At 45.2% G+C, this 144,179-nt stretch overlaps 1 protein-coding gene across 2 annotated transcripts; it reads left to right on the top strand.

The window, feature by feature from the left end:
• The first annotated feature begins 5,569 nt into the window (after positions 1-5,569).
• Positions 5,570-90,284, top strand: MAPKAPK2 (MAPK activated protein kinase 2). 2 transcript variants are annotated; one of them, XM_069756272.1, is made up of 10 exons: positions 5,570-6,073; positions 46,831-46,970; positions 63,822-63,886; positions 64,954-65,033; positions 72,194-72,320; positions 72,534-72,609; positions 74,631-74,755; positions 75,620-75,705; positions 87,048-87,128; positions 88,062-90,284. In XM_069756272.1, the coding sequence occupies exons 1-10, from the start codon at positions 5,870-5,872 to the stop codon at positions 88,194-88,196; spliced, it is 1,119 nt and encodes a 372-aa protein (XP_069612373.1). In that variant the 5' UTR covers positions 5,570-5,869; the 3' UTR covers positions 88,197-90,284. The 2 variants fall into 2 exon arrangements, with proteins under 2 accessions (XP_069612373.1, XP_069612374.1); XM_069756273.1 differs by lacking the exon at positions 5,570-6,073 and adding an exon at positions 6,275-6,301.
• The last annotated feature ends 53,895 nt before the right edge of the window (positions 90,285-144,179 follow it).

Here is a 144,179-nt window from a genome sequence, read left to right on the forward strand (position 1 = left end):
GCTCTAGTGAAAACTCAGGTGGTCATTTAATCATGCTTCTCCAGGCTCTCCCCATCCGTGACGCAGAGGGTCAGTGATCCACAAGTGTGACATAACACAAAAACCTGATTTAATCAATAAGTCATTTTCTGATGATAGCTTTCCCTTAACCCCTTCCCAACATGCAATGTATATGTACGGCACGGTTGCATTGATCCTCTGAAGCCGTGTGTACGCGTCCCATCTTCAGAGAGGTGCAATGATCATGATTGGAAGTCTTCTTCACTCTTTCCTTTAGGTCTTATTCAGACATATGTAATTTTTCTCGTACGTAAGACCCCGGACCATTGTTCATCAATGCTTTTGATCCAAATGTCATCATTGCTATTGATTACATTTTTTAGCAGTCTTTGGTCAGTTTTCACTAGTGTTTCATCAACGATTTTCACGTATGAAGAACATTTGCAAAGTTTTTCCTACTCATTGCGGTATTAATCACAGACAGCGCAAAGACTTCACACTGATAACATCTGTGTACTGCTCATACATAGACTTCTATTGGTAATTTTGTGTCGATGTGTCGCTTTGATTTTATTGTCAGACACATGATCCACAAAAAAACATGGCCATGTGAACAGCCCCATAGAGTATAATGGGTACATGTTTTATCTGTGAAAACAACTGATAGAACATGTATGCGATAAACGGACGTCTGAACGAGGCCTTAGTCTGATGCATACATCTGATTGTAACTTTGCAGCAGCATTCTCCCTTTCTATATTTAGGTCCTGGCACTTTGCTGCTTGTTCTGCTTTGGAGCCAGTCTCCACAGAGATTCCAGTAAACAGTTACAGAGGGACAGTAATATCCAGGCAGTGGTCTGCAGTCCTTACTGTTCTGGGAGCCCATGTTAGGTACATTTGGACACTGAAGGCAGCGTAAAAACATAGTGGTTTCACATTAGGGCAGAGCCCGATCTGAGTGACACATCCTGTGTACAACATTGAAAAATACAAGAACAAGAAATAACGGTAAATCATAATAACCTTTCACTGTATATGCAGCGCCCCAGGGTCCTGGTCATTGCAGTAATATCATTCTCTTCTAGGGGAGGATGATGTTACGTTTGGAGGCAAAGAAAGATAACTGCATCCAGGTATCACAAGCATGCAACACATTTCACACTCCAGGCCACCAGGAGGAGCTCTTGCTCCTATTTATTAGGTCACTCCCCACATTGGTAAAACTGGTGGCCTGTAGGGAAAGTTAGTCAGTTGCTGCTGAGCCTCGCTCAGTGAGTTGGTCCCTGTCAGGGGTGGGATCCTGTCAGAGATCGAGGGAGAAAGATACGGAGCTGTGCATGCCCTCAGAGCTGCAGCTCCAGAAAGAGACATCGAAGGCAGAACTGTATTGCAGCGAGTGTGCAAAGAAGTCGTAGCAAAGGAGTGGATATCAGAAGGGGACCAGCCCTACACAGGCTGCCTCCTTCTGAGGCGCAGAATCCTGGTAGCTGGAACACCGAGGGAGTAACGACCTTTATGCCTTGCTTCGGAGACCGGCAGAACAGCTAATTTCAGGTTACCTGTCCGCCCTACACCCAGGAGGCACAGTGGCACCCCTTAGAGGCTGGGGCATGATAGAGTCCCTATAAACCGAAACAAGCCAATGGTCATACGGGTTTGTCCTATCCTATCCTATCCGGGGAACAGAAAGACATAACATCTACAACAGTTGTGAGACCCTTATGTGAAGCCATAGGCAGTAAGGGACTACACCACCGCAGCGCAAAGGAAGGCTACTGATTTCCACCTGGACAAGGGGACTCTGGACTTGCCTCCAAACCGGCTGGACTCTGCCTGCCCTGTGATCTGGTGCTCTGGACTGTGGATGCTAAAGTCTTCAGTAAAGGTAAAGAGACTGCAACCTTGTGTTCTCATTCTTCACTGCGCCATTCACCATTCACCATCTGCACACCGGGAAGCCCTGGGGATACACTTCCCCTGTGGGAAGGTATACCATCTAGCTGCCATAACATCACCCCAGCGGACCCCTTAAGCAGCGTCGGTCACCCTGACCGAATACCACAGGTGGTGTCACGAACATTCCCCTTAAAGACCTTTCCCTTTTATATGGATGTCCCAGGGCCACGGACCGGGTCAGCCACCGTGACATTCCCCTGTGAACCGCAGGACCCAGTACCGAGTACCCCACGGCCCCATGGGGGCACACCAAACAACCAATAGATCACTACAACTATTAAACAGGAACAGGATGTACAGATAATATATGTCTCTATGTGAATTCTGTTCTGATCGTAAAGACGTGACTGCTGCAGTCAGTCCCTGGCTGTGGTGGGTCAACGGCTGTTGTGTGTACTGCCAGTATGGCCGGTACTTATCTTCTCTGAATCTGACACTATGGAACTCCCACCAAGGGCATTCTCTTTGTCTCATGTACACTGTCCCGTCTGGGTCTTGTACCTCTCGGAATTATAAATGCTGAGCCGTACTGCTAGACGTCCTCTCCCAGGACCCCTCTCTGATCGATCACTCTGTCTTTGGTTCACTTTACCTTTTCCCTCTACTCTGGTATACACTAACCATCATCTCGGTCTCTCCTCACCTTGGGACCCCCACGTCATGCAGCACTGCTTTCTGTGTAGACGTAAGGTCTGCTTTTTACGCACACCTGACCCCAGGGCTGGACTGAAGGGCCAGAAGGGCCTCTCTTGTCCTGGGCCACCTTGTCTGCTATGTTGTTAACAGAATCGGTGTTCTCAAGGCGACCATACTGTTAAGGATTGTGATGGAGCCCAAAATCGTTGACTCCGTCACGTATCATTAGAAATATTGGTCTTGTAGTAAATCTTGCTTTCCTCCATCCAGGGTAATATTAATAATATATCCCCATCTGGTGCTTGGGGACGGGGACAGCATGGGCCTGGATGATTTCAAATGCCAGGGCTGAATTTCAGCTCCAGTCCATACCTGCCTGGCCCTATCTGATATCTTGACAGGAAACTGCCTCTGTCCCTTCAGCTTAAAGGGAACCTGTCACCTGAATTTGGCGGGACTGGTTTTGGGTCATATGGGCGGAGTTTTGGGGTGTTTGATTCACCCTTTCCTTACCCGCTGGCTGCATGCTGGCTGAAATATTGGATTGAAGTTCATTCTCTGTCCTCCGTAGTACACGCCTGCGCAAGGCAAGATTGCCTTGCGCAGGCGTGTACTACGGAGGACAGAGAATGAACTTCAGTCCAATATTGCAGCCATCATGCAGCCAGCGGGTAAGGAAAGGGAGAATCAAACACCCCAAAACTCCGCCCATATGACCCAAAACCAGTCCCGCCAAATTCAGGTGACAGGTTCCCTTTAACACTCCCACTCTGGGCTAGTCCCAAACTTAACTCTAACTCCTCCTGCCGTTAGGAAATACAATACACAATATTAAGGCGTGTCACAATTCACATTAAACAATACAACATCACACTTATACTTGAAGGGGGAATATGGGCACTTTGTCCATTTCCTTAAAATGCTATGAAGAAGAACCACAGATGTTAGCCAAGAACTAGGCAGCTCTAGACAAGAATCCGTGGTGGATTGAATATGTTGTATCTTTATATTAGCCTCTGTCAGATGTATTTATTATAAATAATGGCAGCCCCCCCCCCCTACTTTAAGTAGGGAATAAAGGGGGGGGGGTCACATCGCCACACAGACTCGAATAGTTCAATGGCCAGTTTTTATAGTTTAAATTTAGGGGTCAAACTCAGTGCATTTTATTTACATGTATTTCTGGCAGTGGGTTAAATCTGGTTTTAGCCAGTTGTTATTGGCGCTCTTTTAACAGCTGTCAATTGATTGTCAGCGCGTTGCTGGGCTGTTACTGGGTTATTTAAAGCCAAGTTCTGGCTAGTTTCAGTCATTCTGAGGTACCTGCTGAAGAAAGACGATCCCACCCTCCCTTCATTTATTCCATTGTCATGATGTTTGTGTTGTGGGAAAATCGCCCAGTCTCTGGGTGGATTGTTTTATTGGTTTTTGGAGTGTTAGGTCTTATATCTGAATAATTTATTTGGTAATGTGCTGTTATTTATTGCTAAGTTACCCAAAAATAAACATCACGGCCAATTTTTCTACTAAAAGTTTTGTTTTGTCTTTCTTTATGTATGAATGAGGCTTGTGTTGCCATGGCTTAGAAAAAGCTTTTAAACTAAATTTCAACTATGACTATTTAGTACGTTTGATTGCTGCTTCTGTAGATAAGCCCCCGATGTAACCTGAAGGATAAGAAAAACAGGTTATATTATACTCACCTGGCGGGGCGCTCCAGTCTGATGGGCGTCGCGGTCTGCGTCCGGCGCCTCGCAGCTTCATGCGATGACGTCCTCTTCCATGCTTCCTGTCGCAGCTCCTGCGCAGGCGTACTTTATCTGCCCTGTTGATGGCAGAGCAAAGTACTGCAGTGCGCAGGCGCCGGGAAAGGTTAGCGAGGCCCGACACCTGCACACTACAGTATTTTACTCTGCCCCCAACAGGGCAGACAAAGTATGCCTGCGCAGGAGCCGTGACAGGAAGCAAGGAAGAGGACGTCATTGCATAAAGATGGGAGGCACCGGACCCGGACCACGACGCCCATCGGACCGGGACCACCCCTGGGTGAGTATAATATAACCTGTTTTTCTTATCTTTCAGGATACATCGGGGGCTTATCTACAGAATGCTTTAGATAAGCCCCTGATGGAGATGGCCAAAGCTTATATAGGAAAAAGTAGGTAACGGATTCCCTTTAACTTTTTGTAAGGTGCCGGGTTGACTGTTGCTTATTGGACTCGCCCATGGCTGCCACCTCGTGCCACCTTGTTACTGTCACACAGAGTCACATAGAGTGACTGCATACTTGTAGTCTAAGACCGGAAAGCTGTGTAGGACTTGTTATGCTGTAATCCCTTGGGGTGGACCGTGATGCTGTAATCCCTTGGGGTGGACCGTGATGCTGTAATGCCTCGGGGTGGACCGTGATGCTGTAATGCCTCGGGGTGGACCGTGAACAGCAGCCAGAGTGTGGGGTGCCTACAGGGGCACTTTCCCTTGGGGGGCATATTTCAAAAGAAAAAATAATAGAAAGTTGCAGTGTCATGGTTAGTGGCGGAGGCCCGGGACACGATGACGGCCGTCACATAGTGCCGATACAGATACATCCACTCCGCGCTCTGTTCTGTAGGCCGCAGGCTGCTGTGTAGGCCTATGAGACGTCAACGTCCAGGCGCCATGACGTCACTACATTGCTCTATATGCAGAAAAGGGCGATGAAGTTTATTTTTTGTGTGGAAAGTGGCTTTATTCCTTTTGGAGGGGGCAGTGATGGCGGATTATGGCACATGTAATACTTGTTTCGCCCCCATCCACTTGCACACAGGGATTTTTACTGACACCCATGAGACATTCCTTGTGTCAGGTAAGTATTGTGTATCATGTGCTTCTATGTGTTTTACAGCTGCGGACCCCGCCTTTAACGTGGCCGCTTTAAGAATAGCAGTCGCCCTTTTAAGAGCGGCCGCCGAAGTCGAATACGAGGCTGTGACGTCACAGTGGAAGTGATCCGGCATCGGAACTAGAAGTCGTTGCGGAGCGGACTCCAGTGCTCTCGGCTCCGTCTGTAGTGAGAAGGATCAGGGGCCCTTCCCCCACTCGGCTCTAGGGGCCCAGCTTATTGTCGGGGCCCTCGCTGGATCTTCTCGTACGATCTACATGCACCGATCGTTGTGTTAGGCGGTCGCTAGATACGGGCCGGTGAGTGGGACGTGTATTCCCCGGCAGTACTGGTGGAAGGTTACATCAGGTGCAGCCATACCGTGTTCTGTGGCGGAAGAGCGCACGGATCCAAGATGATGAACCCCGGGCACCCCTTCCTCAACCCTCCGCCACAGCAGCCGCCGCAGCCGGCGCCACAGTACAAGTCTGCGCTACCCATAAAGAAGAACGCCATCACTGATGACTACAAGGTCACCAACCAGGTGCTGGGACTGGGCATCAACGGCAAAGTCCTGGAGATCTTCAGCAAGAAGACTGGGGAGAAGTTTGCTCTGAAGGTAAATGTGGAGGTGGGGCAGGTCCTGGTGACAATAGGGAGCAGATGGCATGTGGTCATTCATGTCATCTCACTGGTGCAGGGATGTCAGGAGAACTGCTCTGGTGGTGTGCAGTGTATTGTTACCTATTCCTCGTGTCACATCTAGATCCATGGTGGAGCAAGACGTGTATCGGTGGTGGTGTGGGAGCCAGAATAATGATCAACCAGGGCCAACATGTCATTTACGGTGAGCTAATCTCCACAGAGGTGGCGGCAGGGTGAGATCCAGATTTGTGGTAAGCCAGGGTTGGTGGATGTGGCGGCAGGGTGAGATCCAGAATTGTGGTGAGCCAGTGTCGGTGGATGTGTTGGCAGGGTGAGATCCAGATTTGTGGTGAGCCAATGTCGGTGGATGTGTTGGCAGGGTGAGATCCAGATTTGTGGTGAGCCAATGTCGGTGGATGTGTTGGCAGGGTGAGATCCAGATTTGTGGTGAGCCAATGTCGGTGGATGTGTTGGCAGGGTGAGATCCAGATTTGTGGTGAGCCAATGTCGGTGGATGTGTTGGCAGGGTGAGATCCAGATTTGTGGTGAGCCAATGTCGGTGGATGTGTTGGCAGGGTGAGATCCAGAATTGTGGTGAGCCAGTGTCGGTGGATGTGTTGGCAGGGTGAGATCCAGATTTGTGGTGAGCCAGTGTCGGTGGATGTGTTGGCAGGGTGAGATCCAGATTTGTGGTGAGCCAATGTCGGTGGATGTGTTGGCAGGGTGAGATCCAGATTTGTGGTGACCCAGGGTCATATGTGGTGGCAGGGTGAGATCCAGATTCATGGTGAGCCAGGGTTTGTGGATGTGGTGGCAGGGTGAGATCCAGAATTGTGGTGAGCCAGTGTCGGTGGATGTGGTGGCAGGGTGAGATCCAGATTTGTGGTGAGCCAATGTCGGTGGATGTGTTGGCAGGGTGAGATCCAGATTTGTGGTGACCCAGGGTCATATGTGGTGGCAGGGTGAGATCCAGATTCATGGTGAGCCAGGGTTTGTGGATGTGGTGGCAGGGTGAGATCCAGAATTGTGGTGAGCCAGTGTCGGTGGATGTGGTGGCAGGGTGAGATCCAGATTTGTGGTGACCCAGGATCATATGTGGTGGCAGGGTGAGATCCAGATTTTTGGTGAGCCAGTGTCGGTGGATGTGGTGGCAGGGTGAGATCCAGATTTGTGGTGAGCCAATGTCGGTGGATGTGGTGGCACTCTGGCAGGGTGAGATCCTGATTTGTGGTGACCCAGGGTCATATGTGGCTGCAGGGTGAGATCCAGATTCATAGTGAGCCAGGGTTGGTGGATGTGGTGGCAGGGTGAGATCCAGATTTGTGGTGACCCAGGGTCATATGTGGCGGCAGGGTGAGATCCAGATTCATAGTGAGCCAGGGTTGGTGGATGTGGTGGCAGGGTGAGATCCAGATTTGTGGTGACCCAGGGTCATATGTGGCGGCAGGGTGAGATCCAGATTCAAAGTGAGCCAGGGTTGGTGGATGTGGTGGCAGGGTAAGATCCAGAATTGTGGTGAGCCAGTGTCGGTGGATGTGGTGGCAGGGTGAGATCCAGATTTGTGGTGAGCCAATGTCGGTGGATGTGTTGGCAGGGTGAGATCCAGATTTGTGGTGACCCAGGGTCATATGTGGTGGCAGGGTGAGATCCAGATTCATGGTGAGCCAGGGTTTGTGGATGTGGTGGCAGGGTGAGATCCAGAATTGTGGTGAGCCAGTGTCGGTGGATGTGGTGGCAGGGTGAGATCCAGATTTGTGGTGACCCAGGATCATATGTGGTGGCAGGGTGAGATCCAGATTTTTGGTGAGCCAATGTCGGTGGATGTGGTGGCAGGGTGAGATCCAGATTTGTGGTGAGCCAATGTCGGTGGATGTGGTGGCACTCTGGCAGGGTGAGATCCTGATTTGTGGTGACCCAGGGTCATATGTGGCTGCAGGGTGAGATCCAGATTCATAGTGAGCCAGGGTTGGTGGATGTGGTGGCAGGGTGAGATCCAGATTTGTGGTGACCCAGGGTCATATGTGGCGGCAGGGTGAGATCCAGATTCATAGTGAGCCAGTGTCGGTGGATGTGGTGGCAGGGTGAGATCCAGATTTGTGGTGACCCAGGATCATATGTGGTGGCAGGGTGAGATCCAGATTTTTGGTGAGCCAATGTCGGTGGATGTGGTGGCAGGGTGAGATCCAGATTTGTGGTGAGCCAATGTCGGTGGATGTGGTGGCACTCTGGCAGGGTGAGATCCTGATTTGTGGTGACCCAGGGTCATATGTGGCTGCAGGGTGAGATCCAGATTCATAGTGAGCCAGGGTTGGTGGATGTGGTGGCAGGGTGAGATCCAGATTTGTGGTGACCCAGGGTCATATGTGGCGGCAGGGTGAGATCCAGATTCATAGTGAGCCAGGGTTGGTGGATGTGGTGGCAGGGTGAGATCCAGATTTGTGGTGACCCAGGGTCATATGTGGCGGCAGGGTGAGATCCAGATTCATAGTGAGCCAGGGTTGGTGGATGTGGTGGCAGGGTGAGATCCAGATTTGTGGTGACCCAGGATCATATGTGGTGGCAGGTTGAGATCCAGATTCATGGTGAGCCAGGGTTGGTGGATGTGGTGGCAGGGTGAGATCCAGATTTGTGGTGAGCCAATGTCGGTGGATGTGGTGGCACTCTGGCAGGGTGAGATCCAGATTTGTGGTGACCCAGGATCATATGTGGCGGCAGGGTGAGATCCAGATTCATAGTGAGCCAGGGTTGGTGGATGTGGTGGCAGGGTGAGATCCAGATTTGTGGTGACCCAGGGTCATATGTGGCGGCAGGGTGAGATCCAGATTCAAAGTGAGCCAGGGTTGGTGGATGTGGTGGCAGGGTGAGATCCAGATTTGTGGTGACCCAGGGTCATATGTGGCGGCAGGGTGAGATCCAGATTCATGGTGAGCCAAAGTTGGTGGATGTGGTGGCAGGGTGAGATCCAGATTTGATGGTGAGCCAATGTCGGTGGATGTGGTGGCAGGGTGAGATCCAGATTTGTGGTGACACAGGGTCATATGTGGTGGCAGGGTGAGATCCAGATTCATGGTGATCCAGGGTCGGTGGATGTGGTGGCAGGGTGAGATCCAGATTTGTGGTGACCCAGGGTCATATGTGGCGGCAGGGGGAGATCCAGATTCGTGGGGAGCCAGGGTCTGTGGATGTGGGGACAGGGTGAGATCCAGATTCGTGGTGAGCCAGAGTCTGTGGATGTGGCAACAGGGTGAGATCCAGATTTGTGGTGAGCCAGGGTCTGTGGATGTGGTGGCAGGGTGAGATCCAGATTCGTGGGGAGCCAGGGTCTCTGGATGTGGTGGCAGGGTGAGATCCAGATTTGTGGTGAGCCAATGTTGGTGGATGTGGTGGCAGGGTGAGATCCAGATTTGTGGTGAGCCAATGTCGGTGGATGTGGTGGCAGGGTGAGATCCAGATTTGTGGTGACACAGGGTCATATGTGGTGGCAGGGTGAGATCCAGATTCATGGTGATCCAGGGTCGGTGGATGTGGTGGCAGGGTGAGATCCAGATTTGTGGTGTCCCAGGGTCATATGTGGCGGCAGGGTGAGATCCAGATTCGTGGGGACAGGGTGAGATCCAGATTCGTGGTGAGCCAGAGTCTGTGGATGTGGCAACAGGGTGAGATCCAGATTCGTGGGGAGCCAGGGTCTCTGGATGTGGTGGCAGGATGAGATCCAAATTTGTGGTGAGCCAATGTCGGTGGATGTGGTGGCAGGGTGAGATCCAGATTTGTGGTGAGCCAATGTCGGTGGATGTGGTGGCAGGGTGAGATCCAGATTTGTGGTGAGCCAGGGTCGGTGGATGTGGTTGCAGGGTGAGATCCAGATTCGTGGTGAGCCAGGGTCTGTGTCTTTGGTGTTATGAAAGCTCCAGAGTTCTGAGGACATTACAGATTTACTTGGTCCATGGTCTGTGATCAGTCTTGGGAGTAGCAGCTCCAGAGTGGCAGTGGATTTGGACATGTCGTGTACAAACATATGCAGATGTCTGAAAATCTCGGCCCAAGTGCGGACTCTCCTTTGGTCTCTGAACCTACAGGAGTTTGAGTTGCATCGGGACTGTGCGTTGCGGACAGTGCTTGGAACGAGTTTCACAGATGTCTTCTTGGGGCCCCTCTCCTTTCTGGGCCTTCCCAGGTCTCTTGTGAGCAGGTATTTATTACGGGGAGAACCTCTAGTTTATGGAGGGGATCCTACTGGTCCGGCATCTTTGGTTGTTGCTGAAGACCCTGACAATGGCCCTGACCTGATGGTAACAAGCTCCAGCTGCTGGTCACAGGAGTTCCTGGCTCATGGCATGGGCTAACGTGAGCTGCTGGCAGGAGCTTGGTGTGGAGGCGGTCTACGCACCGTTCATAAATTATGAAATTTCCTCTTTATAGAAAATATGTCTGTTGCAGTGTGGTAAGGAGAAGGAAGCTCTTGCACAGGGCTGAGACTCTCTGGAGACGTACACCAGGGGGTTGCTGCCTTCTTTAATAACCTCTTTAGGATGGGCTGATATGGTGGGAGATGTGGCTTTGCTTTAGCAGAACTTCTCAAGTGTTTGACTGACAAGTGCAGAGAATGCTTGACAGCTGCTCGGCCCAATCAGTGCTGTGTGTGGACAGAGGCAGTGCCAGGGACACCTGTCACGGATATTGGAGCACGTGAAGCACTGAGCATTTCCACTGGCTGACTGTTTCCTTATTTAGCCTGTAATAGTAAGATGAGACGGAGTGCTGTCTCTAGTAATGTGCTGCCGGCGATGACTATGAATCCGGCACGTCATTATGTATGTGTGTAGAGGACTGCATGTAGAAAGTGATTGAGTCGAGGGTTGTTTCTTATACTGACAACACGGGGCCGGACCTCTATAACATGAGTGATCGACTTGTCTTGTGACTCGGGTGTGTTCTCCTATGCCTCGTTGGGGGACACAGGACCATAGGTATTATGCTGCCGCCACTAGGAGGACACTAAGTAATACAGAAAGAATAGCTCCTCTTCTGCAGTATACACCCTCCTGCTGGCTCCAAATGAACCAGTTCTTGCTTAGTGTCTGTAGGAGGCACTTGGGTCTGCTTTCAGACCCCACCGTTTTTATTTTTATTCTATTTTTCCCTCAACGGAGTGAATGGGGGCGACTGATCCTTTCTAGGTTCCGATCTCCCCTGAACCATCAACGGGCAAGAACGCGGAGCGTCCCTCCCCGTACCCTTTCCTGCACCGTTGGATGCCAGCCCTGAGCTCACTTTACGGGCGACGGTTCCTTCGCGTTCCGATCTCCCCTCTCCATAGCAGGCGACCACATAGAGTAGCCCTCCATTTACCTCTCCTGGAGCCAGGTGCATAGCCGGACATGATGTTTATGGCGTCCGTGCAGCACCCCACTGCATCACCACTGTTACAGCGGATGATGGAAGGCAGCAGAAGCCCTCCACCCTCTCCCTGACTACGGCGACGGTGGATTGAGCATCGGCCCACAGCATCTACCGTGAGTACACCTGCGGGGCCGAGGCGCTGGGGGGTCCTGGTCCCTGGGATAAGGAAGGTCCGCAGATACCTTAAAGCCGGGGTCTGTGGGTCACGTCGGTCCGCACAAATAGCGGTCGCGGCGCTGCAGGCCGCAACCGCAAGCTTAAAATTTAGCCCCCTGCTTTTCTCTCTTCCTGGCTGGAACGTTGACTCCGCCCACCGGCAGTTACCGCTGCCCACTCTCTGGCGCTTCTCGTTCTGCGAGAAACGCCTTCGCTTCCTGATCTCGGCGGCCATCTTTGGACACCCACAGGGCTGATGCTGCAGCGCTTCTCCAGCATTTTGAATCACAGCTTCAGGGATAAGCGATTTCTGTGGACACATTGCAGAAGTCCCCCGGGGACTCAAGACACAGGACTTGGGTAAGCTGTAGAAACATTGCTTAACCCTTCCCCTGCTAGTAAGCGCTCTCCTCACTACACTATGACTCAATCAAAGCCTAACAAAAAGTCTGGGAACACCCACACTGTGTTTTTTGCTGCTTGTATCTCTTGCAAGGTATCTCTATCCCGGGGTCACAAAACTGCGTTATGCTCAGCTTGTGAACCGATGACTGTTCAGGAACTACCTGTTACTGATACCGAACCCAGTGAGCCTAGTCCCCCTGAGTGGGCTACCTCCCTTACCCGGTCTATGGCATCCCTGGCCAAAGCGTTAGACTCGTTCCAAGACCCTTCCTCTAACCAGGGCACTCATATGGGCAACGCTTCCGATGATCAGAACCCCTTGTACAGTAGGGGTCGTACCTTGCCAAGGGGCTCTCGCTTTTGAAAAGGACTCATGCCTTGTCCCCAGACCATCACCGGGAATCAGGTTCTGAGAGTTCCTTTTCTCGTTCCCCCTCCCTTCTGGCTAGTAGAGAACCTGTCTAAGAGGACGATTCTGACATGTTCCTAGATCAGGAATTTCAACACAATCAGGAGACTCTCGACTCTCTCATTGAGTCAGTAAACAAGGCCCTGAAGCTAGATTATCATTGCACTTAGAAAACCTTCTTTTCCTGGTGCAACAACCGAGGACGTTCTCCTTGAATTTTCCATTCCTTCCATCCTCAAATTTTTACAAACGGGTTTGGACTTAGGTCTCGCCCTTAGTTCTCTCAAGGGGTAGATTTCAGCCCTGTCCGTTCTGTTCCAACGCAGGATTGCCAACAGATTACAAGTGAAGACGTTCATTCAGGGAGTCTCCCATAGGGTGCCACCCTATAATATGCCGTTGGAACCATCGGACCTTAATCTGGTTCTCGGAGTCTTGCAAGAAGCTCCCTTCGAACCTCTACAGGAGGTTTCCCTGTCCTTTCTTTCCTGGTTGTGGTCACGTCCATTAGACGAGTCTCAGAGCTGGCGGCTTTGTCTTGTCAAGTTCTGTTCCTGAATTTTAATCAGGATAAAGTGGTTTTGAGAACATCCCTGTCCTTTTTGCCAAAACTTGTCTCATCCTTCCATCTCAATCAGGAGATAGTCTTACCGTCACACTGTCCGCACCAGTACCTCGCATCGAGAAGGCCCTCCACACACTGGATTTAGTGAGAGCTCTCAAGAGATACGTCTTGCGGACGGCGTCTTTCCGCAGGTCAGATGCCCTGTTTGTGCTCCCGGAAGGGCCAAAGAAGGGGTTTCCCGCTTCCAAGGCGACATTAGTCAAATGGATTTGTTCAGCTATTCAGGAGTCCTGCCGAGTCAGAGGTCATTCTGTCCCAGCAGGGATTAAGGCCCATTCTACTCGGTCAGTGGGTGCGTCTTGGGCCATTCGGCACCAAGCTTCGGCAGCACAAGTTTGCAGAGCTGCGACCTGGTCTAGTCTGCATACGTTTACAAAACATTACCATATTCATTCTCGGGCCTCGGCAGATGCGACCGTCGGCAGACGAATTTTGGAGGCGGCTGTGCTGCATCTGTAACCTGTGGGTACAAGGTGCAATTACAGTTGATTGCTCCCCACCCAGGGCCTGCTTTAGGACGTCCCATGGTCCTGTGTCCCCCAAAGAGGCGTAGGAGAAACAGGGACTTTTGTGTACTCGCCGTAAAATTCTTTTCTCCGAGCCAATCATTGGGGGACACAGCACCCACCCTGTTAGCCTAACAGCTTTGGTTTTCTGTGTTGGTTTGGTTTTGACATAGTTCATCCTGGTTAAATGTTAAGCTCCTACTGCTTTGTTACCGAACTGGTTCAGTTGGAGCCAGCAGGAGGGTGTATACTGAAGGGGAGGAGCTATTCTTTCTGTATTACTTAGTGTCCTCCTAGTGGCAGCAGCATAACACCCATGGTCCTGTGCCCCCAGTGATTGGCTCGGAGAAAAAGATTTTACCGTGAGTACACAAAAATCCTTTTTTTTTTTTTTTTCAGTATCTGATTTTCCTTTATCTGTGGTTATCCATCAACCAGGTAGCATTTTGTTATTGCTGCAGTTCAGATAGGTAAGACCAATCACAGATATTTGCTGTAGGCAAAATGCTGATTTCCCCCTGCCATGAAGTGGCGTTATTAACCCACTGAATGTAGTGCATTTCTGACTCCATGGATGATTTGCTTGCTCCTGACTTGTTTTGGTGAATTCTCCATTAAACAGTTCTGAGGAATCTTCTGTGACCTCTGTTATGATATTCCTCCTAGAAATGTGTTGACATTTTGGTGTTACTATTTGCAGAGTGCGACTGATAGGCTAAGATCATCGTGTAGGCACATACACCCAATTTTTAATTCATTCATACACTTCTAAGCGGGACAGCTCAATGGTATAGGAAAAGATGGACTGCTATTTCAGTAGGAAGGTCCTCCTGCCCAGGTCTACTATGTATGGGCCAAAGATATTGGAATGGACACAAAGGAAGGCTGTTAGAGGAAACGTGTTTGGCTGCCCACAGCTTTCCTGTAGTCTGGCCCCCACTGAATCTTCTTTCAGAAATGGAGTTGTCCTGATGGGGAACCTTAGAAGATCTTAAGTCTATGGGTTATAGATGGTGTACAGTTGTAATTCTCAAACATTAGCTAACCCTAAAATAAATGTTTTGAAAGGGAATCTGCTGTCACCTTTTTTTCCCCACATAGAAGCAGTGGAATGGCTGAATGGGCTCTTGTCACTCAACTTAAAAAAAAAATAAAAAAAATTACCGTATATACTCGAGTATAAGCCGACCCCTTAATTTTGCAACAAAAAACTGGGAAAACTTATTGACTCGAGTATAAGCCTAGGGTGGAAAATGCAGCAGCTACGGGTAACTGTTAAAAATAAAAATAGATACCAATAAAAGTACAATTGAGACATCAGTAGGTTAAGTTTTTTTGAATATCCATATTGATTCAAGAGCACCATATAATGCTCCATACAGTTCATTATGGGCCCCATAAGATGCTCCATATTAAAATATGCCCCATATAACGCTGCCCAAATGTGATTATGGCCCCATAACATGCTCCATAGACTATTATGCCTCATATAATGCTGCACAGATGCTGATTACGTCCCCTTAAGATGCTCCATACAAAATAGGCCCCATATAATAGTGTAAAAATGTCACTGGCGCTCACCACTAGTTACCCACTGGGTAAGTGGGAGTAAAATGCAGAATCCCCCAGCTGCTGGAATCACCAGAATATGTGCCACTTCTGTACAAACCAACAATACTCGAATATCTGATACCGCGCTTAGGCGATATAGGTGAGGATGCCACTAAACACATGAGCAACCAATATGTGTTTTACCTGCAGTAGCACGCTAGATAGTGATCAAAAAGCAATGTAATATAGAGCGTCCCCACATGGCTGTTTAAGCCCACTGAGTGCGGGAATGGTGTAACCGTGTGCACCTAAATGATGGAACACTTACCCCACCCAGGCTGTTTCTGTGTCCGGATGATACGACTGCTGCGTGCGGCTGTGCAGCTGGAAGCCGGGAGGGCAGAGGCAGAGTGGTGAGGGGTGCAGGCGCGCTAAGCCTTGCCAGAGGAGCCTGGCCGGTGGTGTCCCTGGTTACGGCTAGAAAAAGATGGCCACCAGCGTCTGCTGGCGCGTGCTCAGATGTGACGTCACAGAGCTAAGGAGCAGCGTGAAGGACAAAAAGGTTACCAATGCGTTTCGAAGGGATGCGCCCTTCTTCGTCAGGGTAACCTTTTTGTCCTTCACGCTGCTTCTTAGCTCTGTGACGCGTTGGCTGGCGGCCATCTTTTTCTAGCCGTAAAACACATTGGTTGTTCTCATGTGTTTAGTGGCATCCTCACCTATATCCCCTAAGCGCGGTATCTGATATTCGAGGCCCCATATAATGCTCCATACAGTTCATTATGCCCCCATAAGATGCTCCATATACAAATATGCCCCATATAATGCTCCATGCAGTTCTTTATGGCCCCATATAATGCTCCATGCAGTTCTTTATGGCCCCATAGATGCCCCATAAAATGCTCCATGCAGTTCTTTATGGCCCCATATAATGCTCCATGCAGTTAGGGCCCCATAGATGCTCCATATAATGCTCCATGCAGTTCTTTATGGCCCCATAGAGGCCCCATATAATGCTCCATGCAGTTATGGCCCCACATAATGCTCCATGCAGTTATGGCCCCATATAATGCTCCATGCAGTTATGGCCCCATAGATGCCCCATATAATGCTCTATGCAGTTATGGCCCCATATAGTGCTCCATGCAGTTATGGCCCCATAGATGCCCCATATAATGCTCCATGCAGTTCTTTATGCATTGTGCCACATGTAATGCTGCTGCACTAAAAAAAAAAAAAAAAAAAAAAAGACATATTCCCCTCTCGTCGCTGCTCCTCAGCGTCCCCTCTCTCCGCACTGACTGTTAAGGCAGAGGACGGTGCGCACACTAATACGTCATCGCGCCCTCTGACCTGAACAGTCACAGCAAGAGGACGGGAAGACAGGGTGGCGGTGCAACGAGGGAAGGTGAATATGACATACTCGCCTTCTCCCAGCGTTCCTGTCCCTGCATGTCCCACGGTCTTCGGGAGCGGCAGCTTCTTCCTGTAGTGAGCGGTCACATGGTAGAGCTCATTACAGTAATGAATATGCGGCTCCACCCCTATGGGAGTGGAGTCCATATTCATTACTTTAATGAGCGGTACCAGTGACCGCTGAACAGGGGAAGAAGCTGCCGTGCCCGAAGACCATGGGACATGCGGGGACCGCGTCAGGAGCGCCGGGAGCAGGTGAGTATTTGACAGACGTCGCTCCCCCTCACCCGCCGACCATGACTCGAGTATAAGCTGAGAGGGGCACTTTCAGCCCATTTTTTTTGGGCTGAAAATCTTGGCTTATACTCGAGTATATCTATAATATAACGCTGGGAGCGTCACTCTGTCCGAAGCCTCTATAGACTGCGCAAGCGCAGTCTGGGCCTCACAGAGCGACGCTCCCGGGAGATCGCGGTATGCGTAAGCACTGAACGCATACCGCGATCTCCACCGGAGAGTCAGGGACCGCCAGGAGGGAGGGTAAGTATACTCACCTTTCCCGGTTCCAGCGCTGCTTGCGGCTCCGTCTCCCGGCTCCGGAGGGCGCGGACTGCGCAGGCGCCGATTCCTGCTGCCGGAATCGGCGCCTGCGCAGTCCGCGCTTTCCGGCGCCATTTTCTTGAAGACACACTCCGGCTCCACTGCAGGTGTGTCTTCAAGAAAATGGCGCCGGAAAGCGCGGACTGCGCAGGCGCCGATTCCTGCTGCCGGAATCGGCGCCTGCGCAGTCCCCGCTTTCCGGCGCCATTTTCTTGAAGACATACCTGCAGTGGAGCCGGACGATAGGTGAGTATGGTATTTTTTTTTTTTTTTATATGGCAGCAGCATTCGGGGGCATATAATACAATGGTGGCGCAGGATGGGAGCAGCACATGACAGAACGGGCGCAGGATGGCAGCAGCACATGACAGAACGGGCGCAGGATGGGAGCAGCACATGACAGAACGGGCGCAGGATGGCAGCAGCACATGACAGAACGGGCGCAGGATGGCAGCAGCACATGACAGAACGGGCGCAGGATGGGAGCAGCAAATGACAGAACGGGCGCAGGATGGCCGCAGCACATGACAGAACGGGGACGCAGGATGGGAGCAGCACATGACAGAACGGGCGCAGGATGGCAGCAGCACATGACAGAACGGGCGCAGGATGGCAGCAGCACATGACAGAACGGGCGCAGGATGGCAGCAGCACATGACAGAACGGGCGAAGGATGGCAGCAGCACATGACAGAACGGGCGCAGGATGGGAGCAGCAAATGACAGAACGGGCGCAGGATGGCAGCAGCACATGACAGAACGGGCGAAGGATGGCAGCAGCACATGACAGAACGGGCGCAGGATGGCAGCAGCACATGACAGAACGGGCGCAGGATGGCAGCAGCAAATGACAGAACGGGGACGCAGGATGGGAGCAGCAAATGACAGAACGGGAGCAGCAAATGACAGGATGGGAGCAGCAAATGACAGAATGGAGGAGCAGGATGGGAGCAGCACATGACAGAACGGGGGCGCAGGATGGGAGCAGCACATGATAGGATGGAGCAGCACATACCAGGATGGAGACCATATACCAATATAAATGCTCGCCACCCGGGCGTAGAACGGGTTCAATAGCTAGTACGGTATATATTGGAAGGATGCTGAAATCCCACATCAGACCTCGATGAATGAATGCTTCAAGTTGAAAATCTTTTAATATAAATTTGTGTAATTCATTGAGTCCAAAATAATGCATCAAGGGTCAGTGGCAACCTAGATCTTCTTTTCAAAGCAAGATCGATAAAGGCATGGTTGGGTTGGCTGGAGAAGAAAAATTCTCTGACCCTAGTCCTATAAGGCCATGTTTACACTATGCGGTTTTTACTGCGGAACCGCGGCGATTTTGCCGCTGCGGGTCCGCAGCTGTTTTCCATGCAGGGTACAGTACAATGTTACCCTATGGAAAACAGAAACCGCAGTGCACATGATGCGGAAAAACCCGAAAAAAACCGCGCTGAATTGCTGCGGAAAAAAAGGACCATGTAACTTCTTTGTGCAGAATCGCAGCGATTCTGCACCCATAGAAGTGCATTGATCCGCTTACTTCCCGCATGGGGCTGTGCCCACCATGCGGGAAGTAATGCGGATAATGTGCGGGTTATACCCGGGGTGGAGGAGAGGAGACTATCCTCCAGGTCCCGGGAACCATATCTGTATTAAAAAAAAAAAGAATAAAAATAAAAAATCATGATATACTCACGCTCTGAAGTCTCAGCGCTGCACGCGGCCGTCCGGTCTCAGGTTTGCTATGCGACCAGGACCTTCGGTGAAGGACCGAAGGTCCTGGTCGCACAGCATCTTTGGAACCGGACCGCCGCCTGCAGCGCCGAGGAGATCGGGACGTCAGAGGGTGAGTATATCATCATGATTTTATTATTTTTAACATTACTATTGATGCTGCATATTGCTGCATATGCAGCATCAATAGTAGGGGTAAATCCCGCAGCGGAACCCGCAGGACAAACCGCGATAAATCTGCAGGGATAAGCGCAGCGGGTTTGCCCTGCAGATTTATCAAATCCGCTGCGGGAGAACCCGCAGAATAAAAAGGAACGTGTGAATGTGGCCTAAAACAGCTTTGTGGGTAACTGCAATGGAGATGGTGAGCCAGGTTCTCTTCCAACATCACAAATGCTTTTCTGAATGAATGGGCAAAAATTCTCAGACATCTTCAAAATCTTCTAGAAAGCCTTCCCAAAAGAATAGAGGCTGTTATAGGGGAGACCAACTCCTTAATATCTATGGATTTAGTATGGTATTCCTCCTGGAAATGTTATAAATAAATGATCAACTAAACGCCCAACACCAGCCGCTCTTTGCTGACCGCGTCAGCTCTTGCTGACCGCGTCAGTCTGTGTGGACCGTGCAGTCTATGATCATAGTGATACATTGCTGTAACTAATGTCACCTTCTAATTGACTGTCATTCATAGTTTTATTCAACTTACTGTGAACATATGATCTATTTTTCCTTTTGCGTGTGATGTCATAGTCCTGGCTGACTTCTCGTAACTTCCTCTCATTTTCTTTCCTTTTGTTGTGTCTGAAGTGCAAAATAATGAAAATAAAAAAAATATAGAAATTTCCCAGTTCAGTCTTCTTGTTGTAATCTAGTAATGATCTACTGTTCCCTGCATCATTTGCTTTTCACTACAAGAATGGTTTGTATCATTGAGTCCAGGAAAACGTCACATTATAATGGAGTTGCCAGATATTCTGTATTTGTGGTGGCGAGGACCTGCGTATTCAGCTTAGTCTCCAGTAATCATGGTTTTTCTTTCTTTCTGAAGGTATTACAGGAGTATATATAGTGGGTATGGAAAGTATTCAGACCCCTTTAAATTTTTCACTCTTTCATTGCAGCCATTTGGTAAATTTAAAAATGTTCATTTTTTTTTCCTCCGTGCCTTATCTTGACTGATAAAAACAGAAATGTAGTAGTTTTTGCAAATTTTATAAAAGAAAAACTGAAATATCACATGGTCATAAGTATTCAGACCCTTTGCTCAGTATTGAGTAGAAGCACCCTTTTGAGCTAGTACAGCCATGATTATTTTTTTTTTTTGAGAATGATGCAACAAGTTTTTCACACCTGGATTTGGGGATCCTCTGCCATTCTTCCTTGCAGATTCTCTCCAGTTCCGTCAGGTTGGATACTGAACGTTGATGGACAGCCATTTTCAGGTCTCTCCAGAGATGCTCAGTTGGCTATAGGTCAGGACTCTGGCTGGGCCAGCCAAGAATGGTGACAGTTATTCTGAAGCCACTCCTTTGTTATTTTAGCTGTGTGCTTGGGGTCATTGTCTTGTTGGAAGGTGAACCTTCCGCCAAGTCTGAGGTCCACAGCACTCTGGAAGAGGTTTTCATCCAGGATATCTCTGTACTTCATGTTTCTTTCAATGACAACCAGTCGTCCTGTTCCTGCAGCTGAAAAACACCCTCCATAGCATGATGCTGCCACCACCATGTTTCACTGTTTTGGATTGTATTGGGCAGGTGATGAGCAGTGCCTGGTTTTCTCCACGCATACCACTTAGAATTATCACCAAAAAGGTCTATCTTTGTCTCATCAGTCCAGAGAAACTTATTTCTCATAGTCTGGGAGTTCTTCATGTGGTTTTTTTTTAGCAAACTCTATGTGGGCTTTCTTATGTCCTGCACTGAGGAGAGGCTTCTGTCGGGCCACTCTGCCATAAAGGCCTGACTGGTGGAGGGCTGCAGTGATAGTTGACTTTGTGGAACTTTCTCCCATCTCCCTACTGCATCTCTGTATGCAAATTGCCTCTTCAGAGAAAAAGCGGACTTGAACTCTATAGCGCCACCTACTGTAAGTAGCAGTCCTACAAGTCACAATCAACCCTTTAACTAGTCGTGCAATATGACTTGGTATAAGAGCCAAATCTGGTATCTCAGTTCGCAGACACGGTGTTTCGGGCTGTTGGCTCTCATCAGTGCGAAGCATGAGAACTGATTAGGCTAGGTGAGAGGCTCTGGACTGGGGTCTAAGTGGTAAGGTTTCTCCTTGTAGAGAGTGACATACCAGCTCTGGCTTGTCAAGGTAAGGAGGCTTATTCGCCATGCAATGCTTTTCTGGGAAATTTAATATGCAAATTGCCTTTTCAGAGAAAAAGAGGACTTGAACTCTGTAGCGCCACCTATTGGAAGTAACAGTGGCGTAACTTGAAACTCATGGGCTCCGATGCGAAAGCTCCAGTGAGGCCCGCAAATATTTAAAATCTTTAATAGCAATAGTCTTTTTCTATAGGACAAAGGGACATTTGGGGCCCCCTAGGCTCCAGGGCCTGGGTGCGATTGCAACCCCAGCACCTGTTGTAGTTACACCCTGGGAAGCAGCGATCCTACAAGTCACAATCAACCCTTTAACGAGTCTTGCAATATGACTTAAAGGGACACTGTCACCTGAATTTGGAGGGAACAATCTTCAGCCATGGAGGCGGGGTTTTTGGGTGTTTGATTCACCCTTTCCTTACCCGCTGGCTGCATGCTGGCTGCAATATTGGATTGAAGTTCATTCTCTGTCCTCCGTAGTACACACCTGCACAAGGTGCAATCTTGCCTTGCGCAGGCGTGTACTATGGAGGACAGAGAATGAACTTCAATCCAATATTGCAGCCAGCATGCAGCCAGCGGGTAAGGAAAGGGTGAATCAAAAACCCCAAAACCCCGCCTCCATGGCTGAAGATTGTTCCCTCCAAATTCAGGTGACAGAGTCCCTTTTTAAGGTACCTTTTCACTAAACGACTTACCAACGATCACGACAAGCGATACGACCTGGCTGTGATCGTTGGTAAGTCGTTGTGTGGTCGCTGGGGAGCTGTCACACAGACAGCTCTCTCCAGCGACCAACGATCAGGGGAACGACTTTGGCATCGTTGAAACTGTCTTCAACGATGCCGAAGTCCCCCTGCAGCCCCCAGGTAACCAGGGTAAACATCGGGTTACTAAGTGCAGGGCCGCGCTTAGTAACCCGATATTTACCCTGGTTACCATTGTAAAAGTAAAAAAAAAAAAACACTACATACTCACATTCTGATGTCTCACGTCCCCCGGCGTCCACAGGGTTAAAACTGCTTTCGGCAGGAGCGCTGCTAATGCACGCGCTGCTGCCGAGAGTTTCCCTGCACTGACTGTGTCAGCGCCGGCCGTAAAGCAGAGCACAGCAGTGACGTCACAGCTGTGCTCTGCTTTACAGCCGGCGCTGACACAGTGGACGCCGGGGGACGTGACACATCAGAATGTGTGTATGTAGTGTGTTTTTTTTTTTTTTTTTTTTACTTTTACAATGGTAACCAGGGTAAATATCGGGTTACTAAGCGCGGCCCTGCGCTTAGTAACCCGATATTTACCCTGGTTACAAGTGAACACATCGCTGGAGCGGCGTCACACACGCCGATCCAGCGATGACAGCGGGTAATCAGCGACCAAAAAACGACCTCCCAGCAGGGACCTGGTCGTTGATCGCTGTCACACATAACGAGATCGTTAGCGGGATCGTTGCTACGTCACCAAAAGCGTGACGTTGCAACGATATCGTTAACGATATTGTTATGTGTAATGGTACCTTTAAGATAAAAGCCAGATCAGTATCTCTCTGGAGCTCAGCCACAGTGATCTTGGGGTTCTTCTTTACCTCTCTCACCAAGGCTCTTCTCCCACGATTGCTCAGTTTGGCTGGATGGCCAGGTCTAGGAAGACTTCTGGTGGTCCCAAACTTCTTCCATTTTAAGGATTATGGAGGCCACTGTGCTCTTAGGAACCTCGACTACTGCAGAAATTCTGTTGTAACCTCGGCCAGATCTGTGCCTTGCCACAATTGTCTCTGAGCTCCTTGGCCAATTTCTTTGACCTTATGATTCTTATTTGGTCTGACATGCACTGTGAGCTGTGAGGTCTTAGGCTAGTTTCACATTTGCGGTTGAGTCTGCAGCCTCTTGTCTGCAACCGCATGCAAAAACGTATGCCAAAGCAGCGTCTTTTATCCGCATCAGCTTACGCATGATGGTAAGAAAAAGCTGCGTTTGCATGCGTTGCGCTTTTTATGCACATCCGTTCGATATTTCCAGGAGGGATTGTCTCAATGGGCATGTATATATAGGCCTGCATAGGGCCTGTACACTTTGAAAATAACTTTAGTTAAAAATCTTATGGTTTAAAGTTGCTCTTTGTAATGTCATATGCGTTGCACCACTTGACATTGGTTAAGCTTTATATACGTAAAGCGGGTGAAATACAGCGGCCTGAAAGCTTGGGCACCCCTAGTCAAAATTACTGTTATTGTGAACGGTAAAGTTGAAGATTAAATGATCTCTAAAAGGCCTAGAGATGACACATTTCCTTTATATCACTGACCGCTCACTCGGCATCACATGACCCTGGCTGCAGCCGCCGCTGAAGTCACATCAAGTACCAGAATGCCTTGCTTCACCCGGATGTGACCCATCCCCCCCCCCTTCCCTGATCGACCTTGCTGTGGGCGGAGTTTCACCACACGTCACCGCCCAGGATCGCGCTGGAGACTGGATCTCATGAGCTTATTGTTAAGCATACCAATGGCGTTGAATCCAAATATATCAGGCAGCATAGAGATCCTTAAAAAAAAATCCAATTTATTCTAGAATATTTAAATCTTTAAATCTTCCAGCAGTGAGGAGACAAAAACGGAGCAATGTTTCGGCCAAGTGGCCTTTCTGAAGTCTAAAATACAGTTGCAGTACACAGACATACACACAGCTTTATATCCTATAGGATTAATGGGCCCCACCGCTTCCTCATCCTTGGCCGGTCCCAGTAGCCACAGTAACCTTCTAGTGTTGCAAATAAATTACTCTAAAAAGAAATATGTCCATATATACAAACACTTTTTTGTTGAATAGATAAAGAATCCATAGGGGTATAACCTACAGGAAACATCAGCATTTCTATATGAGAACATGGAGCTACATTTCATCAAATCCATCAAAGGCTATAAAATGTAATTTCCATTTATTGGGGTAAGGTATGCGTTGTGCCAAATGATATAGCCAGCAACAATGTAGGCCTATTCAAGTACTCGGGTCAAACTTGCTGTAATCCACCAGCCGCGAGATGGGAAAGCTGGGCAGATAGTGATGTGAATGAGAAAGCTGGTGTTGACGGTGATGCATATGAAGACTATTGAGCTATATAGGAAAAAGACAATTACCTGAAGTTATATGCATGCAACAACGTAGTTATCGATATTGCAAAGTACCAATTATTAAAACATTCCTGTAACTGAGCCAAGATCACACCTGAGCAATGCCTGCGATTAGTTTCTCCATACAGGAGGCATCTTGAAGCTGTCGCCACCAATAAAGGCTTTTGTATGAAGTATTACCAATTGAATTTCAGTACATGTGTTCAATACTTTTTTTTTCCTGTGTCAGTTCTCTTTATGGCACATAAGTTAGTTTATGAATATCTGTGGTTTTCTGTCTTTGCCTGAGATCGGATGGGTTGTTATCGACATCTGGTGAGAATTTCATGTCAATAGTATCTTTAGAAATATATTTGTGTATAAGCCGAGATTTTAAGCCCCAAAAAATGGGTTGAAAGTGCCCCTCTCGGCTTATACTCGAGTCATGGTCGGCGGGTGAGGGAGCGACGACTGTCACATACTCACCTGCTCCTGACGCGGTCCCTGCATGTCCCATGTTTTCCGCCGCCGGCAGCGTCTTCCCCTGTTCAGCGGTCACGTGGTACCGCTCATTACGGGAATGAATATGGACTCCACTCCCATAGGGGTGGAGCTGCATATTCATTCCTGTAATGAGCAGTACCAGTGACCGCTGAACAGAGGAAGAAGCTGCCAGTGCCGGAGACCATCTGTCCGGGAGAAGCTGCCAGGGACCTCGCCGGGAGCAGGTGAGTATTTCATATTTACCTTCCCTCGTTCCGCCGCCGCCCCGTCTTCCGCGTCCTCTGCAGTGACTGTTCAGGTCAAAGGGCGCGATGACGTATTAGTATGTGCACCGCCCTCTGTCTGAACAGTCAGTGCGGAGAGACGGGACGCTGAGGGGCAGCGACGAGAGGGGAGTATGTCCTTTTTTTTTTTTTTTTTTTATTGCAGCAGCATTATACAGTATGTGGCACATTATGTGGAGCATCTTATTGGGCCATAAAGAACTGCATGGAGCATTATATGGAGCATCTTATGGGGGCATAATCAGCATCTGTGCAGCATTATATGGGGCATAATAGTCTATGGAGCATCTTATGGGGCCATAATCACATTTGGGCAGCATTATATGGGGCATATTTTTTTTTTTATAAATCAAGTTTATTGAAATGCACATAAATAACACAGTTTTAATCAGATGTTTAAATGCAGTTATAGGCCCATACAGGATTGTGAGAATAATACAAAAATGAACAGCTGTATACTAAAGGTTTTAACACTCGAACATTGATCAACAAATCATTAAAGTTGTAACTTCGTGAACAAATTACCTCTGTCAGAGGTCTAGTAATTTGAAAACATTGCTTATGATGTATACATCAGAGGCTCCCACTATTCAGCCAACGACCAGCTCCAGGTGGTGCTAAGCCGCCGGATGAAAGCAAGAGTGCCTAGGCTCGTCCAAGCACTCAATGTCAGTTATGGAATCTACATGAGGCCAGGCCAAGCGAAGAGAAAGTAGAAAAGATAGGCGGAGAGAAAAGGAAGAGGAGAGAGAGAGAGAGAGAGAGAAGAAAAAAAAAAAGGGGGGGGGGGGTGAGGACGGAGGGGTGGGTGAGGTAAGGGTAGGAAGAATCTGGTCTTCAGTCCCAACTAAATTGAGACTATTATTTTATGCTAAGGTATGGCTGTTTATGTAATATTTACTGTCTAGGGGAGTTATGATTATGGGCCGCAAGGGGACCAATAGGATCAATACCAGTGTAGCCAAGTGTTCAGTTCCTCAGATTCTCTAAAAGCAATCCAAGGAGACCAAGTGTTAAACACTTTGTCTGCAGTTCTAGTATCCTGGCCAACCAATTGCTCCATCCTGTAAATGCGGTTTACGTATGGGGCATATTTTAATATGGAGCATCTTATGGGGCCCATCATAAATTTTATGGATCATTATATGGGGCGTATCTTGTATGGAGCATCTTATGGGGCCCATCATGAACTGTATGGAGCATTATATGGGGCCTATTTTGTATGGAGCATCTTATGGGGCTCATCATGAACTGTATGGAGCATTATATGGGGCCTATTTTGTATGGAGCATCTTATGGGGCTCATCATGAACTTTATGGAGCATTATATGGGGCTCCTGATTCAATATGGATATTCAAAAACACTTAACCTACTGATGTCTCAATTAATTTTACTTTTATTGGTATCTATTTTTATTTTTGACATTTACCGGTAGCTGCTGCATTTTCCACCCTAGGCTTATTCTCGAGTCATTAAGTTTTCCCATTTTTTGTTGCAAAATTAGGGGTCTCGGCTTATACTCGTGTCTGCTTTTACTCGAGTATATACGGTATTAAAAAAATTGGCGACATGTTCAATACTTATTTCACATGATGTGTTTGTATGTATCTGAAATATTCTAGTCCTGGTCTAGTAGTGGACTTTCACTTTAAATGCTGTCTGTGCTGTGACGACGAGTAGCATGTGCTTGGCTGTGTGTATACTGGATGAAGCATCTAATTATGATCCCTTAAATACAAGGTGCATGATCTTGTGGACATACCAGACGGGGCAGGTTGTAGTGGCCCGCCCTGCTTCTATGGAAAGTGTTTGCAGGAAATGGTTGGTTACATAATCTACAGCAGTTTACCTTGCAGAGATGAGCCGGAGATGAGAGGGTTAACCGGTCTAATGTTGTCTGCTTGCCAGGGTATTACACTGTCTGCAGTGTTGGTTCAGAGCCCAAATTGTGCCTCTGTTCTGTGAGACCAGCTCAGGGCAACTTGTGATTAATTGTTGCCAGGAACATGCAGCTTAGATTAATGCTGCCACGTGAGGCATTAAAGGGAACCTGTCGGGTCATTTTACCATCCTAATCCACAGCTATACCATAGTAGATGACTTGCCAGTCATTTGGTACATGCCCACATCTGTTTTTCATAGGCGTAATGTAAATGAATGTGGGCAGCAATGTAGCAGCGGCATAGAGTAGACATGGCCTATGAGATGTCTCTGCAGCTCCGTACCATGACCTTCAGCTGGACATGTCCATATAACTGGGTATAGTCACATCATCTCTTGATTCTTCTTCATAATGTAGCTGCACTGGTGCAATTCCACCTCTGGAAACCCACCAGCTACTACACCTTTAAAGGGGTTTTAGTTTGGAAATTATCAATGGACTAGAACAGTGTTCCCCAATTCCAGTCCTCAAGAGCCACCACCGGGTCATGTTTTCAGGATTTCCTTAGTATTGCCCAGGGGATAATTGCAGTGTCTGCACAGGCAGGAATTCCATTACCTGGGCAATCCTGAAAACATGACCCGGTGGTGGCTCTTAAGGACTAGAATTGGAGAACACTGCACTAGGAGATGGCTTCCTAACTGCTGGAAACCTCACTGATCCCAAGGACCTGGGCTCTGAATGGATTGGTGGTCAGTCACACGCACTACCACAACATTCCTTCTTCTGGGAGCTACGATAGCCAAACGCGGAGTTCGTCTGGTTATCTCTGATGGAGTGGCTGGGCTATGGTTGGCCACCATTACATTTAGAGCATCGGTTCTTGTAGATATGTCATAAATGTGAGTCAAGAAATCCCCTTTATAATGCCCATATGCTATCATCTTGTGTATGGGGTGGACTGGACTCTGATGTGTCTTGATAGCAGGGGTCTCATGATGCAAGAAGTTAGATTTGGCTGAGAAAGGTGTGCATTTGAGTAGGGGGTCCGAGATGAAGAGTTATGTAGATGACCTCTACTGTAGACATGTTCGCCTTCAGCTGCTTTATTACCCGATCAGGCCTGTATGTGAACCTCATTCTCTGTGTTCTGTCACGCAGTGGCGTCATGATGTCTACGGTTTTCAAGACTTTTTTTTTTTTTTTGCTGTAATGTCCTTTTCCTTTCGGATAGGAAGTTGTGATACGAGTGGCTGAGGGCAAGCCTTCATTGAGGAATATTCTGTGGGAGCTGGAGTGACCCGGGGTCAGGTGACAGCCTTGTTTGCCAGCACTGTGTGCGTTTCAATGACATCAATGGCCTGTGCTGCTCTTTCTGTCACTATGTTGATGGGACACATGAGATCGTATTACTGGACATTCATTTCATGTCACTTTTCCTGATCTCATTTGTTCGGTCTCCATCACAAGGTTAGGTCTTATTTTTGTCTCCCCGTTTCCTCATATCCCCTCTCCGATTCTCTGGTATTTTTATAGTTCTTGCACAATAACCAGCGTTGTCTGTCTTCACCTTGCTGTCATGTGGTGAAGCCGAGGAGTTTCCTCTCAATGAATGTTAGAAAAAGCAGTTAAGGGTTTTTCTAGAGGAAGTTTCTTTGTAAGGACTGTCATGATTATCGCACCTCATCCGCTCCACCCCTCTCAGCTATTCCGTGCCTGGGAACGTGATGGAATACTTCACTTTTTTTTTTTTTTAAAGCTAAATGTAGTCCCTTCCCAATATTGGTAATATGTATTTTGTATAGTCTGTCTTGTTCAACCATGTTAAAGATCCTGTGAACCAGGCGACTTGTTTGTTTTTTTTGTTAAAAATAACATGCCTGTATTGACCCCTTCATGACCAATGACGTATAGGTACGTTGTGTCCCTGCCTTCGATGCGGGCTCCGGTGTTGAGCCTTCAACTTTCCCTACATATGACAGATGCACATGACGGCTGGTCAGATTAGCTAACAGCTATGGGTGGATTCGCGATTCACCTGTGGCTTTTAATCCGACAGTGGCATTTAACATGCACTGTTACTAGACGCGCCCATCGACACCCTTATCACTGGATCGTGAGGCATCAATGGGTTATCGTGACAGCCAGGGTCTGCAAAAGTGGGGTCTTGTGATACTTCCGGCTATTGTGTAAAATTCCTGTCATTATCCCTGCTCTCAGGGGCCAGTGCTCTAGTGGCTCTGCTACCTGGGGGGCCATCCCTCACTTCTGGCCCTGCTGCCTGGGGGGTGGGGGCGCTCTTCTGGCCCTGCTGCCCCCCCCCCCTCCTTCATTGCTTGAAGGGCAGGTGGTGAACAGCCAAGATTAGGCCACATTCACACGTTCAGTATTTGGTCAGTTTTTTTTTTTCACCTCAGTGTTTTTAATGTGAAACCAGGAATAGAACAATCGGGGAAGTGTAATAGAAACCTGTCACCCTTTCTGCATTTATCACCCTCTCCTGGTTTTGGATTACAAATACTGAGGTAAAATACTGAACGTGTGAACGTGGCCTCATTGTTTCTCCGTTATAGGAAGATGGGGTGTGAGCCGCAGCTTCTCACCGATCCCATGTTCCATCACACCTTCCCTGCAGCTTTGCCTCACACATAACCTAGCAGTGCCTCCACATCCATCTCTGTCCAAGCTCCTGTGCTAGCGCATATATGGCAAGGAATGAATACCGCAAAAATTCTGAAGGCTGTCGGTCCGATCTCCATGATGTATGAGGTATTGAAAGCGGTTGCCAACAAAGGATTACTGACATATTTGTGGCCACAAAATGAAGTATTGTTATATCAGCAGCTTGCAGTTTTGCTCTTCCACGAGTGGATTTTTCTTTTCTGAGCTGTTTTCGTTGTAAATGTGACACCGGTGTAAGGAGCGAGTTGCGAAGTCTGATTTTTCAGTGTGTCCAGAATTGTGCATACAGGGCAGTGTGATATGCCTGACATGTCTACCGGGATTAACTCATTTATTTGCACACACCGTTTTTCGGGCGAATGCCTCCTGAAAAAGCACAAAAAAAGTCAGAGAATAAGTGTATGCACTGCATAGTCAAAACGCCTTGCTGTGCATATGTTCCATATTTTGTAACCTCTGTTAACCAAGCCTCAAGCTGTGAAGGTGCTAAAAGTACCAAATTAAAAAAAAAAAAAAAAAAAAAAAAAAGTCACAAGACATCCAAAATGACATTGGAAAAGAAGAATGAGCGCAAACACCGTTGGCGTTTCTGGAAACATTTTTTGCCTGTGTCTATTAGATGCCGTGTGCACATACTGTAATTTGTGATGGCAGTGATCAATAAATGATGTATTCATACTTGATGTTCGATACATGCCCATTTACATAGACATTATTTGATAAAGTGCAATGATGGCAGCAGCATGGTGATACAGCAGACATGACATTAAAGGGGTTGTCCCCTACTTTAATATTTCTGGATGGTTCATTAACCCACCGATCAGCTGATGTGACCAGTGTATGTAGCAGGACAGGACAGTTTGCTGCATAATTTAGTGGCCATTGTCGAGATCTGCATCTCTGCTACTATTCTCATGTGTCCTTGCCGTCTGGTGCGGTTATCGCTAATTGGACAATGTGTTTCCCCTATAGGTTTCTATGAGTGTTGTATTATGGCTTGGCACAGTTTGTAAGTAATGCAGACGTCCTGTGGTAAGAACAGGACAAATGTCTGGACACACCTTTCTACCCTCCTACATGTCTAGAAGTTGTTTGGCTGAGCTACTAATATACAATACCTGATTGCATGTGCAGATTTGTTCCCTATGTCTTGGGTACACAGGCGTTACGGATCATTCATATTTCTTGCTTCTAAGGGTATGTGCACACGTACAGGTTTTTTCGCGTTAAAAACTCTATAAAAACTCATTAAAAACGCATATATTATGCATTCTATCATTTAAAATGCATTCTGCATGTTTTGTGCACATGGACGCGGTAAAAAAAATTAGCATGTTAATTATTTTTGCAGATTTTCTGCGTTTTTCCCGCAATTCTATGCATTTGGGAAAAAAACGCACAAAAAAAAAAGCACCAAAAACGCATCAATAACGCGTCAAAATCACGGTAAAATCGCGGTAAAAACACATGCGGATTTTTGGCAGAAATGTCCGGTTTTTGTCAGGAGAATATCTGCAAGAAATCCTGACGTGTGCACATACCCTAAAACTCAATAGATTTCCTACAAATGTCATATCGCCGGTGGAGTAGTGCTTTAATTTCTTAGAATTGGTGAAGGCGTGATCGCACATTAATGGCCTTTTTACTATTACGGTAAATGTTTGGGAGTGAAAACTTTTTCAATGCCCGCCTATAAAATGCTACAGTATTCTCACTAGAGAAGAGATTGGATTAGACTTTAAAGTACTGTAATAAATATAGTTTCCTTTAATGGTAATTTAGAAAAATCCTATCACGTGTTGTGCCATCACTATCTAGGGGTCACGAACGTCTGCTTTTCTTAAGGAATGTGTTCCTTTTGTTAGGATGCTATTTCGGATCTCTTGTGTTTCCAGGGTGGGCTGGGAGGGATTAATATCTGATTCTGGTGGAACTTATCTTGGCTACTGGATTCTAAGAATAGCTGAAGGACGTCCCTTTGTCCTCTTACTTCTGACCTTCCAGAGAGTATCTGAGCTGAGGGAGATTCTAGGAGACCTGCTTCAAAAAACAATGTACTGTTTGAAGGGTTATTACAGAAACTTCTATTGTGCTTCAGTGCAACAATTTTGTAAAGAGAATCTTACAATTTGGTTCAAGGAAACCTGACTACTGAATCCAATAGGCAGGTCCATGGTGGCATCTTCCTGGCTTGCTTCTCATGGTTGATGCACGCTTGTATGTGCATATCTAATATACATTTTACAGAGGGACCTGTCAGTTAAGGGGAGCGTGGCTTGTCGATGCTGCCGGGTACCAGCCCCTTCCACTAGTCCTCCTAGTTGCATCATGTATAGAGGGCATTTATACGGATGTTCTCTCAAAAATATCGGAGTGTCTGATTCACATGGCTTCTGATTTGGACAGCATGAATCCGCTGTGGGGCCGCGCTTAGTAACTCGATGTTTACCCTGGTTACCAGCGTAAAAGTAAAAAAAACAAACGCTTCATACTTACCTTCCGCTGTCTGTCCCCGGCACTCTGCTTTCCTGCACTCACTGTGAGCACAGCGGCCGGAAAGCAGAGCGGTGACGTCACCGCTGTGCTTTCCAGCCGCTGTGCTCACAGCCAGTACAGAGAAGCAGAGTGCCGGGGACAGACAGCGGAAGGTAAGTCTGAAGCGTTTGTTTTTTTTTCTTTTAGGATGGTAACCAGGGTAAACATCGGGTTACTAAGCGCGTCCCTGCGCTTAGTAACCCGATGTTTACCCTGGTTACCGGCATCGTTGGTCGCTGGAGAGCTGTCTGTGTGACAGCTCTCCAGCGACCAAACAGCGACGCTGCAGCGATCGACATCGTTGTCGGTATCGCTGCAGCGTCGCTTAGTGTGAAGGTACCTTTACTATATAGGTGATAAATGGTAGATCGGTTGTGGTTTAGTCTTGTAGGTAGTAATGGTCTTGATGTAACCTGTTTTTCCTCCATCCTGATTGGTTGACGCCAATTTAATTGGGCTGATGATCAATGAAGGAGCGCTAGTTTTCCATCTATAACCTTTGCTAACAGGCCAACTTACACCCAACCATTGAGGAAAATTATTTTGTCGGATGTGATTTTTTTTTTTAACTTAGAATTCCTTATTACAGGCAGCACATTGCGCTCTTATTGCTGCTGATAACATGATATTCAGTACAGACAGCACGATCAGGTGGTTAACAATCGTTCTATGCACATAGGATTGTGAATGGCCTCTCTAAATGACAGTCGTCACGTGTAAATCCATCATACTCATTGCAATGTGCCCTCATCAGAGCTGACAGGATTTGAAACCTTGTTCATATTTTCATTCCGTTATCCAGGGCTCTGAATAAATTTGATATGTGTATCACACCGGTGAACCCAATGTACGGCATATTCCATTAAGCAATATTCCCAAGGCCTCGGATGTAATGAACAGATTAACTTTCTTGCCTCCCTCCTTCGGTTTCCTGTTGTTGCCCTCTGACCGGCACTTGTACAGCAATTGTGTTGTAATCTCCTGAGTGCTGAGTCAAGGAGTCCTGAAATCCTCCTCCATCTTACTTATGGCCATACGGCAGACAACATGACTCTGTAGATCAGGCCCAAGTAAACGTATGGAACTGAACTATATATATATATATATATATATATATATATATATATATATATATATATATATATATATATATATAAATTTATTATACCTTTCTGTCATGCTAGGCTGACATCAGATGTCCTTGAAATATGGACTGTGTACATCATCCTGGCTGCGTGTCTCCCGACCTGAGCTCTCGGTTACATAGTTGGTAAGGTTGAAAAGAGACAAATGTCCATGAAGTTCAGCCAAGAACAGCCTTATAGGCACATATGAGGGTGTCGAGTTCAGTTTTGGAGACCCGTGGCCAGTCTATAAATCAGTCCATACATGGATCCTATTTCATGAACGTTTTAATTTGGCCTAAAGGTTTACCTCAGCAGCTCTGTACAAGGGCAGTGGAGTCGGTAAGCCAAACCTACCACTCCGACTCCTCAATTTCCTTGACTCGGGCTCCCTCATAAATGCCTCACTACTGAGCATGTACATAAAGTGCAGCACAGATTCATCTCAACTAAAAGCCGAGATGCCTAGATCAGGAACAGGACAGACATTTATAGGACATTTCATAACTTTCCTAAATTTTCATGAAAACAGGCTCCACGACACTGGCTCCATGACGCTGGCTCCACAGCACTTCTCTAAACAACAAATTTGTTCATTGCTGGTGGCCAAGTAAGGTCCTCCTATGGTGTTACATCAGAACTGAGGCAAAGGATTCCTTCCACATCAGCTCATGCATGACAGGGATGTTTCAGCTGCCTTCCTGTAAGGGGACTCCTCCAGCCATTTTCATGTGAATGGTTTAGTGTGATGTTGTTTATGCCTGTATCCTGTGCTGTCTGAATGGTGGCTTCTCTGATTTATCTCAGTTTGTTATTAATGGGAGGTTAGGTGATTTTGTGCATAGTAAGCCAACGTATTTTTTTTTTTTTCTGTTGGTGCATCATGCAGTCGATTTGTATATTACACCACAAAACAGGACAGCAGTGTTGTCCGAGGACACGAGTGCTGTTGTTAGCCCTTACTGCCCATTGTAGTTATCTTGACCAAGCAATAGTACACGTCCCTTCCTGACCAAGCTAATTTTTTTTTGCCTCTTTCTCTAAGAGCCATAATAAAAAAAATACATTTTTTTTTTACAAAAAAAAGGGATTCAAATTTTTAATACTGTTTGTATATATTTTTAAGTCCTCTTAAAGGACCTGCACCTGTGATAGTTTGATCACCTGCTCTGTATACTGCAATACTACTATATTGTGGTATATAGTGAAATTAATTTTCTCCTATGTCTTCACCCTGCTACCGCAACACTGCAGACATGGTTAAGCCACACCTCTGACTTCGACTCCACAGCCTTGGTCACTACTGAGCATGTACGTAAAGTGCAGCACAGATTCATCTCAGCTAAAAGCCGAGATCCTTAGATCAGGAACAGAACAGACATTTATAGGTAATTTCATAACTTTCCCAAATTATTAAAACATTTACAGCACATCCTGCATTGTACTGCTGTACCCAATTTATTATATATTTTAAGGAATCGGTCCATTTTATACCTACTCTAACTAAACCAAAATAGACACAGACTACGACACACAGTCCTGGTTCTGCCCCTGTCCTCTAAAGTATAAAGATGAGATGCCCAATGCAGTTCAATTATCTTTAGAACACTTGTAATTCAGTGTGACAGGAGCTGCTCCTCACAGAGTGAACCTCCCTGCTGTAACAGCCAGCCTGAGAAGAGGGGCCGTGGTCTGCTACCTGCTAGTGGCACTGTAGTGTTAAAGACATCAGGGGGCTGGCTGCTACCAGAAGCCAGACAGGTAGGTGGAACAGGCCATGCCACCGCCCTCCTCATCTCTGTTCAGTGAAGGAGACTATCAGGGGGCTGGCTGCTGCTAGTGCAACCCCTGGCAAAAAATTATGGAATCACCGGTCTTGGAGGATGTTCATTCAGTTGTTTAATCCCTTCATGACCTTGGGAGTTTCCCTTTTTCCGTGTTCGTTTTTTGCTCCCCTTCTTCCCAGAGCCATAACTTTTTTTTTTTTTTTTTTTTCCGTCAATATGGCCATGTGAGGGCTTATTTTTTTGCTAAACAAGTTGTACTTTTGAACGACATCATTGGTTTTAGCATGTCGTGTACTGAAAACGGGGAAAAAAATTCAAAGTTAGGTGAAACTGCAAAAAAAGTGCAATCCCACACTTGTTTTTTGTTTGGCTTTTTTACTAGGTTCACTAGATGCTAAAACTGACCTGCCATTATTATTCTCCAGCTCATTACAAGTTCATAGACACCTAACATGTCTAGGTTACCTTTTATCTAAGTGGGGAAAAAAAATTCCAAACTTTTCTAAAAAAAAACAATTGCGCCATTTTCCGATACCCGTAGCTTCTCAATTTTTCATGATCTGGGGTCGGGTGAGGGCTTATTTTTTTCCGTGCTGAGCTGGTGTTTTTAATGATAGCATTTTGGTGCAGATACGTTTTTTTGATCACCCGTTACTGCATTTTAATGCAATGTCGCTGCGACCATAAAAAGTAATTCTGGCGTTTCAAAATTTTTTTTCTCGCTACACTGTTTAGCGATCAGGTTAATCCTTTTTATTGATCGGGCGATTCTGAATGCAGTGATACCAAATATGTGTAGGTTTTATTTATTTATTTTTGTTATTGATTTATATTGAATGGGGCGAAAGGGGGGTGATTTAAACTTTTATATTTTATTTTTTTCACTTTTTTTTTTTTTTTTTTTTTTTTTTTTAACTTTTGCCATGCTTCAATAGCCACGGGAGGCTAGAAGCTGGCACAACTCAATCGGCTCTGCTGCATAGCAGCGATCATCAGATCGCTGCTACGCAGTAGAAATGCAGGTGTGCTATGAGCGCCGACCACAGGGTGGCGCTCACAGCTAGCCGGCATCAGTAACCAAAGAGGTCTCAAGGACCTCTATAGTTACCGTTCTGACGCATCGCTGACCCCCGATCATGTGACGGGGGTCGGCGATGCGCTCATTTCCGGCCGCCCGGCCGGAAGCGCCGGTTAAATGCCGCTGTCAGCATTTGATAGCGGCATTTAACTAGTTAATAGCAGCGGGTGAATTGCGATTTCACCCGCCACTATTGCGGGCACATGTCATCTGTTTGTCCCGGCTTTGATGCGGGCTCACCGCCGGAGCCCTGCATCAAAGCGCGGTATCTGACCTCGGACGTACTATCCCGACCGAGGTCAGAAAGAGGTTAATTTTTTAGAAAAAAAGCAGATCACAGACATGGGACAAAACTAAAGTCATTTCAAATGGCAACTTTCTGGCGTTTAAGAAACACTAAAAGAAATTACAAAATTACAAAAAATGTGGTAGTCAGTAATGGTTACTTTTTTTTAACTAAGCATAGGGAAAAAATTATGGAATCACTCAATTCTAAGGAAAAAATTATGGAATCATGAAAAACAAACAAAAAAAAAACCACTCCAACACATCACTAGTATTTTGTTGCACCACCTCTGGCTTTATAACAGCTTGCAGTCTCTGAGGCATGGACTTAGGCTGTGTGCACACGTTACAGGTTTGGGTGCAGAATTTTCTGCACAAAATCTGCATCTCCTGGCAGAAAACGCAGCTGCGTTTTTGATGCGGTTTTTTGATGCTGTTTTTTTGTGCGGTTTTTGTGCAGTTTTTAGTGCGTTTTTGAAAGCTAAATAAAGATGTATTATTGAACAAAAAAAATAAAAAATTTGATGTCATTATTGTCCAACCTTCTCTTTTATATTTGTCCTACCCACACTCCATTACACACACAGATACATAGATAGATCTATAGATAGGAGTGAGATTTTATGAAATCCCGTCTCCACTATACATGCGAACACGCACCCGACGGCCCTGCGTTTCTGGACATGTGGCGCTTCTTTTTAGAACGCAGCATGTCTGTTTACCTTGCGGGAACGCTCCGTCACCACAAGGTAAATCACAGGGCCCTATGTATGGGGTGCGGAGATTCCGGTTGTGTGCAATGAACACATCCGGAATCACCGCACATACAGAAGGGGGCGGCACTTTGGGTGGAGCGAGTTTTCTGCTCCGTCCAAAGCGTCGGCAATCCGGCCCGTGGACACATACCCTATAGATATATCTATAAATATATCTATAGATAGATTATCCATAGATATATAATAGCAAGGCCGATGTTTATTAATGTTTAATGAAGAAAAAAAAAAAGTAAAAAAAAAATGGCGTGGGCTCCCACGCAATTTTCTGCACCAGAGGGGGAAAGCCGACGGCCAGGGGCCAATATTTGTAGCCTGGGAAGGGGGTAATACCCATGTCCCTCCCAGGCTATGAATATCAGCCCCCAGCTGTCTGCTTAGCCTTTACTGGCTATTACCCCTCCCCCCCCCAAAAAAAAAGACGTGGGGTCCCCCTATATTTTATAGCCAGAAAGGCTACGCAGACAGCTGCGGGCTGATATTCATAGCCTACAGAGGGGCCATGGATATTGGCCCCCCCCCCACTACAAATATCGGCCCGCAGCCGTCCCAGAAATGGCGCATCTGTAATGAATGATATCCTTGAGAAATCTCACTGATTTACTGAATGTTTTCACCAGCTGCCTGACATAGTTGTTGGATTAAGGTGCTACAGGCTACCGATAAATGAGCAAAAACTTTTTTTCGTTTGATGTAGCGATCTTGTGTTGCACAAGGGATCATCATTCTTGGCATCATATGCAAACTGATCTATTACAGATAGTTAGGTGGGCATCGGTAAGAACGGTCTGCCTGTGTGAATAGGCTATTATGCCAACCAGTAAATATTTGCCAGACTGTTCATTTAAAGCTACAAGTTGCGTATAGTGAACCCACCTTTACTCGAGATGAATCTGTACTCGAAATTGTTAGCATAGATCCATTTTTATAGAGATTTTTTTTTTTGTCCATTCTTTTCAAGCTGGCTTGAACTGGCACAGTTTAAGGTATGCTATTGTTAGTCATGGAAGCTTTTATCTTCTGCCTCTGAGGTCAGGCTGACCTATATCTTTGGACAAAGGTGTTGTTGTTCATCTTCCAGAACATGCATAGAAAAAAGTCATTTGAAAGCGTAAATTGTGTCCATGTGGAGAGGGAGAGATCTGCTGCTGTTAAATCGAACCTGTCACTTGTTCTGGGTTTCTTAATTTTTCTGATAACTACTATGACAAGTCATGCACCTTGTGATCTTCATGTGAACTGATCAACACAACCGTTTTAAGCCCTTAGGTCTAAGTAAATCGCAAAGTGATATTAAAGGGTTTCTGCTACCACGTTCCAGAGCAACATGATGTAAGGAGAGAACGGATACCAGTGATTTATCACTTACTGGGCTGCTTGCTGCAGTTTTGGTAAAATCTTTGTTTATCTGCTGCGGATCTCAGAATGCTGAGCCTTGTCTAACTCCGCCCACACCATTGATTGACAGCTTTCTGCCTATGCACAGTGTGCACAACTGTCAGTGGTGGAGGCGGGATATACAAAAGTCATAAATATGGAGGACTACGTGGTAGCAAAGTTTACTAGTCCTCTAGTGATTAATTTGAAGCTGATAGTGTTTTTTTGGTAAAGGAGAACGAAAAAAAAAAAACTTCAGCAAGCAGCCCAGTAAGTGATACATTGCTGAAATGTTGGTCTATGTGACTGTGTGATGAGTCAACAGATTCCCTTTAAAATTAGAAATTTTAAAAAAGTATACGGGAAGGTTGCCAAGCCACATTCTTCTCCAAAACAAGCCCTTTATTTCATGTGCCATTAGATACCTTTTCTTTCTTCTGGTAGAGAGCTAATACTTTATTTACGCTGTAGCATTGCTTGTAAATGGGTTTATGTATCCATACTGATTGCGGTGAAGTAAGGCTATGTGCACACGTTGCGGATCTGCAGCAGTTTTCCATGAGTTTACAGTACTATGTAAACCTATGGAAAGCCAAATCCGCAGTGCCCATGCTGCGGAAAATACCGTGCGGAAACGCTGCATTGTTTATACCACAGCATGTCAATTCTTTGTGCGGATTCCGCACTGTTTTACACCTGCTCCTCCATAGGAATCCGCAGGTGTAAAACCGCAGGTGAAATCTGCAGGAAATCCGCAGTTAATCCGCAGGTGAAACCCAGTGCGTTTAACCTGCGGATTTTTCAAAAACCATGCGGAAAAATCTGCACACGACTTTGCAACGTGGGCACATAGCCTAAGGGTTCTTATTAGTGCAAATCATCCCGGGAGTTTAGCTTTGATGAAAAACCTTTTTGTTTTTTTCCTAGTTTATTCAAACGTTAAAAAATGACCCCATGCTTAGTACATACAGTGGATACAAGTCCACACATTCCTGTTGAAGTGCCAGGTTTTTGTCATCTTAAAAAAAAAAAAAAAAAAATCCTACCAAGAATAATAATTTCAGACCTTTCCCCACCTTTTTAATGTCACCTATAATCTGTACACTTCAATTAAAAAAACTAAACTTGAATATTTTTGTATAGGAAGAAATATAATAAAATGTGGTTGCATAAATATGCGCACCTTTAACCTAATACTTTATTGAAGTACCCTTCTTTTTGGGTAGAAGTCTATCAGTATGGCACATCTAGAATTGGTAATCTTTGTTCACTCTCCCTTGCAGTTGCGCTCCAAATCTCCTTTGTATAGCACCCTCTTAAGGTCGCAGATTTTCAATTGAACTCAAGTTTGGGTCCTGGATGGGCTATTCCAAAACTCTGATCTCCTTAGTGTTGTCATGCTGATCGGTGAAATTCCTCTTCATCAGATATTTGGAACTGTTTATAATTCCCTTGACCAGACCCACAGTTTGACATGCAGAAAAACTACTCCAAATAATAATGCTGCCTCTGCCATGCTTCACTGTGGGTATGGTGGTATTTTTGTGATGCCCCGTGTGGCCTTAACACAAAAAACATACCTTTGTTGTAATTATGGCCAAAAGGTTCTTGGTATCATCTGATCATAAAACGTTTTCTCATATGTCTTTGGCAGACTTCATGTAGGTTTTGGAAAAACATAGCCGGGCTGGATGTTTTTGTTGGTAAGCAAAGACTTGCATCTTGCTACCGTACCCAACAGATAAGACATATGAAGAATTTAAGAAAATGTCACATCCAGTAGTTTCAACAAATTCCTGCAGCAATTTTATGTTGGCAGCTTTCGAGACCAGTTTTGTTCTTGTCTTTTCATCAGTTTTTGAGGGACGTCTACAATGGGTTATTTGGGGGGTTAATCACTACATTACTATGTAGAATCACTATAAATTATGGCTAATTCTGATCACAAACACATTCTCAATGGTATGAGGGTCTTCACACTTATGCAGCCACAATATTTTAGTTTTATTAACCAGCCCTAAAAAAAAAGTTGGAAAAACTGATGTTTCTTCATATGGTGACAAACTTGGCATCTCAACTTTTTCTATCCATTGTACATTGCAATCCATTGCACATTAAAATCTCTGAGGCTTATCATTTATGGTAAGCCTGTGCTGTAGGAAGTTACTTCCTTGGGAATTTTAGCTGTTCGGAATACGTTAGTAATATTTTCTATTCTTCTGATTCCTCTTTCCTAAGCAGGTTATTTCCCAGGTCCTGGATCATTTGGTTTCTGTGTACATATATTATCAGCTGATTGCAGGGAATGTCCAGGATTGGACTGGTCATATCTTCTAGCTGATCTCCGCTCGTGTTCGTTCTCATTTACGAGATTACAGCTTTTTTATTTTAACGTTTTCCGTTGTGCTAATTTTTTTTTTTAGAATCCTTATCCATGGATGACTAATTGCCTGTGCTTACTCTAGTCCCGCTTGAACATTTCATTTTAATACGTCACTCTACATTTTCCATGACCTGACTGTTGATGAAATGTTTCCTTTCTCTGTTTTCTTTTCCCTCTCCTAAAATTGTAAAAAAAAAAAAAAAAAGCCTGTCAATTTTCTAGGCAGATTTATGTTTATTATTCAGTAGCAATAACCGTTAAACTTTGTTTGCCTAACCGGAATAATTGGCTTTGAAACATTTGCAATTCATGCCAAAAGGAACATACACAGAAAGCTAAAGAGATTAATATCTGCTTTATATAATGTGATTTAGAGGACCTGTCACCAGGTCAAGAGTGGCCAATTCTTGCTCCTATATTCTATCTGCTGCTCCCTTGAGTACTGTGATGCATGTTGTTTTGTGTTTTCGTTTTTTGTTTTTTGATCTGCGAGACAGTTTGACATACAGTCATTTTTATTTGGTGCTAGTAATTCTGGGTTTCACGAAGGGGATGTGGCTCCCAGGACTAAGGGGTCCAACCTGCCAGAATACGGATGAGCCAGTATGGTTTACATGGGTACCACAGCTCACCCCTAGAATTTTCCCAACCTGAGCTTGGTACTGGAGCTTGAACCTTTAATTCAGGGGTAGAGAGCCTCCGGCCCGCTGGCTGTTTACAACCCGTGGTGTCCTTTACTGCTGCCCCCATGCAGATTCTCAGAGACTTCAGTGCTAGGGCCAGCGGCCATGTGTTGCCGGCCACAGGCCATGAATTGCTCTTGAGACTGCAAATACAGAACGCTGTGGCGCATGCAGTTAAGACACTGACGTACTTTTGGAGTCGGCTCCGTTCTCCGGTCCCACCACCACCAACAACAGCTGCAATTGCACCAGTCCCTCCCAGGGGGGCTCTGTCTATGCCCCCATTTCCTCCCTGGGGGGGGGTCGTCTGTATGCCTCCAGCACCTCCCGTGTCCAGAACTTTCTGCTGCGAGATCTTTTGAAAATTCATCAGCGTTGACTTCAGACCTTGAAAACTTGAAAAGTAGTTGTGGGTAGTAACCTCATCAATACCTCCTGACATCGCACATCTCACCAAAGAGAAGCTGCTCCATCCTTCACATTAGGGGTGAGTTTGTCTGACCAAATATCATCACATGCTACATTGCAAATTGATAGTTTTTATGTCCCACAAATCTACTATATAATTGTCTAAGGGTCACTTCCATTTGTCTTTCTGTCTCTGTCTGTCTGTCACGGATATTCATTGGTCGCGGCCTCGGTCTGTCATGGAAATGCAAGTCGCTGATTGGTCTCGCCAGCTGCCTGTCATGGCTGCCGCGACCAATCAGCGACTGCCACAGTCCGATTAGTCCCTCCCTACTCCCTTGCAGTCAGTGCCCGGCGCCCGCTCTATACTCCCCGCAGTCAGTGCCCGGCGCCCGCTCCATACTCCCCTCCAGTCACCGCTCACACAGGATTAATGCCAGCGGTAACGGACCGCGTTATGCCGCGGATAACTCACTCCGTTACCGCCGCTATTAACCCTGTGTGACCAAGTTTTTACTATTGATGCTGCCTATGCAAAAAGGTCTAATGTTAAAAATAATAAAAAAAACAAAGAACCTGCTATCCTCACCTCCCGTAGTCCGACGATGCGCTCGCGCCTGCCGCCAGCTTCCATTCCCAGAGATGCATTGCGAAATTACCCAGAAGACTTAGCGGTCTCGCGAGACCGCTAAGTGATCTGGGTAATTTCTCAATGCATCCTGGGAACGAAAGATGGCCGCAGCCGCGCGCGCATTGCCAGAGGTTTGCTGGATCCCGCCGGGTGACTATATAACAATTTTTTATTTTAATACTTTTTTTTTTTAACAGGGATATGGTGCCCACACTGCTAAATACTATGTGGGCTGTGTTAGATACCGCGTGGCTGCTATATACTACCTGGCCAGTGTTAGATATCATGTGGGCTGTGTTCTATACTGCGTGGGCTGTGCTATATATTACGTGGCCAGTGTTATATACTGCGTGGGCTGCGTTGTATACTACATGGCTACTATATACTACGTGGGCAGTGTTATATACTACGTGGCTGTGTTCTATACTGCGTTCTACATACTACGTGGCCACTGTTAGATACTATGTGGGGGGCTGTGCTATATATTATGTGGCCAGTGTTACATACTACGTGGGCTGTGCTATATACTGTGGCTGCTATATACTGTGTGGCTGCTATATACTGTGGGCTGTTATATACTACGTGGGCTGTTATATACTGCGTGGCTGCTATATACTGTGGTGGCTGTTTTATATACTACGTGGGCTGTTATTTACTGAGTGGCCTATATTAACGCATCGGTATTCTACAATATGTATGTATATAGCAGCCACATGGTATACACCACAGGCCACGTAGTACTCCTATATACTATGTGGCTGCTATATACATACATACATATTCTAGAATACCCAATGTGTTAGAATCGGGCCACCATCTAGTGATGGTATAAATATCCAAATAGCCCCCGCCAGAATAAAGGTTCCCCACCTCTTCCTCCTTTTTAATTTAAACAAAATCCTGAAATTTAGCCTTTCACTCTGAGCACTGAACCTCGAAATGGGCTCAAACGTCCTGTTCTGGAGAGACCACTTTTCAGCACTTTATCGTTACAGACAGGAGTATGATCGTGTTATCTGTATATAAATAGCACAGGATTGTACAATAGATGTCACTGCACCCATCCCCCTCCTGTGCAATGACCTCTTCTTTGATCAAAGCATTCATACAAGTGTGTCATACAAGGCAGAGGTTTTTATTTGGATCAATATCCACTTTAGTTGCTCAGGCCGGCCATACGCTTTAGATCAGCGGTTCCCAACCTGTAGCTCAGGAGCCACATGTGGCTCGCAGCAGTCTCCCAGCTTGGTGCATTAGCTCCAGTTCTAGCAAACGGGTATTAAGAGCACATCTGAAAATGGTGAATTTTGTGAGCAGCCCTGCACAGATGAGCAGATCTGGATGCACATACACTGTGTGCAGAATTATTAGGCAAGTTGTATTTTGATCACATGATCCTTTTTATACATGTTTTCCTACTCCAAGCTGTTCAGGCTTGAGAGCCAACTACCAATTAAGTAAATCAGGTGATGTGCATCTCTGTAATGAGGAGGGGTGTTGTCTAATGACATCAAAACCCTATATAAGGTGTGCTTAATTATTAGGCAACTTCCTTTACTTTGGCAAAATGGGTCAGAAGAGAGATTTGATGGGCTCTGAAAAGTCCAAAATTGTGATATGTCTTGCAGAGGGATGGAGCAGTGTTGAAATTGCCAAAGTTTTGAAGCGTGATCACCGAACAATCAAGCGTTTCATGGCAAATAGCCAACAGGGTCGCAAGAAGCATGTTGGGCAAAAAAGGCGCAAAATAACTGCACATGAATGAGGAAAATCAAGCGTGAAGCTGCCAAGATGCCATTTGCCACCAGTTTTGCCATATTTCAGAGCTGCAACATTACTGGAGTAACAAAAATCACAAGGTGTGCGATACTCGGGGACATGGCCAAGGTAAGGAAGGCTGAAAAACGACCACCTTTGAACAAGAAACATAAGATATTTCTTGGCCCAGTCTTGACGTTTTATCTTAAGACTGACTTTTCAAAGGTTTTATGGACTGATGAAATGAGAGTGACTCTTGATGGGTCAGATGGATGGGCCAGAGGCTGGATCAGTAAAAGGCAGAGAGCTCCACTCCGACTCAGGCGCCAGCAAGGTGGAGGTGGGGTACTGGTATGGGCTGGTATCATCAAAGATGAACTTGTGGGACCTTTTCAGGTTGAGGATACAGTGAAGCTCAACTCCCAGACCTACTGCCAGTTTCAGGAAGACAACTTCTTCAAGTAGTGGTACAGGAAGAAGTCAGTATCGTTCAAGAAAAACATGATTTTTATGCAGGACAATGCTCCATCACATGCCTCCAGCTACTCCACAGCGTGGCTGGCCAGTAAAGGTCTCAAAGAAGAAAAAATAATGACATGGCTCCCTTGTTCACCTGATCTGAACCCCATAGAGAACCTGTGGTCCCTCATAAAATGTGAGATCTACAGGGAGGGAAAACAGTCCACCTCTCGGAACAGTGTCTGGGAGGCTGTGGTGGCTGCTGCAGGCAATGTTGGTTGTAAACAGATCAAGCAACTGACAGAATCTATAGATGGAAGGCTGTTGAATGTCATCATAAAGAAAGGTGGCTATATTGGTCACTAATTTTGGGGGGTTTTGTTTTTGCATGTCAGAAATGTTTATTTCTAAATTTTGTGCAGTTATATTGGTTTACTTGGTGAAAATAAACAAGTGAGATGGGAATATATTTGGTTTTTTATTAAGTTGCCTAATAATTCTGCACAGTAATAGTTACCTGCACAAACAGATATATCCTCCTAAGATAGCCAAATCTAAAAATAAAACCACTCCAACTTCCAAAAGTATTAAGGTTTGATGTTTGCGTCTTTTGGGTTGATTGAGAACATAGTTGTTGATCAATAATAAAAATAATCCTCTAAAATACAACTTGCCTGATAATTCTGCACACAGTGTATACTGGTCTTAGGGGTTTAGAGATGATGTAAGTATGGTACGCTGGAGACAAGATGATACCACCCGTCAGAGGAGGTGTTGGAAGCTGGATGTGACAGTGTCTTGGGAGTGCTTTATAGGAGAACACTGAATGGGGGGTATTGTAGGAACCCCTGGATCTTTGTATACTGCGTTAGGGTGATTGATTTTTGTGGAAAAGCTTTAGTTACCATTATGCCTGTAATGTGGGCTTTGGTTGCCACTAATGTGAGGGGGGCGGGAGCTGAATGTGGCTCACGACCCTCTCAGCTGAATGTGGCTCTGAAGGTCAGGAACGTTGGGGACCTCTGCTTTAGATGGCCGTCAGCGTATCTCAGGAAGAACCGTGCAATCAGTCCGATATCTGACCTGCATGATCGACATCTCTCCCAACCATCAGTTCACCGGCGCCCCACTACTCATTAGACTGACCGCCAAACCCATTGATTTCAGGGCTTTAGCTGACATTTGTCTGTGTATGGGGGCCTTAAAAAGTTCCATAGAGCATGGGGGCTTTCTCTCTCGGCCCATTGACGCTCTTAGATTGTGGCAATGAAAAAAGAAAAACGTTACAGAAGTCTGAAGTCTTTAAAAAAAAAAAAAAAAAAAGATCCACCACCAGGAAAAGATATAAACTAGCGGTTGTAAATGCGCTCATTAACTGGTATGTACAACCACTAGTTAATGTACTATACCTGGTGGCGGATTATCTTTTAAAGGCCTAAAACCCTCTTTTTGGGGGAGGAGGTCTTATGTAATGAGTAGAAATGTCATCAAAATTTCTCCTATATTCACATGTTTCTGCCGATCAGAAGTTGCCATTAATTTTTATTAGAACAAATGTATCTTCTTTGTAAATGTATGACTTTGTGTTAGTCCTTGAAATCCGCCTGTAATGTCTTGAGTTTGCTTTTCCGATTTAGTAATGCTGAGTGCAGCTAAACAGCATTACTACTGACCTCCAATTTCCATGGTTGGACTCGTCTTCTTTTCCACTCGCGGTCATTAAATGCTTCTGGATTTATCGTCTCATGTTTCCAATGGTCTGAACCTTATTGCAAACATTTTTTTGATGTGACTGGTTCATCTTAACACCCAATTGTCACACATTCCTAGAATCCCTTTCTTCTCTCCCCATAGATGCTGCAGGATTGTCCCAAGGCACGAAGAGAAGTGGATCTGCACTGGAGGGCGTCTCAGTGTGCGCACATTGTCAAAATTATAGACGTGTATGAGAACCTCTACCAGTCCCGAAAATGCCTACTTATTATAATGGAGTGGTGAGTGTGGCTTGGTTATTTTAGTTATATATTTTTCTTTCTACATATTATTTGACATTTATTTTTTCTTGGAGCAACATATTACACCCAAATGTATGCAAAAAAGAAACATGAGTGAAGGGGCGACCCGCCTTTACCCACATGTCAGGGCATGCTTAAGGCTATGTTCACACATAGCGTCAGGTCCCTGCGGGTTCTCCCGCAGCGGATTTGATAAATCTGCAGGGCAAACCCGCTGCGGTTATCCCTGCAGATTTATCGCGGTTTGTCCTGCGGGTTCCGCTGCGGGATTTTACTCCTACTATTGATGCTGCATATGCAGCAATATGCAGCATCAATAGTTATGTTAAAAATAATAATGGTATACTCGCCCTCTGACGTCCCGATCTCCTCGGCGCTGCACGCGGCGGTCCGGTTCCAAAGATGCTGTGCGAGAAGGACCTTCGTGATGTCAGTCATGTGACCGCTATGTCACCGCAGGTCCTGGTCGCATAGCAAACTTGAGACCGGACGGCCGCGTGCAGCGCTGAGAGGTGAGTATAGCTTATTTTTTATTTTAATTCTTTTTTTTTTTTTTAACCACAAAATATGGTTCCCGGGGCCTGGAGGAGAGTCTCCTCTCCACCCCGGGTACCACCCGCACATTAGCCGCTTACTTCGCGCATGGTGGGCACAGCCCCATGCGGGAAGTAAGCGGATCAATGCATTCCTATGGGTGCAGAATCGCTGCGATTCTGCACAAAGAAGTGACATGCTGCGGGTTGTAAACCGCTGCGTTCCCGCGCGGTTTTTCCCGCAGCATGTGCACAGCAGTTTGCGGTTTCCATAGGGTTTACAGGTTACTGTAAACGCTATGGAAACTGCTGCGGATCCGCAGCTGCAAAATCGCCGCGGTTCCGCGGTAAAAACCGCAAAGTGTGAACATGGCCTAAAAGAGGCAAAGCAGAAAAGCTGTAATAGTCCTAGGAGCAGGGGCGGCAGCCCAATAATATACTTGCAGCCGGGGAGGCAAATTCCCTCTGTCTTTAGGTCTAACTGATATGTGGGTGGTTATTTCTTATAAATGATTACTGGTGTTCCATAAAAAAGGGTCCGTTTCCACGAACTGACTGACGGGACTATATGACTACCGGTAGATCTTTGATTGGCGTCCTTTAATAACTGCTCTTCAGAAGTGACCCTAATGATCTGTCTGTAAGAAATCGTTCAGTGCATATAGGCTGACGTTCTCGGCAGCACAAGTCCTGTTTACACAAGATAATGTGCTGCTGAATGATTTTTTTTTTTAAGTTTGCTTAAAAATCATTTCATGGAAGCCTATTTACACTGCTAAATAGTGATGAACGAATGTGCTCTGTTATCTGAACATGTCTCGTGTGCTAACGGAGTTTCTTCTGCGTGCTCGAAAAATGTTTGAGTTCACGTGGCTGTTAGGCAGTCCATGCTTGTGTTGCAGCTGTCTAACAGCCGCGAGACATTGAGGCGCTGGGACTCTTGCTAAAGACACTCGTTTAGCACCCGAGCATGCTCGGATAACACCTTATCAGAGCACGTTCGTTCATCACTAGTACTAAAGTATCGTAAAATGAGCATTTCAAGGGAATACTTCTTCATAATCTCTAACGCCTAGCAAAGGGGGATTAGGGACATCACGGTCTTCCTCTATTAGAGGTTGGGATGGGTTTTGAGACTGCCATTTATATTTGTGCTATTGTGGTATAGTTACGACGGTTTCTCCTAGCCGTGCTTCTTCGAGGAGTATTATAGGGCTGGCCATCTTACTCAACCAAAAGTTAGTTTGGCATTTAAAGAAAATTAATAATTTGTTTTCTTAACTGAGAATATAGTATTACATAACCTCTTTTCCCATACTAAAGGCAATCTGATCCATATGGATGTGCTCTGTAAAGTAATCTGTAGGTTGGCATCTTTAGGATCATGCTGTTTTTTAAATGACTAGTCAGCATAGATGGCAAAACCATCGAGTGAATGCAGTTTTTTTTTTTTTTTTTTATCATGTACCCAAAAGCAGAATAGAAAGTGATTAAAACGTTTACCCCCAGAAAATGGTATCCCTAAAAACTGCAGCTTGTCTAGCGAAAAAATGCTCTTGTGATGCTTCCTCAACAAGGAACACGGTGTTGAAAAAATATGTTCCGTTCTCAAGGCTCAAAAGATAAGAGCGTTGACTATGAGGGATTACTATTAAAAAAAAAAAAAATCCTTTGTTGAACAGTCGGTTGTCAATGGGATTCCTGAAATAATGGAGCACAGCGGCTTTATACGTTCACTTTAGAGTAGCCATCACTTGTATTTTTATATCAGAAATCATGCACATGAAAATAAGAAACTTTGTACTATATCTTATAAGAAATATTTGCTTGTTTCTCCTCCTGAACTGATTTTTAATTTTCAAAATGTTCAATTCACAGTTAAAATCTGTATTCAGTGAAGACAGATTTCCATTACCGGGTTAAGAGACGGCCGTTCTTACACTCGGTCTTCACCGAGAAAAGATTTTACCTGTGAATTCGGAATTGTGAAAATTAATGATCAATCCAGGAGAAAGAAGATTTCTCTGATAAGATAAATTACAAAGTTTCTTATTTGCATGTGTACTATTGGTTTATGAAATGAAAATGTAAATAACGATTATACTTAATATTGAGGAAACCTGATAGTGCTGTGGTGTTGGAGCCAACCGAGGAGCATACTTTATGGTATTGGTATCATACCTTCAGGCTGACATTGCAATATCCATAGCCATTGAGAGAAAGGGGGCCGGTTGCCCAGATTTCGCACTAGCTGCACTCACTTTTAAACACTACAGTTTCCTGTGAACCTAACCTCATAATTTAAGTTAAAATATAGAAGGCTATTTTTTTTTTTTACTTTTAACCCCTTCCCGACCTGTGACACAGCGTATGCGTCATGAAAGTCGGTGCCAATCCGACCTGTGACGCATATGCTGTGTCACAGAAAGATCGCGTCCCTGCAGGCCGGGTGAAAGGGTTAACTCCCATTTCACCCGATCTGCAGGGACAGGGGGAGTGGTAGTTTAGCCCAGGGGGGGTGGCTTCACCCCCTCGTGGCTACGATCGCTCTGATTGGCTGTTGAAAGTGAAACTGCCAATCAGAGCGATTTGTAATATTTCACCTAAAAAAATGGTGAAATATTACAATCCAGCCATGGCCGATGCTGCAATATCATCGGCCATGGCTGGAAATACTAATGTGCCCCCACCCCACCCCACCGATCGCCCCCCCAGCACCCCGATCTGTGGCCCGCTCCCCTCCGTCCTGTGCTCCGCTCCCCCGTCCTCCTGCCCGCTCCCCCCGTGCTCCAATCACACCCCCCCGTGCTCCAATCAAACCCCCCCGCACTCCGATCCCCCCCGTGCTCCGAACCACCCCCCCTGCACACCGATCCACCCGCCCGCACACCGATCACTCTCCCCCATGCTCCGATCCCTCCCCCCCCGTGCTCCGACGCCCCCCCCGTGCCCTGATCTCCCCCCCCCCCCCTGTGCCCTGATCTCCCCCCCTTATACTTACCGATCCTGGCGGGGTCCCGTCCGTCTTCTTCCCCGAGCGCCGCCATGTTCCAAAATGGCGGGCGCATGCGCAGTGCGCCCGCCGAATCTGCCGGCCGGCAGATTCGTTCCAATGTGAATTTTGATCACTGTGATATAATCTATCACAGTGGTCAAAATAAAAAAACAGTAAATGACCCCCCCCATTTGTCCCCCATAGATAGGGACAATAATAAAATAAAGAATTTTTTTTTTTTTTTTCACTAAGGTTGGAGTTAGAACTAGGGTTAGGGGTAGGGTTAGGGTTAGGGCTAGGGTTAGGGTTTCGGTATGTGCACACGTATTCTGGTCCTCTGCGGATTTTTCCGCAGCGGATTTGATAAATCCGCAGTGCTAAACCGCTGCGGATTTATGGCAGATTTACCGCGGTTTTTCTGCGCATTTCACTGCGGTTTTACAACTGCGATTTTCTATTGGAGCAGTTGTAAAACCGCTGTGGAATCCGCAGAAAGAAGTGACATGCTGCGGAATGTAAACCGCTGCGTTTCCGTGCAGTTTTTCCGCAGCATGTGTACAGCGATTTTTGTTTCCCATAGGTTTACATTGAAATGTAAACTCATGGGAAACTGCTGCGGATCCGCAGCGTTTTCCGAAGCGTGTGCACATACCTTTAGAATTAGGCTATGTGCACACGGTGCGGATTTGGCTGCGGATCCGCAGCGGATTGGCCGCTGCGGATCCGCAGCAGTGTTCCATCAGGTTTACAGTACCATGTAAACCTATGGAAAACCAAATCCGCTGTGCCCATGGTGCGGAAAATACCGCACGGAAACGCTGCGTTGTATTTTCCGCAGCATGTCAATTCTTTGTGCGGATTCCGCAGCGTTTTACACCTATTCCTCAATAGGAATCCGCAGGTGAAATCCGCAGTAAATCCGCAGGTAAAACGCAGTGCCTTTTACCCGCGGATTTTTCAAAAATGGTGCGGAAAAATCTCACACGAATCCGCAACGTGGGTACATAGCCTTAGGGTTAGGGTTGGGTTGGAATTAGGGTTGTGGTTAGGGTTAGGGGTGTGTTGGGGTTAGGGTTGTGGTTAGGGGTGTGTTGCGGTTAGGGTTGTGGTTAGGGTTACGGCTACAGTTGGGATAAGGGTTAGGGGTGTGTTGGCGTTAGAATTGAGGGGTTTCCACTGTTTAGGCACATCAGGGGGTCTCCAAACGCAACATAGAACCAAAAGAAAAAGAAGCTGCTCAATAGAATGCACACCCAAGGCTAATAAAACACAATCATGAATAATAACACAAGAATTTTATTGGCAAACAACAACTTCAAAAACATAATTAAAAACAACGGTACTGAATACATATGGTCCACATGTAGATATAACATATACAGTCCATATATCCATAATAACAATAGTCTGCAAACCTCAATATAAATAATGATAAACGTAACCCTCTGGCTCATGGAGCTGAATGCAAAACATGGGTAACTCTACACGGCCTAATGATAGACAGAGGCACCTACTGAACCTAGGGAGTAACCCCTCAGACATAATGGCACAAGATGCAATGTTGAAAAACCATCATAAGGCCCAGAGGCACCTTATGCCCCTAATAAGGCGGCCAAGTGTAACATACCCACGTAGCCAAAGTGAGAGGGGGAGACAGACCGTCCCCAAGAGCAGACCCGTATGGACCAAAGCGATGCAGCCCAACGCGTATCGCCCTGCTACAGAGGGCTTCGTCAGGGGAAGGTATTGTCCGCCAAATGCCCCCTGCTTAAATAGTGTACAAACGACCCACCTGATATGAAGCCGGTGAGCAAAATGCCGGCGAAACCGGAAGTCCGGCGCTAAGAAGAAACGCCCACAGCCAGAGAGGCAGAGACGCAGAACCGACACGCCTCCCCATTGGAATAAACAGTGCGCAGGCGCGAGCTGCCTGCCTGAAGGAGCAACGCTCCAAGATTACCGGCCATGTATCTGGCCGACACAGAACAGACCCAGCCATGTAGGGTACAGAAAGACAAGATCGCCGCAGTACGCCAGGTGGAATCAACTGAATGTACACCCTCCCAAAGACCGGACCCACCCCAATAGGTGGCGCAATGCCAAATCCCGCATATGTACTGCCGTCATGATATGGCAGAGTGCACCCTAGAAGACCCCATTTGTGTGCTGCATAGAAGGCACTAGAGAATGCGCCTACCTAAATAAATAAATAAATAAATGAATAAATGTATAAAATAGGCGCGAAACCCCCTCCATGAAGCCCAGACAATAGGTGAAGCCACCCTTAGTACAGGGAAAGCCACCAAATCGACGGTCAAAATGTATCAAGCCATATAATAGTGGCCAACCGAAGGGCTTAACATGAAGAGGGCCATAAAAAGAGGTCCACCACAAGTGCCTATAGGCAATCATATCACCATACTCTGACATCCATACGGCAGACAGGCACACCATATCACCACTCACCCCCGGGGGCGGACCACCATTCATATAATACAACACAAAAGAATTCAGGAACCAGAAATATCATAATAAATTAGACAAGGCATGTGAACAGTTTTATTAATATATAACATACTATCAAGATATTATAACATAAAAATGTATCCAAATTACACAAGGCCCCAAATAGGGCCTAAATAGGACTTAAGGAGATCATAAGGCCCTAAAATCAGTGTGCTAGAATAGGGCTAACCCTGTGATATTCCCAATGGAGATCTCGCAGAAAAACTGCATGGTAGCTAATCAAAAAGAGGGGTGGGGAAGGGAAAGGAGAGGGGGGGAAAGAAGGGGAAGGAAGGGGAGAGGAAATAGAAAAAGGTAGCAAACGCCTAATAACATATATACAAACCGCCCCATGAGCCATGAGAGGGTGATGCAATAAACCCGAAATGGTAAGTCAGCCCCAACCCCAAAAGGAAGGGGACCATATGCAAGAAGATCATATACCATAAAGTCCATTAATCAAAAACAGGGGATCAGACAACCTGATCGAAGGAGAGACCAAATATCCCAGCCTCCACACAAGTAGGTCCGAAGGAATCCCGACCAATGAGAACAGCTGATCACCAAACACATCAGATAAGTGAATCCCGCGAAAAGGAATGCAGTCACTAGACGTAATGGAAAAACGAATCCAGGTGTTTCCTTCCAGATGTGTATATAGAACTGCTGAGGATCCCGGAGTATCACCTAGAACGGAGCAGGGAAAAGAAAGAAAAAAAAGAAAAGAAGGGGTAAATTAACCCAAAAAGCCAGTAAAAAGCAGCTCTTCATTAAGCCCCCCAGGAGCCACTGATCCCAAATGGAAAATCCAGCGGGCCTCAGCCCTGAGGAGCTGGGGTTTGATGGGACCACCCCTGTTATTGCAATGAATTCTCTCAAGACCTATAATCTGCGTGTTAGAAGTCCGCCCAGCATGATGGGTCAGGAAATGGGACGCTACTGGAGTAAGTATCCTGCCCTTAGCCAGGTCACTAGAAGCCACGTGGATAGTTGAAAAATGCTTCTGCATCCTGCGTCGTAATTCCTGTGTGGTTTGACCCACATACACAAGACGACATGGACATATAAGGGCATAAATCACACATGAGGTCTTACAGTTTATATAAGAGCGCAATTTATGGCGTCTGTCGTCACGGGGATTGATGAAAAAATCCCTAGTCATAGTCATGTGGGAACAAATATTGCAATCTCCACAGGCAAAAGAGCCATGAAGTCTAATACCCTGACCTATCCGAGTTGTTTGTCTAACATAATGGCTCCTGGTAAGGAGGTCCCTAAAATTCGGGGCCCTTCTAGCAGTTATCATGGGACGATCACCCACAATAGTTGATGTACTGAGGTCCGTAGTCAGGATCCCCCAGTGTTTGCGCAGGATACTGCCGAGACCATCCCAATTGTTATTAAAGGTTGTAATAAACCTGGTCTTGTTATCACCCACCTTGGTCCTTGATTCCAGCAGCAAATCCTGCGTCTGAGTTCTGGCCCGCTGATAGGCTCTAGCAATACTTCTGTGGGGATAATGCCGGGCCTTGAATCGGTGAGTGAGCTCCCTGGCCTCTTCTTGAAAATCCAAGTCATTGGTACAGTTCCTCCTGGCCCGAAGGAACTGGCCCATAGGGACCCCCATTCGAGTGTGAAGCGGATGGAAACTCCTAAAATCAAGTAGGCTATTAGTAGCCGTAGGCTTCCGAAACAGCTTAGTAAAAATCGATCCGTTATCCAGCGTAATCTCCAGATCCAAAAACGTCACTGTGGACAATGACATGGTATATGTAAGAAGAATGTGATGAGTATTACTGTTCAAAAACTCTATAAATTGGCAACATTCTTCTTGAGACCCCGTCCAAATAAAGAGCAGGTCATCAATATACCTTGACCAATGACAAACCTTGTCCCTGAAGGTTATGGATGGAAACACCTGGGTAGCCTCCCACCACCCTAGAAACAAGTTTGCTAGGGCGGGCGCGCATCTCGCACCCATGGCCACCCCAGAAACCTGTAAATAATAGGCCCTATCAAACAAAAAATAGTTATGCCTAAGTATAAAATCCAACAGGTCTACTACCAGGGAGTCATGCATACGGTCTGAGTGATTAAGTTGGTCCAGAAAAAACAGAACCGCCAGGATGCCGTCCTCGTGACCGATGTTGGAGTATAAAGACTCCACATCACAGGTCACAAGCCAGGCCCCCGGCGGCACGGTCAAACCCCGACAGATGTGAATAAAGTGGGCTGAATCCTTAACAAAAGAGGGGAGTGTCTTCACTAAGGGCTGTAAAAAGAAGTCAACATAGACGCAAGCCTTTTCACACAAGCTACCAATGCAGGCCACTATGGGCCTGCCCGGAGGTTTATGCAAGCATTTATGTACTTTAGGTAGTAAATAGAAGGTCGCTGTCACTGGGCAATCAACCCACAGAAACTTATACTCATGGTGGTCAATGATGCCCAAGTCCTTGGCCCTGTCAAGAAGACGCCTGAATCTCAAAGCAAAAGTCTCAGTGGGATCGGAAGGCAATTTCCTATAGAATCTGCAGTCACCCAACTGGCGCTGCGCCTCTTCCAAATAGAGGGAATGTGGCCAAAGAACCACATTACCCCCTTTATCCGCCTCTTTGATCAGGAATGTGGTGTTTTGGCGCAAACTTGTAAGGGCCCTCTGTTCTTCCCTACTCAAATTATTGGGAACTAATGCCCGAGGGGAGAGATTCATAATATCCCTTTTTACCAATTCGAAAAACACTCGAATGGCGGGCACCAACGAAAAGGGGGGTGTGACAGTAGACCGGTTTCTGTGAGGAAAGCGATTCCTACCTGTGCCGACCTCATTCTCCTGAAGCAGTTGAATCAAATCCTGAAATATTTGTTGGTCCGTGTGATCAGGACTATTAGCCAGATGGGGCCGACTGTGCAGTACCCGAAGAACGAGCTTCCTACAGAAGAGATATAAATCCTTAACAAGGGTAAATTTGTCAGCACATTGCATTGGTGAAAAAGTCAGCCCCCTTTGTAGAACAGAGAGTTCAGAAGGAGACAATACAGAGTCAGAGAGGTTAATAACCTGCAAGACGTTACCTGATGCGTGAGTCCCCATTGAATCCGCTTCCAACGAAGACGGAGCTAATATTTGCGGTGATTCCGATACTGTCTCTGTGTTGGCGGTGGACGCCCCCCGAACCGAGTGGTCCGTGTGGGTGCCGCCACGGCGCCTACGACCTCTTCGGACCCGGCGTCTGGCTCGCTCTCTGCTGAAGATAAAAAATCACTGCCAGAAGTATAATTGGCAGCCCTCGGACCTTCTTGCATGGTGTCCCTGGTTTTCTGTAAAGGCGCATTCGATCTTTGGTTACCATGGTGCTTCCATCTAAAGGCCCTGGACGTCTCAAAATCCGTACGATCTCTGAAAAATTTAGATTTCTTTTTATTCATGACGTCCCGGTCATATTTATCAAGATTCTCCTTAAGTCTCTGCCTAAAAGGCTGAACCTCCTTTATCTCATCGAATTTCAACAGCCTGGAGTCCAAATCCTTAATTCTGGTTTTGGTAACTGATAGTAAATCTCTGTCATGTTCCAACAGCATATTAATAATAATGCTGGAACATTTAAGCAGCCCCTGTTCCCAAGAGTTCTTGAACATGGGCGAGGGCTCCCAGGCAGGATAGATAGACACCCTTAGGCCACGAGGCACAATATTGGCTTTGGTATATTCCTCAAGACTGCGGATGTTCCACCACAGCCGTATACCAGTACGGTGGGCCGCCGTAAGTTCTGCTGTAAGTTTCGCAAAATCTGAATCGACCATGACATCTCCTTTAGAAGCGAAGATATCCGCCGACTGAGCCTGCCAGGCCGCCTCACGGGCCTCCCAATCCATGTTGCGTGGAGTTCCCTTGGGGCAATAATAACTGCAACAAACCAAAAGACCAAAAGAAATTGAAGCATACAGAAACACAACCCGGCAATAATCAAATAAGATCAAACCTAGCGCCACCAAAGAATCACAACAAACTCACCGCAAAAAATGTCATAAAAAATGCAGGCGGTCATATGAAACAACTATACAAACAGTAAGACAATATCCAAAAAGAGATCTATATCAATAAATATAATCCATAATAGGATGTGTGCCACTCAAGAAGCCCCATAAAAGACATAGGGCAAAAACCAAACCAGGCGAAATACAAAAAATAGAGCGCACTACTAGTACCAAAAAATATAGGATGCCAAACGGGGTGCAAACAAGCAGCCAAACTACTGAAGCTAGAACCAAAAGAAAAAGAAGCTGCTCAATAGAATGCACACCCAAGGCTAATAAAACACAATCATGAATAATAACACAAGAATTTTATTGGCAAACAACAACTTCAAAAACATAAAACATAATTAAAAACAACGGTACTGAATACATATGGTCCACATGTAGATATAACATATACAGTCCATATATCCATAATAACAATAGTCTGCAAACCTCAATATAAATAATGATAAACGTAACCCTCTGGCTCATGGAGCTGAATGCAAAACATGGGTAACTCTACACGGCCTAATGATAGACAGAGGCACCTACTGAACCTAGGGAGTAACCCCTCAGACATAATGGCACAAGATGCAATGTTGAAAAACCATCATAAGGCCCAGAGGCACCTTATGCCCCTAATAAGGCGGCCAAGTGTAACATACCCACGTAGCCAAAGTGAGAGGGGGAGACAGACCGTCCCCAAGAGCAGACCCGTATGGACCAAAGCGATGCAGCCCAACGCGTATCGCCCTGCTACAGAGGGCTTCGTCAGGGGAAGGTATTGTCCGCCAAATGCCCCCTGCTTAAATAGTGTACAAACGACCCACCTGATATGAAGCCGGTGAGCAAAATGCCGGCGAAACCGGAAGTCCGGCGCTAAGAAGAAACGCCCACAGCCAGAGAGGCAGAGACGCAGAACCGACACGCCTCCCCATTGGAATAAACAGTGCGCAGGCGCGAGCTGCCTGCCTGAAGGAGCAACGCTCCAAGATTACCGGCCATGTATCTGGCCGACACAGAACAGACCCAGCCATGTAGGGTACAGAAAGACAAGATCGCCGCAGTACGCCAGGTGGAATCAACTGAATGTACACCCTCCCAAAGACCGGACCCACCCCAATAGGTGGCGCAATGCCAAATCCCGCATATGTACTGCCGTCATGATATGGCAGAGTGCACCCTAGAAGACCCCATTTGTGTGCTGCATAGAAGGCACTAGAGAATGCGCCTACCTAAATAAATAAATAAATAAATGAATAAATGTATAAAATAGGCGCGAAACCCCCTCCATGAAGCCCAGACAATAGGTGAAGCCACCCTTAGTACAGGGAAAGCCACCAAATCGACGGTCAAAATGTATCAAGCCATATAATAGTGGCCAACCGAAGGGCTTAACATGAAGAGGGCCATAAAAAGAGGTCCACCACAAGTGCCTATAGGCAATCATATCACCATACCAAACGCAACATGGCGCCACCATTGATTCCAGCCAATCTTTTATTCAAAAAGTCAAATGGTGCTCCTTCCCTTCCGAGCCCCGACGTGTGCCCAAACAGTGGTTTACCCCCACATATGGGGTATCAGTGTACTCAGGACAAACTGGGCAACAATTACTGGGGTCCAATTTCTCCTGTTACCCTTGAGAAAATAAAAAATTGCTTGCTAAAACATCATTTTTGAGGAAAGTAAAATGATTTTTTATTTTCACGGCTCTGCGTTGTAAACGTCTGTGAAGCACTTGGGGGTTCAAAGTGCTCACCACATATCTAGATAAGTTCCTTGGGGGGTCTAGTTTCCAAAATGGGGTCACTTGTGGGGGGTTTCTACTGTTTAGGCACACCAGGGGCTCTGCAAACGCAACGTGACGCCCGCAGACCATTCCATCAAAGTCTGCATTTCAAAACGTCACTACTTGACTTCCGAGCCCCGACATGTGCCCAAACAGTGGTTTACCCCCACATATGGGGTATCAGCGTACTCAGGACAAACTGGGCAACAATTACTGGGGTCCAATTTCTCCTGTTACCCTTGAGAAAATAAAAAATTGCTTGCTAAAACATCATTTTTGAGGAAAGAAAAATGATTTTTTATTTTCACGGCTCTGCGTTGTAAACGTCTGTGAAGCACTTGGGGGTTCAAAGTGCTCACCACATATCTAGATAAGTTCCTTGGGGGGTCTAGTTTCCAAAATGGGGTCACTTGTGGGGGGTTTCTACTGTTTAGGCACACCAGGGGCTCTGCAAACGCAACGTGACGCCCGCAGACCATTCCATCAAAGTCTGCATTTCAAAAGTCACTACTTCCCTTCTGAGCCCCGACGTGTGCCCAAACAGTGGTTTACCCCCACATATGGGGTATCAGCGTACTCAGGAGAAACTGGACAACAACTTTTGGGGTCCAATTTCTCCTGTAACCCTTGGGAAAATAAAAAATTCTGGGCTAAAAAATTATTTTTGAGGAAAGAAAACGTATTTATTATTTTCACTGCTCTGTGTTATAAACTTCTGTGAAGCACTTGGGGGTTCAAAGTGCTCACCTCACATCTAGATAAGTTCCTTTCGGGGTCTAGTTTCTAAAATGGGGTCACTTGTGGGGGGTTTCTACTGTTTAGCCACATCAGGGGCTCTGCAAACGCAACGTAACGCCCGCAGAGCATTCCATCAAAGTCTGCATTTCAAAATGTCACTACTTGACTTCCGAGCCCCGACATGTGCCCAAACTGTGGTTTACCCCCACATATGGGGTATCAGCGTACTCAGGAGAAACTGTACAACAACTTTTGGGGTCAAATTTCTCCTTTTACCCTTGGGAAAATAATAAATTGCAGGCTAAAAAATCATTTTAGAGAAAATAAAATTTTTATTTTATTTTCATGGCTCTGCGTTATAAACTTCTGTGAAGCACTTGGAAGTTCAAAGTCCTCACCACACATCTAGATTAGTTCCTTTGGGGGTCTAGTTTCCAAAATGGGGTCATATGTGGGGGATCTCCAATGTTTAGGCACACAGGGGCTCTCCAAACGTGACATGGTGTCCGCTAATGATTGGAGCTAATTTTCCATTTAAAAAGCCAATTGGCGTGCCTTCCCTTCCGAGCCCTGCCGTGCGCCCAAACAGTGGTTTACCCCCACATATGGGGTATCAGCGTACTCAGGACAAACTGGACAACAACATTTGCGGTCCAATTTCTCCTATTACCCTTGGCAAAATAGGAAATTCCAGGCTAAAAATCATTTTTGAGGAAAGAAAAATTATTTTTTATTTTCATGGCTCTGCATTATAAACTTCTGTGAAGCACCTGGGGGTTTAAAGTGCTCAATATGCATCTAGATAAGTTCCTTGGGGGGTCTAGTTTCCAAAATGGGGTCACTTGTGGGGGAGCTCCAATGCATAGGCACACAGGGGCTCTCTAAACGCGACATGGTGTCCGCTAACAATTGGAGCTAATTTTCCATTCAAAAAGTCAAATGGCGCGCCTTCCCTTCCGAGCCCTGCCGTGTGCCCAAACAGTGGTTTACCCCCACATATGAGGTATCGGCGTACTCGGGAGAAATTGCCCAACAAATTTTAGGATTCATTTTATCCTATTGCCCATGTGAAAATGAAAAACTGAGGCGAAAAGAATTTTTTTGTGAAAAAAAAAGTACTTTTTCATTTTTACAGATCAATTTGTGAAGCACCTGAGGGTTTAAAGTGCTCAATATGCATCTAGATAAGTTCCTTGGGGCGTCTAGTTTCCAAAATGGGGTCACGTGTGGGGGAGCTCCAATTTTTAGGCACACGGGGGCTCTCCAAACGTGACATGGTGTCCGCTAAAGAGTGGAGCCAATTTTTCATTCAAAAAGTCAAATGGCGCTCCTTCCCTTCCAAGCCCTGCCGTGCGCCCAAACAGTGGTTTACCCCCACATATGAGGTATCAGCGTACTCAGGACAAATTGGACAACAACTTTCGTGGTTCAGTTTCTCCTTGTACCATTGGGAAAATAAAAAAAATGTTGCTAAAAGATAATTTTTGTGACTAAAAAGTTAAATGTTCATTTTTTCCTTCCATGTTGCTTCTGCTGCTGTGAAGCACCTGAAGGGTTAAAAAACTTCTTGAATGTGGTTTTGAGCACCTTGAGGGGTGCATTTTTTAGAATGGTGTCACTTTTGGGTATTTTCAGCCATATAGACCCCTCAAACTGACTTCAAATGTGAGGTGGTCCCTAAAAAAAATGGTTTTGTAAATTTCGTTGTAAAAATGAGAAATCGCTGGTCAAATTTTAACTCTTATAACTTCCTAGCAAAAAAAAATTTTGTTTCCAAAATTGTGCTGGTGTAAAGTAGACATGTGGGAAATGTTATTTATTAACTATTTTGTGTCCCATAACTCTCTGGTTTAACAGAATAAAAATTCAAAATGTGAAAATTGCGAAATTTTCAAAATTTTCGCCAAATTTCCGTTTTTATCACAAATAAACGCAGAATTTATTGACCTAAATTTACCACTAACATGAAGCCCAATATGTCACGAAAAAACAATCTCAGAACCGCTAGGATCCGTTGAAGCGTTCCTGAGTTATTACCTCATAAAGGGACACTGGTCAGAATTGCAAAAAACGGCCAGGTCATTAAGGTCAAAATAGGCTGGGTCATGAAGGGGTTAACTTATTTTGACCAAGGGTCTTCATGGCTTTGATGAGAATTAAATTTCACCTTTTTGAAATATGGCATTCACAGCATTTTCAAAAAAGGGCTGTTTTAGATCGGCTCACCCGACTGCACATTGAGGTAGACATAGGAACTCTGTCTCTTTAAATCCTCTACTGGTTTATTACATGTACTGCATAAACCAGTGCTGAGTTGCTGTGGGGATCTGCATGCTCTGGAACAAAAAGGTTCAACTTTCCTTATGAAACACCGCTCTGGAGCTCTGATGTCCAGGCATAACCAACACTGAATGGGCCTCAAGACTGTGTTTTTATCGTCTGGACTCCACCCTGGGGTAGATACATGGTGAACAGCCTCCCAACAACTCTTCAGATGTTCAGTAAACCTAGCCCTTAACATGGCCGATTAACCTCTCTCGGCACTTAGTGTGCTGGAGCATTTTCCTGGGTTCTTATCACTGAAGCTAATAACCTCAGTGACACATATCTCCCCTACAGTACTTTGCCAGTGACGGTCACAGGGCATATTGCTTATTTTGCATAATGTCTACACAAATCCATGTCTCTCCATATGTAAAGAACTAGATCTGTATATTTAAATCCGTTTTCTAACCTTTTTACAACTTATTAAAACAGTGTTAATTTTTTTTCCCTGCCTCCCAGCTTCCTGGAGGGGCATTCCTGAAGATTGACAGTTCAGACCAGTGTTCTCCTAGGCTGCTAATGAAAATTCCTTGTGTCTATAGCATGGGGGACAGAACTTTGTCTGATCTGGCGAGCTTTAGAGCTTGCAAGTGACCCATGCTCCTTGCCTTGGTAACTGACTGTAGGGTGACCTATACAATAAGCTATAAACTAATTAAAAAACCCTCTGTTTCGGGGAATTGGCTGCAATTGTGACTTAATGATTGTCTGCAGCAAAGACTGCTGTTAGATCTACAGCGGCAGGTTGTAAGTGATATCAATTTTATACAGAGCAAGCCAAAGGAATAAGGGTATGTGCACACGGTGCGGATTTTGCTGCGGATCCGCAGCGTTTCTGCAGCTGCGGATCCGCAGCAGTTTCCCATGAGTTTACAGTACAATGTAAACCTATGGGAAACCGAAAAAGCTGTGCACATGCTGCGGAAAAACTGCGCTGGAACGCAGCGGTTTGCAATCCGCAGCATGTCACTTCTTTGTGCAGAATCGCGGCGATTCTGCACACATAGGAATGCATTGATCCGCTTACTTCCCGCATGGGGCTGTGCCCACCATGTGGGAAGTAAGCGGATAATGTGCGGGTGGTACCCGGGGTGGAGGAGAGGAGACTCTCCTCCAGGCCCTGGGAACCATATTTGTGTTAAAAAAAATAAAATAAATAAATTAATAAAAAATAATGATAAACTCACCTCTCAGCGCTGCACGCGGCCGTCCGGTCACAGGGTTGCTATGCGAGCAGGGCCTGCGTTGACGTCGCGGTCACATGACCGTGACGTCATGAAGGTCCTTCTCGCACAGCATTTTAGGAACCGGACCGCCGCGTGCAGCCCCGAGGAGATCGGGATGTATAACCATTTTTTAAAATTATTTTTAACATTACTATTGATGTTGCATATGCAGCATCAATAGTAAAACAAGTGCAGGAGTAAACCCGCAGCGGAAACCGCAAGACAAACCGTGATAAATCTGCAGAGATAACCGCAGCGGTTTTGCCCTGCAGATTTATCAAATCCGCTGCGGGAGAACCCGCAGGGACCCTTCCTACGTGTGCACATAGCCTAAGTGTTTAAAGATGAAAAACCACTTCTAAAGATTTTTTTTTTTTTTTTTTTTTTTTCAAATTTAATTTTTTAAATTTTGTAATGTAATTTTTCATTTGTTTACTACTGAGTTGAGACTGGGGCTTAGGGAAGGAGATCTGTACATAGCAGATCACTGGTAATGGCGACCTAATGGTGGTTACCCCTTTTGCTGCAGGAAACACTTGACATCACCCTTGCCTTGGGAAAGAGAACCATTTCTGTAGCTATTGATATATATAGAATTGATTGGTATACTAGTAATTTCATTTGTGACCAGTGATTACAGACTGTCTATTGCTATACATTAACTTTTGCCTTAACATGAAATAACTGTCTTTTTAGTTTGGATGGCGGTGAGCTCTTTAGTCGAATCCAAGATCGAGGTGATCAAGCTTTTACTGAGAAAGGTATGTGCGCCTTCCTCCAGAAATAAGATCCCGCCTCCCCCCCCCCACGTTTCTGAATCTTTAGGTACAATCAGTAACCTAGTGTAGTCTCTGAGATCGACTGTATACGCTATAGTACTGCTTTGCCTTCAGCTTATGGCACAGAGCCTAGCTGTCTGCTATCTACATGATGTCCTTATATAAGACCAATATGTGAGATAGTGTGAAGCATGCAACTTCAGACTAGTCTGTATGGTAATAAAATGGGCACCACCAAAGGCAGGCCAAATAAAGTTGCTTATTGTAGACCCAGTTTGCCTCAATGGCTAAATTGGGGACACATTGTAGATATTTAACAGTTGGTAGTAGCCAGAGAGAGGCCTCCTGCCAGTCTACAGGGGTTGTCCAACTAATAATGAATATTATTTTTCTTTCTTGGCCATGTACTGACTTAAAAATAATAAACCGGCATACTCTCATTACAGCTCCCCCCCGGAGGATGTACTGCAGGCCGCCCTCCCCGGGGGGAGCCTAGTGCAGGCCGCCCTCCCCGGGGGGAGCCTAGTGCAGGCCAAGGCCGCCCTCCCCGGGGGGAGCCTAGTGCAGGCCGCCCTCCCCGGGGGGAGCCTAGTGCAGGCCGCCCTCCCCGGGGGGAGCCTAGTGCAGGCCGCCCTCCCCGGGGGGAGCCTAGTACAGGCCGCCATCCCCGGGGGGAGCCTAGTGGAGGCCGCCCCCAGAGGTCTGCTCTGTGGAGTCGTCACAGCACTGCTCCAGTGGACAGGTGACTAGAAGCTCTTGGTCATCAGAGAAACATGAGTAGCTCTTCTGGTCACACGGCCTCTGCACCAGTGCTGTGACCTCTGAATGGGGCTGACAGTTTCTGGATCCAGTTCAGACCTACAGACTTGCCTGCACCCACTCCATGGGGTCCCTGGAAGATCGGCTGTGTTTTCTCCTTCCCCACCCTTTGTTGGACTACCCTTTCAGTGCCACGGTCCTAATGTGGCATACGGTCTAGTTGTAACGAGCAGGTTGGGTCAGTCGCACACTTGTCGCCTATGTTTCTAACCCTTACTTCTATATTGCAGAGGCTTCAGACATTATGAAAAGCATCGGTGAGGCCATCCAGTACTTGCACTCTATCAATATCGCCCACAGAGACGTTAAGGTATATGGCACAGATTGGCCTCCGTTCTCTGTAGTGTTTAGTATCGGTAATGTGTGCTGTTGAAGTTTTGCTACAGTTTTCATTGCTGTGGGATCTTTGGGATTCAGCCAATGATACATTATATGTGAAGATTTTCGTACACCCTGATTTCATGTATGTGCATGTTATGTGCTGTATTTCATAACACTACCATCATGACTACTGCTGTAGACTGAGCTATTCCCACCCTGATATATGTTGATTTATTACAGATTCTCAGGGCACCTATTCCATTTTTTGGTATTTTGAATTTGTATATGGGAGCCCTGGACAATTGATTTTTGGGGGAGTTAGAGAATCTATCAGCAGATTTTTACTATGTTACTTCATGCTGTCCTCAGATAACAGCTGAGACACTGAATTAAGTGATGTGTCATTTAATAGGCTCTGTGTCGTTAACTTACGATAAATGTTTTATTCCTACTCTGACCACACTCCGTCCTCTGATAGGCAGCTCACTGTCAATATACAATGTACACAGAAAGGCCATAGTGTGGGCAGGATTAGTTTTCTCAGCTCTACTCTATGATATCTCAAATCTTTGTCAGAACCACTGCTTGGTCTGGGGGAAATTGTGTGTAAATGGGTTAGTAACTGGCTTAGTGATAGAAAGCAGAGGGTGGTTATAAATGGTATAGTCTCTAACTGGGTCGCTGTGACCAGTGGGGTACCGCAGGGGTCAGTATTGGGACCTGTTCTCTTCAACATATTCATTAATGATCTGGTAGAAGGTTTACACAGTAAAATATCGATATTTGCAGATGATACAAAACTATGTAAAGCAGTTAATACAAGAGAAGATAGTATTCTGCTACAGATGGATCTGGATAAGTTGGAAACTTGGGCTGAAAGGTGGCAGATGAGGTTTAACAATGATAAATGTAAGGTTATACACATGGGAAGAAGGCATCAATGTCACCATTACACACTGAATGGGAAACCACTGGGTAAATCTGACAGGGAGAAGGACTTGGGGATCCTAGTTAATGATAAACTTACCTGGAGCAGCCAGTGCCAGGCAGCAGCTGCCAAGGCAAACAGGATCATGGGGTGCATTAAAAGAGGTCTGGATACACATGATGAGAGCATTATACTGCCTCTGTACAAATCCCTAGTTAGACCGCACATGGAGTACTGTGTCCAGTTTTGGGCACCGGTGCTCAGGAAGGATATAATGGAACTAGAGAGAGTACAAAGGAGGGCAACAAAATTAATAAAGGGGATGGGAGAACTACAATACCCAGATAGATTAGCGAAATTAGGATTATTTAGTCTAGAAAAAAGACGACTGAGGGGCGATCTAATAACCATGTATAAGTATATAAGGGGACAATACAAATATCTCGCTGAGGATCTGATTATACCAAGGAAGGTGACGGGCACAAGGGGGCATTCTTTGCGTCTGGAGGAGAGAAGGTTTTTCCACCAACATAGAAGAGGATTCTTTACTGTTAGGGCAGTGAGAATCTGGAATTGCTTGCCTGAGGAGGTGGTGATGGCGAACTCAGTCGAGGGGTTCAAGAGAGGCCTGGATGTCTTCCTGGAGCAGAACAATATTGTATCATACAATTAGGTTCTGTAGAAGGACGTAGATCTGGGGATTTATTATGATGGAATATAGGCTGAACTGGATGGACAAATGTCTTTTTTTCGGCCTTACTAACTATGTTACTATGTTACTATGTTACCACTGCATCCTGTAAACTAAGTGATACGTTGATGGATTCAGGGTCTCTCTTCCTACCTTACGCTGCTCTCAGATGAGGTAGAAAGAGGCTGGTGACGGATTCCCTGTAAGGATCCAGCATTTCAGATTTCAGACTGCTAGATCTTTTGTTCTCGACTAAAAATGAAAGTCTGGCATTGGCTGTCTCATACAGAACATGGTGGCCAAGATTGATGGTACAGCCCACATCTATCAGGTGAAGGCCATCTAGTGTGTGTCTTTGGGATTTTACACTCTGTGTTCTGGGCTGTAGCTTTACACTCTTATCTAAACTGGGCTCTCTTGCTTGCCCTTGATTTTCACCTGGGCTCTCTTGCTTGCTCTTGATTTTCACCTGGGCTCTCTTGCTTGCCCTTGATTTTCACCTGGGCTCTCTTGCTTGCCCTTGATTTTCACCTGGGCTCTCTTGCTTGCCCTTGATTTTCACCTGGGCTCTCTTGCTTGTCCTTGATTTTCATCTGGTCTCTCTTGCTTGCCCTTGATTTCATCTGGGCTCTCTTGCTTGCCCTTGATTTTCATCTGGGCTCTCTTGCTTGCCCTTGATTTTCACCTGGGCTCTCTTGCTTGCCCTTGATTTTCATCTGGGCTCTCTCTTGCTTGCCCTTGATTTTCATCTGGGCTCTCTCTTGCTTGCCCTTGATTTTCATCTGGGCTCTCTCTTGCTTGCCCTTGATTTTCATCTGGGCTCTCTTGCTTGCTCTTGATTTTCACCTGGGCTCTCTTGCTTGCCCTTGATTTTCATCTGGGCTCTCTTGCTTGCCCTTGATTTCCATCTGGGCTCTCTTGCTTGCCCTTGATTTTCATCTGGGCTCTCTTGCTTGCCCTTGATTTTCACCTGGGCTCTCTCTTGCTTGCTCTTGATTTTCACCTGGGCTCTCTTGCTTGCCCTTGATTTTCATCTGGGCTCTCTTGCTTGCCCTTGATTTCCATCTGGGCTCTCTTGCTTGCCCTTGATTTCCATCTGGGCTCTCTTGCTTGCCCTTGATTTCCATCTGGGCTCTCTTGCTTGCCCTTGATTTCCATCTGGGCTCTGCTTGCCCTTGATTTCCATCTGGGCTCTCTTGCTTGCCCTTGATTTTCACCTGGGCTCTTGCTTGCCCTTGATTTTCACCTGGGCTCTCTTGCTTGCCCTTGATTTTCACCTGGGCTCTCTTGCTTGCTCTTGATTTCCATCTGGGCTCTTGCTTGCCCTTGATTTTCACCTGGGCTCTCTTGCTTGCTCTTGATTTCCATCTGGGCTCTCTTGCTTGCCCTTGATTTTCACCTGGGCTCTCTTGCTTGCCCTGGGCTAGATTTGATGCGCAGAATTAAATATTTACTTTGAAAATATTCTAGATTGCCCTTTGGTGTAATGTGGAATTCCAGCTCCCAGAGCTCACCGCATGCTTCTCTACTTAGTCATTTTAGTATAATGTAGATATATTGGGTGTTAAACTTTTTACAGACTCAAAGCACAAATTTCCATCTGCTGTAACTGCTCTCTTCATGGCGGTGACATTATTTGGCAATACCACTGGCAGGATTATGATCACTATTGCACATACTCTGCCACCTGTAGAGCATTGGTTAATTTACAAAATGAAGTGCCCATAATCTGGCTTTTTTTTTTTCTTCTTCTGTGGTTTAATAAAATCTGATTGACAGTGGTGAAGTAAACGGCCATCATTTTCCTTTGAAGTGCAGCCTTACTGCAAGCTGTGGTGGAATTTTGCTTTTTTATTTTTGGTGCAAAGTTTGTTACACGCAGTAAATCTGTGACCTAATCTGCGTGCAATGGATTGTAAAGTGTAGCTTGCTCCACATATTCCAACACCGCGGCTTTTTCCACTGAAGTATGCGAAGTGTTAACGATATAGATAGGTATTTCTTTTTACATTCAGATGTGTTTGGGAAATCTTTAAAGAGAACCTGTCAGCTGATTGATGCTTCCTAAGCCATGAATTGGAGCACTGTCTGAATGGGATGCAGGTTGAGCATACGCATCTCCGCTCCATTCATTCGCTATGGGACTGCTGGCAGAGTACACCAGTCCCTTTAGACAATGAAGGGTGCGGAGATGTGTAGGCTCGAGTTCAGTTCCCATTTAGATGGGCATTTTAGAGCCCTGATCTCTGGATTGGTCTGGCCCAATGATAAGTACGTTACCCCTTTCCTATGGGGAATCGCTTTCATAATTGCAAGAAACCTTTAGTGTTTGCCGGCCTATCCACTTACTAAATATATCTGCCTAAGGCTTCTTTCACACTAGCGTCGGAATCTCCCCGTCGCAATGCGTCGGGGAGAGATTCCGACGCTAGCGTTTAGCGCATTGCACAATGGAGGCAGCGGATGCATTTCTCCGGAAAAAGCGGTCCGTCAGGAGCAAAAAAACGTTACATGTAGCGTTTTTTGCTCCCGACGATCCGCCAAAGCACGACGCATCCGTCGCTCGACAGATGCGACGTGTGGCAATCCGTCGCAAATGCGTCGTCAATACAAGTCTATGGGGAAAAAACGCATCCTGCAAGCACTTTTGCAGGATGCGTTTTTTCTGCAAAACGACGCATTGTGACGGATTGCAGAAAACGCTAGTGTGAAAGTAGCCTAAGACGTGCGACTCATTCCCTGCAGTTGTCTTGAGATGCCATCTGAAGGCTACACAATGCAAATGGATTGCAGCTTCTCGGTGTAACTTCATGTTCAGAATATTCTACTGCAAGAGCAGAAGTTTCTCTATACAGGGACTTTATTTTTGTATTATCACCCACATAAAAAGGGGTTGACCAGGATTAGAAAAATACAGCTGCTTTTTTTTTTTTCCCTTCAAAATAACACCCCCCTGACCATGGGTTATCTGGTACTCTAATTCTGCCCCATATAATTGACTGGTCAGGGGTAGCGCTGTCTCTGAAAGAAAGCAGGCCTGTTTTATCTAATCTTGGACAAGCCCAAATAACTACCATGCTGTTTTTAAAACAATCATTTAAAGGCCAACCTCCTTTTTTCAGCCCACTGAAAGTGAGCGTCCTGGAGCCATGCACAGGGAACCTGGCAAAATAGTTTCCGGAGGCGTCTATGACACGTGGCAGATTTGCCAGCTGTTGAGACAGTCATTAATAACGGATACTGCTGTGTAGGAGGCTTAAAACTGGGGGAGGAACAACCAAACTCTGTTACGAGGGTGAGGTTGTGGAAGACGTTTTGTCACCACAGGTTATGCACCATAGTTGGCAAGACTAAGCACAGCAACAGGACACAAGGTAGTTATACTGCATCGGTAAGGTTTCTCCCTGGCTAAGATTTCAAAGCAGACTGGGGTTTCAAAGTGTCCCTGGAGCTGGTTTTCAACACTGCAGCGTCATGCCACATTCTACTGGTGCTTCTTTGAGCAGTCTGTCGCCTAAACATGCTACCATGGCCTGCAGAATCTCCAGATTTGCACTTATTGAAACTGCCAACCTTTGACATTTCAGAGGTGATCAAAGGGAGCTGCCAAGAGCGACTTTTGATTTTTCCCAAGAACATTCAATGTGGCAGATCATTTCTCAAACAACCATTAATAACCTCATATTGCATAACATTCGCATTTAGCAATACTGTGATTTCCATAGTTCCATTCTGTATCTATATCTGCCATTTAAATTCTATATATTGTTGATCCACTTGGTTCCTTGGAAGCTGGTATGAGATTACTACTTGTTGCATTTTTGTCTCTACATAGTATTGGGTTTATGGTATACAGGTCCTTCTCAAAAAATTAGCATATAGTGTTAAATTTCATTATTTACCATAATGTAATGATTACAATTAAACTTTCATATATTATAGATTCATTATCCACCAACTGAAATTTGTCAGGTCTTTTATTGTTTTAATACTGATGATTTTGGCATACAACTCCTGATAACCCAAAAAACCTGTCTCAATAAATTAGCATATCAAGAAAAGGTTCTCTAAACGACCTATTACCCTAATCTTCTGAATCAACTAATTAACTCTAAACACATGCAACAGATACCTGAGGCTTTTATAAACTCCCTGCCTGGTTCATTACTCAAAACCCCCATCATGGGTAAGACTAGCGACCTGACAGATGTCAAGAAGGCCATCATTGACACCCTCAAGCAAGAGGGTAAGACCCAGAAAGAAATTTCTCAACAAATAGGCTGTTCCCAGAGTGCTGTATCAAGGCACCTCAATGGTAAGTCTGTTGGAAGGAAACAATGTGGCCGAAAACGCTGTACAACGAGAAGAGGAGACCGGACCCTGAGGAAGATTGTGGAGAAGGACCGATTCCAGACCTTGGGGAACCTGAGGAAGCAGTGGACTGAGTCTGGTGTGGAAACATCCAGAGCCACTGTGCACAGGCGTGTGCAGGAAATGGGCTACAGGTGCCACATTCCCCAGGTAAAGCCACTTTTGAACCATAAACAGCGGAAGAGGCGCCTGACCTGGGCTACAGAGAAGCAGCACTGGACTGTTGCTAAGTGGTCCCAAGTACTTTTTTCTGATGAAAGCAAATTTTGCATGTCATTCGGAAATCAAGGTGCCAGAGTCTGGAGGAAGACTGGGGAGAAGGAAATGCCAAAATGCCTGAAGTCCAGTGTCAAGTACCCACAGTCAGTGATGGTGTGGGGTGCCATGTCAGCTGCTGGTGTTGGTCCACTGTGTTTCATCAAGGGCAGGGTCAATGCAGCTAGCTATCAGGAGATTTTGGAGCACTTCATGCTTCCATCGGCTGAAATGCTTTATGGAGATGAAGATTTCATTTTTCAGCACGACCTGGCACCTGCTCACAGTGCCAAAACCACTGGTAAATGGTTTACTGACCATGGTATTACTGTGCTCAATTGGCCTGCCAACTCTCCTGACCTGAACCCCATAGAGAATCTGTGGGATATTGTGAAGAGAAAGTTGAGAGACGCAAGACCCAACACTCTGGATGAGCTTAAGGCCGCTATTGAAGCATCCTGGGCCTCCATAACATCTCAGCAGTGTCACAGGCTGATTGCCTCCATGCCACGCTGCATTGAAGCAGTCATTTCTGCCAAAGGATTCCCGACCAAGTATTGAGTGCATAACTGAACATTATTATTTGATGGTTTTTTTGTTTGTTATTAAAAAACACTTTTATTTGATTGGATGGGTGAAATATGCTAATTTATTGAGACAGGTTTTTTGGGTTATCAGGAGTTGTATGCCAAAATCATCAGTATTAAAACAATAAAAGACCTGACAAATTTCAGTTGGTGGATAATGAATCTATAATATATGAAAGTTTAATTGTAATCATTACATTATGGTAAATAATGAAATTTAACACTATATGCTAATTTTTTGAGAAGGACCTGTAGTTTGATCTTGTGCTGCGATTATATTATCTGGTAACCTTCATTGTCTGTCTCGTCCAATGCAGCCAGAGAACCTCCTATACACAACAAAAAGACCAAACTATGTGCTGAAGCTCACAGATTTCGGCTTCGCTAAAGAAACAACAACTCACAACTCTCTAGCGACTCCCTGTTACACGCCGTATTATGTGGGTGAGTATTTGGTGCCAGTGTGTGGGTCTGGGTTGTTGTACATTGGTGATCCTACTTGGCGATGGGGTCACAGAAATGATTGAGTACAAAGCTCCCTCGTGTCCCGTTAGTGTTATCTAGAAAAGGTTCAGAGTGTTTCCTTACATAAGATGTGTTGTGTTTTTTATGTTGTGTTTTTATCTTTCATTCTAACGTTACTTTGTGCTCTTTAAGCACCCGAGGTCCTGGGCCCTGAAAAGTACGACAAATCATGTGATATGTGGTCACTTGGGGTCATCATGTATATTTTGTAAGTATTATTAACCTTTTTTTTTCTATTTTGTTATGTTGTATGATGCTTTAGTGGTTGATCTGTGAGCTGTAATACTATTTGTGAAGACAGAAAAAAGAGCAGTTGACTTTTTAAAGAGAATGTCAGCAGATTTTTGGTTTGTAATCAGAGGAGCATGATTTAGGGATTGAGACACTGATTCCAGCGATATTACTTGCTGGACTGTATGCTGTCCAATCCACTATTTTGTCTGCTGCACATCTAGCAGTTCTCTGACTGCTGAGCTCATCATAACCCCACCCATGCCACTGATTGGCAGCTTTCCGTGTACACTCTGCATAGCCAGAAAGCTGCTAATCAGTGGTGGAGGTGGGGTTATACAAAACTGTTAACTATGACGTGAAAGACATTTAGTAAGTAACATGTCACTGGAATCAGGGTCTCAGCCCCTACCTCATGCTGCTCTCAGATTACATAATAAAAGCCTGCTGACAGATTCCCCCTTTAAGCAAGTCTGTCAGCCAGTCTTCTCCAGATTGTTCTGGTCAAAATAGGATTTTGATCGGTGTGGGGAGAGTACAGGGGAGGGTTGATGCAATTCTTTAAGGGGCTGTACAGTATTAGGTAAATTATGGCTGCTTTTTTTTTCTACAAACGGTTTCATAGATGAATGGGACCAATAAAACCTGTCGCTTGTGCATTGCTCTTTCTCCATTTCTTGCGGTCATACTTATCTTTCCTACGAGACTTGCAGTCTTTAGACTCTTGCCCCCCATCATATCTACTTTTTCCATTTAAAAACCATCAGTTTAGACCTTCTCTGAGTCATTACATTACATTCAGAAACCATGGTTTCTCAGTTCGTTGTCCAGAACCCCAATAGTTGCATGGACTGTATTAACATCTGTGCATTAAGAAAATCCTGTAATCAGGATCTGAAGTCTTGTTGAATGCTCATCCGAATCATGGACAACCCCTTTAATAATGTGAAGGCGTTGTCCAGACTTTGGGTGAAAGTTCGCATGTGTGACTGCAGACTTCTGAATCCTTACAGCATGCAGTGTGCGTACTGTCAGGACTCCCAGGTCTTGCCGGTGATATCTAGTGGTCACACGTGTGTGTGATTTCCATACTTTCACCCACATTCTGACTAGACGTGTTCATCTTTTCTCAGCGCACTTCTATTGAGAGAGAATGAGCGCGTCTAGTCGGGATGTGACTACAAATTGCATATCTATGGTTACATGACTGCCCTCTCGCGTCGGCAACAGTGGTGAATCCTGACTGCATGCGCATTGCATGCTGTCAAGATTCACTGACTTCAGATTTTATCTTAAGACCGGACAATGCGTAAAGGGAAGCCATCACCAGAAAATACCCAATTGTTTAAAAATCAGGTTTTTGTATTATTATTATTATTATGCCAATCTTGCAATTTTCATACTGGTCACTGGAGCTTTACTAGACACATACCTCCTGTCCTTTCAGGAAAAGTTTTCCCTGCAAGGTTTCTTATTAGAGGCAGGATTAGGCAGGAATCGGATGAGCGTATAGCATCGGATGCGAGATGCTAATGAAACTCCGCTGTAGCTCTGCTGCGTGGTAGAGTGCTATACCTTCGTGTAACCCCGGCCTTATAATGACATCTGATAACACAGGATGAACAAGTCACAATAGGCAATGTCACTACTGCCCCGCTTCCCTTCACAGTGCCCTATGCACAGGCTAATTTAAAACGTCCATACAAGAGGGTCGGGGTCCAATCACTGTGGCTATGTACACGTGTTATTTCCTGAAACAAAAGGAAGTTGGTCAAAAATAAAAAAAATCCCCAGTGCCACTGTGAAAATTTCTATTTTTTGTTTTCAGTACAAATGGTGTATTTTTTTTTCAATATATTTTTTTTGTTCTTGTAACATATTTAAACAATAAATCACTTTTTTATTTACAGCCTCTGATTAACTTATAAGTGTCACGTCTGAGAGTTGTTTGTACAGAAGCAGTGGTGAATTAATTGTTCTCGCTCTTATTTTTCACAGATTGTGTGGATATCCTCCATTTTATTCGAACCATGGTCTAGCTATATCCCCGGGAATGAAGAAGAGAATCCGAATGGGACAGTATGAGTTCCCTAATCCTGAGTGGTCTGAAGTATCGCCGGACGGTAGGAGGAATTTGTACTTGCCTTAAAGAGAACCTGACACCTGCTGCCCAATCCTGGGTTGACAGTCAATCCTTTCTTCTGTAGCTGTCGGGGACCCGCCTGTCCGACTAGTCGCCAGCTCTGTCTCGGACCACAGCAGCTATTAAACTGTGTTTATTGGAAATGCAGTCAAATATACCTGGCTGAGTTCATGCAGCCAGTGCGTGACTCCATGGATTGGGCAGCATGTGTGTGGTTCTCTTTAGATATATAACCTGTTGGTATCCATTAAGAATTGTTAAAAAGTAATCTTTCACTAAGTTTTTTTTTCTTCTACGTTATCTGAGAGCAGCATGATGTAGGGACAGAGATCCTGATTTCAGTGATGTTACTTAGTTTACTGGGTGTAGCAGTTATAAAAATCCATTTTCTCTGCTTCAGATGTAGCATTCCTTTTTAAATGCTGAGCTTTGTCACCTTGTTCCCCCACAGATTGACCGCTTTCTTTTTACACTGTACATGACATCTACCAATCAGAGCTGGGGGTGTGGTTCCACAGAGCAAGAGGACTAGGAGACATGAGTAACCTAGTCCTGTAGTGATTAATCTCCTGCTGCTAAAATACGGATTTTATTGACACCGCACACAGTCCAGTAAGTGACACATCACTGGAATCAAGCTCTCAGCCTTTACATCATGCTGCTCCCAGGTTACATTGTAAGAATTTGCTGACATTCCCTATAACACTATTGTGGATATTGCAGACTAAATAAAGTGACCCCAGCAAGACCAGCATCTGTTGAGAAATATTCCTATGCTGCGTACATGATAGATAAATGGGATGATTGAATTTTCTACTCTAAATATGGAAACTTGTCATTTCAGTCAAACAGCTGATCCGAAACCTGTTGAAGACCGATCCCACTCAGAGGATGACCATTACAGAATTCATGAATCACCCTTGGATAATGGTATGTGCAGGTCACAGTCTGCTGCAAGTAGTAAGGCAAAACCTCGCCATCAAGGGCATACTGCGTATTTGTAATCTGTAGAATCTCCTAAAATCTTCACTGCGTTATGGCTGGTAATCCTGGCCTGACAGCGGGTGGGAAGATCCACACTTTTCCCTTAATTCTAAGTGCACACGTTGCGGAATTGCTGCGGAAATTTCTGCGTCAATTCTGCAACTCCTGCCGCGGGTATATCACATGCGGAATTGGCATGCGTATTCCCGCTAAACACTAGCGTTTTGCGAGCGTAATTAGCTTGCAGAATGCTAGCGTTTTCCAAGCGATCTGTAGCTTCGCTTGGAAAACGGATTGACAGGTTGGTTACGCTTGTCGTAGTGTTTGACAAGTGTGACCAACTTTTTACTATTGATGTTGCTATGCAGCATCAATAGTAAAAAGATCTAAGGTTAAAAATAATAAAAAAAATTAAATAGTTATTCTCACCTTCCGACGACCCCCGATCTCCTCAGCGGTGCACGCGGCGGCTAGGCTGCTGTGTGCAAAGGACCTGGGATGACGTCACAGTCACGTGACCGTGACGTCATCCCAGGTCCTTCGCACACAGCATCCCTGGGAACGGAAGCCTCCGCGTGCACCGCTGAGAGGTGGGAGGACTTTGGGGGCCATCAGAAGGTGAGTATATCACGATTTTTTATTTTAAAAAATTATTTTTAACAATTATATGGTGCCCAGTCAGTGGAGGACAGTCTCCTCTCCTCCACCCTGGGTACCAACCGCACATGATCCGCTTATTTCCCGCATGGTGGGCATAGCCACATGCGGGAAGTAAGCAGATCAATGCATTGCTATTTGTGCGGAATCCCCGCGATTCCGCAAATTAATGATCATTCTGCGTTTTTTCCCAGAATGACCAGTTTCTATTACAGCTACCTACATTATTGAATGTTTGGAATTAAACTGACAATCTGACTATTTGCAGCCACCAGTTCTTACTAATGCTTACTAATTATTTTTAGACATTATTAAATGAAGCTGATGGGCAGAGGAGGCCGTCATTAAGTGCTCAGTCACTATTCACTATGACATTTTAAAGGGAACCTGTCATGGTGAAAATGGCATCTGATCTGGAGACAGGATGCTCTGGATGAGCTGATCACACTAATAGACCTGTTGTGGGAAATGTTTCAAGGAAAACTTGTATTTCTTTATCGCCTCTCATTGGGGGACACAGGAACCATGGGTGTATGCTGCTGCCACTAGGAGGCTGACACTATGCAAATAAAAAAATTAGCTCCTCCTCTGCAGTGTACACCCCACCGACTGGCATCAAACCTGAAAAGAAACGACGCACATTGAGGTAGATAAGGGTCTAATGAAAGACCCGTGTCCACCTCCTACTGACACTAAGCTAAACTGAAGAGTTTGATGCCAGTCGGTGGGGTGTACACTGCAGAGGAGGAGCTAATTTTTTTATTTGCATAGTGTCAGCCTCCTAGTGGCAGCAGCATACACCCATGGTTCCTGTGTCCCCCAATGGAGGCTTCAAGAAACAGATTTTACGGTAAGCAACCAAAAATCCTGTTTTTGTTCATTAAAGTCCCTTGTGTTTGTAGGCATAAAGTCCTGTTTAGTAATTGACAGTCTTCCCTTTATGACTGCATGCAGAGATCGCTGTCACTCGCAAGCCCACAGAATTTGTACACATGCAAACACCCGGGAATTCGATTAATAAAATACTGTTATTTGGTGGCTTGCAGAAGTATTCACCCTCCTTGGCTTTTTACCTATTTTATTACATTATAACCCGTGTTTATATATTTTTGGAATCTGATTTTTGTGATGCATCAGCACTAGTGATAAGTGAATATACTCGTTACTCGAGATTTCTCGAGCATGCTCGGGGGTCCTCCGAGTATTTTTTAGAGCTCGGAGATTGTTTTTCTTGCCGCAGCTGAATGATTTACATCTATTAGCCAGCTTGATTACATGTGGGGATTCCCTAGCAACCAGGCAACCCCCACATGCACTTATGCTGGCTAGCAGATGTAAATCATTCAGCTGAGGCGATGAAAACTAAATCTCCGAGCACTAAAAAATACTCGGAGGACTCCCGAGCGTGCTCGGGAAATCTTGAGTAGCGAGTATATTCGCTCATCATCACTAATCAGCACTAAATAGTCTAATTTGGTAAAGTGAAGTTTGAAAAATATAGGCATAAATTACCATTTTTGCTATCAAATAACAAATATGTATTCATCCCTTTTGCTATGAAGCCCCTAAAAATGTCTGGTGGAAGCAATTCCCTTCATAAGTCATATGCTTAGTGAAAGGACCTCCACGTGTGTGCTATCTTAAGGCTATGTGCACACGTTGCAGATTATTTGCGGTTTTTTTAGCGTTTTTGCCCTATAAAAACGCTATAAAACCGCAAATAATCTGCATACATTAAGCATCCTATCATTTTTAATGAAATCCGCAACTTCTGTGCACATGAGGTGCGTTTTTCCACATGAAAAACACATTGCGGAAAAATAATGAACCTGCTCATTAATTTTGTGGTTTTTTCGCGGTTTTCCCACTGTCTAATGCATTGGGAAATGTCCGGAAAAAAACGCGCAAAAACTGCGTCAAAACCGCGCAAAAAACGCGCAAAAAAACGCATGCGGATTTCATGCGGAAATCTGGCAGAAATGTCCGGATTTTCACAGGAATTTTCTGCATGAATTCCTGAATGTGTGCACATAGCCTACGGCTATGTGCACACGTTGCAGATTATTTGCGGTTTTCTAGCGTTTTTGCGCTATAAAAACGCTATAAAACCGCAAATAATCTGCTTACATTAAGCATCCTATCATTTTTAATGAAATCCGCAATTTCTGTGCACATGATGTGCGTTTTTCCGCATGAAAAACGCATTGCGGAAAAATAATGAACCTGTTCTATAATTTTGCGGTTTTTTTCGCGGATTTCCCACTGTCTAATGCATTGGGAAATGTCCGGAAAAAACCGCGTCAAAACCGCGCAAAAAAACGCATGCGGATTTCATGCGGAAATCTCCCAGAAATGTCCGGATTTTCACAGGAATTTTCTGCATGAATTCCTGAACGTGTGCACATAGCCTAAGTGTCACATGTTCTGTCAGTATACACACACCTATTCTGAAAGGCTACAACACCATAAAGGAGAGGCACCACTAACCAAACACCACCATGTAGGCCAAGGAGATCTCCAGGCAAGTCAGGGACAAAGTTTTTGAGAAATAAAAAGGTTGAATTATGAATAAATATCCCAATCTCTGATCCTCCGGAGCACCATCAAATCTATTATCAAATGGAAAGAACATGGTACCACAACAAGCCTGCCAAGAGAGGATCGCCCACCAAACCTCTGTCTGATCAAGGAGGGCAATAATCCGAGAGGCAGCACAGAGACCGAAGGTAATCCTGAAGGAGCTGTGGAGTTGGTAAGCAGAGACTGAAGTACCTGTCCATACGACCACAATAAGCCGTACACTAAATAGAGGTGGCCTTTATGGAAAACTGGGCAGGAAAAAGACTTTACACACACAAATTGTAAAGCTCATTTTGAGTTTTCTAAAAGGCACGGGAGACTTCAAAAATGTACGTTTGGAGAAAGGTGCTTTGGTCAGATGAGACCAAAATTGAACTTTCCAGGTCACCACCTGACAGCACCATGGAGGACGTCCTTCTTATACACAGTGGGACAGGAAACACGAGAGTTTAAAAGGACCCTCCCCTTTCCACCCTTCAGTGTTTTTCCTGTCCCACTGTGGATGGGAACGACGAGAGATCGTGTCCCTACAGAGCGTGCGGATCGGGGGGCTCAGCCTCTTCCTTCCCATGGCCGAAACTCTGTATCGCCGACACCCAATTTATTGGGTCCCTCAGCGACGCCGGTGTAGCGCTGCTCCTGGCTAAAAAGGTCGCTTCCCCCTGGTGGGGGCTCTAGACCTTGGATGGCTACCCCAAGCGTACCTGCGTGGATCTCTGCAGGGTGGTCCCTTGGCAGACAGTCCGGAGGAGGGGCAGGTACGGCAGAGCACTCCGGACTCCACGTGTCCAGGCCGGAAGGAGTCGGCGGTAAGCGCGCGTTGGACTTCCGGTTTACCGCTGCCGCGTCACTTCCGGGTTGCGGCGGCAGCAGGGGGGCGGCTTTCCTCATCGCTCCTGTAGGAGCATCGGGACACAAGCAAAGGATAAAAGGTAAGTGAGATTAGCGCTAGGCACCGCAGCCAAAATGGATTCAGGCTCCATAGCAGCGGTCAGCATAGAGGCTACGGGGAAGCAGGATTCCATTGCACATGTGAGTCCTCATTTAAAGGTGCACTTCGTATAATCCTATTAAAGGTACTAGTGGTGGTCCCTTTATATATTCCAGGGGCGTCCTTCATCTGGGGATAAGAAGACTGGTAAAACCAGGAGATGCCCTATATGTGCCTCAAAACTTAATGCCTTATGTCAGAAGCCTCTGTGCGAGCCCTGCACCGCCCGCATTGTAGGAGAGGAACAGGCCTCTCTAATAACAAACATGAGAGCGATGGTTAGAGAAGAAGTGCAGGCTTCTATATCTAACCTATCTACCACCCAGCAGTTCCAGCCTGAGGTCCAGGATCTCCGCAGGTCTAGGAAGAGACAGAGAGAGTCAGATTCATCTTCTGACAACAGTCAATCAGAATCTGACATAGAGGAAGAGGAAGAAGTGTGTAGAGATTCCCCTCAGAAGGGGAAAAAGTATCTTTTTTCTTCCAATGATATTGACGAACTACTGGGAGCGGTCAGACAGACTATGCAGGTTGAGGAACCTTCGACCTCTTTCCGTGCAGGACGAGATGTTCGGGGGACTTCGGTCACAGACTTCAAAAGTCTTTCCAGTTAATGCACACATTCGGTAAGTCCGAGTTCAGCCTCGGCTTTGCTCAGAATTTGCAGTTTTTGACCCCTCCTTCACCTCTTCCCGCAGTTCAATGATTTTGGAAGAGTGGGAGGAGGCAGAGAAGAGGATATCAATACCGAGAGACTTTAGGCTCCGTCTTCCCTTTGACCATGAAGAGGTCAAAGACTGGGAGGATGTATCGAAGATTGACATCCCATTAGCGAAAGTATCTAAGAGAACTGCCATACCATTTGAGGACTCCTCAAACTTAAAGGAGCCCATGGACAGAAAGGCAGATGGCCTTCTTAAAAAAGCTTGGGAAAGTTCGGCTGCGGTGATCCGCACAAATATTGCGGCGACATCCGTGGCGAGAGCTATGCATCTGTGGGTTGATGATTTAAAGGATCAATTGTCAGCCAAAACTTCTAGGGAGTCTATCATTAGTGCTATTCCCTTACTTAAACTAGCCACAGGGTTTCTTGCAGATGCTACGGCAGAATCTGTCAGGTTCACAGCCAGAGGGCAATCGCTATCTAATGCAGCCCGTAGGGCCATTTGGTTAAAAAGCTGGTCGGGGGATGTTCCCTCTAAGAACAAACTATGTTCCATTCCCTTTTCGGGTGGCCGAGTTTTTGGCCCTGTATTGGATGACATTCTGGAAAAAGCTTCTGATGAAAAGAAGGGGTTTCCAGAAGAGAAAAAGAAAAAATTCCAGCCATTTCGTAGACCCTATTACAGTCAGAGATCAGACTATAGGGGTAAGGGTAAACAAGGGAGATGGAGTTACCAGAAAGGGGGGGATAATAGGAACCGAAATAGAGATCCAGGTCCCTCAAATCCTAGAGCTGAGTTCCGGAGAAAGTGACGCCACCAGAATAGGGGGTCGGTTGTTGAATTACCTGAGGGAATGGGAAAAAATTACCTCAAATCCGTGGGTCCTTCAGGTTATATCTCGGGGCTACAGGATAGAGTTCGTATCTCGTCCCCCAGAAAGATTTTTCATCTCCAACGCCCGTCTCTCTTCAGTCTCCCCAATGTGGTCAGACATTCAGGATCTCCTCCGGATGGAGGCAATAACTCCCGTACCTCCTCACCAAAGGGGAACAGGTCACTACTCGGGTCTTTTCTCTATAATAAAACCATCAGGAGAATCCCGAACTATCATAAACCTCAAACCACTAAACAAATGGCTATCGTACAAAAGATTCAAGATGGAGTCCATTCGATCCACAATTCCCCTATTAGGGAAGGACGTGGTAATGTGTACTTTGGATCTAAAAAGTGCATACTATCACGTTCCAATTTCCTTGCAACATCAAAAATACCTAAGATTTGCGATAGAGAAAGACGGTTCAGTCTTACACTATCAGTTCCGTTGCCTTCCGTTTGGTCTAGCATCAGCTCCAAGAGTTTTTACAAAGCTCATAATAGAGATCGTATCTTTTTTAAGGAAACAAGATATCATTATAATACCATATCTAGACGATTTCCTGTTAGTGGCAGACTCAGTATCCCAACTCAACATCGATTCTCAGTTAGTGATCTCCACACTGCAGAAACTAGGTTGGGTGGTAAACTGGGAGAAATCACACTTAACCCCAAAATCAAGACGTCAGTTTCTGGGGATAATTCTAGACTCAAACATCAGGAAGTCCTTTCTTCCGGACAGAAGGTGGTCAGATTTGGTAAAGAAGATTCGACAGTTTGCAAGAGCTCGGGTGACAATACGAGATGCAATGAAGATCCTAGGCCTGATGACAGCCTGTATCCCATGTGTCAGCTGGAGCCAATTCCATTCTCGTCAATTACAGAGAGCGGTTCTAACAACATGGGACAGAAGACAGTCTTCGTTGGACAGACAGTTTGTCCTATCCTATCGAGTCAGGGAATCCCTGCGATGGTGGATGGTGTCAGAGAACCTTCAGGTGGGGGTCCCATGGATCCAGACCCCAGCAGTCACGGTAACCATGGACGCAAGTCAACAAGGTTGGGGCGGCCAGGTACTCGGAAGATATTACCAGGGACAGTGGAATTCGGAAGAGAGCAACAATTCCTCAAACCACAGAGAGCTACAGGCGGTTTGGAAGGTTCTGTGTGCAGCCCGGTCCCTGTTAAGAAACAAACATCTGAAGATCTTATCGGACAACACGACGGCGGTAGCTTTTCTTCGACCATAAAGGGTGCCCGAGACATCCGAAATTACAACGTCTGGCGGATCAGATCTTCAAATGGGCAGAAAGTTCGGTGCTTTCAATTTCAGCAGTCCACTTAGAAGGCTCAAAGAACCAGGTTGCGGATTTTCTAAGCAGAGAAAAACTATCACCCATAGAGTGGGAATTGAACAGCGCAATTTTCGATACCCTGTGTCAGCGCTGGGGAACCCCGTCCGTGGATCTTTTTGCGACCAGAAGAAATACAAAGATAAGGACCTTCTTCTCCCTAAATCCCCAGGAAAATCCAGCAGCGGTGGATGCCCTTTCTCAGTCGTGGAGCTCGGGTCTGCTATATGCTTTTCCCCCTCTCGCATTAGTACCAAGAGTACTCAGGAAAATTTGCGAGGACAAAGCTCGAGTGATCCTGGTGGTCCCCTTCTGGGCCGGAAGGAGCTGGTTTCCTCTTCTGAAGAAGCTGGCAGTGGACAGTCCTTACCATCTTCCAGTCAGGGGGGACTTGCTGTCTCAAGGTCCGATCCTCCATCAGAACCCAGGAAAGTTGCGGTTAACAGCTTGGATCCTGAGCGGCAGATCCTAAGTGCAAGAGGCCTTTCAGAAGGAGTAATTTCGATTCTACAAGCAAGTAGGAAACCGGTGACTTCAGCAATATACCTCAGGACATGGAGGAAATTCTGCAGTTTTTGTGGAGACACAACAATCGATGTTGATCACCCTAACATACCCAAGATTCTTGATTTCCTACAGCAGGGGTTTAGTATCGGGCTCAAACCAAGTACCTTGAGGGTTCAAATTGCAGCCCTCAGTGTATTTTATGACTCTTCCCTTGCCGCCCACCCTTGGATCGCTCGTTTTTCTAGAGCAGTCTCGAGGCTGAAGCCTCCAATCAGAAAATCTGTGCCCCCATGGGACCTAAATTTAGTCCTTAATGTTCTATGCAAAGAGCCCTTTGATATAAACAAGGATATAAATATCGCTAATCTGTCCCTAAAAAGCAGTGTTTTTAGTAGCTATTACATCAGCCAAAAGATTGGGGGAGCTTCAGGCCCTTTCCATCAAAAACCCTTATCTACAGATATTTGATGATAGGTTGGTTTTGAGGCTTGACCCAGGGTTTCTTCCCAAAGTAGCCTCTGTATCAAACATTAACCAAGAGGTCGTTCTTCCGTCTTTTTGCCAATCTCCTAAAAACCAAAAAGAAGCCTTCTTCCATAACTTAGATGTCAGGGAGACGATACTGAAATACTTGGACATGACTAGGGCCTGGAGACAAGATAGTAATCTTTGTCCTGTACGGGGGTCCTAATAGGGGAAAAAAGGCATCAAAATCCACTATTGCCAGGTGGATTAGATCCACTATTTCCACGGCCTATCAGATACAGGGAAAAGATCCTCCAGATAGCCTTAAGGCTCATTCATCTAGGGCTATGGCCACATCTTGGGCCGAAAAAGGGGGGGCCTCAGTAGATCAGATTTGTAATGCAGCATCTTGGTCTAACATTAGCACTTTTTCAAAACACTACAAATTAGATGTAGTTTCTTCTCAGTTAGCCTTTGGCAGGAAAGTGCTTCAGGCGGTAGTCCCACCCTAGGTCTAGGAAGTTTCCTTTGGTACTTCTCCATGGTGCTGTCAGGTGGTGACCTGGAAAACGGTAATTAATCTTACCGATAATTGTATTTCCAGGAATCCATCCTGACAGCACGGATAGTTCCCTCCCTAATGTAAACATGTATCATACTTATGTGAAGTAACATTGATGTTGATCTTGTTATGTTCAAAATAAATTTTTCTGTTTGCATCCATCCAGATGTGTTACTTTGGAAAACCACTGAAGGGTGGAAAGGGGAGGGTCCTTTTAAACTCTCGTGTTTCCTGTCCCACTGTGTATAAGGACGTCCTCCATGGTGCTGTCAGGATGGATTCCTGGAAATACAATTATCGGTAAGATTAATTACCGTTTTTTGGCCACCAAGTTAACACTGCTCCTCACCTCAAGAACAACATAGGCACCAAAAATGGTTTGAAATACAGGGATGTTCTTGAGCAAAACCTGTTTATATTTCAGTGGTTTGAGACTGTCTTGTTGGAAGATGAACCTCTGTCCCAATGACCCAAGCATACTGCTAAAGCAACACTCGTGTGGTTTATATATAAATAAACATCAGTCGTCAGTAACTACAAAGAAAAAGGCGACTCAACCAAACATCAAAAACTAGGAGGACCAAGAGTCAAAGCATAGCCAGCAAATTATGCAAAATTACAAACTTTATTTGAAAGCATATATACATAAAATTACCATGTACAATAGAAGTGACAAATAGTGACTAAATCCATAGGTACAAAGATGACCATGAACCACAGACCGAGACAGGTTGTCTAAAAGTATACATATGTATTATCAACATATACACATGAGTGTGTCCTGATATTCAGTCAGCCGTCGTATGTAATAGGACTGTCACTTTATATAATCACCTGTTACCACATCTATTATATCCTGCATGCGGAGCATGCGTGCGTCCCTTGTCCCGTCCTCTGCAGTGAGTCCGTGTCACGTGTTGGGGGTGTGGCGCCGGCCCGCTCACGTGACCGGTGTCTTCTGCGTGGATGCGAGGCTTGGGATGCATGCATCAGTCTCGGCGTGCGGTTCATCTATGTGCACGCGTTATCTGCACTTTATCACGTGATCGGATGTGATTGCTATTTAATGGGACAGGGATCTTGATTAGACCACGCCCCCTGAGGAAGCTGTTACTATTGAACGCGAAACGCGCGTTGGGGTCGCTGACCGGGATCCAGACGGGACCTTCATCCTACTTCACATGGGTAATTAACCCCTTTGTACTTTACCTTTCATATGCACATGGGGCTATGGCTATTGTTACAGCACTTATCTATATGCGCATACTACTAAGCCTGGCTGACTGAATATCAGGACACACTCTCATGTGTATATGTTGATAATACATATGTATACTTTTAGACAACCTGTCTCGGTCTGTGGTTCATGGTCATCTTTGTACCTATGGATTTAGTCACTATTTGTCACTTCTATTGTACATGGTAATTTTATGTATATATGCTTTCAAATAAAGTTTGTAATTTTGCATAATTTGCTGGCTATGCTTTGACTCTTGGTCCTCCTAGTTTTTGACTCGTGTGGTTTAAGTGGAAACGTGTAAATGTCAAAGCCCAGACCTTAACCCAATTGAGAATTTGTGGTCAGACTTGAAGATTGCTGCTCACCAGAGGAAACCATCTAACTTGAAGGAGCTGGAGCAGTTTTGCCTTGTTGAATGGGCAAAAATCCCAGTGGCAAGATGTGGAAATCTCATAGAGACTTATCCAAAGCGACTTGCAGCTGTAATTTCTGTCAAAGGAGGCTCTACAAAGTACCGACTTTAGGCGAGTGATAGTTTTGCACACTGAAATTTTCAGCTATTTTGTCGCATTTTGTTTTTCGCTTCACCATAAAAAGAAAATCAAATGTTCACAGTTGTAGGCATGTTCTTTACATTAACTGATGCAAACCCTAAAGAAAAGGTTTGTAGGTAGCAAAACACTAAAAAGTCAAAGGGGGAAATACTTTTGGAAGCCACTGTAAGTCATACTGAATCTTTTCTGACAACCTATGTATAATTCTGCTCAGCTTCTAATTCTCTACAATGCAGTCCATAGATTGGTCTGCATATACATACTGATGGGCTCGCTTTTAAAGGAAACCTGTCGCAAAAAAAAACCGCTGTTAATCTGCAGGTTAATTGTGTTACTAACCTGCCCGGCACCCGCACTCTGCAAAACACTGCAGGGAGAAAATTATCTTATATTCTCCCCCTCCAGCAGCGTTCTGGTTTCAGTCATGGAGGTGGCGGCACCTCCGCTTCAGTCATTGCTCTGAGTATACAGAGCGGCAGCTGTAACTGCACCCCCAGTCCTGACTGACACACTAGCTGTCAGTCAGAGAGCGCAGTTACAGCCATTCGGTTCAGTGCCGGCATCGGGCAGGTTAGTAACACTATTAACCTGCAGGTTAACCCCATATGTGCAGGTTAATAGCGTTTTTTTTGTGGTGACAGGTTCTCCGTAAGGGGCCTCTGTTCCCAGGCTGTTGCTAACCGTTTTGGGCTCCTTTCAGTCATCTTGTGCATTTTTACAGCACCCTGAATGGATATAATCAGTATACGGTGGTACTTGGCAGCTGAGATTTTTGGTTGTGTTTTTCTGATTTATTTTGCTTTCCTGGATGTCAAGTTTTATTTCTTTTTTTTTTTCCCCAGCAATCCATGCAGATACCACCAACTCCTCTCCACACTAGCCGTGTCTTAAAGGAAGAAAAGGATTTGTGGGAAGATGTGAAGGTGAGAACATATGTTTTAAGGCTGAAGGGATGGGGTATATTTTCCTCTTGAAAGGGGGGTTTCTAATGAAAAATTGTACATTTTAATTAATCGATGTTGAAAGAATGAGAAGTTCCTCAGTTGGATGTGTTAAAGAAAAAAAAAATAAAATAAAATGTTTCTGTGCCGAAATAATCATATAAATGTGCCCCTGCTGTGTCCGACCATGCAGAGCTCCTGAACTTTATGGTCGTGCCATTCCATATCTTCTTGCCAGGGAAGGAAGCATATGCGAGTATCCTGACCACAAAGCAGAGGCTCACAGTTGTTTCTGTGAGGTAACACATATTGTTGTCTGTTTTTATCACAAGAGCGAGTGTTTGTCTTCAGTCCTCTGAGCTCACCCTAAATTAAATCGTTGATGTAGCTACTACGCCACTGACTTGCTTTATGATGATCTCACAGGACTGATGAAGCAGAGCAAACTCTAACTCCTTTGATTAAACTTCACAGGAAATGTGTACTTCCCTGAATAAAGCATCTGTGAGCCTCTGCTGTGTCGTCAGTATGCTATCTTGTGCTTCCCCCAACCTTCAGGAGGAACTATGGTATGTGCCGACCATGAAATGGAGCAGTTCCTACATGGTCAGACCTCACAAATAAGATATAAATATGCACCTGCTGTGTACGAAGATTATCTCGGCACAGGAACATTTAAAAAAATTTTTTTTTTTTTTAACACATCCAATTATTTTTATTTCAAGATCTGTAAATGTAAAGGTACTTTACATAGAGATTGTCCCATGAGCAACGTCTGGTTGAAAATCTGATCCTTTGATGTAAAATTTTAGTTTGGAAATTAAGTAAAAAAGAAAAAAAATCCCTTAGTGTAACACATTCACATATGCTCTCTAGTCTCGTTCTGGTATGACGTTCCACCAATTTTCATTACAGGAAGAGATGACTAGTGCCTTGGCCACAATGAGGGTCGATTATGAACAGATTAAGATCAAGAAAATTGAAGACGCCTCCAACCCACTTCTCCAGAAGAGGCGGAAGAAGATCACCCCTCATGTTGCCACTCATTGAGCGAACGCCTTGCCTCACTCTGCTCTAGAACTGTTGGTGCCACTTACACCAGCTCAGTGTTAGCTGTAAATGTGGTTTATAAGTGCCACTGTAATAATAGGGGAGAGGGCTGCAAGTCTACTGGATTGACGCCCGGCATGGGAAACCTCACGGTTTTCCGCCTTGCTACTCCATTTTTAGTCTGGAAGTTTTTTTATTTTTGTTTTAATTTTTTTTTTCCTTCTTTTCTGTTTTTAGAGAATATTCACAGTATATTTTATATATATAAATATAAGTATTTTTCAATGGCAAAAGTGTTAGGCGACTGTTTTTGGAGACGAGGAGGAGTCTTTTGGCCTTCACATTAAGAAGTAATATGTACTTTGTGCCTCCTATTAAGAGGTGATGTTCATTATTTTATTTTATTTTTTTTTTTTCCCCTGTGGGCGGTGGTACTGGGAATGTGCAGCTCTGCAGAGTGCTTCAGAGTACTGTCGCTTAGTAAAGGTGTCGGACAGAGCTGCTTGGCCACTGTGCGTATTCAGCAGCGTTTTTTTTTTACAATTTGCCAGGTAGATTGCGTCTTGTTCTGACCTGTGATAAAGGACTATATACGGTATATTATTTTCTTGTGCTCAGTATCACTTGACTTTGCCATGAAATCTCACCCCATCGTGTGTTTTAAGTGTGTAAATGCATTGGAGCAAATTTTAATTTTCCAAACAATCACTGTATGTCTTTTTCAATACCAAATGGGTTTTAATTGTTTATCGGCTTTAGCTATGTGTTCAGTGCCTGTATCTTCATCACATTGCCTTAAATGCAACAATATACAGACCTTAAAGGGGTTGTCCAGTGAAAGCAAGTCATCACCTTTCTATACGAGGATGGGTGATAACTGGTGATGAGCGAATGTGCTCAGGTATGGTGTTATCTGCCCTTGTGTGTTATCTCCCCGCGACTTCATGTGTGCGGCTGGCGAACAGCTGCGAGACATGCAGCCTCGGGGACTCTGACATATTATTCGAGAATGCCGAAGTCACTCGATTAGCACCCGAGCATGCTCAGATAACACCTTATTTGAGCACGTTCACTCATCACTAGTGATAACTTATTGACCGGGATTGGGATTGACACTGATCGGTTTAGTGGGGCACTTAAATCCTTGACTAAGCACTTTTATTACCATTCTCTATGGGCCTGCTGGTGAAATCCGAGCACAGCAGCCCCATAGAGAATGAATGGAGCTGCAGTTGGCAATGCACCAGTGCCGCTCCATTCTAACCAGGAAAAGTGCCCCCTCCTGCCGATTGGTCCCAGCGGTCAGACCGCTGATGACAATCAATGTCATCAGCTATCCTGTAGCTAGGCGGTAACTTTTTTTCACGAGGGTGCCCCTGTCACATGAAGGGGATCTATTTTTTATTTTTTTTTATAGGTGTGTGTATGGGCTACACAGATGTATCCATCCAATCATGGCCTTTCAACTACAACTTACATGGTAATTATGGTAAGAAAATAGATTTACCTGATGCATCTTTCAAAGACATTATTTTTAATTTTTTCCCCAACGTTAAGGTTGGAAAAGTCAAAATATATTTTGACTCCTCTATTTACCTGTGCCAGCCAAGACATTGGTGGCGCTAGCGCAGTCCTTTATTCAAATTCTAATCATATGAATGGAGATCCTGTGCATAGTAAACAGACTAATAATTTTCGGAAGACCACGGTAACCTTTTATTTTTCACGAAAATGCCATAATTAGGTGTTGACGAAGGCCCATTGTTACAAACGTCTCATAACGGTAGCGAAATATCCTGAGGTTTGCAAAAATGAAAGTCTGTCCTCCATCTGCACCGTTCACATCGATGGGCTGTTATATGGACTGTATGTGTGGAGTAACTGAAGGGGGATTATGGGGGAAGCTGTGTTACATTTTTGTAATTCCATCTTTGCTCTAGTGTGTTCTGCAAATTTTAATTTTTCCTGCTCTGTGTGATCTCCAGATTTTCACTGTTCTCATGGAAGCAATATCTTTTTGGAAATTGTTGTAAAATTATAATTTTGTATGATCAAGTTGTTTTACTAAACAATTTTAATATTTGGAAACCCTGAGTGTTCAGTGCTTTGTTTCCATGTGCGTAGCTTTTAATGCATGGGTGTATTTTTTTGTTTTTTTTTCTCCAGTAAAAGACCGTTTGCAATTATTTCCTATTATGAAGCACTAACACAGTGTGGTATTAGATGGTCATCCCCCCCAGGTTGCAGTTTAAATACCCGACATCTCACAACGTCTTAGGTTGTCAATAAATATTGGTTTACAGAAGGGGGCGGAAACTGTCTGTTCTCCCTATGTTTGCATGGTTTCCGCCAAACTCCTTGGGGATGTTGCCCTCAGTTTAAGTTTTCAGATTAAAAACACTAGGTGACAGATTCCCCTTGTCTGAGAGCAGTATAAAGTTGGGGCAGAGACCCTGATTCCAGCAATGTATTTACAGGGCTACTTGCTGCAGTTTTGATAAAATCCGTTTTACCTGCTGTAAATCTACCGGTTCTTTGAATGCTGAGCTCTGTGTAACCCCACCCACACCACTGATTGGCTGCTTTCTGTCTATGCACAGTGTACACAAAGCTGCCAATCTCTGTTTTAGGTGCGGTTGCACTACATGACAGCAGGGTTACTAGTCTTCTAGTGATAAAACCAGACTCATTAAAGTGTTCGGATAACACAAAACGACTGTAGTCCATTACGCTACCCGCTTCCCCCTGCAGCCATTTTTTTTTAATCTTCCTTGTGAAGTAATAAAGGATCAATCTAATGGGATGGTGAGTGCGGCTTTTTTCTCTGCTCATGCACATATGTGATGTGAATATTGTGATCCTCCCCAATTCATCCCTTTTACATGCCTCCTTGTTTTGGTGATCGGTAGTAGTCCCTTACGCATCGCAACTTCTGAAATGTATGCTTTAACATAACTACACTTAGATTATACTTTTTTTTTTAATTTAAACTTTGTTTAGCCATTTCTGTGCATGTTACATGCATATATGCATATATGTCGAGTGCCGATATGTGGAGCGAGCCTGGAGGTGAGCCGGCATCTGTCTCCAGTGTAAGCGGCTATACTGCTGTGGTATTACCCCTTAGATATCACTGTCAATCTCGGCGGCATTGGAGTGGTTAGATCCTGGGGTACCGACCGTAAACTTTGGCACCGACTGTAAACTGGTCAATCTCAGCGGCATTGGAATGGTTAGATCCTGGGGTACCGACCGTAAACTTTGGCACCGACTGTAAACTTCCAAGGATGTTTGCATAGCATACGGGGGCCTGAAGGGGTCTCATCTGCATTGCTGGTACTGTCGCACCATCACATATGGAGAGACGACTCCTCGATGGGCAGTGTAGGTTGTAATTAGTGATGAGCGAACATGCTCAGATAACATGTTATCCAAGCATCTTGGGTGTGCTCAAATATATTTGAGTCACTGCTCCTATTGGACCACGTTCAGTATTTGGTCAGTACTTTACCTCAGTATTTGTAAGCCAAAACCAGGAGAGCAACAATAGAAACACATTACTACTTCTATATTTATCACCCCCTCCTGGTTTTGTCCTGCAAATAATGACGTAACATACTGACCACATACTGAATGTGTGAACATGGCCTTAGACAACCGCAGCACATATGGCGATTGCCTATCAAACGCATGTATTGTGCATGGCACTAATGGAATTCAGATATTTCTACATTTCAATGTAGACCTTTCTACTTTTCAATCTAATTCCCCTTGACTTCAACACACACATATTCCATTTCACCTCCATTGATCGGATGCCCTCAGGATAGAAGGAGACTTCTTGCTGCTGCAAGAACCCGATTACTGCCTCTTTGAAACCCTTGTCATCAGGAATTCGTTGCCTTCACAGATATTTCTTCAGGTTGCGAAATATGAATTAATCACGGGGAGCCAAGTCTGGACTGTAAAGTGAATGGTTAAGCTCCATGAAGCTGCATTCCCTCATAACAGACATTGTAAGCTGACGAATTGTCGTGAAGCAGCAATACACCGACCAATGACTCCCACAGTGTTTCTCTTTGGTTGCCTCATGTAATGCCTTAATGGTTGAAGCATTGGTGTCTCCAATAATTGTGGTCTTGTGTTGAATGAATTTTCACAATAAAACTCCTGTTTGTATCCCTTTAAAACGGTTGCCATGATCTTTCCAGCTGACTGCTGGACCAAAATTTCTTTGAAGTTAGTGACCGCTTGTGCTTGCGTTGCATAGACCTTTGTTTGGTCGCAGGATCTTGGTGGTGGACCCATGTTTTGCACCTTGTTAATTTGAGAATGGAAGGATTTTTCTCTAAGCATGTCTAAATTATCTTTACTAAATTGCTGGCGACAAGTGTCAGAACTCATTCATGGCACCCACTGGATACTGACTTGTGACCTCATCAAAACATCATGAATGGAAACGTGCCATCTGAAATGCCTAATTCATGAGCAATAGCATTGACTTTGACCCGACGATCCTCCAAAATCAGGTCCTCCACTATATGGTGCATTTCCCCTGAAGATTCTTCGACAGGTTGCCTGTAAACTGCTTGGCACAAAACTTTTCCTGATAGTAGGAAGATGCATCATCACCATATACAGCAATTATCCTTTTTTGGATTTGTTTAAGCCTCTTTTTTTTCTTCTTTTTGTAAGTCATTTAATCACAGAGCGAAGCTCCAAGTCCCTCATACTCACTGTAGAGCGGCATTGTACTGCACTTGCCATCCTGTCACTTCCAGTGCTTCCATCAGATTGAACTTCTACTGTTTCTGTAGCATGTTCAGACATATCTCAACTGCATAGATAAAAAGTACTAATACAAGTCTAAGGTTCGTGGAAAAACATGGACAGCACATAGACGTCATCCATGTGCTGAAAAATGTGAAAAACAGATTGGCCAGATAGTCATCAGTGTCTAAACACTGACTCATGGATCCAAATATGCCATAAAATGGTGGTCAGAATGAGGCCTTATAAAGTAAGCAAAGCAGCCTAAGGCCTCATTCACATGTCCGTATTTAAACACATACATGAAAAATTGTTACCAGTGTCAGTGTTCTGCATCGGTGTCATCTGTATGCCTGTTTTTACCATCAATGTGTCATCCTTGTGTCCGTTTTTAGTGTCCTTTGTGTGTCTGTTTCTACCATTAGTATTTTTCACGTATGGGTAAAAAAATCCATTACAACGCTTCTACTGTACTTTACATTGATGCCTCCATGTGTTGTACGTGGTTTTCATGGACCCATAGACTTTTATTGGCCCTTGTCATCTGTGCCGCTGGGAACAAACTGACATTTTGCCGTGTGTTTCGCACAGACACACGGTGCATGAAAAGACAGAATAGCCCCATAGACTATAATGGTTACGTGAAAAATACTCCTAGAACATGTATGTGCAACATGGAGGTTCGAATGAGGCATAACCGGAATCTACACATATGGTCCTCAGAAGTCGCTGTGCTTATGTTGATGTGCCAGGATGGAGCTGTGATGCAGACTAGTTCATGTGCAGATTCGCTGCCATGGATCAGAGGGGAAATCTGTGATTTATCTGGATACGTCCATTGGTTCTAACTTTAATTGGACCTTGGACATGCGCAGAGCTCTGTACAGGTGCATGTTCGTGGGTGGAGAGATCAGTCAGCTGCAGAAGAAGATTCCACAATTTATCATAAATAAAAAATCGGCGATATCTAGTTTTTGAAAAAGAGAAAAAAAACTTTGTACACTAACAACTGTGAGTGGTATTACTGAAGAGTAACAGCATTTTAGGAACCACAAATTGACCATTATTTGACACGCAAAAGTTACAGACAGAATTCGCTTTTTGGGGCGTGCATAAGTGATCAACACTCTGCGGACTCAATAACTACAGAGCTCCACATCTCCTCTGGCTTTGTTTGCCAGGAGCATCATGGCACATGTACATCGCCAGTTACATAGCCATGCTTGAGGAGTGGTCTGAGGTGATGGCACCACTGGACTCTTAGAGCAGAGGAGTGATGAATCATGCTTAACTCTCTGGCAATCTGATGGATGAGTTTGGGTTTGGCTTATTCTGTAGAACATTGCCTACCTGACTGCATTGTGCCATATTAAATTTGATGAAAGAGGGATCGCCAGTTATATTGCCATGCTTGAGGAGTGGTCTGAGGTGATGGCACCACTGGACTCTTAGAGCAGAGGAGTGATGAATCATGCTTAACTCTCTGGCAATCTGATGGATGAGTTTGGGTTTGGCTTATTCTGTAGAACATTGCCTACCTGACTGCATTGTGCCATCTAAAATTTGATGAAAGAAGGATCGCCAGTTACATAGCCATGCTTGAGGAGTGGTCTGAGGTGATGGCACCACTGGACTCTTAGAGCAGAGGAGTGATGAATCATGCTTCTCTCTCTGGCAATCTGATAGATGAGTTTGGGTTTGGTTATTCTGTAGAACATTGCCTACCTGACTGCATTGTGCCATCTAAAATTTGATGAAAGAAGGATAATACTGTGGGTTGGTTTTTCAGGGGTTGGCCTAGGCAAAGGTAGGGATATCCCCGCCAGTTTGAAACCTAGGAACAGCTCACATTTATTATCTTTCTGTAGTCCTGAAAAAGTTCTGTTTTGATTAAATTTTACAAAAAATAATTATCAACAAAACTGGATATCCTATCCCTATTTCTATCAGTGAGCAGGAGTAGTTTTTCATCCAAGCTGAAGATTCGCTGGCTACATAAACGTGGGTGAGCTGATTCACACTTTGTTGGCCTAGGCACCTTAGTTTCAGTGAAAGGAAATCTTAATGCTTTAGCAAACCAAGACCTTTTGGATAATTGTATGTTTCAACTTTAGTAAAAGCTAGACTGTGACGCAAGACGTCACATCCAACATCTGTGTCTGACCTCACAAATGTTCTTCTGGATCAGTAGGCAAATATTATTGTGGAAAATCTTCCCAGAAGTTTTTTTTTTCTGCAATATAGCTATATCAATAATGTTGTCCATACGTATATTGTATATAAAATAGAAAAAAAAGTTACGAAAGTTGTGCACAGCCTTTAATGTTTTTGATTAAATTGTTCCTCAGTGGTGACACCTAAATCATCTCACCCTTGTAATACATTTATTTCCTTCACGCTGACTTATCTTTACCAACCATCTTTTTAGTCATCCTGTGCTCCTTTGTGCAGTAATTTGCGTGTTCTGCACCATCCATTATTGTACAGTTTGCACTACTCCATTTCAATGACCGTTTTTTTTTAGTAATTGCTGCCAAATGATGGATTACTCTAGTTAGATGTGCCGTTATTAATTTATTAATAAGGAAACCGTAATGGTCCCATTGCTATAATTAAAACATCTAGACGTGGTTTCAAAGGTTAGATTTAGCCTGTAATAAGCATCAGAGTATCTCATTACAGTGTGAAGATCATGCAGTGACATGATACAGCAGGGTGCCTACATTTCTGCCTTTTGTGAGTCTTCTACGCAGTTTTAGTATTTTAAGTCAAAGCGACGAAGAACACAATATGATCAAGCGATCTTGATGAAGAATCTCACACTGCTATACCTATAATGTGTGGCGCAAATGGTATTTTCCAGATGTACCTTACTGTAAGACAAATTCCAATTCTTCAGGGGCCATTTTGTGGATGGGAGAGCTGTGTAGCCTTGGAGGAAAGCTGCAAAAGGAGAATCTAATATATATTGTAGATTGTGAGCCTTCGCGGGCAGGGTCCTCTCTCCTCCTGTACCAGTTGTGACTTGTATTGTTCAAGATTATTGTACCTGTTTTTATGTATACCCCTCCTCACATGTAAAGCGCCATGGAATAAATGGCGCTATAATAATAATATTACATATTATATATTGGTAAAGGCCAAAGGTTGCTTATTTCTGTTCTACAGGATCTGCCCTTCACAAATGACCCAATGGAGTGCAGTTCGTCCATAAATTCTGGAGAGTTTTATTAAGTTCTGAAGATTTCTCTTCTCAGCACTCCATCATCCTCAAGGTAATGGCCAAACAGTATCAACTACGTTCTGGAGCAACATGTTTGCAATTATATAAAATCCAAACTTACTTTTGTCACAGCATAGTATACCTATACTAGCAAATCTTTTGGAAAACCCACCCTTTGTCCATGTGCAAAGTCTGAGTAAACCTTTTAGGACATCTAAACACAGGTTCATACGAATTTTTAATCTGCTGCTAATAAGGCTAAGAATAAATCATTGACATCTGTAATTAATTATCTGCAGGATGAAGTCTAGTTACAGTGGGGAAAATAAGTATTTGGTACACTGCCAAATTTGAATGCTTTCCCACATATAAAGAATGGAGAGGTGTGTAGTTTTTCTTGGAAGCCCACTTCAACTCTGACTGCTAGAATCTTAAAAAAAAAAAATAAAAAAAATCCAGAAAATCACATCATTAATTTGCATTTTATTGCATGAAATTAGTATTTGATACAATATAAAAACAGAAACCTTTGTCTGCAATTAGAGATCAGCTATTGACCAAGTTTGCACACACACCAGTAGGGATTTTGGCCCACTTCTCCATACAGATCTTTGAAGTGTCACGGTGTCACTGGGCAACATTGAGCTTCAGCTCCCTCCAAAGATTTTCTATTGGGTTCAGGTCTGGAGACTGGCTAGGCCACTCCAGGACCTTCTTTTGGTTCTTTGTCATGCTGGAAGACCCAGTCACGACCTATCTTCAATACTCTTACTGAAGGGAGGAAGGAGGTTTTTGACCAAAATCTCGCAATTCATGACCCCTTCCATTATCCCTTGAATACGGTGCAGTCGACCTGTCCCCTCTGCAGAAAAGTGCCCCCAAATTATGATGTTTCCCCCACCATGCTTAACGGTTGAAACTGTGTTCTTGGAGTTGTACTCCTCCTTCTTCCTCCAAACACAGGGAATGGAGTTTATACCAAAAAGTTCCATTTTTGGACTCCTCTGACCTTATGACGTTGTTCCATGAGTGCAATGTAGGAGAGCTTCTTAAAGAAAAACAGGTCTGTGAGAGACCGAATTCTTGCTGGTTGGTAGGTGATCAAATACTAATTTCATACAATAAAATGAAAATCACATTGATTTTTACATAATTAAGTTTTTTTTTTTTAATTGTCTCTCAGGTGTACCTACAATAAACATTACAGACCTCTCCATTCTTTGTAGGTGGGAAAACTTGCAGAATCGGCAGTGCATCAAATACTTATTTTCCTCACTGTTTCTACTGAAAAATATTCATTTTAAGGAACCTTCTTATAAGTTTGCTCCACATTTCTTTTCACTAAGCCATGATTTTGAAGTAGCTCAAGTGACTACATTACATTTGAAATTGTCACCTTCTCATCGTAGTTCCATGTTTTGGTATATCCATGTTTCACGTAACTTTTCCTGTGAGTACTCAACACCTACTACTCTATGCCTCCATGACCTTTACCTCCCACTCTCTCTGCCCAGACAGGTTTTTCCAAACTCTAATTTAAGCCTTTCTCTATGCATGCTGTTGTGACGTGATGACATTCAATGCATGGAGCCAGAGAACCTGGCACACAGGCATGTGTCGCCAAGGCCATCTCTCCAAAGAAAAACTACCGACTGGGTGTCAAATCTGGTTTGGGGTGTAATGGATCATTCTCCAAATTTTTGTCCCAGTTACTCCCACTAACTATAACCTGTCCTCCAAACAAAACCATGTGGAATTGTTTGAAAGCTTTATGGTGGTTTATTATTCTACCTTATCCCTTCCTAGAAATTATTTCAATATCTGCCTGAGACCCTTTTAGTGCACCATTGATTCCATGGTACTGTACATGAGTAGGGTTTTCATACAAGATACAAATATAATATATGGTTGGCAAACTAACAATGACAGACTGGTACAGAAGGGAGAGAGCCATACCATGTGGCCTTACATTCTACATGATTTTCATGCACATGTTCTAACATGCATTGTATCCTTTGTGCCTTTTCATATGTTCATTTTTTTTCTCTGAACCAATGGACTGCAAAAAAAAGGAACATTTCCAAATTGAAGAACAAAATCGCCAGGATGCACATGCATGACATCCGCGTTGCACCTGCATTCTGACATGTGATTTCGATCTTTTGTTTAGAATCTGCTCCACTCCATTTTTTTTTTACATTGCTTGTGAATGTGGTTTGTTTAAACTCTGTGTATTTCCATAGCTCTTGACTTGTAAGGTCTAATTCATTGAGATTTGTCTTTCCTTTCTGGAATAATGGGGCATTTAGACGTTCTGGTTTCAGCCAACAATGAACCTTAACCAAGAATCGATTGACTATATATGAGTTGATCAGCTCTCGTTTTCTGATGATCGTTAATACAATTGTTCTGTTGCCATATATCATGTAATCTGCAGCATATCCCTCTTTACACTGTGCCCTGTTCTGCCAATAATGATGACGTCCTTACCGGCTTAAAAGATTTAGTCTTGTTGCTCTGGCACCCTCAACTTTGTGCTTAAGAAAGGCGAGTTGACAGACCGCTAAACTCTTTCCTATCGATGCATTGAGGTAGATGCAGGGGGTCCTTTACAACTGTTATTAATGGGATAGTGTAAAACTATAAGAAAAAATGAAAGTACTCAGTACAAGGCATACAACATATCTAAATACATAGCATTATGTATGGTACAAGACATTCACAGTGTAATTACACAACATGGTGGTAGTATAAACTGTAATATCAAAACACTACTTTGATACAAAACATATAGAATAGAGTAGCTACATAATACAATATGGTGAAGGGGAAATAACTCACCGACTGTGCTATGTGGCGGTAAACAACCAGATGAGCTGAAAATCAGGGTGAGATAATCAGCATGTCAGTATCCATGAGGCCAAAATGGCTGAGGAGAGGAGGGCAAGGTTAATGCAGAGGCTGATGGGGAACTACAGAAGCCTTGATGAGCCTTAAATATTAAATTGCACAGTAAGCAATGAAACAAAGTAAACTGTAATTAGAACATTGTCAATAGATGGCGATGTAGGATAAGTTATCACAATACACCACAGTTCAATACAAGCATAACAAATTCAATTATATGCATTTGTATAAAGGCATGACCCTCCCTGTCTGGTATCCAGGGGATGCCAAATAAACTTTATCTAGAGCGCAATAGAATAAGTTCAGAGACGGGTCTAAGAAACAGTTTTCCATTTTGCTTGGGGATCTTGATCTCCACCTTCCGGACCTGTCCATCTTGACTTGGGAAGACTTTAGTTACCAATCCTAAAGACCACTCGTTCCTTTTAGACTGAGTGTTCTTTACTAGGACAACATTTTCAGGTTCCATGTCGGGCTTACTAGCTTGCCATTTGTCTCTTGTCTGTAACATAGAAAGGTATTGATTTTTCCACTTGGTCCAGAAAAGATCTGCTAGCATTTGTACTTTCTTCCACTGGGATTTGTACAAGTATTTAGTAGAAAACTCTCCGAGAGTCTGCGTGCTTACATGAAATTTCTGGGTGAGGAGAGTTGAGGGATTAAACAGAGATGGGTCTTCAGGATCATTGGATATGGCAACCAGTGGTCAAGCATTTATAATGGCTACTACTTCGGCCATGAAGGTAGTGAGTCTCATGGGTGGGCTTCGAAGGACCTAGCTGTAGAAAGATAGAATTGAGGATTCTGCGAGGAATGTTGATCATGCGCTCCCACACGCTTCCCATATGAGATGAGTGGGGACATCTCTTTAGGGACATCTCTAATTTTGGAGGGACTCCAGAGTCTGGGTATAAGCCTCATGCTGGACACAACGGATGATAGCATATTTTGCTTGCATGAACTCGTCGCCTGTGTTAGCTTTATGACAATGATGCCAGACTTTGCATAGAAATGACCTTGTTTGTGTAATTTCAAAGGCTTTAACAACATGAATCAGGCAAGTTAATGCTCTGTAAACTGACCTCCAGATGGAGAATCTGAGGAAGCCGCTGGAATCAAGGTGCCTATTGGTAACTTATGTTAAGTGTAGAAACTTTTGAGGCTGGGTCTCTAGATCTGATTCGGGCTTGAAGAGTATGTGTCTCGCAAACAGTGGGTACTGGTTGATACAGAAATGCGGGCCCGATGAGCCAGGTAGTGTCTTTAAGGCATTCTGCCGGTACCGCTCTGATTTCAAGGCCTGCAGAATTCTGGTCAGTCAGTACATAGCTCCACTGAGAAGGCTGTGAAGACTTCCTAATTCTGAGTACTCGGTTGTTTACATAGATGTAGAATCTCCTAGTCTCATTATGATTCTATGAATGTAGCCTAGCACTACTTTGCTGTCAGTGAAGAATTCTGTGTCTTCAAGCTGTAGGTTGAGTTCTGATAAGTTTGCCAGTTCTGTGGCAAGAACAGCAGCGCAGAGTTCTAGTCTGGGTATGGTAGATGCAGGACATGGTGCCAGCCTGGCTTTACTCATGACTTCCCTGTGTGGACATTACCCATAACATCTATAGCTCTCAAGTAGGAGACTGTGGCTATGGCTTTCACTCAGGCATCGCAAAATACATACAGCTTCAGAGAGAACTTCCTTTGAGGGGAGATATGTGTACGGCCTGTGTATTTGCAGGTCAGGTAATGACTTTAGAGAATCCCTCCAGGATACCCACAAAATTTTTCTCAGGAGAAAGTGGGGTGTCCCAATCAACCGAGTCCACAATTAATTTGCGTAGCAAAGTCTTACCTTGAATGATCACCGATGCAGAGAATCCATGGGGATCATATAGGCTACGGATTGTGGACTGGATGCCTCTAGATTGGCCTGAAAAGGTATCAGTCTCAATTGAGCTCTCTAGACTGCGTTGTACAGGAAGAGAGAAGCTGCAATTCAAAAGGGCAAGGTGCTTTAGTGCAGGCTCTTTGTTGTTTGGAAGACGGGGTCTCTGTGGCTTGAACGGTAGCGGAGCCACCCAGCTGTTTTCATGTTTGTGAAATCCTTGATCCACTATTTCCAGGAAGGTCTCATCTTTGATGGAATGGGCTAATTTATAATCTTCTTTAGTCCTTTGGAAGATAGCACACCTTAGGTGATCTTTGTCTCCCTCGCACAGGTACTCCTTGGCATACCTGTCTTCCCTGTCATTCAAGTGTGCCGAGTTGGCGAGCTTCTCCTTTACAAGGAATTTGTTGGGACAGGGTAGGAAAAGAGATGGATGCCCACACTCTAACGTGTTTGTGTAGAGAGTTCACGTTGTTTGGTTTGTGAGCGTTTCCTAGGCAAACGTCCCCAATGATGACCCATCCCAGATCTAGCTTCTGAGCGTGAGTTATGAGGACCATTTATCTGCTTCCTCACCTTGTGGACTCTGATGATATCTTTCCCCAGCAAAAGGACCAACTTGGCTTGAGAATTGAGAGCGGGAATGAGATGCGCTATGTTTGTCAAGTGAGAATGATGTAAAGCTGCTTCTAGTGTGGGAATTTCTTCTCTATTGTTCGGGATAGAATTACATTCAATCAATGTAGGAAGGGGTAAGGATATTTGTCCGTCCAAGGATTCAATTTGATAACCTGTGGCTCTTCTCCCAGGTTCTTCACTCACTCCTGTGCATGTTTTAAGTGAGTAGGATGAGCTGAGTCTGTCGATATTAAAGAAGGCTGAGCTGGCAAGCGATCTATTGCTTTGATCATCGAGGATAGTATAGAGTTTGACTGCCTTTTCTTTATGGCCTGTAGAGTAAACTGTGATAAGACAAATCTTTGAGCAGGATTTGTTACTAAGACTTTCTCCGCAAACTTGAGTGCACTTGGGTGACACTTCGGGAGGCACGCTGTCTTTCTCCTCCCCACCATGCTCTGTAGGTCTATGGGAGAGAGAGTCTGTTGCACTGGACCTGGTTGTAGAGCTGTATTGTGCTCTTGGCTGTTACACTCTGAACAAGTAATGCTAACATTGCAGTTTCTAGCTAAGTGAGATGTAGATACATAACATTTGCATAGCTCCCAACCATCCCTCATAATGCGGGACTGTTCCAATTTTGAGGCTGTGCCCCGCAGTCTCGCACGGGACTCTACTTTTCCCGCACAGCCAGCAGGAGAAGCAGCCGACATGCCCCCTTGTATTAGTCCACGCCCCCTCTATCTTCTTCCGGTGTGGTGGTTTAGAGAGGGAGAGAGAACATTCTGAGGTACGTATGTATGTGTGTGTGTGTGTGTGTGTTTTGCACACATACATGCTGCGGTAGTGTGTGTGTGTGTGTACTGCACACATACATGCTGCTGGCCCTGCTGTGCTTACAGTACAAGGCATTATAACCAGGAGTAATAGCAGCATTTAGAGCAATCCAGTGCAGCCTGTTAGTCATAGGCACAGTATATATGTATCCTTATATACTACAGCAGTTATGAAGTGGAGCCAGTAGATAGTGGTGTTGTCTGAGTGCATGCAGAGCTGGGCTACATTGCAATGTGCAGGATCTGTGAGGCAGCAGTGTGGTGAAATCTTTGCCTGCATTGTAAGCAGAGCTGCTGGGACACATCTACAGCCCCAACTGTACACTGGCATCGTCATGTGTGGCCATTATACAGTATGGAGCACTGTGTGGCTATTATACAGTATGGAGCATCATGTGTGGCCATTATACAGTATGGAGCATCATATGTGGCCATTATACAGTTTGGAGCACTGTGTGACCATTGTACAGCATTGAGCATCATGTGTGGCCATTATACAGTATGGAGCACTCTGTGGCCATAATACAGTATGGAGCATCATGTGTGGCCATTATACAGTATGGAGCACTGTGTGGCCATATTTTTTTCCGTTTATAATTATTGTTTAGAAACCGTGTGAGCAGCAGTGCTAAATGGGTGTGAATGGGGCGTAGATATGTGTGTGACTAGTTGTGAAATGGGTGTGGCCAGGGACGTGGCCTAAAATTTGCTGCAGCATGCTGCCACCTTTTTCCCTTCTTCAAAAGTTGTGAGGTATGCATTTGTAGCATATGTTGTTCTCTTTGAGGAAGGTTCTACGGTCTTTAAGGGATTTTTCCCTAAAAATCCTGCACTTTTGTTGTGGGTGAGGTCTTTTATGCAGGGGGCACTCCCTGTCTTGGTCTTTTGACAGTGACCCTTCAGTTTCTGCTGTACTATGGGTCTTGTGTGATGATTCTTTAGAGGACACATTTGTTTTGTGCACAGTGATAGGCGTACCTCTGGGATTACAGACTGGAGCGGGCTTATCTGTTCTTGGGTCGACAGGATCTGCGGTGGAAAGGTCAAAGCTGGGATCATTCCTGATCTTGGCCTGTTGGCGCACAAAATCTACAAAGAAGCAGAATGGAGCGAACGGCACATTGTTTCTGTTTGTAATCTGAACCCTGGTTGATCCATTTTTCTTGCAAACTGTAAGGTAATTTCTTCACTATGGGTTTGATACGCCTAGCTGTGTCTAGGGACGTGAGGCCTAGCAGGTCTCCTTCAGTCTTGGAGACTTCGAGTTCTGTCAAGAGGTCACTCAATTCTCTTAGCTCTTATTAGAGATTTTAGGAAAGCAATCCAACCTTTTAAAGAGGGATTCTTTAATAGTAATAATCTTTAGTTTTATATAGCGCTAACCTATTCCGCAGCGCTCTACAGACATTATCACTGTTCCCGATGGGGCTCACAATCTAAATTCCCTATCAGAATGTCTTTGGAAAGTGGGAGGAAACCGGAGAACCCGGAGGAAACCCACGCAAACACAGGGAGAACATACAAACTCCTTGCAGATGTTGTCCTTGGTGGGATTTGAACCCAGGACTCCAGCGCTGCTGTGCTATCCACTGAGCCACCGTGCTGCCCTATCATCTCTGCGGAGTCGTAGCACTCGTCAAAGTCTCTCCCATAACATGTACAAGCCTCTGCTTGGGTGGTTGATATTAATATCTCTGATGCGTTTTTGCATGTTCTAGCAACTTAACCAAGAGGTCGATCTCTTCACTGGCAGTAGTGGCGTTTCTGAAGGAAGCTCTCCACGCTCTGTAACTTTCAGGACGGTCATTAAACTTTGAGAGACCTCTGCTGAGTAACTCACAGCGTGCGAAGAACTTGAGAAAAGCTGGTAGCTCTTGATCTCTGAGAGGATCTGGGTGCGCGTCACTGTGGTGAGGTCTTATTGAGCTATTGTTACCGTAAAACACATTCCTGCCGCGATAGTCATCATCTGAGTCTCCTATCTTAAAAGCGTTTGCTGTGTAGTATGGGTCTTCGGGCTTGGGTGCATGTCGCCCTGATGGTAGTAGGTGGACGGAATTACTTTGCTTGACAGGTGATGATTGATGGATGAGGGTCGATGACTGAGTGATGTAATTTTGACGCTGATAATTATCAGGCTTTGGTATCACTCTTGGAGCTGAATGTAAGTAGTCGTTTATTGGGTTATGCTGTAGCACATAGTCTGAAGTGTGTCATTAGCTATCACGATGACTAAGTTCGAGTCCGAGTCTTAGGCCGGCGTCACACTAGCGAGTTTTACGGACATATGAGCGCATAAAATACATCCGTAAAACGCGCCTAACAAACGTCCCAATTATTCTATATGCCCCTGCTCCTATCTGCCGTATTTTACTGATCAGTATTATACGGCTTTCTACGGCCGTAGAAAATCGCAGCATGCTGCGTTTGTCACCGTATTGCGCAAAAAAAACGCCAATGAAAGTCAATGGAAGCCAGTAAAATACGAATTACACACGGACCAGCAGTGTGACTTGCGAGAAATACGCAGCGGTGTTAGAGAGAAAAGCCGGTAATTCAGTGCGGTGTACAGTAAAATCACACTGACAGCTTACAGTAGAATAGGTAGAATAAATGTGTACACATAGAATAGATATAGAGATATATATATATATGTCAGTGAGACACATATATGTATATATATATATATATATTATTACTTCATACAGCGCTAGATAGCAAAAGCCGGCAATTGAATTACCGTCTTTAAAGCTATCTCCTTCCTAAACCCGACTTGATATGAGACATGGTTTACATTCAGTAAACCATCTCATATCACCATTTTTTTGCATATTCCACACTACTAATGTTAGTAGTGTGTATATGCAAAATTTGGCCGTTCTAGCTATTAAATTAAAGGGTTAAATGGCGGAAAAAATTGTCCTCATATGAACTCGAGCATGGGAGCTTTCTAGGAAAGTTCCCACGCTCCAGGAACAACCAGCAGAGGGCGCCTCACCGCAAATGAAGGTAAATATAGGTCATTGACCTACTTTACCTTCATTCCCCGAGGTTTTGCAGCCACGAGCACCGCTGCATTAACAGAGCTCCTGGCTGCAAAATATTTTAACCCCTTCAGATGGATTTACATCGTGGGACCTTACAGATCTTCGGAAGGTATGTATATTGTTGGTTTTATTATTTTTTCTTTGTCACAGAGCGAGGGTCTTCAGATGGATTGAGCGTAGAATAAATTATTACAACAACCTTTGTTTTTATTTCATTAAAATAATTTTTAATAATGTGTTTGTGTTTTTTTTAACCCTTTACTAGTATTGGATTAATAATGGATAGGTGTCATAATTGAAGACTCTCCATTATTAATTTGGCTTAATGTTACCTTACAATAGCAAGGTGGCATTAACCCTTCATTACCCCATATCCCACCGCTACACGGGAATGGGAAGAGAGTGGCCAAGTGCCAGAATAGGCGCATCTTCCAGATGTGCCTTTTCTGGGGTGGCTGTGGGCAGATGTTTTTAGCCGGGGGGGGGGGGGGGGGGGGAGGGCAATAACCATGGACCCTCTCCAGGCTATTAATATTTGCCCTCAGTCACTGGCTTTACTACTCTGGCGGAGAAAATTGCGCGGGAGCCCACGCCAATTTTTTCCGCCATTTAACCCTTTAATTTAATAGCTAGAATGGCCAAATTTTGCATATACACACTACTAACAGTAGTGTGGAATATGCAAAAAAATGGTGATATGAGATGGTTTACTGTATGTAAACCATGTCTCATATCATGTCGGGTTTAGGAAGGAGATAGCAAAAGCCAGCAATTGAATTACCGGCTTTAAAGCGATCTAGCGCTGTATGAAGTAATAATATATATACATATATGTGTCTACTGAGAATATATATATACTAGCTATTGAACCCGTTCTACGCCCGGGTGGCGAGCATTTATATTAGTATATGGTCTCCATCCTGACATGTGCTGCTCCCATCCTGCGTCCCCATTCTGTCATGTGCTGCTCCCATCCTGCGCCCCCATTCTGTCATGGGCTGTTCCCATCCTGCACCCCCATCCTGTCATGTGCTGTTCCCATCCTGCGCCCCCATTCTGTCATGGGCTGCTCCCATTCTGCACTCCCATCCTGTCATGTGCTGCTCCATCCTGCGTCCCCATCCTGTCATATGCTCCCATCCTGCGTCCCCATCCTGTCATATGCTCCCATCCTGCGTCCCCATCCTGTCATGTGCTCCCATCCTGCACCCCCATCCTGTCATGTGCTCCCATCCTGCACCCCCATCCTGTCATGTGTGCTCCCCCATTCTGTCATATGCTGCTCCCATCGTGCACCCCCATTCTGTCATGTGCTGCTCCCATGGTGCGCAACCATTCTGTCATGTGCTGTTGCCATCCTGTGCCCCCATTCTGTTGTAATGTGCTGCACCCATTCTGCCTGTTCCTGTTTCCATTCTGCCATATGTTGCTCCCATCTTTCTCTCTCCGGCTGTACTGCCCGAGTGTGTGTGGCTGTGCTGGGGGCGGCTGTGTTGGGGGCACTGTGTGTGGCTGTGCTGGAGGAGGCTGTGCGCGGCTGTGCTGGGGGCTGCTGTGCGTGGCTGTGCTTGGGGCGGCTGTGCGTGGCTGTGCTGGGTGCGGCTGTGCGTGGCTGTGCTGGGGGCGGCTATGCGTGGCTGTGCTGGGGGCGGCTGTGCGTGACTGTGCTGGAGGCGGCTGTGCATGGCTGTGCTGGAGGCGGCTGTGCGTGGCTGTACTGGGGGCGGCTGTGCTGGAGGCGGCTGTGCATGGCTGCGGCTGTGCGTGGCTGTGCTGAGGGCGGCTGTGTGTGGCTGTGCTGGGGGCTGAGGGCGGCTGTGCTGGGGGCGGCTGTGCGTGGCTGTGCTGGGGGCTGGGGGCGGCTGTGCGTGGCTGTGCTGGGGGCTGGGGGCGGCTGTGCGTGGCTGTGCTGGGGGCGGCTGTGCGTGGCTGTGCTGGAGGCAGCTGTGTATGGCTGTGGCTGTGGCTGTGCTGGGGGCGGCTGTGCTGGGGGCAGCTGTGCGTGGCTGTACTGGGGCGGCTGTGTGTGGCTGTGCTGAGGGCGGCTGTGCGTGGCTCTGGCTGTGCTGGGGGTGGCTGTGCGTAGCTGTGGCTCTGCTGGGGGCGGCTGTGCGTGGTTGTGGCTGTGCTGGGGGCGGCTGTGCGTGGCTGTGCTGGGGTGGCTGTGCTGGGGGCGGCTGTGCGTGGCTGTAGCTGTTGCTGTGCTGGGGGCGGCTGGGGTGGCTGTGCTGGGGTGGCTGTGCGTGGCTGTGCTGGGGCGGCTGTGCGTGCCTGTGCTGGGGCGGCTGTGCGTGGCTGTGGCTGTGCTGGGGGCGGCTGTGCGTGGCTGTGCTGGGGTGGCTGTGCGTGGCTGTGTGTGCCTGTGCTGGGGGCGGCTGTGCTGGCTGTGCGTGGCTGTGGCTGTGCTGGGGTGGCTGTGGCTGTGCTGGGGGCGGCTGTGCTGGACGTGTAAAACACGTACCGCACTCCGTGTGCAGTCCGTGTGCCGTGCAGGAGACAGCGCTACATTAAGCGCTGTCCCCCCCACTGGTGCTGAAGCCGCAATTCATATGCTCCCTGCAGCAGCGTTTGCTGCAGGGAACATATGAATATTAGTGTTTAAAATGCAGATCCAGGTTCTCCCCCTCCCACCCCCGGTGCGCCCCCCCCCCCCCTGTGATTAAAATACTCACCTAGCTTCCGGATCCCTCGCCGCAGCGTCCTCTTCTGGCCGCAGCCTCTCCTGTATGCGGTCACGTGGGGCCGCCGATTAAAATCATGAATATGCAGCTCCACCTCCCAAAGGGAGGTATATTTTATATATATATATATATATATATATATATATATATAACAGTATATATGTTTTTTTTTTTTTTAACACATGGATCCCTTGAATAGCTGTATGTCGGTTTTGCAAGCCTGTGAGAAAAACACGCAGTACGGATGCCATACGGATTACATACGGAGGATGCCATGCGCAAAATACGCTGATATACCCTGCCTACGGAGGAGCTACGGACCACTATTTTGGGGACTTTTCAGCGTATTATGGCCGTAATATACGGACCGTATTGGCTTACGCTGAGTGTGACGCCGGCCTTAAAGGGAACCTGTCACCTGAATTTGGCGGGACTGGTTTTGGGTCATATGGGCGGAGTTTTCGGGTGTTTGATTCACTCTTTCCTTACCCGCTGGCTGCATGCTGGCTGCAATATTGGATTGAAGTTCATTCTCTGTCCTCCGTAGTACATGCCTGCACAAGGCAAGATTGCTTTGCACAGGCATGTACTATGGAGGACAGAGAATGAACTTCAATCCAATATTGCAGCCAGCATGCAGCCAGCGGGTAAGGAAAGGGTGAATCAAACACCCGAAAACTCCGCCCATATGACCCAAAACCAGTCCCGCCAAATTCAGGTGACAGAGTCCCTTTAAGCTGATATTTCTACTATTGCAATGTGCTGCTTCTAAAGCATGTACTTCAGCTTCTGCTGCCGCCACTTCTGCGTCTACGGTGAGCTTTGCAAGGTTGGCTTCTAGCTGAGCTTTTTCTTTATTTAATTTCAACTCCTACTCAGCAAAGGCTCTAACTTTGGCAGCTTCTGCCTCCGCCCTGGTGGTTGCAATTGCGGTGCTACTCACAGACTTCCTTGAAGCTGATGAGCTGACATGTGAGCGTGTTGCATAATCTTCAGATCCTCTATTTGTATACTGCTTGACTGCTCTCTGATAGAAGCCAGCATCTTTGCTTCAACCCCTTTAGGCTGTGTGCACACTTTGCGGATTAGGCTTAGGAATTTCTGGTGCGAATTCTGCCTCTCCTGGCAGAAAACGCACCTGCGGATTTGTCGCATTTTTTGTGTGGTTCTGCAGCGTTTTTTGTGCATTTTTGCTGCGGTTTTCTTGCGGATTTGCTGCGGTTTTTACCTCTGCGGTTTTCTATAATGGAATGGGTGCAAAAACGCTGCAGATTCACAAAAAAGAAGTGACATGCTACTTCTTTTAAACCGCAGCGTTTCCGCAGAGGATTTTCCGCAAAGTGTGCACAGCAATTTTTTTTCTCATTAATTTACATTGTACTGTAAATCAATTGCGGATCTGCAGCGTTTCTGCACTGCAAAAAACGCTGCGGATCCGTAGAGAATCTACAACGTGTGCACATACCCTTATAGTAGTCATTTTACTGTTCTGGCACCCTCAACTTTGTGCTTAAGAAAGGCGAGTTGACAGACCGCTAAACTCTTTCCTATCGATGCATTGAGGTAGATGCAGGGGGTCCTTTACAACTGTTATTAATGGGATAGTGTAAAACTATAAGAAAAAATGAAAGTACTCAGTACAAGGCATACAACATATCTAAATACATAGCATTATGTATGGTACAAGACATTCACAGTGTAATTGCACAACATGGCGGTAGTATAAACATCTGTGATATCAGAAGACTACTTTGATATAAAACATATAGAATAGGGTAGCTACATAATACAATATGGCGAGCTTTAACCCCTTCATGACCCAGCCTATTTTGACCTTAATGACCTGGCCGCTTTTTGCAATTCTGACCAGTGTCCCTTTATGAGGCAATAACTCAGGAACGCTTCAACGGATCCTAGCGGTTCTGAGATTGTTTTTTCGTGACATATTGGGCTTCATGTTAATGGTAAATTTAGGTCGATAATTTTTGCATTTACTAGTGAAAAAATGGAAATTTGGCTAAAATTTTGAAAATTTCGCAATTTTCACATTTTGAATTTTTATTCTGTTAAACGAGAGTTATGTGACACAAAATAGTTAATAAATAACATTTCCCACATGTCTACTTTACATCAGCACAATTTTGGAAACAAAGTTTTTTTTTTTTGCTAGGAAGTTATAAGGGTTAAAATTTGACCATCGATTTCATATTTTTACAAGGAAAGTTACAAAACCATTTTTTTTAGGGACCACCTCACATTTGAAGTCAGTTTGAGGGGTCTATATGGCTGAAAATACCCAAAAGTGACACCATTCTAAAAACTGCACCCCTCAAGGTGCACAAAACCACATGCAATAAGTTTATTAACCCTTCAGCTGCTTCACAGCAGCAGAAGCAACATGGAAGGAAAAAATGAACATTTAGCGTTTTAGTCACGAAATTGATCTTTTAGCAACATTTTTTTTTATTTTCTCAAGGGTAAAAGGAGAAACTGGACACCAAAAGTTATTGTACAATTTGTCAAAATTAGCTCCAATCGTTAGCTGACACCATGTCGCGTTTGGAGAGCCCCTGTGTGCAGGTACGGACTTGGGCTGAAATTCAGCCCTGGCATTTGAAATCACACAGGCCCATGCTGTCACCGTCTCAAGCACCAGTTGGGATATATTACTAATATTACCCTGGATGGAGGAAAGCAAGATTTACTACAAGACCAATATTTCTAATGATACCTGTGGCCTGCTGAAGTAAGTGACGGAGTCAGCGAATTTGTGCTCCGTCGCAACTCTTAACAGTATGGGTGTCTTGAGAACACCGATTCTGTCAAAAAGGTAGCAGACAAGGCAGCCCATGATCAGACAGGCCCTTCTGGCATTTGCCAGATGGCCAGTCCGGCCCTGCCTGTGTGCCTAAACAATGGAGATCCCCCACAAGTGACCCCATTTTTGAAACTAGACCCCCCAAGGAACTTATCTAGATGCGTACCGAGGTGCTTCACAAATTGATCCGTAAAAATAAAAAATAACATTTTTTTTCACAAAAAACTTTTTAGCCTCAATTTGCTCATTTCCACATGGGCAACAGGATAAAATGGATCATAAAGGACGGGGCGTGTCCAACCACCGCAAGAGCAGGACGCATGGTGGAAGAGCTCCGTGAAACGAGTGGAGTTTACAGACTCTCCCTGGCACCCACCTCTTACCCAGTGCTCCTACCGCATCAAGGGGGACCTAGGAAGGAGAAGACTACCGACAGGGGTTCCCGGGATCGGAGGAGGAGGTGCCAACAGCCCGGCGTGTGGCCACACCAGAGACTGCGGGCTCCACGGCCCGCAAACAGGAGACCGCGGGAGGCACAGGCGGGCCGACTGTGAGTGTCACAGGCCACACAACGGGAGTGAGGATGAGTCGCACCGCCTGCGACACCGTAATGGAGACTCCAGCCGAGGTAAGGGGGGATCCCACCTGCTCCTCAACTCTGACCGCGCAACGCAGACCGCGATCTCGGCACCCTGTAGTGCACTTGCTGGGGCTTGCACGGGTGATCTTACCCCTGAAGCCGGCCGCGGTCCTGGGCCCGGTGGAGGGGATCTCTGGGAGGAACCAGAAGGAGTGCGGCTGGTATTCGGGATCGCTCCCGCCCTGGCGCCATAGCCTGGAGACTTTTTCCTGCCAAAACTACACACCGCCATTTTGAGAGACTGACTATCGCAGGGGCAAGTCAGCTTTGTGCCCTGGGTGTGGATGTGGGGCTGCCTGTGCTGGGTTTTTGGGGCACAAATTGGATGCCTCACTGACATTATATTATACCGCACAAATCACTACTATTTTTATTCTCTGAATTTCCCAGTGTCTACCAAACGGTGTGATCCTATATAAAGACACTGGAATAAGCAGTAAGGGGATTTTGGCGACATCTTGTGGCGAATCCTAGAATAACTCCAGATTTATATCATCCCCACAATAACAACTGCTTGTGGAGCGTCCTGTAGGAATCTGTGCACGTCCCAAATAAATTCTAAGACATACAGGAGCTTGACCCGAGATGGGCTTGCTGATGAGGGGCTAGACTCAATGGAGTGATTGCTCCACTCCCCCATGTCCCATCAAAATTATTGGCATACAACATTAACTGCAGACATCTATGGGTAAAACCAGATGGATCCCTGAACAGAAGGCAAGCCTAATTGGGGAGACCACCTCAGAGGATATGAAACGTTATTTAAATCCAACTCCTCAGTCTAGACATCAAGGTCCACAATGACTCCTTCTACTAATCGAGAGAATTCTCCATCCAAGGAATCAACGGGTACACGTGGTTCACTTGCTGATGACTTTGAGGAGGATAATACAGATACAGAGGAAATGAATATTGTAGAATTAAGCAAGTATATAAAAGCTCTCCCCACAAAAAAAGATCTTGAAGGATTCGCTTGTAGACTTGAAAATTCATATAAGCAAGAAATCCACAACTTACAGAAGGAATTTACCACGTGAATTGAAGATGTAGAGAAAACCCAGGAAGATATTTCTCAAGAGCTACAGGCACACAGAGACATTTTAATAGATCATACCCTTAAGCTGGAAGAGATCTCATCTGGTATGGAGGACCTTGAAAATCGCAATAGACGAAATAATATTCACATACGAGGCCTACCAGAATCTATTGGTCCTTCTAATCTAGACCATACAGTGCAGAAAATCTTTCTGGACCTGCTGGACGATAAAGAGGGCAATTCCATTGAGTTTGACAGGATCCAGAGAGCCTTGGGCCCCAAACCCACTTCTGACACCCGTCCCTTGTGATGTCATATGCAGAATCCATTACTATAGAATTAAGGAAGCAATAATGATGGCCTCAAGGAAAAAAGAGTTTGTCAGACTTGAGGGCCATCAAATACTAATTCTCTCAGATTTGTCCAGACACACACTGCTACTGCATAGAGCTCTGAAACCATTATTGGCTGAACTCAAAAAGAAAGACATCCCATACAGGTGGGGGTTCCCCTTCCAATTGACAGCTTTCAAGGGAGGTAAAGTGGCTTCTTTCAGATGGATGGGCGACCTGCCTAATCTTCTGGATACTTTTGAACTCCCTCTGATGGACCTCCCCGAGTGGCCCTTGAGTCCGAAGCTTCCAGAAGCTCCACCGAAATGGCTTAAAGTTCAGCAGACCAAATAACGTGACACCAAGCGAGCTTCATCTGATCCGACATGAGGGCTCTTTCCTTTTGATTGCATCCTCAGTTGAATGAACCTTGATCATGGATAGACCTGAGACCTGGTTTCACTTAGAGGCTTCACACAGCCTGGGTTTTTACTTCTTCTGTTTACGTTATGCATGACATAGATGTTCTGCAATCGTTATATAGTTTTATTCTGTTTGCACTTCATTTTCATGTTCCTTTTTTTTTTTCTTTGTTTTTCAAGTACGAATGGTACAGGTCATAGGGGGTTACAGATCCGTAGTGGGGCATCTCCCTCCCTTTCCTCCTTCCCCCTTCCCCCCTTTTCCCCCCCTTTTTCCTCCCTCCCCCTTTCCTCCTTCCCCCTCCCCCCCTTTTTTCCTCCCTTCCCCCTTCCCCCCTTCCCCCCATCTCTTTCCTGAGGGAAATGTTCTAACCTGGACAAGATTAAGATGACCCGCTCGATTAGGTTATAAATCCTTTTTATACATAGACGATTATACCGCCATGCCCTATAACATGAAAATAGTCTTGGCTTTGTATTGTAGTATGTGCATAAATAGTTAATCATCTGATATTTCATTGTAATAACTTCAATTAGCAGTACTGACAAACTTCTATTTACAATTTTTCATGATTATCTGGCATGGGGGAGGGGGGTTTATGGCTCCCTTTAGGCTTCCCTTCTCTTGATAGGGTTCTTGGGTAGTGCGCTACCAAAATTTACTCCAACGATGCAAAAGTTATTGAGCATCGGTTCCATTGTAACTATTGTTATGTTCTTCTGCTTTATTGCTTCTCTTCTTCTCTACTCTACGTTCTTCTTTTCCTTCCTTTTCTTCTTTGTCTTATCCCCCTTACATTTCAATATCTCTTAATTCTATGGGTCCCTTCCTCGGGTGGTTTTTTGGAGACTTGTTGTACCCCGACATATCTAGATCATGGATAAAATAAAGTTTTGCTCCTTTAACGTCAAGGGGCTAAATGTTCCTGAAAAACGAAGACAGGTTCTATTCACCAGCCATAAACAGCAAGTCTCAGTCTTAATGCTTCAGGAGACCCATTTTAAAACTGGAGTTATCCCACTATGTCTTTGAAAATATCCCAAATGGTACCATAGTTCCAACCCATACGCTAAGTCTAAAGGGGTATCGATAGCTTTTCACAAAAATTTAGTGCCTGAGGTGTTGAGTTCCTTAATAGACCCAGATGGCAGATATGTTTTCCTAAAAATTTCCTGCGCTGCACGTCAGTTGGTCATAGCTTATGTATATTTTCCGAATCAAGGACAGCAGAACTTTGGGGCAGAGTGTAAGAGACGCCTTGGGGAGTTCGCTGGCTCTTCTCCTGTGATACTGAATACATGAATCCTGCAGTGGACGTCTCCTCGGGTAAGACTTCATATTCCTCCTCTTCTATTAGTCGAATAAGGAAACAGATGTATGGTATGAGACTGGTGGACATATGGAGGGTTCTTCACCCTGACACTAGGGATTATAATTTTTCACATGTACATAATACATATAGTAGAATCAGAGGCGTAGCTAGGGGTTCAGCTCAGGGGGGGGCGAGATATCTGAGTGGGCCCCTAACCCCTGACTACAACTACGGTGTGGCACTGTAATTGCGTGTATAAGAACCTCAGCTGATGATCCCCCTGTAACTAAAAAAAACTCCACAAAGACCATCACTACCAGTCCTACGGAACATAGATCACTGCACAGTTACAGATGGTGACTTACCACTGATGTTCTTTCTGATGGAGTCGTCACTTTTCCCGTCTTTTCCAACTGACCCAGACCGACATGACAACTTCTTCCAGCAACGACTCGGCTACAGAGAATACAACAAAGACACATTTCACTTCTCATATTCCAGCCCCATCACCATCTACTGAGCCGCTGCTGCCGTATGTGTCCTTATTACTGCCCCTGATACCCCAATACTGAGCCACTGCTGCCGTATGTGTCCCTATTACTGCACCCGATACCCCAATACTGAGCCTCTGCTGCCGTATGTGTCCCTATTACTGCCCCTGATACCCCAATACTGAGCCACTGCTGCCGTATGTGTCCCTATTACTGCACCTGATACCCCAATACTGAGCCGCTGCTGCCATATGTGTCCCTATTACTGCACCTGATACCCCAATACTGAGCCGCTGCTGCCATATGTGTCCCTATTACTGCACCTGATACCCCAATACTGAGCAGCTGCTGCCGTATGTGTCCCTATTACTGCACCTGATACCCCAATACTGAGCAGCTGCTGCCGTATGTGTCCCTATTACTGCACCTGATACCCCAATACTGAGCCGCTGCTGCCGTATGTGTCCCTATTACTGCACCTGATACCCCAATACTGAGCCACTGCTGCCATATGTGTCCCTATTACTGCACCTGATACCCCAATACTGAGCAGCTGCTGCCGTATGTGTCCCTATTACTGCACCTGATACCCCAATACTGAGCCGCTGCTGCCGTGTGTGTCCCTATTACTACACCCGATACCCCAATACTGAGCCACTGCTGCCGCATGTGTCCCTATTACTGCACCTGATACCCCAATACTGAGCCGCTGCTGCCGTATGTGTCCCTATTACTGCACCTGATACCCCAATACTGAGCCACTGCTGCCGTATGTGTCCCTATTACTGCACCTGATGCCCCAATACTGAGCCTCTGCCATATGTGTCCCTATTACTGCACCTGATGCCCCAATACTGAGCCTCTGCTGCCGTATGTGTCCCTATTACTGCACCTGATGCCCCAATACTGAGCCACTGCTGCTGTATGTGTCCCTATTACTGCACCTGCTGTGTGGTCCAAAAGCATTGTTCCTCATACTGCTTCACATAGTAATGCCACCATTGTGCTCTTACATACTAAAATGTCTATGTGCCTTCACAGTAGCCCCAAACCCTTTACAGCCCCCACAGTGGTCCCAACACTGTATATACGCCCCTACACTGTATTATGGCCCGACAGCAGCTTCCAAACTGTATAACGGCCCTTGCATTATCTCTCCCACTGTATAATGACCCCCGCAGTAGCTCCCATGCTGTATAATGGAACTTGCAATAGCTCCCACTCTTTAGAATCTGGTCACTGTCTGTCCCTGTCTGTGGGCTGCTACTTTTACAGGCCTGATATACTTAACAAAGAGCTAAATAGAAGAAAATAGAAACAGCCAGTGGGTGCGTATAGAGGCCAGTGTATTGGTATAGCTTCCAGAATTTATCCAGGTAAGGCTACTTTCACACTTGCATCGGTACGGGGCCATCGCCATGCATCAGCCCGATGTACCGCTGGACAGTGTGTTAAATGTAGCACAACGTGGGCAGCGGATGCAGTTTTACAACGCATCCGCTGCCCATTGCGATTAGCGGGAAGGAGGGGGCAGAGTTTCGGCCATGCATGCGCGGTCGAAAATGGCGGTCACAAGAGGGAAAAGGAAAGGAGCCAACCAGAAGAAAGAGGGGGAGGTAGAATATTACTTCTAAAGAAGAAAGTACACCCCCTGGCTCGTCTACTCCCCTCTTTTTCCCTTCTCCCCCTTTGGGGTCTTGTTGTCTAGTTGTCTAGACTGAGTATATGTTCAGGGGCCTGCACCCATATGTGATTTTCTATACACACTTACTTATGATGCTTTTTTCTTCTGTCTGGCTATTTATCACACTGTATAAACTCACTGAAACTTTTATTTTAATAAAAGGTTTTATAATGGGGGTTTTGTGTTTACAACCTTGGATTTACTGATATGAGATCATACAGACACTGGACTGATAGATCCTGACCCCGGCTATAGGACTGCATTATATATATATATATATATATATATATATATATATATATATATATATATATATATAAACCCGGCTATAGGACTGCATTATATATATATATATATATATATATATATATATATATATATACATATATATCTATCTCCTATAGCCGGGGTCAGGATCTATCAGTCCAGTGTCTGTATGATCTCATATCAGTAAATCCAAGGTATATATATACTGACAAGACTGGTCAGTGATGTGCACTGATAGACGTGACCCCGACTGCAGGACCCCACAGATGAGGATATGTTTCTTTCCTATATATAAAAAGGAGACGTGTATCCTCATCTGTGGGGTCCTGCAGCCGGGGTCACGTCTATCAGTGCACATTACTGACCAGTCTTGTCTGAGGAACCATTAGATTCAGCTGCTCTCCAGTGTCTCAGAGAGTGCAGATACAGTATGTGGCTGGGTCTTCTGGAGAGAAGCAGCGTCCTGCCACCTCCTCCCTGCACAGTGCAGACACCTCAGGCCACTACTGACAGAAGTGTGAGCTGTTATTACAGCACTGTGTCCCCTGTCCTGCTCCTCTGGAGGGAAGCCCCAGCGCCATGGTCCTGACTTCTCTGTCACAGACAGGATCACTTCACTGAGCGTACAATGTGGGCATGTCTGCTGGCACAGGTACAGTGTCAGCACTGGGGGGAGGGGGCAAAGCTTCACTGCCTGTCTCCAGCCCCTGCCCAAGGAGATCGTATCTCCTGCTCTATCACCAAGCTAATTAAGTGTAGCTCCAGGTGGGCCCCTGTGAGCTGTGGGCCCGGGGCGGCCGCACCCCCTGCCCCCCTGGTAGCTACGCTACTGAGTAGAATAAATTATTTCTTTATCTCACATAGTTTACTAGATCTTCCAGTGGAGGCTGACGTGGGCTCGATTCTGTGGTCAGATCATGTCCCAATATATTTTTCAATTTTGTTACATCCACGTACAAGGTCGGGCTTCTCATGGCGTCTAAATGAGAATTTACTCAAAGACATGTTGTGTAAATCTGATGTTGAAAAAACGATCTCTGACTTTATAATAGATCACGACAGGGACCACACATCTCCTCCTACAAAATGGGAAGCTTTAAAAAGCGTAATAAGGGGTGTACTTATTTCACATGGTGCACGCTTAAAAAGAGAGAGAGTTGCCGAAATAATTAAACTGTCCGATCAAATCCATAAATTAGAAACACAACACAAACGTGACCTTAATGCGACTACATTTGCACACCTAAAGGTACCGTCACACTTAGCGACGCTGCAGCGATACCGACAACGATCCGGATCGCTGCAGCGTCGCTGTTTGGTTGCTGGAGAGCTGTCACACAGACCGCTCTCCAGCGACCAACGATGCCGGTAACCAGGGTAAACATCGGGTAACTAAGCGCAGGGCCGCGCTTAGTAACCCGATGTTTACCCTGGTTACCATCCTAAAAGTAAAAAAAACAAACACTACATACTTACCTACAGCCGTCTGTCCTCCAGCGCTGTGCTCTGCACTCCTCCTGTACTGTCTGTGTGAGCACAGCGGCCGGAAAGCAGAGCGGTGACGTCACCGCTCTGCTTTCCGGCTGACCGACACTCACAGCCAGTACAGGAGGAGTGCAGAGCACAGCGCTGGAGGACAGACGGCTGTAGGTAAGTATGTAGTGTTTGTTTTTTTTTACTTTTAGGATGGTAACCAGGGTAAACATCGGGTTACTAAGCGCGGCCCTGCGCTTAGTTACCCGATGTTTACCCTGGTTACCAGTGAAGACATCGCTGAATCGGTGTCACACACACCGATTCAGCGATGTCTGCGGGGAGTCCAGCGACCAAATAAAGTTCTGGACTTTCTTCCCCGACCAGCGACAGCACAGCAGGGGCCTGATCGCTGCTGCCTGTCACACTGGACGATATCGCTAGCGAGGACGCTGCAACGTCACGGATCGCTAGCGATATCGTCTAGTGTGACGGTACCTTAACTATAGCAAGGCAAAAGTTGCTTACCATACTGGACCAAAAATCTCGATGCTTTAGAGAAAAGCTCCTTCATTAAGGACAAAGGAGGAAGGAGAGTACACAACACCAGGGACATCCTTTTGGGCTTTAGTGATTATTATAAAGACTTATACAACATACCCGGACATTACAAAGATATGTCAACATCCTTACTTCATGACAAAATCAATACATATCTACAACAGAACAATATACCCCTCCAATCGGAAGACATGGTGTCAGACCTGGAAAGGGAATTTACAATGGAGGAGGTGTCGGAAACTATTAAAGACTTGAAGCAGGGGAAAAGCCCGGGCCCAGATGGGTATTCAGACGGTTTTTACAAGCTATTTTCCACATAGTTGAGCCCAATCTTCCTTGCAGTTTGCAACTCTATCTCCTCAGGTGGCTCTTTTCCTCCTCAGGCTTTATCCGCTCACATTACAGTGCTACCAAAGCCTGATAAGGATCTATCCCTGTGTAATAATTATCGTCCAATATCCCTGATAAACCTTGACGTTAAAATTTGTGCAAAGATGATTGCAAACAGATTAGGCCCCCTTCTCCCAAGCTTAATAAACCAAGACCAGGTGGGTTTTGTTCCGGGTAGGGAGGCGCGAGATAACACCATACGGACCATCTCATTGATAGACCGAGCGGGGCGGGGGGGGGGGGGGGGGGGATCCCATGTGCATCCTGTCGATTGATGCTGAGAAAGCTTTCAACAGGGTGCACTGGGAATTTTTATTCCAGGTTCTGAAAGGGATCGTCTTAGGAGAGAATATGCTCCATAGAGTTATGGCCTTATATGCCTCCCCTAGCGCTCAGATAAAGGTTGATGGCGCCCTTTCTGATGTGTTTGCAATCAGGAATGGCATGAGGCAGGGGTGCCCACTTTCCCCTCTCTTGTACATCTTAACGATGGAGTATTTGGCTACCGCAATACGTAATAACCCCTCCATTAGGGGAGTTGAGCTACGATCGGAGGAGTATAAGCTGGCACTTTTTGCCAAAGACATTCTTTTATACGTTACATCCCCGTTAACCAGCTTACCAAACATTATCTTAGAGTTGCAGAAGTTTGGTCTCTTAAGCAATTTCAAAATGAATTCTCATAAATCTGAGATCGTCAACATTTCACTACAATTATCTGAGGTGAACCAGCTGCGCGCCTCCTTTCACTTTAGGTGGCGTTTCGACTCACATACTTAGGAGTAAAAATAACATCGAAAACCCCTGGATTGTATGACGCAAACTTTAAACCTGCATTACATAAAGCGGAATTAGATCTAGAGAGATGGCACAGGCTTCAGTTGTCTTAGTTGGTAGAGTGTAATTAAGATAGTCCTATTGCCACGCCTCCTATACTACTGTCAAACAATTCCATTATACTTACCTGCCTCTTTTTTCTCGCGTCTTAAGAAGGCAATCACTCGATTTGTTTGGTTGCATACTAGATCACAAACATCATACTTTGTATTAAGTAGTCTAAGCAAATGGGGGGAATTGGACTACCGGATTTTATGGTTTACGGTCGTGCATCAATAGGAACCTGTATCTTAGATTTATATCACAGCAGGAAGAGCAAGAAGTGGGTTAATCTGGAAGGTGACCTTATTGGAGGCGACCTTCAAATAATATTATGGAACACGAGGGGAGGAGGGGAAGGGGGGCTTTGCCTGCCCTTTATGACTAGAAATATGATCCACGGCAGAGCAGTGGTCGCCTACAAACCTCAACATCCCCTGGACCACTCACCCCAATATACGATAACCCTAACTTTCCTGCGGGACTTCACAGGGGGACCTACCTGAACAAATGTAGAGCCTCAAGACCTAAAATATATGACTACTTAAATCAAACTGGTGTCAAGCCTCTACATGAAATATACCAAGGGGAGGAGTCTCCTACGGGTACTTGGTTTTTCTATGAACAATTGAAAATTTTCATATATACAACATCTAAACAAAACAACATTATAAGTGCATTGACACCTTTTGAGAAACTTTGTATTGCTGAGGAACCTCCGGTCCACACGGTCTCATTGCTATATAATCTTTTCCAAAGGGGTCAAACCCCAACGCACAATTTTCCAATATTTTTTTCAAAATGGGAGAATGATTTGGGGATATCTTTATCTCAAGAGGAGAGGGAAAAGATCCTATTATTTACTTTTAGGACCTCGTTGTCCTCTGTGTCACAGGAGGGGAGCTATAAGATTCTGTCGAGGTGGTATAGATGCCCCACCTTGGTACATGCCATGTTTCCGGTGTTTCCAGATATACTGTATGCTGGAGATGCGCAGAGGAAAAGGGAACATATGTCCATATCTGGTGGGATTGTCCACCCATACAGAAGTTATGGATGTCAATCTTTGATCTCTACAATAAACTATCTATTCGTAAGGTTCGGCCCACAGCAGAATTAGCCCTCCTGTCTTTATGTGACTTGTCAATATCTGGGTTTAAGAAGAATCTTCTCAGACATTTCCTCACGGCTGCTAGGAACTTGATCCCCCAGTTTTGGAAACAAGAAAAATCCCCCTCATGCTCTGAATTTGTTGCGGAACTTAACGATATTTATAGAATGGAGCAACTGATAAATCAGACTACTGAGGATCCTACCAAATTCTACAATACTTGGGCTCCATGGATTGCATTGAGAGAAACTCCGGATTTAGATGTATGGCTATCTAGACCATGATCTATATTTGGATTAGTCTCATTTGTTCTTACATCCTGAACACTACTTATCTAATTTAACCTGCTTCCATGATCTGAAACCAAACTCAGCAAGTTGCCATCTTATCCACCATTGGATGGGGGTTGGGGTTCACCGGAGGGAGGGAATCCGGCTCCCATGTACCCAATTACCTATAATACTGTATATCTTCTTGTCTTTATCTTATTCTTTTCTTCTCTTCCTTCCCTCTTTCACTACCTTTCCTTCTCTCAAACTTTCCTCATCTTACATGTGATATCTACTATCAATATATGTAACTTAGCATTTGGAGTTATGAATAGTTTTTTCCAATGATTGCCTATTATAACAGTAATACTTAACGTTATTAAACTGGAAAAGAGACAATTTTGGCTTTGGCCAATAAAACTTTAAAATTGTTGGGACACCAACTTTATGATGGAAAAGTAGATTTCGTTTATTTGATTGATTGTGTTCCAACTTTATTTCATTGCTGTTTTGTTTATTTGCTTCAATAAACATGATTTAAACATAACAGATCATAAAATTTATTGGGCAATTTCTCCTGAGTACACCGATACCTCACATGTGGGGGTAAACCACTGGGCACACGACAGGGCTCGGAAGGGAAAGAGCGCCATTTGCCTTTTTGAATGAAAAATTAGCTCCAATCGTTAGCGGACACCCAGTCGCGTTTGGAGAGCCCCATGTGTGCCTAAACATTGGAGCTCCCCCATAAGTGACCCCATTTTCGAAACTAGACCTCCCATGGAACTAATCTAGATGTGCGGTGACCACTTTAAACTCCCAAGTGCTTCACAGAAGTTTATAACGCAGAGCCGGGAAAATAATAAATAATTTTTCTTTCCTCAAAAATTATTTTTTAGCCCGCAATTTTTTATTTTCACAAGAGTAACAGGAGAAAATGGACCCCAAAAGTTGTTGTCCAGTTTGTCCTGAGTACGCTGATACCCCATATGTGGGGGGGGGACCACTGTTTGGGCACACGTCGGGGCTCGGAAGGGAAGTAGTGACGTTTTGAAATGCAGACTTTGATGGAATGTGGTCTGCTGGCGTCATGTTATGTTTGCAGAGCCCCTGATGTGCCTAAACAGTAGAAGCCCTCCACAAGTGACCCCATTTTGGAAACTAGACCCCCCCAAGGAACTTATCTAGATGTGTTGTGAGCACTTTGAACCCCCAAGTGCTTCACAGAAGTTTATAATACTGAGCCGTGAAAATAAAAAATCTTTTTTTTTCCCTCAAAAATGATTTTTAGCCCGCAATTTTTTATTTTCCCAAGGGTAACAGGAGAAATTGGTCCCCAAAAGTTGTTGTCCAGTTTGTCCTGAGTACGCTGATACCTGTTATGATTAGGTAATTCAGAACCACAATGGACCTTGAAGTTCAGAGCACACAAAGTGACCTGACAATAACCAAAAGACATAGGACGAGCTCTGAGACGTGGGAACTCTGCTGACCGCAATTCCTAATCCTATCCAACCACACTAGAGGCAGCCGTGGATTGCGCCTAACGCTCCCTATGCAACTCGGCACAGCCTGAGAAACTAGCTAGGCCTAAGATAGAAAAATAAGCCTACCTTGCCTCAGAGAAATACCCCAAAGGAAAAGGCAGCCCCCCACATATAATGACTGTGAGTAGAGATGAAAATACAAACGCAGAGATGAAATAGATTTAGCAAAGTGAGGCCCAACTTACTGAACAGACCGAAGATAGGAAAGATAACTTTGCGGTCAACACAAAACCCTACAAACAACCACGCAGAGGGGCAAAAAGACCCTCCGCACGACTAACGGTACGGAGGTGCTCCCTCTGCGTCCCAGAGCTTCCAGCAAGCCAGAAAAACCAATTAAGCAAGCTGGACAGAAAAAATAGCAAACAAAAATAACACAAGCAAAACTTACCTTATGCAGAGCAGACAGGCCACAGGAATGATCCAGGAGGAAGCAAGACCAATACTAGAACATTGACTGGAGGCCAGGAGCAAAGCACTAGGTGGAGTTAAATAGAGCAGCACCTAACGACTTCACCACATCACCTGAGGAAGGAAACTCAGAAGCCGCAGTACCACTTGTGACCACAGGAGGGAGCTCTGCCACAGAATTCACAACAGTACCCCCCCCTTGAGGAGGGGTCACCGAACCCTCACCAGAGCCCCCAGGCCAACCAGGATGAGCCATATGAAAGGCACGAACAAGATCGGCAGCATGGACATCAGAGGCAAAGACCCAGGAATTATCTTCCTGACCATAACCCTTCCACTTAACCAGATACTGGAGTTTCCGTCTCGAAACACGAGAATCCAAAATCTTCTCTACAATATACTCCAACTCACCCTCCACCAAAACCGGGGCAGGAGGATCAACAGATGGAACCATAGGTGCCACGTATCTCCGCAACAATGACCTATGGAATACGTTATGGATGGAAAAAGAATCTGGAAGGGTCAAACGAAAAGACACAGGATTAAGAACCTCAGAAATCCTATACGGACCAATGAAACGAGGCTTAAACTTAGGAGAGGAAACCTTCATAGGAATAGGACGAGATGACAACCAAACCAAATCCCCAACACGAAGTCGGGGACCCACACAGCGTCTGCGATTAGCGAAACGTTGAGCCTTCTCCTGGGACAAGGTCAAATTGTCCACCACATGAGTCCAAATCTGCTGCAACCTGTCCACCACCGCATCCACACCAGGACAGTCCGAAGACTCAACCTGCCCTGAAGAGAAACGAGGATGGAACCCAGAGTTGCAGAAAAACGGCGAAACCAAGGTAGCCGAGCTGGCCTGATTATTAAGGGCGAACTCAGCCAAAGGCAAGAAGGACACCCAATCATCCTGATCAGCAGAAACAAAGCATCTCAGATATGTTTCCAAGGTCTGATTGGTTCGTTCGGTCTGGCCATTAGTCTGAGGATGGAAAGCCGAGGAAAAAGACAAATCAATGCCCATCCTAGCACAAAAAGCTCGCCAAAACCTCGAAACAAACTGGGAACCTCTGTCAGAAACGATGTGCTCCGGAATGCCATGTAAACGAACCACACGCTGGAAAAATAATGGCACCAAATCAGAGGAGGAAGGCAATTTAGACAAGGGCACCAAATGGATCATCTTAGAGAAGCGATCACAAACCACCTAAATGACCGACATTTTTTGAGAGACGGGGAGATCCGAAATAAAATCCATAGAGATATGTGTCCAAGGCCTCTTCGAGACCGGCAAGGGCAAAAGCAACCCACTGGCACGAGAACAGCAGGGCTTAGCCCGAGCACAAATCCCACAGGACTGCACAAAAGAACGCACATCCCGAGACAGAGACGGCCACCAAAAGGATCTAGCCACTAAATCTCTGGTACCAAAGATTCCAGGATGACCAGCCAACACCGAACAATGAACATCAGAGATAACTTTATTCGTCCACCTATCAGGGACAAACAGTTTCTCCGCTGGGCAACGATCAGATTTATTAGCCTGAAATTTTTGCAGCACCCGCCGCAAATCAGGGGAGATGGCAGACAAAATTACTCCCTCTTTGAGAATACCCGCCGCCTCAGGCAAACCCGGAGAGTTGGGCACAAAACTCCTAGACAGGGCATCCGCCTTCACATTTTTAGAGCCCGGAAGGTACGAAACCACAAAGTCAAAACGGGAGAAAAACAGCGACCAACGAGCCTGTCTAGGATTCAACCGTTTGGCAGACTCGAGATAAGTCAAGTTCTTGTGATCAGTCAAGACCACCACGCGATGCTTAGCTCCTTCAAGCCAATGACGCCACTCCTCGAATGCCCACTTCATGGCCAGCAACTCTCGATTGCCAACATCATAATTTCGCTCAGCAGGCGAAAACTTCCTGGAAAAGAAGGCGCATGGTTTCATCACCGAGCAATCAGAACTTCTCTGCGACAAAACAGCCCCCGCTCCAATTTCAGAAGCATCAACCTCGACCTGGAACGGAAGCGAAACATCTGGTTGACACAACACAGGGGCAGAAGAAAAACAACGCTTTAACTCTTGAAAAGCTTCCACAGCAGCAGAAGACCAATTGACCACATCAGCACCCTTCTTGGTCAAATCGGTCAATGGTTTAGCAATACTAGAAAAATTACAGATGAAGCGACGATAAAAATTAGCAAAGCCCAGTAACTTTTGCAGACTCTTCAGAGATGTCGGCTGAGTCCAATCATAGATGGCCTGGACCTTAACAGGGTCCATCTCGATAGTAGAAGGGGAAAAAATGAACCCCAAAAATGAAACCTTCTGAACACCAAAGACACACTTTGATCCCTTCACAAACAAAGAATTAGCACGCAGGACCTGGAACACTATTCTGACCTGCTTCACATGAGACTCCCAATCATCCGAGAAGACCAAAATATCATCCAAGTTTACAATCAGGAATTTATCCAGGTACTCTCGGAAGATGTCATGCATAAAGGACTGAAACACCGATGGAGCATTGGCAAGTCCGAAAGGCATAACTAGGTACTCAAAATGGCCCTCGGGCGTATTAAATGCAGTTTTCCATTCATCGCCTCGCTTAATACGCACAAGATTATACGCACCACGAAGATCTATCTTGGTGAACCAACTAGCCCCCTTGATCCGAGCAAAGAAATCAGATAGCAGCGGCAAGGGGTACTGAAATTTGACCGTGATTTTATTTAGAAGGCGGTAATCTATACAAGGTCTCAGCGAACCATCCTTCTTGGCCACAAAGAAGAACCCCGCTCCCAATGGCGACGATGACGGGCGAATATGACCTTTCTCCAAGGACTCCTTCACGTAACTCCGCATAGCGGCGTGCTCAGGTACAGATAAATTAAACAGTCGACCTTTAGGAAACTTACTACCAGGAATCAAATCGATAGCACAATCACAATCCCTATGCGGAGGTAGGGCATTGGACTTGGGCTCATCAAATACATCCCGGTAATCAGACAAGAACTCTGGGACCTCAGAAGGGGTGGATGACGAAATAGACAGAAATGGAACATCACCATGTACCCCCTGACAACCCCAGCTGGACACAGACATTGATTTCCAATCTAATACTGGGTTATGGACTTGTAGCCATGGCAACCCCAACACGACCACATCATGCAGATTATGCAACACCAGAAAGCGAATATCCTCCTGATGTGCAGGAGCCATGCACATGGTCAGCTGGGTCCAGTACTGAGGCTTATTCTTGGCCAAAGGCGTAGCATCAATTCCTCTCAATGGAATAGGACACTGCAAGGGCTCCAAGAAAAACCCACAACGCCTAGCATACTCCAAGTCCATCAAATTCAGGGCAGCGCCTGAATCCACAAATGCCATGACAGAATAAGATGACAAAGAGCAGATCAAAGTAACGGACAAAAGAAATTTTGACTGTACCGTACCAATGGTGGCAGACCTAGCGAACCGCTTAGTGCGCTTAGGACAATCGGAGATAGCATGAGTGGAATCACCACAGTAGAAACACAGCCCATTCTGACGTCTGTGTTCTTGCCGTTCAACTCTGGTCAAAGTCCTATCGCACTGCATAGGCTCAGGTTTATGCTCGGATAATACCGCCAAATGGTGCACAGATTTACGCTCACGCAAGCGTCGACCGATCTGAATGGCCAAAGACATAGACTCATTCAGACCAGCAGGCATGGGAAATCCCACCATGACATCCTTAAGGGCTTCAGAGAGACCCTTTCTGAAAATAGCTGCCAGCGCACCTTCATTCCATTGAGTGAGCACGGACCACTTTCTAAACTTCTGACAATAAATCTCTATCTCATCCTGACCCTGACACAGAGCCAGCAAATTTTTCTCTGCCTGATCCACCGAATTAGGTTCATCGTACAGCAATCCGAGCGCCAGGAAAAACGCATCAATATTACATAATGCAGGATCTCCTGGCGCAAGGGAAAATGCCGAGTCTTGAGGGTCGCCACGTAATAAAGAAATAATGATCCTAACTTGTTGAACTGGGTCACCAGAGGAGCGAGGTTTCAAAGCCAGAAACAGTTTACAATTATTTTTGAAACTCAGAAATTTAGCTCTATCTCCAGAAAACAAATCAGGAATAGGAATTCTTGGTTCTAACAGAATTCTGAACCACAAAGTCTTGAATATTTTGTACTCTTGCAGTGAGATGATCCACACATGAAGACAAACCTTTAATGTCCATCACTACACCTGTGTCCTGAACCACCCAAATGTCTAGGGGTAAAAAAGGCAAAACACAGTGCAAAGAAAAAAAAATGGTCTCAGAACTTCTTTTTTCCCTCTATTGAGAAGCATTAGTACCTGGGGCCTCCAGTACTGTTATGATTAGGTAATTCAGAACCACAATGGACCTTGAAGTTCAGAGCACACAAAGTGACCTGACAATAACCAAAAGACATAGGACGAGCTCTGAGACATGGGAACTCTGCTGACCGCAATTCCTAATCCAATCCAACCACACTAGAGGCAGCCGTGGATTGCGCCTAACGCTCCCTATGCAACTCGGCACAGCCTGAGAAACTAGCTAGGCCTAAGATAGAAAAATAAGCCTACCTTGCCTCAGAGAAATACCCCAAAGGAAAAGGCAGCCCCCCACATATAATGACTGTGAGTAGAGATGAAAATACAAACGCAGAGATGAAATAGATTTAGCAAAGTGAGGCCCAACTTACTGAACAGACCAAAGATAGGAAAGATAACTTTGCGGTCAACACAAAACCCTACAAACATCCACGCAGAGGGGCAAAAAGACCCTCCGCACCGACTAACGGTACGGAGGTGCTCCCTCTGCGTCCCAGAGCTTCCAGCAAGCCAGAAAAAACAATTAAGCAAGCTGGACAGAAAAAATAGCAAACAAAAATAACACAAGCAAAACTTAGCTTATGCAGAGCAGACAGGCCACAGGAACGATCCAGGAGGAAGCAAGACCAATACTAGAACATTGACTGGAGGCCAGGAGCAAAGCACTAGGTGGAGTTAAATAGAGCAGCACCTAACGACTTCACCACATCACCTGAGGAAGGAAACTCAGAAGCCGCAGTACCACTTGTGACCACAGGAGGGAGCTCTGCCACAGAATTCACAACAGATACCCCATATGTGGGGGTAAACCATTGTTGCAACCTCATTACACACCATTCCCATACGTCTAGTTACATTAAGCTATCCTTAGAAAGCGAGGAGGGTATGTACCTCCCTCCTTGGAAATAAAACATAACTTTTACTGATGCTAATGGATAAAAGTCAAAACAAAGTCACCCAAAAGTGATATAAAACACACAGGGTAAGGTCTCAATTAAGAAACCCAAACAACCCTATTAGGATTCAAAACACTCCGCCTGCAGAGGCACTTGCGGAGGGAAAGCAAACCAAAATATGGTTCAAACGCTAACTGCCAGAAACAAATTCATATGAGTCGCAGAGCAAAACCATAAAAATTGGTTGCATGAGAAAAAATTATTATCACCAAATAACAAGACGTGGCACCTAAAACATGGTGTCACTAATAATTATAAAGGTAAAAAAGAAACAATCTCACCAGTTCCTAAATACATGAGCAGGAGAGCCGGAACATCTCTGGTCAGGGAACACTCCGGAGTTTGATGGGGCGACAATGCCCTGTCATTCCCTATGGGGCTAACAATAAGCTATCCCCAGAGCTCCTGCCCTTACAAGGGCAGTCCACAGCTACCCCTGTATCAACATGCCCTGCACTCTCCCTATGGTCAGTCCCGACGCGTTTCCTCCAAGCCAATCATCAGGGGACCTGCTTGTGTAGAGAGATGAGTGCCTACGTGCTCAAAAAGGGAGACATAAGGTTCTGCCCCCCCCCTATGCTATCCTGCAGAGAGTGGACAGTATGTAGGGCCGGTCTTTAAATAGGAAGTGGCTCATTTAGAAAACTTAACCACTAAGAACGGAGCAAACAAGTCACCTGTGTGGCGGCTATGGGTAACGCATAACATGTGTGGCAATTAGCCACACACTGTTTGTTGTTATGACGCTGATAGCGCTTTATGCACTGATATTGAGGTCCACGTGAATGGCTAATCAGGCGGTGATATAGTGGATTGGCTAATTGCCACACATGTTATGCGTTACCCATAGCCGCCACACAGGTGACTTGTTTGCTCCGTTCTTAGTGGTTAAGTTTTCTAAATGAGCCACTTCCTATTTAAAGACCGGCCCTACATACTGTCCACTCTCTGCAGAATAGCATAGGGGGTGGCAGAACCTTATGTCTCCCTTTTTGAGCACGTAGGCACTCATCTCTCTACACAAGCAGGTCCAGGGCCGTATTTGCCACTAGGCACTTGAGGGCACGTGCCTAGGGCGGGGCGATGCGGGGGGGGGGGGCGGCACCTGAGCAGGTGTGTGTGTGTGTTTTTTTTTTTTTTTTTTATGAAGTCCGGTCCGGCCAGGGTCACCTTAAACACCCCCCTCCCCTCCCGCTCGCCCGCCGCTGCCTCCTTGGCTTGCCCCCTTGAAGACATCATGATACGGTATGATTGATTCATACTCACCTCACCTGCAGCTCCAGCGATGCCTGGTCTGCTCTCAGTGACTGCACGCCCTCGCCTCGTCCTGTGTGAGCGGTCACATGGTACCGTTCATTAAGGTTCATGAATATGCATGCATATTCATGAACTTAATGTGCGGTACCACCTGACCGCGGCGCCGGCGCTCACACAGGACGAGGGTGCTGCCCCGCCGCTGGGAGTCGGGACAGAGGTGGAGCCGGGATTCCGTTCTACGCGGTGTGAGGTGAGTATGATGATGACAGCCAGGGAGGACGGGGGAGCCGGGGAGGATGAAGCAGGACCGTGGATGGGGGGCGGCGGGGCAGCCGATGAGCCACGCATTGGGGGGGGGGATTGTTTGATGACGAGTCTGAGCCGCACCCATGCATACAGAGGAAGGGGGAGATGAGCCACGCATGGGGGTGGTGGAGGGGGGAGATGAGCCACGCATGGGGGGGGTGGAGGGGGGAGATGAGCCACGCATGGGGGGGTGGAGGGGGGAGATGAGCCACGCATACAGCCAGGGAGGGGGAGATGAGCCACGCATACAGCCAGGGAGGGGGAGGGGGAGATGAGCCACGCATACAGCCAGGGAGGGGGAGATGAGCCACGCATTCAGCCAGGGAGGGGGAGATGAGCCACGCATACAGCCAGGGAGGGGGAGATGAGCCACACATACAGCCAGGGAGGGGGAGATGAGCCACGCATACAGCCAGGGAGGGGGAGATGAGCCACGCATAGGGGGGATGGGAGATGAGCCAGCCACCCATGCATAAAGGGAGGGAGGGGGAGAAAGCCACGCATAGGGGGGGATGGGAGATGAGCCAGCCACCCATGCATACAGGGAGGGAGGGGGAGATGAGCCACGCATAGGGGGGGGATGGGAGATGAGCCTCAGCCACCCATGCATACAGGGGGGATGGGAGATGAGCCTGAGCCACCCACACCCATGCATACAGGGAGGGGGAGATGAGCCACGCATACAGGATGGGAGGAATGGGGGGTGGGCCATTATACAGTATGCATGGAGCATCATATGTGGCCATTATACAGTATGGAGCATCATAGGTGGCCCTTATAAAGTATGGAGCATCATGTGCGGTTATTATACAGTATGGAGCATCATAGGTGGCCCTTATAAAGTATGGAGCATCATATGTGGCCATTATACAGTATGGAGCATCATAGGTGGCCCTTATAAAGTATGGAGCATCATGTGCGGTCATTATACAGTATGGAGCATCATAGGTGGCCCTTATAAAGTATGGAGCATCATATGTGGCCATTATACAGTATGGAGCATCATAGGTGGCCCTTATAAAGTATGGAGCATCATGTGCGGTCATTATACAGTATGGAGCATCATAGGTGGCCCTTATAAAGTATGGAGCATCATGTGTGGCCATTATACAGTATTGAACATCATGTGTGGCCATTATACAGTATGGAGCATCATGTGTGGCCATTATACAGTATTGAAGATCATGTGGGGTCATTATACAGTATTGAACATCATGTGTGGTCATTATACAGTATGGAGCATCATGTGTGGCCATTATACAGTATTGAACATCATGTGTGGTCATTATACAGTATTGAGCATCATGTGTGGTCATTATACAGTATTGAGCATCATGTGAGGTCATTATACAGTATTGAGCATCATGTGGGGTCATTATACAGTATGGAGCATCATGTGTGGCCATTATACAGTATTGAAGATCATGTGGGGTCATTATACAGTATTGAGCATCATGTGGGGTCATTATACAGTATGGAGCATCATGTGTGGCCATTATACAGTATAGAGCATCATGTGTGGCCATTATACAGTATGGAGCATCATGTGTGGCCATTAAACAGTATGGAGCATCATGTGGGGTCATTATACAGTATGGAGCACTGTATGGCCATATTTTTTTTTTGTTATAATTATTGTATATGAAACAGTGTGATCAGCTCAGCAGTGCTAAATGGGTGTGGTTGGGACTTTGATATGGATATGGGTGTGACTAGTTGTGAAATGGGTGTGGTCAGAGGCGTGGCCTAAAATTTTCCAACCTTTACAACCTCTTTCCCTTCAAAACTTGGGAGGTATGGTACCGCATTTGCCAGATCACAGCAAGTACCGCAAATCCCATAGGGAATGAATGAGGCCGAACACAGTGGTGCCGTAAGTGATCCGTTACACGGCAGATGCAAAAAAACTGCCCGATCTGCTGCAAAAGGCTACTTTCTCAACAGCGATTCTTACCAAAGTTACTGCCGATAGTGTCATACTCACCAATGGGGGAGGCAGCGCTAAAAGTGCCTAGGGCAGCAGAAACTCTAAATACGGCCCTGAGCAGGTCCCCTGATGATTGGCTTGGAGGAAATGCGTCGGGACTGACCATAGGGAGAGTGCAGGGCATGTTAATATAGGGGTAGCTGTGGACTGCCCTTGTAAGGGCAGGAGCTCTGGGGATAGCTTATTGTTAGCCCCATAGGTAATGACAGGGCATTGTCGTCCCATCAAACTCCGGAGTGTTCCCTGACCAGAGATGTTCCGGCTCTCCTGCTCATGTATTTGGGAACTGGTGAGATCGTTCCTTTTTTACCTTTATACCTTTATAATTATTAGTGACACCATGTTTTAGGTGCCACGTCTTGTTATTTGGTGATAATAATTTTTTCTCATGCAACCAATTTTTATGGAGTTTTGCTCTGCGACTCATATGAATTTGTTTCTGGCAGTTAGCGTTTGAACCATATTTTGATCTGCTTTCCCTCCGCAAGTGCCTCTGCTGGCGGAGTGTTTTGAATCCTAATAGGGTTGTTTGGGTTTCTTAATTGAGACCTTACCCTGTGTGTTTTATATCACTTTTGGGTGACTTTGTTTTGACTTTTATCCATTAGCATCAGTAAAAGTTATGTTTTATTTCCACTTGTGCTGTATTTATTTATATTATTTAGAGGGTCCATCTGTTGAAAATAATTGAAGTACAGATCTTGCTATTATTTGTTACCTCCCTCCTTTGCCAATTTTTTAGATATTTTAGGTGAAGTATTGAAACTGCGGTTTGTGTACGCCATAAAAAACACTGATTTTCAACTAAATAATTAGTGCTTATTTTAATATGATATTTATACAGCTTTGACTTGCCAAAAGTCTTCACATTCCTTCCATTATACCACTAGGTGGAGCCAGAGTTTGACTAATGCAGCACCCAATGCTGGCAGCCAAAATAATAATAATCTTTATTTTTATATAGCGCTAACATATTCCGCAGCGCTTTACAGTTTGCACACATTATCATAAGCTCTTCATTCCAGTGCAAACAGAAATCAACTCAAAAAACATAATGCATCCTAGTAGCATGTGATCCACTCTAGTATCCACAGAGGCTGACGCCCCATCAGCTGGAAGATTTTATTTTCAGGGTGCTACAACTAAAAACTACAAAAACATAAAATCCCTTTCATTGACCGTACATCTGAAATTCGTATAGTGATCTAACACTCTTGCAGACTCCTGCTAATGTAAAAACACCTTGGTCAAATGGGAGTAGTGCTGGTACCAAGTGCAACAAAAAAGGGAGTTGACAGTATGCAAAATACAACTACAACTGTAGAAAAAAATCCCTAGATGGTAGTGATTAACCCCTTCACGACTGATGACGTATATTTACTTCATCAGCCGTGTCACTGCTTTTGATGTGGTCTCTGAAGCTGAGCTCGCATCTTTCCCTGCACTTGAGGGCTAATTTAAAGGGAACCTGTCACCCCGAAAATCGCGGGTGAGGTAATCCCACCGGCATCAGGGGCTTATCTGCAGCATTCTGTAATGCTGTAGATAAGCCCCCGATGTTACCTGAAAAAGGAGAAAAAGACGTTAGATTTTACTCACCCAGGGGCGGTCCTGCTGCTGGTCAGGTCGGATGGGCGTCTCCGGTCCGCTCCGGCGCCTCCTATCTTCTTTCCATGACGTCCTCTTCTGATCTTCAGCCACGGCTCCGGCGCAGGCGTACTTTACTCTGCCCTCTTAAGGGCAGAGGATAGTACTGCAGTGCGCAGGCGCCGGAAAGGTCAGAGGCCCGGCGCCTGCGCACTGCAGTACTTTGTCTGCCCTCAACAGGGCAGAGCAAAGTACGCCTGCGCCGGAGCCGTGGCTGAAGATCAGAAGAGGACGTCATGGAAAGAAGATAGGAGGCGCCGGAGTGGACCGGAGACGCCCATCCGACCTGACCAGCAGCGGGACCGCCCCTGGGTGAGTATAATCTAACGTCTTTTTCTCCTTTTTCAGGTAACATCGGGGGCTTATCTACAGCATTACAGAATGCTGTAGATAAGCCCCTGATGCTGGTGGGATTACCTCACCCGCGATTTTCGGGGTGACAGGTTCCCTTTAATCAGCCCTCAAGTGCCTCTAACAGCTGCGAGTGGATCAGAGATCTAACTGTGGTGGTTAAGCAGTTAACTTCCTCTGTTAATCATTGGCAGTTTCATTTAACACGCCGCCTGGAAGCATGTTACAAGTCCCACCCATCGGCGCACTTCTCACATGATCGAGGGGTGCTGATGGGTTGGGTGATCGTGATTTTTGCTATATATATAGCAGAGCTGAAGCCCTGCTATGTGTAGCACAGGTGATCCAAAGATCGCAGCTTCAAGTCTCCTAAGGGGACTATTGAACACAGTAAAAATTAAAAAAAAAGTTTAAAAAAAACCCACAAGTTCAAATTGGCCACCTTTTCCCTCTTGCGTCTCTGTGTGCTGTGTTTTGGAGACTTAATAGCTGTCAGATCTTGTGCAGTACTAACAAGTAAAGATGTACAAAACTTCTGAAATTTGAGTTCATTAGATTTGCTTGAAATTGTCTGTGAAATTCACTTCACATTGAATAAACTTGGCACAAATTGAAACCTTCATAGAATGTCAACAGAACAGGTGCATATGAGGTTGATCAGCAGGAAGCGCCAAATGTTTCCTTCATTTGTGGGAAGATGTGGTCCCAGTGGATATTCCAATATTCCATGCAAATGGCCTCTTCAAAGAGGAGTGCATTACACTATATGGAGGCCTATATGGAGTGCTTTATACTATATAGAGGCCTATGGGGAGTCCATTACACTATATAGAGGCCTATGTGGAGTCCTTTATACTATATAGAGGCCTATGGGGATTGCATTATACTATATGGAGGCCTATATGTAGTGCTTTATACTATATAGAGGTCTATGGGGGTCATTACACTATATAGAGACCTATATGGAGTGCTTTATACTATATAGAGGCCTATGGGGAGTGCATTATACTATATAGAGGCCTATATGGAGTGCTTTATACTATATAGAGGCCTATGGGGGTCATTACACTATATAGAGGCCTATATGGAGTGCTTTATACTATATAGAGGCCTATGGGGAGTCCATTACACTATATAGAGGCCTATATGGAGTGCTTTATACTATATAGAGGCCTATGGGGATTGCATTATACTATATGGATGCCTATATGTAGTGCTTTATATTATATAGAGGCCTATGGGGGTCATTACACTATATAGAGGCCTATATGGAGTGCTTTATACTATATAGAGGCCTATGGGGAGTGCATTATACTATATGGAGTGTTTTATACTATATAGAAGCCTATGGTGATTGCATTGCACTATAGAGAGGCCTATATGGAGTGCTTTACAGTATATAGGCCTATGGGGAGTGCATTATACTATATGGAGGCATATATATGGTGTGCTTTATACTATATAGAGGCCTATGGGGAGTGCATTACACTATATAGATGCCTATATGGAGTGCTTTATACTATATAGAGGCCTATGAGGAGAGCATTATACTATATGGAGGCCTATGGGGAATGCATTCTACTACATAGAGGCCTCCTATGGGGAGTGCATTATACTGTATGCAGGAATATGTGGAGTCCTTCATACTGTATGGTGGCCTATAAGCAGTGCATTATACTGTATGGAGGACTATAGGGAGTGCAATAGACTTAGAGATAGCGTGACACTATGAGGTATAGGTTGTCTCCAGGTCGCAGCAGCAGAGCTTCGTACCGCACATGCCCACAGGCACTTGCCCTATTAACATTCTAGAACAGGTTTCTGTCATAGTAACAAGGCAGTGGCCATTCTAATTCTAAAGTAATTATCTACCTAGCCAAAACTATTGTGACTTGCTAACTAAAGATATTTAGGAATTTATTTATGATGTCATTTCTTTTAGTTATTTGTTTTTCTGTTCCAGGAGAATCCCTTTAAACAGGATTCTTAATTTTAGTGTTAACCCATTGTATATAGGGGCTGAGAAAAGCATCGTACTGCAGGAAGGGGGCTTCATATTAAAGGGACTTAGAGGAGTGATATACTCAAGGTTGGGGCTGTATATACAGGAGCTGATAGTAGCGATATACTGCAGGATGGGGACACTGTGTATATATAGTGGTCTGAAAGGTGCAATATTCTGCATGATCAGCTGAATATACAAGTGACTGAGTGACTAATGATACAGCAGAAAGAGGCTGTGAGTTTTATGAAATTTTTTTGTAGCCGCACCTCGGACATGCACCAACTGCTACCAGGGAGCTAAACCTAAAGATGGGCCTTGCCACTCCTGCACCAGTGCTTTGTGCTTGCCCCAGGCTAGCCATGCAACAAAATCCCACCCATCAAAAAGGCCAATTACCTTATGATTTTATTTCACAATTGTATGCCCACTGGCCCACCATGGGTGGCAACGACATTCTGTTGTCTGACTCCTCTCTCCTCTTGTTTTTCAAACATCTCAAAACATTTGTTCCATCTATGGTGTCTCTTCATTTAAGAATTTAATTAGAATCTGAATGGACATCTTTAACTTGGACTATGGTGAATATGTGATGGACCTATGGTATATTGCATTGGCATGGATGGTGTCATTTGTGCTGAATGAATCTATAATATAAAGTAGCATTGAGGATATTTTAGTCTGACTCTACTGAAGTTTCAGTACGGCTAATAGAGATCCAGTTGTGACTTGGCTGATTAGAGGGGTTCCATTACAGATATGTCTATTGTTATGACCTGGTGGTCAGGAAAATAATGGACCTGGTGGTTAAGAGCACACGGAATGACCTGATAGTTTCTGATAATAAAGGACGAGCTCTGGGACGTGGGAACTCTGCTGACCGCAATCCCTAATCCTATCAAACACACTAGAAATAGCCGTGGATTGCGCCTAACGCTCCCTATGCAACTCGGCACAGCCTAAGGAACTAGCTAGCCCTGAAGATAGAAAAATAAAGCCTACCTTGCCTCAGAGAAATTCCCCAAAGGAAAAGGCAGCCCCCCACATATAATGACTGTGAGTAAAGATGAAAATACAAACACAGAGATGAAATAGATTTAGCAAAGTGAGGCCCGACTTACTGAACAGACCGAGGATAGGAAAGGTTACTTTGCGGTCAGCACAAAAACCTACAAAAAGACCACGCAGAGGGCGCAAAAAGACCCTCTGCACCGACTCACGGTGCGGAGGCGCTCCCTCTGTGTCCCAGAGCTTCCAGCAAGCAAGACAACAATAAGAATAGCGAGCTGGACAGAAAAATAGCAAACCCAAGAAATACAAGCTGGAACTTAGCTTTTGCTGGGAAGACTGGTCACAAGAACGATCCAGGAGTGAACTAGACCAATACTGGAACATTGACAGGTGGCATGGAGCAAAGATCTAAGTGGCGTTAAATAGAGCAGCCAGCTAACGAATTAACCTCGTCACCTGAGGAAGGAAACTCAGAAACACCCACCAGAGGAAGTCCATGGACAGAACCAGCCGAAGTACCATTCATGACCACAGGAGGGAGCCCGACAACAGAATTCACAACAGTCTATTCTTGGGTATACAGTATGTTTATCACCCTGGCACTGGCATTTTTTATCTTCATGAGTGCTTTACCTTTCTTAGCCACTAGATGGCGCAGTATTAACATAAATATGTCAAGCATTAGTTGCTGCTTCTAGCATTCTTAGGTCAGCCCTAGTGAGGAGGCCACTATGTGTAAGAGCCTCATTCCAGACACCAAATTTCATGGTGATGATGAGCCCAGTTACATTTCTATCTTCTTAACTGATGTAACTTATTTAACCACTAGATTTAGTATGAACATAAAAATATCAGGTATTCGCTGCTATTTCTAATATTGTTGGATCAGCTTTTGTGACCTGGCCACAATGTGTTACTAATTTGCAATGTAGTTTACCTGCACTCATTTTTGCTACATATGTCATTCCCTCCCTCACCACTGAAAAAAAGAATAACTATACTTAGCTATGTTCACAGGCAACATTTTTGTTGCATTTTTTTTTCTGCAGCGAAAATATTCTCCTTTGGCAGTAAAAACATTGCATTCAAAATGCCCATTTTTTGCAATTTTTTCAGTTTTTTACAGTAGTTTTTGGGTGCGGATTACGTGTGCTTTGTCTACATACCTTTAAGAAATTTAAGTTTAAGAAGTTTAATAAAGTTGGTGTTAGTCACCAGCAATGCTTAACCCCTTTCTGCCATTGGACGTAATATTCCGTCCATGTGGGGTGGGTCTTAATTCCCAAGGACGGAATATTACGTCCAGCGCGATCGGCCGCGCTCACGGGGGGAGCGCCGCCGATCGCGGCCAGGTGTCAGCTGCTTATCGCAGCTGACATCCGGCACTATGTGCCAGGAGCGGTCACGGACCGCCCCCGGCACATTAACCCCCGGCACACCGCGATCAAAGATGATCGCGATGTGCCGGCGGTGCAGGGAAGCATCTCGCAGGGAGGGGGCTCCCTGCGTGCTTCCCTGAGACCCCCGCAGCAACGCGATGTGATCGCGTTGCTCCGGGGGTCTCCTACCTCCCTCCCTGCAGTAAGTCCCGGATCCAAGATGGCCGCGGATCCGGGTCCTGCAGGGAGGGAGGTGGCTTACCAAGTGCCTGCTCAGAGCAGGCACTTGGTAACGCTGCACTGCTCTCAGACAGATCGGTGATCTGTCAGGGTGCTGTGCAAACTGGCAGATCACCGATCTGTATTCTCCCCCCCTGGGACAAAGTAAAAAAAAAAATTTCCAAGTGTGTAAAAAAAAAAAAAAAAAAACCTAAATAATGAAAAAAAAAAAAAATATATTATTCCCATAAATACATTTCTTTATCTAAATAAAAAAAAAACAATAAAAGTACACATATTTAGTATCGCCGCGTCCGTAACGACCCGACCTATAAAACTGGCCCACTAGTTAACCCCTTCAGTAAACACCGTAAGAAAAAAAAAAAAAACGAGGCAAAAAACAACGCTTTATTATCATACCACCAAACAAAAAGTGGAATAACACGCGATCAAAAAGACGGATATAAATAACCATGGTACCGCTGAAAGCGTCATCTTGTCCCGCAAAAAATGAGCCGCCATAGAGCAACATCAGCAAAAAAATAAAAAAGTTATAGTCCTCAGAATAAAGCGATACAAAAATAATTATTTTTTTCTATAAAATAGTTTTTATCGTATAAAAGCGCCAAAACATAAAAAAAATATAAATGAGGTGTCGCTGTAATCGTACTGAACCGAAGAATAAAACTGCTTTATCAATTTTACCAAACGCGGAACGGTATAAACACCTCCCCCAAAAGAAATTCATGAATAGCTGGTTTTTGGTCATTCTGCCTCACAAAAATCGGAATAAAAAGCGATCAAAAAATGTCACGTGCCCGAAAATGTTACCAATAAAAACGTCAACTTGTCCCGCAAAAAACAAGACCTCACATGACTCTGTGGACTCAAATATGGAAAAATTATGGCTCTCAAAATGTGGTAACGCAAAAAATATTTTTTGCAATAAAAAGCGTCTTTCAGTGTGTGACGGCTGCCAATCATAAAAATCCGCTAAAAAACCCACTACAAAAGTAAATGAAAAAAATGTATTTATTTCCATTTTCCCATTAGGGTTAGGGCTAGGGCTAGGGCTAGGGTTAGGGCTAGGGTTAGGGCTAGGGCTAGGGTTAGGGCTAGGGTTAGGGCTAGGGTTAGGGTTAGGGCTAGGGTTAGGGTTAGGGCTAGGGCTAGGGTTAGGGTTAGGGTTAGGGCTAGGGCTAGGGCTAGGGTTGGGACTAGAGCTAGGGTTGGGGCTAGGGTTAGGGTTAGGGTTAAGGCTACAGTTAGGGTTGGGGCTAAAGTTAGGGTTAGGGTTTGGATTACATTTACGGTTGGGAATAGGGTTGGGATTAGGGTTAGGGGTGTGTCTGGGTTAGAGGTGTGGTTAGGGTTACCGTTGGGATTAGGGTTAGGGGTGTGTTTGGATTAGGGTTTCAGTTATAATTGGGGGTTTTCCACTGTTTAGGCACATCAGGGGGATCTCCAAACGCGACATGGCGACCGATCTCAATTCCATCCAATTCTGCATTAAAAAAGTAAAACAGTGCTCCTTCCCTTCCGAGCTCTCCCGTGTGCCCAAACAGGAGTTTACCCCAACATATGGGGTATCAGTGTACTCAGGACAAATTGGGCAACAACTTTTGGGGCCCAATTTCTCAAGGTTACCCTTGGGAAAATACAAAACTGGGGGCTAAAAAATAATTTTTGTGGGAAAAAAAGAGATTTTTTATTTTCACGGCTCTGCGTTATAAACTGTAGTGAAACACTTGGGGGCTCAAAGTTCTCACAACACATCTAGATAAGTTCGTGGGGGGGTCTAGTTTCCAATATGGGGTCACTTGTGGGGGTTTCTACTGTTTAGATATATTAGGGGCTCTGCAAACGCAATGTGACGCCTGCAGACCATTCCATCTAAGTCTGCATTCCAAATGGCGCTCCTTCCTTTCCGAGCCATCCCATGCGCCCAAACGCTGGTTCCCCCCACATATGGGGTATCAACGCACTCAGGACAAATTGGACAACAACTTTTGGGGTCCAATTTCTCCTGTTACCCTCAGGAAAATACAAAACTGGGGGCTAAAAAATTATTTTTGTGGGAAAAAATTTTTGTTTTATTTTTACGGCTCTGCATTATAAACTTCTGTGAAGCTCTTATTGGGTCAAAGTGCTCACCACACATCTAGATAAGTTCCTTAGGGGGTCTACTTTTCAAAATGGTGTCACTTGTGGGGGGTTTCAATGTTTAGGTACATCAGTGGCTCTCCAAACGCAACATGGCGTCCCATCTCAATTCCTGTCAATTTTGCATTGAAAGGTCAAACGGCGCTCCTTCCCTTCCGAGCTCTCCCATGCGCCCAAACAATGGTTTACCCCCACATATGGGGTATCAGAGTACTCAGGACAAATTGTGCCACAACTTTTGTGGTCCAATTTCTTCTCTTACCATTGGGAAAATAAAAAATTGGGGGCGAAAAGATAATTTTTGTGAAAAAAAAATGATTTTTTATTTTTACGGTTCTGCATTATAAACTTCTGTGAAGCACTTGGTGGGTCAAAGTGCTCACCACACCTCTAGATAAGTTCCTTAGGGGGTCTACTTTCCAAAATGGTGTCACTTGTGGAGGGTTTCAATGTTTAGGCACATCAGTGGCTCTCCAAACGCAACATGGCGTCCCATCTCAATTCCTGTCAATTTTGCATTGAAAGGTCAAACGGCGCTCCTTCCCTTCCGAGCTCTCCCATGCGCCCAAACAATGGTTTACCCCCACATATGGGGTATCAGAGTACTCAGGACAAATTGTGCCACAACTTTTGTGGTCCAATTTCTTCTCTTACCATTGGGAAAATAAAAAATTGGGGGCGAAAACATAATTTTTGTGAAAAAAATGATTTTTTATTTTTACGGTTCTGCATTATAAACTTCTGTGAAGCACTTGGTGGGTCAAAGTGCTCACCACACCTCTAGATAAGTTCCTTAGGGGGTCTACTTTCCAAAATGGTGTCACTTGTGGGGGGTTTCAATGTTTAGGCACATCAGTGGCTCTCCAAACGCAACATGGCGTCCCATCTCAATTCCAGTCAATTTTGCATTGAAAAGTCAAATGGCGCTCCTTCCCTTCCGAGCTCTGCCATGCGCCCAAACTGTGGTTAACCCCCACATATGGGGTATCAGCGTACTCAGGACAAATTGTACAACAACGTTTGGGGTCCATTTTCTCCTGTAACCCTTGGTAAAATAAAACAAATTGGAGCTGAAGTAAATTTTTTGTGCAAAAAAGTTAAATGTTAATTTTTATTTAAACATTCCAAAAATTCCTGTGAAGCACCTGAAGGGTTAATAAACTTCTTGAATGTGGTTTTGAGAACCTTGAGTGGTGCAGTTTTTAGAATGGTGTCACACTTGGGTATTTTCTATCATATAGACCCCTCAAAATGACTTCAAATGAGATGTGGTCCCTAAAATAAAATGGTGTTGTAAAAATGAGAAATTGCTGGTCAACTTTTAACCCTTATAACTCCCTAACAAAAAAAAATTTTGGTTCCAAAATTGTGCTGATGTAAAGTAGACATGTGGGAAATGTTACTTATTAAGTATTTTGTGTGACATATCTCTGTGATTTAATTGCATAAAAATTCAAAGTTGGAAAATTGTGAAATTTTCAAACTTTTCGCCAAATTTCCGTTTTTTTCACAAATAAACGCAGGTAATATCAAAGAAATTTTACCACTATCATGAAGTACAATATGTCACGAGAAAACATTGTCAGAATCACCGGGATCCGTTGAAGCGTTCCAGAGTTATAACCTCATAAAGGGACAGTGGTCAGAATTGTAAAAATTGGCCCGGTCCATAACGTGCAAACCACCCTTGGGGGTAAAGGGGTTAAAAAACAAAACAAGAAAAGCTATAAAAATGATTGTTGCATTTTTTTTTTCACTTTCTCCTTGCTTTCTATGGGTGAGAAACACTACAAAAATGCTTCAAAAACACTGAAAGGAGTGACATGGTGCAGATTTAAGAAACGCTGCAGTTCTCAAATTCAGTCAGAAAGAATAAACAAGCGTGTGTAATGAGATTCCTGAAATCTCATAGCTTCTGCTGGTAGTGTAAAAAGTGGATTTTAATTTGCAGTAAAAATGCAGGAAAATAAATACATAATAATACATAATACATTTTCAGATGCAGATTTTCACTTTACACATTGTATCCCTAGTCCAACGATGAGTGTGATGTAAAGGGAAGAGGTGGGCCACTAGGGTGAAGAAAAAATATCTTTTCAATTTTTTGATGGGACATCCTCTCTAATGATTCATTTGGGTAAAAAACTAAACTACAAACATTTTTAAAATCTTTTCAATTTTATAGGTCACGACTCACTACCAAACAAGATATGTAGTCGTTTGAACATATCCTGGTAAAAATTGACTATTATGATCGGCAATTACAGATCATGTTTATTTCTCAACAAAAACAGTTATTTTTGTTGCCTGGCAGTTATATAATTGTTTGATAGCGTCACTTATTATTTGCAGTGCATGAGTGTCTTTTTGGTTCTATCTCCATATTGTTATCGATACTCCTTGACTACCGGCAGAAGAAATTGTTTCTGTTCTTCATTTGTTGTGTGCAACTTGTTATATTCTTTCATCAGAGTTACTCCTCATTCTGCAGTATCATTAGTCACTCTTATGTCACTGACTGATTTCTTGGCAGCCTGGTAGCCTTCATCTGCAGACCACAGATCTACATCTTTGGACAGGAATGCTGATGACATGCCGGTGATACTAAAGAACCTGTAGGTTTCCTGAGTGAGAAAGTCTTCCAGGTTCTTCTTCACAACTGAATCAACAATTGTCTTTTTGGGAAGATGCTGGTGCTTGTAGGGCTGTTGCCATCAGATGTTTTGTGTCATTT

Source organism: Ranitomeya imitator, chromosome 3 (assembly GCF_032444005.1).
Source record: "Ranitomeya imitator isolate aRanImi1 chromosome 3, aRanImi1.pri, whole genome shotgun sequence".
Taxonomy (NCBI): Eukaryota; Metazoa; Chordata; class Amphibia; order Anura; family Dendrobatidae; genus Ranitomeya; species Ranitomeya imitator.

Coding starts and splice junctions, on each gene's coding strand:
- MAPKAPK2 (XM_069756272.1), top strand. CDS start 5,870: ATGATGAACCCCGGGCACCCCTTCCTCAACCCTCCGCCACAGCAGCCG. Junction 6,074..46,830: donor GGGAGAAGTTTGCTCTGAAG/GTAAATGTGGAG, acceptor CTCTCCCCATAG/ATGCTGCAGGATTGTCCCAA. Junction 63,887..64,953: donor TCAAGCTTTTACTGAGAAAG/GTATGTGCGCCT, acceptor TCTATATTGCAG/AGGCTTCAGACATTATGAAA.